The sequence below is a fragment of the Falco cherrug genome, chromosome 8, assembly GCF_023634085.1.
Source record: "Falco cherrug isolate bFalChe1 chromosome 8, bFalChe1.pri, whole genome shotgun sequence".
Lineage (NCBI taxonomy): Eukaryota > Metazoa > Chordata > Aves > Falconiformes > Falconidae > Falco > Falco cherrug.
Genome location: NC_073704.1, coordinates 14653519 through 14786489, shown reverse-complemented (window position 1 = coordinate 14786489; position 132971 = coordinate 14653519). Strand labels below are relative to the sequence as shown.

At 41.1% G+C, this 132971-nt stretch overlaps 5 protein-coding genes, 1 long non-coding RNA gene and 2 other non-coding genes across 19 annotated transcripts in view; 5 read left to right on the top strand and 3 right to left on the bottom strand.

The window, feature by feature from the left end:
• Positions 1-14688: 14688 nt before the first annotated feature.
• Positions 14689-61428, bottom strand: INO80D (INO80 complex subunit D). Of its 3 annotated transcripts, none has more exons than XM_005442798.4 (12): positions 61023-61428; positions 59622-59691; positions 51813-51908; positions 51458-51704; positions 45044-45792; positions 41808-41916; positions 35559-35783; positions 33411-33520; positions 31401-31534; positions 29765-29982; positions 29198-29355; positions 14689-28227 (listed from the first exon to the last, which is right to left on the bottom strand). In XM_005442798.4, the coding sequence occupies exons 4-12, from the start codon at positions 51673-51675 to the stop codon at positions 27059-27061; spliced, it is 3090 nt and encodes a 1029-aa protein (XP_005442855.1). In that variant the 5' UTR covers positions 51676-51704; positions 51813-51908; positions 59622-59691; positions 61023-61428; the 3' UTR covers positions 14689-27058. The 3 variants fall into 3 exon arrangements, with proteins under 3 accessions (XP_005442855.1, XP_027666358.1, XP_027666359.1); XM_027810557.2 differs by having other exon boundaries at positions 59527-59691; positions 61023-61416; XM_027810558.2 differs by lacking the exon at positions 59622-59691 and having other exon boundaries at positions 61023-61416.
• Positions 61283-75404, top strand: LOC106631412 (uncharacterized). Its single transcript, XR_001335073.3, has 3 exons — positions 61283-61421; positions 75003-75061; positions 75273-75404. It is a non-coding gene; the product is annotated as an uncharacterized LOC106631412 (long non-coding RNA).
• Positions 71071-88275, bottom strand: NDUFS1 (NADH:ubiquinone oxidoreductase core subunit S1). 3 transcript variants are annotated; one of them, XM_005442799.4, is made up of 19 exons: positions 88123-88275; positions 87159-87226; positions 86832-86923; positions 85283-85390; positions 84039-84115; positions 83870-83951; positions 83629-83759; positions 82721-82906; positions 79690-79824; positions 79183-79297; positions 78076-78221; positions 77309-77437; positions 75995-76124; positions 75349-75509; positions 73642-73796; positions 72908-73083; positions 72022-72156; positions 71740-71812; positions 71071-71409 (listed from the first exon to the last, which is right to left on the bottom strand). In XM_005442799.4, the coding sequence occupies exons 2-19, from the start codon at positions 87220-87222 to the stop codon at positions 71318-71320; spliced, it is 2187 nt and encodes a 728-aa protein (XP_005442856.1). In that variant the 5' UTR covers positions 87223-87226; positions 88123-88275; the 3' UTR covers positions 71071-71317. The 3 variants fall into 3 exon arrangements, with proteins under 3 accessions (XP_005442856.1, XP_055574464.1, XP_014138369.1); XM_055718489.1 differs by lacking the exon at positions 88123-88275 and adding an exon at positions 87926-88099; XM_014282894.3 differs by lacking the exon at positions 88123-88275 and adding an exon at positions 87346-87458.
• A 232-nt stretch (positions 88276-88507) lies between these two features.
• Positions 88508-92647, top strand: EEF1B2 (eukaryotic translation elongation factor 1 beta 2). Of its 2 annotated transcripts, XM_055718492.1 has the most exons (6): positions 88508-88702; positions 89118-89240; positions 90626-90749; positions 91124-91190; positions 91822-91947; positions 92457-92647. In XM_055718492.1, exons 1-6 carry the CDS (start codon positions 88623-88625, stop codon positions 92609-92611), a joined length of 675 nt encoding a protein of 224 aa, XP_055574467.1. In that variant the 5' UTR covers positions 88508-88622; the 3' UTR covers positions 92612-92647. The 2 variants fall into 2 exon arrangements, with proteins under 2 accessions (XP_055574467.1, XP_055574468.1); XM_055718493.1 differs by lacking the exon at positions 89118-89240 and having other exon boundaries at positions 88553-88702.
• On the top strand, positions 90970-91054 carry LOC114016836 (small nucleolar RNA SNORD51). Its single transcript, XR_003561550.1, has one exon. It is a non-coding gene; the product is annotated as a small nucleolar RNA SNORD51 (small nucleolar RNA).
• Positions 91437-91570, top strand: LOC114016837 (small nucleolar RNA SNORA41). The gene has a single exon (XR_003561551.1). It is a non-coding gene; the product is annotated as a small nucleolar RNA SNORA41 (small nucleolar RNA).
• Positions 92648-95402: 2755 nt separating the features above from the next.
• Positions 95403-112323, bottom strand: CMKLR2 (chemerin chemokine-like receptor 2). 2 transcript variants are annotated; one of them, XM_027810561.2, is made up of 3 exons: positions 109475-110310; positions 108300-108447; positions 95406-98053 (listed from the first exon to the last, which is right to left on the bottom strand). In XM_027810561.2, the coding sequence occupies exon 3, from the start codon at positions 98035-98037 to the stop codon at positions 96985-96987; it is 1053 nt and encodes a 350-aa protein (XP_027666362.1). In that variant the 5' UTR covers positions 98038-98053; positions 108300-108447; positions 109475-110310; the 3' UTR covers positions 95406-96984. The 2 variants fall into 2 exon arrangements, with proteins under 2 accessions (XP_055574466.1, XP_027666362.1); XM_055718491.1 differs by lacking the exons at positions 108300-108447; positions 109475-110310 and adding an exon at positions 111778-112323 and having other exon boundaries at positions 95403-98053.
• Positions 112324-121134: 8811 nt separating this feature from the next.
• The window catches only part of ZDBF2 (zinc finger DBF-type containing 2), a 21923-nt gene continuing 10086 nt past the window's right edge, over positions 121135-132971 (top strand). Inside the window, exons 1-6 of one of the 6 annotated variants that reach the window (XM_055718452.1) lie at positions 121135-121265; positions 125932-126043; positions 126653-126704; positions 127227-127278; positions 127871-127976; positions 128851-128978. In XM_055718452.1, the coding sequence (XP_055574427.1) occupies positions 126020-126043; positions 126653-126704; positions 127227-127278; positions 127871-127976; positions 128851-128978 (362 nt within the window). In that variant the 5' untranslated portion in view covers positions 121135-121265; positions 125932-126019. Of the gene's footprint in view, positions 121266-121337; positions 121358-121559; positions 122475-124998; positions 125140-125931; positions 126044-126652; positions 126705-126825; positions 126873-127226; positions 127279-127870; positions 127977-128847; positions 128979-132971 lie in introns of those variants that run through there. The other 5 variants (XM_055718453.1, XM_014282899.3, XM_027810551.2 and 2 more) reach the window with 5 other exon arrangements.

The following is a 132971-nucleotide window of genomic DNA, read 5'->3' as shown; positions in this document are numbered from 1 at the left end:
TGCGTGTGCGCCGAGCGCCACCTAGCGGGGCCGGGGCGGGCAGCGCTCCGCGGGGCCATGGGCACGGCGGGGCTGAGCGGGCGGCCGGCACGGCCCTGCCCGGCCCGCTGTAACCCGGGAGCCGCCGCTCGGCTGCCCGCGGGGCCCGCGGATGTGGGGCCGAGAGCGGCACCGGCCAGAGCCGGGGCGCCTGATCTCTCAGCTGACCCCGTAAACCCTGGGCTCTGCCAGCGGGAGCTGGGGGAAGCCCGGCCGGGGGGCTTGTCTGAGCTGGCGGGGGCCTGTGCCCGCACCCCCGGCCGGGGCGGGGGCCGCCTCTAAACGGCCACCCACAACCACGGCGGCACCCCCGCAGGGCGCAGCGCAGCCGCCACCAGCCGCCCGCCTGGCCGGGCACCGCGGGGCGGGGGACACCAGCCCGGGCGGCTCCGCCGGGGCAGAGCAAGCAAGGGCCAGGGCTGGGTCCTTTTCCAGGGGAAAATCCAGGCGCGAGGAACACAGGCACACCCCCCAGCTAACCCCCGTGCTTCGGTGACATCAAGCCAGTGCTGACGTCAGCTGCGGCCTTTGTAAACCGCTCTCTGCCTCTCTTCTCTCCAGCTCCTATCTCTCCTTCAAAAACTCCTCACTGAGACACAGATGGAGAAGCTCACAGGCTGCTTTCATGCCTTCATAAGGCACTTACCATCAGCGGGCTGTGCATGTATATTTCCCTCAACTTCCTTCGGTTTTATATCCTCTGTAAACTTGGAGAAGAGACACGGACAGATTCAAGGCCCAGGTGACACTTTCAGACACTGTTCTGCTCCAGAAATCACAAGGTGTGAGCTCTGTACCTACTTCGCCGTGGAGAATTAACGTGTCCTTCCTGCCAGAGAGGGAAGGTTGGGTAGTTTCTCCTGCCATTGCTCCTTGCCCAAGGGCTGCAGTGTTTGGTGTTCCAATGTGGTGGCCAAGGAGGGTCACCTCTCCTGGTTGGGCCTCCTTCCCCCACCATCTACCAGAGCTTCAAGTAAACAAGGTTCCAACCCAGAACATCACAAATTTGCCTTAATAAGTTTATAAAGCAACAAAAGTAGGGTTTACTTACCCTCTTCTTTGAGTCTCTGGGGCCAAAGTTCCAGGTTTTGTCTGCAGCGCTGAGATCAGCCGCTTGCTCTCTTGCTTTAGCAAGACGAGCTGCTTGCTTAGGCTTTGGGGAAAATCCAGCCACTGGAAATACTGGCAGCGGAGCGGCCCTCTTCCTGCAGGATGGAGAAGAGATGCAACTGGCCTCAGTGTTTCTCCAGTTTTGTGTTGACATTTTTATTCTGCACTGCTCCTTATCAGCTCAGGGCCAGCCTGGCCCACAGGCAGCTGATGACATTTCCAGTCATCGGCATTTTTCCAGTTGAGCTGAGATTAAGCCAGTGTCTTCTCAGAAGGACTTGTACATTAGGTGACTGAAAGAGAGCTAACAGCCTCATCTGCAACCCAGGCTTTCCTGTGGTCTCGCAGTGCTCCTGCCATCATGTGCGGTGTGTTTCAGAGCCGGTTCCACATGCCGTGCCTGCACTTGGAAAGGGCCCAGGGAGGGCTGTCAGCTGAGCTCACAGGGTGCCACAGACCTCAGGCACAGCAGAGACCTTGTCTGGTTGTTTCCACCTTGTGAATCAGCTGAATCCAGACATCACCCACCTCCTCCGTGCACCTCTGTGCCAGGAAAGACAGCAGCAATTGTAAATCAGTGTCTGCAAGAGCTTTGCCAATGGTACTCCTGCTTGCGCCCTGGCTGCCCGTCTGCCACAGCACTGTTGGCTCTGACCTTGTTTTATAGAGACACATCTCTCCTGGCCTGAGGCTCAATCCCATGCCAGCTAAGTCACTGCAATGTCTTGCTTTGCTTTTAAGGGAACCCGAACCCAGCTACCCTTGTCTGCGTGGTCTGGGGCATGGATGTAAATGTACATTGATCCTCCCTGTAAACAGTGTGGGACACCTGATTTCCAAATTACTTTTGATGCTCCAGGACAGAAGTCCCATGCAAAGGAGGCCTTAGTTTTTCTGCACCTGAAAACGTCATCACTCTAAATTCTTTTAGCTCTGACTTCCCATGGATGTATCAGGAACTTGACACAAACACACCCAGCCCACAGTCCTGTGAGACACCAAGGCTTGGGCATCCAAAAGGATATGGAGAAATGCATTTCTCCACATGCTAGAGCTCAGTTTTACCTGCTCTGGGCAATGCAGTATGGAGGAAAGAGCAAGACAGTTAAGAAATGACAGTCTGTCTTACAGATATGTGCATGGACACCCATATGCCTGGTACAGTTCACGCCAAGGAGCCCCCTATGAACACCCCCACATCAGCACGCAGGCAGGGTAGGCTGTGGCTTGCTCACCTACATGCCCATGGATTCATGGCTAACAAAATCGGTGCTGGCATTTAGGAAGGCAGAAAAACTGGCCTATGTGTCTTGGCAGGTACCTATAATAACAAATAATAGCAATAACAACAATTACAGCAATAATAAGAAACAATAATAACAGGACTTTGCTGGAGCTGCTGGACTGAAGTGCCCATTGCAGAGCAGCCCGTCAGCTCTCCCCACTTTAATGGCAGAGGTGCCACAACATCAAACAGTTCCTTATCTGGAGAGAGCTGACCCTCACCCTGGTCTCCTCACCCCCAACAAAATCTTCTGCCAGCAGCGAACAAATCACTCATGTCATAGGCATTCACCAGAAATCAAAGCCCTGGCAAGTTATTATTGCCCTGACGCTCCTCCCAAGAGGAGGCTAACGCTGAGCTCTTTATCCCTTCTGTGTTCCTGCTTTCCCTGACACGCTTCGATTTTTTTGCCTTTGCAGGTAATTCTGCTCTGTTTGATCATGGATTGCTCGCCTGTCTAATGCTTTCACACCGTCCGTATGTTCTGCAGGGCAGGTGCCCCACAGCAGCTTTTGCCCTGCCTGTCCCACCTGCATGCTCAGCCCAGCATTTTCTCAGCAGTCCAACCGAAGAAATGTGCTTCCCTGCTAGCCAGCACAAGGGCCAGGCTGCAAGGCTATGAACACCAGCCTTGCATGGCACTGCCCGCAGCTGGACCACAGAGATGGCAGCCTCAGCCTTTTCTGAGAGGTGAGGAAGCTGGGGCAGGAGGAGGGCAACTGGCATCCCCTGGCCAAGCACAGGGCTGCTCTGCTGGGGAAACATCACTGGCTTCAGCTGCAGGAGGAACTGCAGGCAGCCCTTCAGCTATGCCCCTACAGGATGGAGGGCAAGAGGGGCTTGGGGGTCAAGCAGCTGCTCCAGCAAACAAATGTTAGAATTAAAAGTAGGATTTTCTGTGTGTTGTGTTCCACATGTCCATTACACTGAAGAGCCAGTGTTGGTCCTGCTAAGTGCTGGACTGTGCACTTAGCCCTGGAGACAGCTGTGCTTCTGTGGGCAGCAAGGAGCCCGAGGCACGGGACAGTGCCATGAGCCTCCAACTTTCCAGCCACCTACAAAACAACCTGGGGTGGTTTCCGGGTGGTTCAAAGGACAGCATTTTCCATTTACCCTGGAAATCCCCACGTGCCCTCACCCCAACAGCCCCCGCTATTTCCAGCTCAGGGCTGCCATGAGCATGGCAACACCAAGCTGCTGCCTCAGCCAGCAACACAACCCTCTCCCTGCCCTGCTGCTGCAGCTCCCTCTCCCCACAATTCCAGGAAATTCCCACTGCCTGTCTCTGAGGGGCACATGAAGCTGGTGAGCAACCAACCTCCACCCATATTCCCTGGCATGAGGTACTGCTGGAGAGGCCGCGAAGGTGTTGGAGCTGCAAGTATCACGGGAGAGTTCTGCCCACAGCCCTGAGCCCCAGGACATGATGGAAAGCTATGCGTGTTGACAGCGAGCACAGCAATGATGATCCTGTGTGCTGCTGGGATGAGGGTTTGGAGCTATTAAGTTTTCTGTATACAGGGAGATCAAAATATGAGCTTTCAAAATGATTTGAGATTAGCTGGAGGGAAACAACACAGAGAGAGGAAGAGCAGCACATCCCTGCTCGATTTAACTGCTTGCACACCATGCACATGCTGCCCTGCTGCAAAGCTGAGGCAATGTAGAGGGCCTGGTGGGCTTCAGAAAACCGCACCCTTGGCCAAGGGCATGTAGGTCCTCTTCATAAGTGGCCAAAGCTATGCTGGGCTCAGCAAAGGCCAGGCAGGTCTCCTGGACCTAAATCTCACCTAAATCTTCTGGCTGGGGTGCAGGATCACAGCTGGGCTGGGATACCCTGATGTGAGATCCAAGGTGAATCTTGGGTCCTCAGCAACAATCAGGTGGGTGAAGGGAACCACAGAGAGCTGTTCCTAAAGCCACTGGAGGACAGGGGAAGAGCAAGAGCTGCTTTTTTTCAGCAGGGATCACCAACATTGCAAGCACAATGCTAGATGTGCAGAGGAGTCGACTCCACCATGCTCTGCACAGCCACACCAGCATGCCAGCCTGCCAACTTGAGCAGGCCTGTGGAGCAAATTCCAGCTGTTCACATGATTAAGATATGCAGATGCATGAGGTGCAGACCTTAGATACCAAAATACTTGATTGTACTTGCAAATGATGCAGCTCAGTATTTAAGTGCGTGTAATTTGCAGGTGCCATTAATTTTCCCCACAGTTTGGTGTCTGGTTTTAACAGGAGGTGAAGAAGTTGTCAACGGGAGAGCACACCTGTGGGTTTGAGGCTGCCTTAAAAGTGACAAAATAGCTACGAAACCAGGACCAAAGTAAGGCAAGCCGGTGAAGCCTGCAGAAGAGCCACACCAGCAGGACAGGGCAGCTGGTACCCCCGCTGCGGAGCCAGACAGGCACAGTTGCCACATCCCTAAAAGGCCCCCAAGGCCCACTTACCTGACAGCCTGTTAAAGCTGAATCTGCCACCAGCCGGTCTGCCTTCTCTCCTGAAAGGGAGCCCAGGTGATGAATACCCAACAGGAGCTTCTTCATCACAAAAGAGGAAAAAAACAATCAGCAAGAGGTACACTCATCTAGTAAAGCTTCTTTCCCATCAGCCTGTCACAGGAAACTGCCAAAAAATGTTCAGAATTGAAGATGAGACAAGGAGAAGCTTCGAGAGGTTCATTACACCTGAAAATGAGATACATGCTCAGAGCAGCAGTTAGGAAGGGAGCAACATCAACATGTGTCTGCAGCTCTCCAGTGAATAAATGCATTTTACCCAGTGTCACTGGTGAACGGCTGGTTAAAAAAGGCCATAAAGTACATAACTCTTGGTGGGATGTGGTGAAAGGGAAGGGCCAGGAGCCTTTTACTTCTCGAGCGAGGCTGGGGGGAGCCAAGGACTGCCGTTCTCCAGCCTGTCACATAGAGCTGATGGAAACTGAAAACAAGGAGCATCACTCTGTTTGCAGATGGGATTTCTGCAGCAGACAGATGGCTGACTGGGTCAGGACAGCCTCTAGGAGAGGTGGGGCAGTTTGGAATCGTGACCCTTGTGCCAGTGAAGTGAAGCAGTTTTGAGGAAAGAAATGAGCTCACTAAGGTCTGGGGTTCAAATGCAAGAATAGTCCTTCATGTTGATACAGTGTTTTGTTCTTATGAACTGGTCTAGATTTCCATCTGTGCCGCCTCCTCCCTCGCATGGCATGGGAACTCCTCATAGGCACGTGCTCTTCTGTGTCCCCAAGAGGTGGCTGTTAGCAGCCTACCGCATCAAGAAGCATGTGCAGGAGCAGCACAGGACATTTCTGGTTTAGCTGTGGGATAACCAGCTGTCTCAGCATGGGGCCACCCTCCCTTTGGACATGAGCCTTTTAAGACAAGATGAGAGGACACCACAAAGCACTGGGAAAGGGCCAGCAAGAAGATGCCAGAGTTACTGAGCAAACCAGCACAGCGAGGGCTGCGCTGGCTCCCTCAGCTGTTGCTGGGGAGGGGGCTCAGGGACCACGAGGTGTGGGAAAGGGGAAGCCCATCTTCCCACATGCATAAGCAATAGCGCAAAGGAGGAAGGAGAGTGATGTTCAGACCGCCAGAGTTTCAGCTCATCAGTATTTGGTTGTAAGTGAAAGCTCCCATGACAGCTCTCTGCAAGATAATCTGTGGTTTTTCCTCTGGATAGGTTAAGTGGCTTTTAGATTAGGAAGTGCTGAGGGGTGCTCCCTGTAGTTTATCTTTGCTAATGCTTTCTTTAAGATCCTGCTCCAGACAATGCAAATGATGACTCTTTTTTATAAAACTTGGCCATAAAAGTTACATTAACCCAGGAGTGGGTAATACAAGTTCACCTACAGAGATCTCTGTGAGCCTGCAAAGCAACGAACGCATTACCTTCTCAGAGAGGGGACAGTCCGCAAGTTTTTTGTAAACCTTCAAGATCAGTATTGTAACTTGCGTCCTGACACCCAGCCTCCATTGGCAGAGGTAAAAGAAGTCCCAAATAAAGGGTCCTCTCTAGGAAGGACATGATAGATGACAGACAGAGAAGTCCCAAGGAAAAAAGGCGTTTGCAGAGACTGCAGGAACTTCACCCAGCGAGTCTGGAGCTGTCAAAATCCAGGTTGTCGGGATAATTGAAGAAAAGCAATTTCCTAAAGAGTAATGAGCTAAAGTGAAGGAAACGTATTTCCTCAGCTCTGGAAACAGGATATACTGAATTACCACATAGTGGAAGAGCCTAGCGAGACATTTTGACGTACATCACTCAGGCATTAAAGAGCTGCAGCCTCTTTAGGAAATTAAGTAATGAGGGTGAATAGGAATAAAGGAAAGTGCCCGTTTGGAGCGGATGAAAGGACTCCAGATGTGTACGCGGCTGTGACTGCTTCATATTGTTTGGGACTTTCAGGCCTGAAAACAAAAGAGACAATCCTGATGAAATATGTAAGCCTTCATTTGAATGCTATCAAGATAGAATCAAACCTCATGTTAAAGCACAAATACAGAAAGGAAACACAAGAGGAAATGAAAAGTGAAAGAGAATCTCCCTTTGAAAAAAGTAATAAAGATATTCCACTTCCCCACGCTTTCCCTTATCTCACGCTGCTTGGGGAGCATTGGTTCTGCACATGTGAGCCTCTGCACAGATTGTAACACATATTGCAGAATGTAATTTCTGGGTTTGAAAAGAACAATTGGAACTGAGGGCTCCGTCTTGCTCTTCAGCATCCCCTGCACAGCCCCAGCCCTGCAGCTCACACGCTGTCACTGTCATTGCTGCCAGGTGCCCACCAGCAGTGTCAGCATGGACACTCTAGAAAAAACCCAGCACAGGTCAGGAATGACTTTGGGTTGATTATTAAAAATTCAGGCAATAGTTATATTACAAAAACCTCTTACAATGGTCTGCTGCTCCTTGTAGAGCATCCTGGAATAAATTCAGGAATGCAAAACTAAAGCTGGTGGACCAAGTAGGTCAAGTCACCCTCTGAGGCAAGCTGCAGCAGCTTTGCCCTGCCCTTGGCTGTCTGCCTGGGTTCTCGCTACTTGCTCCTTCCCAGGGCCTGACACCACATACAGCACTTCCCACGCACTTGCTGGGGACCACACTCCTGACCAAGGTCCCTTCAAACAGCCCTGCCAGCCCGGCACAGGTCAGGGCTAGTGTCAACCCCAGTGCTGGTCTGGAGGACACAGCTCCATTTGGGGGCAGTTCAGACAGGGTGGGACTAAACAGGAGAGCTGTGTTGCACTGCCAACAAGTGTTCATTGGTGAAGAAAAGAGAAAGTGCAAACCTTTTTGATGTGAAGCTTTCTGATCCATCAGAGAGGTTTCGCCATCAGGGAGTGTTTGACAGGCGGTCATTGTGTTGTGGTGCGCTCTGAGACCCGGAGCAGACTACAGCTGTAAAGTTAAAACAATTCAAAAACATGGCTTTCAGGTCCCGGTCTTGGGTTGCAGAAAATAGCCTGAATCTCAAGAAAGGACATACTACAGTCCTGCCTTAGCCATACTTGAATCCGTAATGACGATGCTCTTCCACCTTTGTGCATTTGTGCGTGTGCAGGCAGACCCCTTCTGCCCAGACAGCAAGCCAGCAGGCATCCACCCAAGTCCTGCCCTGCAGCTGGGGAAAACAGACCTTCGCAGTTAGCTGCGTTAATGCTAGCTTACCTCTCTTGAGAAACTGGGCCTCTGCTGACCGCTGCATGCCGTATGCATCCACAGTGAGGCAGCCAGGGCAACTGCAGAAGAAAGCAGGGCAGGTCTCGGACCGCTGCCCTCCTCTCACTGCTGCATTTTTCTCCTGCATAGATCATGACAGCAGGATTATTATAAGCACGCCATGGACTCTGATCGGCTATTAGCAAGGAACAATACCTAGGTAAATAATCAGCAAATTACCTGTTTGAAAATAGAAGTAGAAAACTTGATTCTCCATTTGTTAATGGTCTGGCATCTTTCACACAGAAATTACAGCCATAAACCAATTCCACAATGCGAGCCTTGCACAGTAATACTTTTCTTTGCCAAGCCATTTTCCCAGAGTAAACAAAAACCTCTGAGAATGCTTATCTTGGTATAAAACCTTGCAAGAAAAATAAACAGAATTATGTCCAAAATGAAAAATAAAATCGGATGTGTTGCTTTTATAGCACTGGGAAAGCCATAAAACTTAATACTCTGAGTGCAAGGGGTTGAAGCCGTTTGCTCTCATGAGTGTATCCCTTCCATCAAACACCACCTTCCGCTGCAAATCAAGTTCCAAACAGCTGGTATTAAAAAAGGAGGCAGAAGGAAAACAAGTCTGAATTATGAATTACATGAACAAATGGATTTATTTTTATGGCATTAGAGATGACCAAAGCAGAAAGAGGATTTTCTTACATAGTTCTGATGTAGTTAAGAATTATGCATCACAGGCTGTGTTTCAATTACAAGACCAGAGAGTAACATGGTGGGAACACGATGTTTAAAATCCACCAGTTTTCCAGCCAGGGAGTCTCGCTCCTGGATGGCTGCCCATATAGGACAGGGTGAGCAACAGAGTAGGGGGGGGTGCTGATAAGGCAGCAAGAGAGTGAAAAATATAGTCTGTCATACCTCCACAGACTGCAAACCGAAGCTTTGGACAAGAGACAAAAGCAGACCAGAGAGAGCTGCTAGCAAGAGATTGGATCCACTTGAACCCCGCTAGGCTGGGGTGCAAGACAGCAAAATCTGCAGGATGCCCACCAGAGGAGACAGCCACTGGGCAGCACAGACAAGGAGGAAGATGCGGAGCGCAGAGTATGCAAGGTGATGGTGAAGCCAGCTGTGCTGCCAGCTGCCACAGACACAGTGAGGTGCACGGGAAACTGACAGCCTGTGTGATGGGCTTCCAAAGCACATGCAGGCACCAGCACTGAAAGACAAGGACAGTGTCTTTTTGTGTCACCCACCGGTGCTGAATGCATTCCATCACATTGAGCCACTTGCTCTTTTCTGCGCATATCCTCCACCATTTTCTGTACAGTTTAGATTACACTTAGAGGCACTAGAAGATCCATGCTTCGTTTGCCTCTTACAAACTCCGCTTAGAGCAACCTGATACAGAAGCTGGTTAAGAGCACCAGTCATAAAATCCAGGCAGAAGCAGGCAGAGACAGGTAGAAAGCTTGCAGATAACTATCCCTTGTTACTGGGGAGAAATTAAGTAAAAGAGTGCCTGCAAGTATTCAATTAATTAAGAGTTAAGCTGCCACCCGCCAGCCCCGCTCTCTGTCACCTGGCAAAGGCAGATGGCAGTAGTGCTGCCTGTGGGCAAGTCTGCCCCAAAGCAGGGACATACTCAGAGACACAGCGTGGTCTTCTTGAAACACTCTGCTCCCCGTAGCAGAGGGCTGCATGAAAGCAGCCAACACCACAGCAAATCGGGAACCGACGGGAGCAGAACTGCTAGCTTTTTGAGCGTTTTAGATGGTAAACGGTGTCTGATGAAGGCATCACCTTTTTGGCGTGTCATCACAGGCAATTTGCTACAGGCAGCCAGCTTTGCAGGGATGCGAAATACCACAGCAGCTTTGCCAAATTCTTGCAAGACAGATTTGTCATGATACTCATCTCCATCATCTTTGAAAGGGCCTACCTCAGACAACATATATATTTGTACAAGAGCTTGACTGATTCTAATTTCTTAATTAGGGGTATTAGGAATTGCTCTGCCAAGCAAGGCTTTGTACCTGGCCAGAGCTGGTAGAATAAAGGAGCTGAGTGAAGAGGATAAGGTCTGACAAGGAACAATTCAGACTTCCAGGAATCTAATTTTGCCTACCAGAATCTCTTCAGCAACAATTTTAGTTGCAGTCTGAGGGGAAAGGAGATGGAGAAGACAAGACAAAAACATAGTGTGGAATGGGCAAAACACTGGGCAAAAAAGGAGGAGAAAAAAAACCACCCTCAAAAGCTTTATTAAATAGTAGGACCCAAGGGAGAGCAGAAAAATTGAGATTAATAACAGAGGAAACTCTCTGGCTCCACTGAGCAAATGCTGGTTAACAGAAAAATTAAGTTCTGCAGGATTAAACAAGGCATTAAACCGGTTGGGGGAAAAAATCCACCCAAAAAACAGGAAAAAAAAACCAAACCAAAGAAAAAAACCCCAAACTAAAAAACCAGCAACCAAGTGCTCTCAGATATGTCAGGTGACTTTACTGACTTTGAACATTCAGCTGGACTGAAAAAGCTCTTTACTAAAGCAGCCATAGCAAATGCATGCAAATTGCTGAGAGCACAAATTATAGAAGACTACACACTTAGGGAAGCATCCTCTGTTGATTCAGGCAGTAAGTTTAAATGTCTGCACCAACAGGCAGCAGGAATATGTGAAGAACAACCCTAGATGACTCATGTGTCTTGTATTTAACTCATCTGTATGCTTCTAGGCACTTAAAGAATCACCCCTTAAACCTCTCTCCCCATCCCAGTTGGGTTCATCCTAATGGGATGATGGCAAAAACATTTTTCATTAGCAAAGGAAAATAAAATCCAACAAAGGCATTATTTTGAAGACTGCCCAAAACTGGTTGTAAGAACCTTGGAAGAACAAGGTCCCTGGCCTCAGGCAGCAGTCCTAGCACTGGAAGGGATCAGCACCACCATGGAGAGACACAGGGAAGCTGTAACCAGGTACCCAAGAATAAATGGTGACAATAGTCACTTCAGGAAATATCTGTGAACACTTCCAGGGTCTAGTTCTGCACAAATTCCACCAGCACAAACATGGAGAAGCTCTGCTGATGTGGCAGCACTGTAACCGAGACTCACAGCTCAAAATCAAACTTTGGCAGAGTACCGGTGCAAATCTGACATAAGTCATCCTCTGTATTCTTGCCAGTGCTTTGGCACCACTGCATCAGGCAAAGTTGCTGCCACCCTTCCAGCTGGAGCCTGGGCCCAATGCATTTCTTCATGACCACTGCCACTCTCGGTACACGCAAAACCTCAGTGCAAGAAATCCAGAGCTTAAAGAGAAATGCTCCAACACACTTAAACCCCAAGAGCAACCAAGATTTTTTTGCATGTGTGAAGTTCTTTTTAGTATGAGCTATACCCCGTTGTACCAGGTACCACACGGATGTTCTGATGAAGGACTATATAGGCAGGGGAGGGTGCCGCACCAGATGCCAGCTGTGCTCCTGGCAAGCCTTACTGGGTCACAGACCTAGGGCCACAGCACAGGCTCACAGCACCTGTCTGCAGCTTGGAAGACCCTCTCACTGCAGCACTTTCTCTCCTGCTGCAAAGGGCCCCACTGCATCAACATGACTGCAATGGGAAAGATGCAAGTGGCTGAAGTCCATGATACGCACCCAGAAAATGTGGAGCTGCAGAACACAAGGAAGCTATGAGGAGGAAATATTGGTCAGCATTGACAGCCTTTACATCTGTACCAGCAGCCTAACCAGTGTCAGCTACCTGGTAGGCATCACAGTAGCAGGCCCTGAAAATCACATTTGCAAGAGCCCCCTAGGACAGTTGCTGGCTGGTTGCAGGGGGTTTCTTCCACCGAGAGTCGCACAGCATGAAAGCAAAGGCTTTGCTTTTTAAATTTAAACAGGCAGGAACCTGAAGCTGTTGCACAAGCTGAGCAGAAACAGAAACAGTCAGAGCCAGACTGAGTTCACATTACAGGACTCTTCTCCACACTGGTGGCTACATCAGCCATCGTAAGCGACACATGAGGGGTGAACAGGACATGCAAGCCTCTTGTTCCTAAGGACATCTGTCAAGGGAGTTATGGAATGCGGGCATAGAAAGTTTGTATGGCTGTTCCCCTACAGAAGCACAAGAACACATCTGAATATCAAAGCTACTTTGCTTCCAGGGACATTTTTAGCACCAACACTTCAATTGTCTTAGTAGATTCAGTGGTACCAAGACCCTTCACTGTCACCTTATACCAGTCATAGATCAGCAATAACAGCAAAACAAGGCAGCCATTCCTGGGCTGAAGCTTATGCCAGTAAACACATCACCTCTTAGCCCCTTAAAACAAGCATCCTATATCTTCCATTCAGACCTGACAGCTGCAGGCTGGGGGTGTGGGCTTCAGGGGGCAACGTGGAAGACGGCCCGTTATTTCCTGCAGATGGGACAATTGCAGGGAGAGAGAGAGGTTGTCTTCACCTCTGCAGACAAGCCAGCCCCTGGATTTAATAATGGTTTCTCCTTCCAATTGCTTCACTGAATACAAGAGCAACACTCGCTCTTGTAACAAAATGTCACCTGCTTTTCAAATACAAACAAAATGAGCTTTCCTGAGAAAATAATTGCCAACTATTAAAAGGCTACTGTTGGACCTTGAGAGGAATGTTAAAATATAAAGAAAGATGTACCACAATCTTCCTGAATTGATACTTCAAACAAAACCTATTTGTGTTTTGAAATGTGGCACTACAAAAATGACCGGTTGTTTTTGTAAAGCTTCAGACTGAGAGTCATGCAATCATTTTCTAAGAGCAGCATTTCTTTGTTGTTCATGGAAATGCTGGGAAATAAACCCCAGGTGATTCAGTTGGTCTCTGCCTTAGCAGCAGATTCTCAGCCCGTCTCTCAATTAAGCCCATCCCGGAGAACGCCCAGCTCGGGACCAGACCAGGCAACTCTGCTTCTGCCAGGGAGTCATCCCCAGAAAAGACATCCCATTTTCCTAACTTCCACCTTACTCCTCATTGTGGCCTCAAATCTTACACCAAATAGCAACTTCTGCTGTTTTGTTAAAAGCAGATTTTTAACAACTGTTTTCTCCGTAAGAATAAATTCTTCCACTTCTTGCCATTCTGAATGCTACTTGAGACAGGAGCACCTTGGGGTCAGCTTTGCAACATCCCCATGCACAGCTAGCACTGCTTCAATAACAGCCCAGAACTGCCTCGTCACTATTACCCCTACAGTGTCCAAATGCCTCAGAGGCCCATCACCTTGAAAATTCCCTAGAATGCACAAGCATGGGGTAGATTTTCTGCAGCCATACTGCACTGAACCTATGCTGCTGCACTCTCCTTTTGTTTAAGCATCTGATCTTTTTTGTCATCGTTCTGTCTTGACAAATGTCCGATGCGGCACTTTCGGTGTACTCCCACCTCCCAGGAAGGAAAGGTATTAAAGCACAAACCAGCTTGCCAAAAACCTTTGCAGTGTGTGTCAGCGTGGAAGACTACATCATTCACTGACGCTCACCGCTTATCTCTCGGCCTAAATTACAACCAGGCACTGTGAAATGCCGCTCTAATTACACCGTCTAGAATGGCCGGGCCACCATTCATTAAAAAGAAAAGTCAAATTACTGAATTCCCTTCTCATCAATCTCTGCCAATAGTTATCCTGATGATCATATCAGCATTAAGTGAGACTGCTTATGAAAAACAGAACCTGGAAGATGGTCTTGCCTAGGACACAAGTGCTTTTCCCTTTTAAGTCACAACCTCAAACACGTTGCAAAGCAAACACCAGTTGAAGCACGTATCTTTAAGTCAGAAAGCAAAGCAGAAGACTTCATGAAACAACTGGTGAGAGGAAGATGCAGCAGCCATCTACTTACTGCAAAGTGTCCAAGGCGCAGTTCTGTCCGAAGAGAAGACCTCCTGCAGGCTCCTGTGGAAAAGCGGCTCCCTGAGAGCCAAACCAGCACTGGAAGGCCAGTGCCAGCCAAGGCAGCCCAGTTCACACCAGCCCAGCAAGGTGGCAGGAACAGCAGCTTATCTCCAGTGCGCAGCTGGCTGGGTCCGAACAAGGCAGTGGTGATTCCCAGAGCCTGACTAATCCAGGTGGTCACCACATGCATACCCTGGCCTCGCAACCCTGACCGAGAACTGACCCGAGCCCCACGCAGCACCTCCGCAACCATCATTTCTCATCCACATGCTAATCCTCCAAATAATGCCAAACACCAACTTCCCAGTTCTGGTGGTGAAGCAGGTATATACTTTCCAAGTATATAAATACAGATTTCTGAGTATATCTCAGAAAACATCATGACATAGAAGACAAAATTCTATCCTTTATCCCTTAAATTATATTTTAAGTATAGTTCTGCAAACTCAAACCAGAAAACAAGATGAAGAGGATCTGGTCTCCAGGCCAGTGATCCAGCGCTAGAAAGCACTATAATTAGAATCAGGACTGAGACTGAAGACCCCGGGTTGTTTGCAAAACTAATTAGCTAATGTAATTAGAAAGCAATAGAGAACAGCAAAAGCAGAATCAGACTCTACAGCTATCTAAGCAAAGGACAGTTTAATAACTGTACTTAGGATACGTCTCAAAAAGAAATAAAAATCACTTTATGGATTAGATTTCAGCCTGGGCAACATTAATCTATCTTGGACATAGCAAAATGGCTTGGAGAAGAGGGTTTCATCATAGTAAGCGTGGCTACTTCACAGCAAGATTTATTAATACATCCAAAAGAAAGAAAGAAAATCATTTTGTCACACTATATACAGATAATACATACAGTGTTTTATACACATATTACATCAGTTTTTACACAAGAAAAATATACATAAAAATGTAAACTTTTGTATACAAAAACCCTTAAACAAATTAAACAAGGACCAGATAACAAAAGGAGACCAATCTATTATCATTTCATTGATTATTTTTTTTTAAATGGTAATACAGTACATTCATTGAGAAGTAAGAGGAACATGTGAGCCAACCTTTCCTATTTAAAGGGAAAGTACAAACATGAGCTTTCCTACCCGCCCCTGGAATGCTGTCTGTGAGCCTCCAGCACTAGAAGCAGTAGTGTGAGTTACTATCACTGCCGGGGACCCTGTAGGAAGGGACCCTTATTCTCAGGCATCCCCATGCACCACACTCTCCAAACTAGACACATCTGCAGAAGCAACCTGGACTGGGCTTTTTGTGCGTATTAGCTAGTCTTCCAGCTAATACCATGAGGCGGGATGCAGCAATGCAAGTTTGTATGTTCCCTTTAAGCAGTCATTAAGTGGATTTAGCTTTGCTGGAGCAAGTTGTTTATTTTTCCCAATGTACGGTATGCCAAATACGTGTCAGGGATGAGAGGGAAGGAGGAAGGGGTGTAAGAGACTGCTAATCCTTGCTACCATGCAGTTACTTCAAAATCAGGTACGTTTGCAAGCTACAATTCACTGGTTCAAAATACACTGCCTCACCTTTGCTTTCCCACTGCAACTTGTTCACATTTCAAACTCTAGTGGCCAAACAACTGTACGAGGCTCTTTGTTACAAGGCTGTTTCTGATATCAAAGCATGATCAAGCTACCTTTAAAATGACACCAAACACAAACTTCTCTGAGACAGCCTTAAAAAGGGCGAGCATTCCCTCTCAGCACTTTGGATTGTCCTTCTGCCACCTTCTCTTTTATTAAGACTAGGATAAAGATATTTACCCTTAACTGCAAAAGAATATTAGCTGAGATTCTGACATCTGTTTTGCTCCACTTGCAGACAAACATTTTGGGGAACTGGAGGGGAAAAAAAACATCAAAAAAAAAACCCACAACAATAAACCCAAACCCTGAAATCTCAGGCATCAAATAAGAAGGGAACTACTTAATCTGTTGGTGAAAAAAGTTTCAGAAACCAGTTGGAAACAAACAAACGATATATTCCAATGAAGGCTTCTCACATTAAGTAAGTTAAAGACTTGTTAAAGACATCTTCAATAAAAACATCCATCCTCCACAAAGTATGTTAAAATGTAACACAATAGTGATGCTCTGGTATTTCTCCTGAAAAGGACAGAAGGACATGAAATCTCCTTAGTGATATCAGCACTATTGAATGTAGGAGGTGAACAATGATCTACGGAAGTAATGAGGGGAAAAGCTGTGTAAAAGAAACCATGAATCATTAATTATAATTGGACAAAAGGGGGATGGGGCAGAATGCAATTACAGTATGCCTCAGAATTCCCCAAAGGAAATAAATACTTAGAAACTTGTGTTTCCATTTCTTTCTTATGCCTATGTGAGTGATGGTGGGAGTAAGGGCTTGTCTGCTTGCTTCTGTTTTTTTTGTTTTCTCTTTTTTTTTTTACCTTTTCCTTTTTTAAAGTAACAACCCTTCTAGTAAAAATCCAAAAGACAATTACAAATGGCTTTCGGTAATTCAGTCTCCTTTTTAAAATAAAACGTTGATAACACATTTCTCCATTTCTTCTATATAATGCAGCTTCAGTGAAAAATATGTCATAGGGACAGCAATTTGCAAAAAGTGGGGGGAAAAATTGCCATCCAAGGTTCGCAACATATACACATGTATATGCAGGACATCTACACCCTATATACATATTTAATATACGTATGCATGAGTATATATCAGGGGAGAACCAACACGTACATTCTCCACATACATAAACTGAAATAGCATAATATACGTGTGCATATAATTAGGTATTATACACACACAGTACACGGACATACCCAGACACACGCCCGAACATATGTATTATAGAAATTGTCGTATATGATTGCATGAAAGCTCAGATGGAACGGTACACCGGTTTACCTTTTTCTAAAAAGAGATGCAAGGAAGACAAAATTCCATGGCTGAATTGTGGCCAAGAAAAATCATGCCATATCGATACTGAAAACATGGAATGCGGTACAGCTCGATGACAGAATTGGAGCAGCATTCTCCACTGACACTGAAGCCTAAGTTAGCCAGGAGTTTCAACAGTGCTTAAATGTGACCGGCCAGGTTTCTGACAGCTGCTTTCTGCTAAAAGGATACAGAAGCTCCATTTAGCCAGAAAACAGAAAATAAAATACTTAAACCCACAATTTACTTGCATAAGCAAGATCATTCAGTACACAATTAGATGCAAAGTGCTAGCATGTTAATGGTCAACTCTGCAGCTCGTTTCAAAATCTGTTTAATGGTAAAATATAACGAGCTGTGTTTCTCTTGATATGTTTGATGACAACCCCACTGCTCAGAACAGAGACAGGGCTGCCTTCTGCTTACTGCATGCGTTACAGGAAACAACTAACCGAACTCCCTTTTTCTCCCTGGGGCTGAAAAGTGAAGATAATTTTTCGGGGGTGGGGTGGGGGTGGTTGGGGTGCATTTTCCTCATTTTGAACATTTACCTCTAAAATACGGTGCTGAGTTAACCTTTTAATATGCTAGGAAGCTTTGCATCAGGTTCAAAGGAAAGGTTGTGTTCATCTGCAAATCAGTCGCAGTCATACTCAAGCACAATTGAATAGCTAGGAAAATCTGTGTAAGTTCAAGCAAGTGCTCAGGGCCCAATTCAGCTGCCACTACAGCCACCAAAAGAATTTGCCTAATGCATAAGCAGAGCTGGATTGGGCCATTAAAGCTGACTGCTGCTTGCAAGAGAAACTAGAGATGGAAGGGCGAGGAGGAGCTGGAATGAAGGCAATGGAGCAGGGAAGCAGAAGAGGTCAGCATTGCAAGAGGCCTCAACTATTTCTATAGAATAAACAAAAGCAGAAACGTACCAAGGAAACTCCACTGTGAGGGCTGAGGTAACACAAATCAATGGTGACCAAGCTCACATCAGTCACTGATGTCATCCAAATCCCTCAGAAGAATTGAAACAACCTTGTTTGGCACAAGTGCTTACCTGTTACACATATGTCACATGGATAGTCTCTCTTTAGCTCACACACTCATGTTACAACTAATGTACATGTGTGTGATACAACGTAAATTCCATCTATACATCTGTATGCAGGTATATATAGATTTAGATTGATTGCATTCATACTTATTTATTGTACATCATAAGGGCAAGTCCACATTCAGCAAAGTGCTACCAACATCTCATATACAGATAAATCTCTCTGTACAGGTATACACAAAAATGGGTCTATTCTTCCCCATGAAGGCATAAAGATGTATGCTGCTAACTCCCATTACCACCCACTAAAGAGAAGGAAAGGCCTCTAACAACTTCCACCTCCCTGCACTTTCACTTGTATGCATATGTGCCAGAAACGAATTGCGGGGAGGAGGAAAGGGGGAGGGACACCTGGGGGGCATATCAACATACCGAGGAGGGGCATTAAAAAAAATTTTGAAAATTAAGATTTGATTTGCAACTGCTTAAAAAAAGCCTTCAAAAAAACCCAAATGTCTCTGCAATACTGGAAGCTCTGTTTTTCTAAACAGATTTTTAAAGTCAACAGGATCATCATCATGAAAAGTGATACTGTATGAATAAATAACAATTAGGTTACTTTCTCCAGCCTAAATAGAACAGTATGAAGAGTAAGCCAATCTGTAAGAATGTTTCTGACTTCTCACAATTTCAAGTGAGAACTCCCATAAAGAAATCTTCCTTCTCCAATGACAGGAAAAAAAAAAAAAAAAGAGTTAAGTGGCCATAATTGAATTCAGAATTTCACAGCGCAAGTGAAACTCCCTGGATTGAAAGCGTATTTTGTTCTGCAATCCCACAACAGCAATCTGGGGGCAAAATTAATATATGCAAAGACCACCAGGAAAGAAAAGAATCTACTTTGAAGACAAGATCCTTTTATAGATGGAGATCACTCGACAAACAGTGCCCCTAACCGCCTAATTTGAAAACACAAGTACACTGATTGACAACATTTTCCAAGTCAGCCCCTAAGAGATCCGGGTATTAATATGCAAAGACAGAGCAATACCCGTGCCTCCCCATCCCACCGAATGCAAGCTTTCCCATTTCAATTTCTCCTGAAAAACATGACTCATTTCTCCCATCTCTCCTCCTCCCCCATTTGTTTTATTTAAAGGCTGTCTTTGGGAGCTTGGTATTTTCATGGCATTTTAAACAGGGCTCAATGTAACTCATTTAAAAAACAGTAAAATTGACATGATATCAGAGTTAGCCTTATAACAGAAGATTATGTAGTAGAGAGTTTCAGTTATTTATACAACAGTGAGGACTTAACAACCCCCTACTAAATAATCACATTTCTACAATACATTCCATCACCTCTCGACTACTTTGCTCTTTACAAAACTATGACCTACATACAATATACACATTCGTATCGCACATACATCCCCCCCAATGCATATTTTTGTGTGTATATATAATACATACATGCACACAAGCAGTCTAATTCTATTTATAAGTCACAGTGGGAATTCCTTTGTGAGGAAAGGAGAGGGAAAATTCCTGAATAAGACACTGTAGATTCCTAATGTTCTGACTTTTCAAATTCCAACTCACAGAGCTAACTGGAAATAAATACATTTAAAAAAAAGAAAAGGTCTTACAAACTTGGTTCACAACTTCCAGCTACAGGAGTTGGATTTTTTCAATTTGATCTATTTACCCTGTAACTAAATTTCTAATCATAGGTACAAACCACGGATAAATTATTGCAGAATGGAACACTCAAAACAAAATTTAAAAAGAGTTATAGGAACAGTAATATAAGGGTTAAAAAGAGTTCTATGCTTGTTGATACAGGATACCATTTTATTTTATTTATATATATATATCTATATATAGATATAGATATCTGCAAGGTAGCAAAGAATAGCTGTACACCTTGACACGGCAAAGATCCAGTGTAAAAAGGTGCTTCACTAGTTTGTTTTTCCAAAAAAGCTTGTATATAATTTTATAGCTATTAAAAACACATATGCAACATAATTCATTACACTCAATACAGCTTTAGTATAAAACTTATAATTTATGAGGTGATGTTAATAGCATAAATTAATATACCATTTCTCTTAAAATCTACAATAAGTATTCTGAAAGCTCATTGGGGAAGGGTATCTTTAAATAAAAAGTTTAAAGCTGAGCGTGATGAAAAAGATTCTGTATGTTGAACTTGAGATGAGAGCCCCGAGAAGAGAAAGAGTCCCTAAGCCAAACCACCGTGGACTACAAAACTGAACAAAGATTTCTCCTTCTTACGCTCTCACTTAGGTGACGCTCTACCTTAAATTAGTATTTACTTTTAAAACTATTTACTTTTTTCTTTTTTTTTTCTTTTTTTTTTTTTTGTTGTGGGTTTTTTTTGTGTGTGGTTTTTTTTTTTTTGTTTTTTTTTGTTTTTTTGTTAACTGCCCTTATTTCCACAAGGAATCCCTGAGACATACCCAAAACTGTACAGTGAAGGTCATCACTGTTCAGAGAAACTGGTTCAACCCCTTCTGGTAGGATGTAGCTATTTTGCATGAGAATCGAACTGTCCATCACTTCAGAATGAATCTATTTGCACCGGAACTAACTACACTGTTTAAGATGCAGGTTAGACAGTCATTTCAGGGTAAATCAGCCCACTCCAAGGTAGAAGCCATCGCAGTCAGCTACATCAGAGCAATCTGCACCAAAAATAAAGTTTTCCAGAGGATAGCTGGGAACGTTACCTATCCAGAGTTTGCCCCTGTGGGTGCTGGCTGACAGCAGAAAGCAGGTAAAAAATTAGCACTACTGGACCAAGTTCAGCACACGCATGCAGTCGATACGCGGGTACTCTGGACATCTCACTCTGTGTGTGTGTTTGGGGGACTAGTGAGGGGTAGGAGTAGGAAGAATGCATTTTTCTACCTCAGGTAAGTACAGTTTTAAGGTCAAACCCCCAAGTTTCATCCTGTTCACTTCTAAACCGATTTCTATGACCCACAGTAGACTGAAGAGGTGCCAACACTTACTTCAAGGAGAAGAAAAAGAAAGCCTTCAACTATTGCTGGCAACCCATGGCCAAACCCACTTTCTCCTCTCATGCTTCCACTACATTATTCCATAGTAGCCAGAGAAGGAGTATGTGAAAGCAGAGTAAAATAGGGGAAAGCAAAGAACCCAACAACCATGAGAAGTAGCAGAACAGCAAAGGGAAAAGCTCCCAAAACAGTCACTATTGTTTGTGGGGTTTTTTTTAAAAAAAAGGCTGAAGACACGAGCGAGAAAATTGTTCTAAGACATATCTTTTATAACGCCTTCTTCTCCACTGAACTTTTCTTTTCCTACAACACTGTTTTTGTGTAGTTTTAAAGACAAAACCAAAGCTTTACCTGATAGAGCTAAGGTCCCTCATGACCAGACCTCTCCTAACAATGTAAATACAAATGCAGATTTTTCCACCAACCCTCCTTATGTTTATTTCAGTTTGTGGATATTAAACAGAATACTTTAAACTTTTCTTCATGGCTTTCTACTGATGCACTTCTCAACAGAGGAACTTGTAAGAAGGTAAACTCTTGGTAAAAATACCTGCACATTCACTGCCAATATGTGCACTCCCACAATCAATGTTGCACCCTCAGAGTCTAGTTTATGCCGTATCAGTGTGCTGTGAAACACCATCTTACTGATCTGAGAAACACTCTGATCTACTACACTGCTATTCTAGCATCCAAAATGTATGTTATGAATTGCAGGAATCTCTCCTCCTTTTCATTTTACAGTCAGATTCACTCAGGACCACAGAAGACTTACTGGTTGGCATTACTTACGTTGGAGAAGCATCTAAGAACCGGAGAATGAAAGAAAGAATGATGAAGAATGTAGAGAGGAAGAAAATAAAGGAGGTACAAGAAGCAGCCACAACACCCCCATCATTAAATGTTATCCAAAAGATCTGAAAGACCTAAAGAGACCTGGTCAGCACATTAGCCTAAAACTATTCCTTCAGTTAATATTTCCACCACCACTGGACCTTGCAACTGGCCTGCACAGGAGACTCCTTCACACGTAATGGTAAAAATACAAAAGCAAAAATAAACATCCCACCAGGGAAGCTGCCTGGACAGCCACACAAACACCTCACTGCAGATCACTGCAGGTAAGTTTTCTATTGTTTGTCTGCTGAAAAGACCTCCTGCCACCATCACTGTGCCCTACAAGTCTTGAAAGGGTCAACTGCAGCTAGCTGGCCCTTCTAAAAAACTTTTCTCTCCTCCCTGCCCAAAGGCTCAGACTGTCCACCACTGTCCACCAGCGGACTCAGCTCGCTGCAGCACAGAGACAGGGAGAAGTGCCCCCAGAGCCCAGCCAGTGCCTACAGGGAAACGCAGCAGCCACGGTGCTGCAGGAGCTCAGGGAGGAGACGCCGTCTGGAAGCCGGCTACCACCACGTGTATGTAACCACCAGGGCCAGCTTCTCGGGGGAGACATCTGTCCACTGTTTACTGTACTCCTTTCATGAGATTCTTCTTTCCTGGCAAACAGATTCAATCCCAGAGTGTATTTAGATGTGGTTACAGCAAAATGAAGCTTCAAACTGAAATTGGCTACTGGTCAGCAGGTTCAGTCCTAGGCCCGTCGCCTTGGCCGTGCCCCTGAAGCCAGTGGCATCACACTGCGCCTAACAGCTCACAACAGAACTTCCCAATTATTTCAATACCCGCCTCCCTCAAGAAAAAAAACAACCAAACAAACAAACAAAACCCCCAAACTCAAAACTTTCTAAAAAGCACCGCTTCCCTTGGCTTCTCTTCGCTATTAAGTATGACTCTCCTCTGACATTATTTTTTCCTTGCATTTGTATTTGCAGCACCATTTCTGATTTTTGCCTTGGAAGTGATCAGCTTCTCAGGGCCTCCCAATGCTTTTCAAATGAGAACTACAAATCCTCATTTCACTAACCTGCTGAATGAAGTGGGAAATCTAGCTGTTGCCACCTTCTCCACAGTGCCTGAGGCACACCTGCAACTGTGCTCTCAGCATTACTGATTTAAAGCCTTTATGCCCAACCATAGACAGAAGCATGCTACTAATGAGAAAGAAACCAAGCAAGAACCTATAGGAACTGGAAGGCAGGAGGAGACAAAACGATGCACCTTTTCCATCATACGTACATCTTCTTGTATCATAGTAATTACGAGGCCAAAGAACAAATCAACTCTGAGGTATCTAAGTGCATATGGCTCCCCTCAAAGTTGGCATAGTCTTCCTAAGTGAAAGGAAACATCAAATTGTATCTTACAGAACGCCTTACACACCAGACCAGCATGAGACTGTTCCTGATGAACCTCTGTACACTGCCAAAGTTCATCTTGTGTTAAGTACTTTTGTACAAAGACTAACTAAGGTGCTACTATTACCAAAAATTATGTTACTGGTACTTTAAGTCTAATTTTTTTTTTTAATTCTTTAGAACTCAAATCTTATGTAAAGAAATTAGCTTTTAGGTTCAACTAGCTTTACTCCATTTGTTAACACATAAAGGGCACGACAGGTATCGACCATCTCAAATCAATGGACTGAAATTGCTACACTGGCTCTTTGGTGAAAGGGTGATCAGAGTGCTAATAGCTATACAAGGAGATTATACTTAAAAACCTTTGTGAGATGGCATGGATTCTACTTGGGAACCACATAAATAACAGCCTTGAGGACTACCTTAACCAGACCTGCAGTATTTTCCAGAGGAAGAGGCATGAAACATCTCTGGCTGCACATACCTCTCAGACTGGACCTATCACACCCAACAGAAAGACACTGATTCACTGAAATCACCAGGTTCTGTGGTGGTAGGAGCCCACCTGCAATGATCAACCTCCTAACGCTAAGATCAAGACCCGTAACTGCTTGGTAGGCTGCAACCATGAAATTGGCAGCAGTGAAAAGTTGGGAGGTGAACCAGGAAAAGGCAAGAGTGGTGGCCCATTTCAGAACTCTGTGTCAGACAGGACAGAGGGATTCCTATTTCAATGTATACAAATGGAAGTTTATTTTTAAAAGTGCAGCTTTATTGCAAACTTAGTTTGCTCATTGAAAAAATGTTATGTAGTCACTTTTCAGGGAAGAGCCATCAAGGGATACCAAGTCTAAGTGGGGGAAGAGAGCTGATATCCTAGGCTGCCTTAAAGGAATGCAGGTACGTAACGGCCACTGATTTCAAACGGGAATTACAGACCCACACAGCATTGACAGCTTTTGAAATTCCCTGTCGAAATCAATCCTCAGATTAGGAGCTGGGTTCTGTTCTGAGTTAGACCAGTACAAACTCACAGTGACCTAAGACCAAAGAGGTCCTCCATAATTTATAGCAACGTGACCAAGCAGACCTTGTCTCTCAGTTCCTCTCCTCCCTTTCCCCCCCGGCATTTCCTAAGAAAGAGAAATGTGATGTGGGGCAGATACGCTCTGCACTAGCTGCAGCTTCATTAAAAGGTCTGACGGGCACAAGAACGATTTCAAGACCAAAGTCCTGAAACCCATTTATAGAAATTAACATCCTCTGAAATGACGTGAATATACAAGCAGATTAAAGACTTAACCATTTGGTATACTAGTTCTCCACTCTTTTTCAGCCAGTCATCCAAACACATCGAAGAAGGTATACGGACACAACGAAAATCATTTGCAAATCAAACAGTTGTCTCCTCAACAAAGTATGGGGAACATAATACAAAAATAAATAAATGCCTTGTCAGATTTGCCTCATTTCACAATACCACTGGGCATTCCTCAATCAGCAGGACAATCACAAAGCAGGATTTCATAGGCTTCAATTCAACTTTTTACATGATTTAAAAACATTTAAATGTTACAAACATATTTAAATCACCACTTTAAAATATTCGGCTTATATTATTAAGATCTATTTTACCAAGTATGAAATAAGGACTTCATAACAACAGAAGCATGAAAATCATTTTTCTTTCCTCCACCCACATACACTTGCAATTTCAGAAAAGGACATATGCATCATCCATACTCCTTTATATTTAAGAAGGACAAATATTTCAAGAAAATAGGGATAGTATGATTGCTACAACAGTAAGAATACACAAGACCTATCCTGTTTAAATTCTGTTCCTTAGCAAAATGGAAGGAAAGGTTTGGGTCAGAGATTTTGGTGTGGGCCTGACTGCTAACAAAATGAGTATGTAATGACTAAACTTTGTTCAATGATCTCTTGCTCAAACAATTTATTAGGCCTCCCTATCGCATGTTCTTGGTATCTCTTAATTTCCTGAATTAGACTAGAATACACGCAGGTAGGATGTTTTACTGTAAGGTAGAATGAAATCTGTCTTCTACAGTAGGAGACTGAAATGTGGGATTTTCTATTCTCTCTCATCTGCATCTCAGAAATAAACCAAGAAGAGTAGAGACTTGTTATATTAAGTAGGAGCTACTTTTACAGTCAAAGTCAGAATATAGTAGCAAGTTTGAGCCCTATAGAGTCACAAGCAAATTCCTTTTCCCCCTTCCTGATAAGAGATGCCAGTAAACACCTCAGAATTTCTGCTGCTGTTCTCTCTTGGATTAAAAAACATAAAATAAAATTTTAAAAATCTACAATCTAGCAGACTCCTTTCTTTAAGAAGTGACATTACTACCAAAGGGTCCGAATACTACCTTTAGCAGGTGGGCACTAAAAGCAACACTGTCCTGCAAGCAGAAGGAATTCTCTATATATTTTGCTTTAATGATTTCTCTTTTGGTTAGCCACGACTGCTGATAGGTACCTGCTAGTTCCTTACATACATTCAGCTTCCCATACAGAGAGCATCAAACCCTACAAGTGTCAAAAAAACTATATGGCTCCCGAGGGGGTAAAACTATGCAAGAAAGTCTCAGTAGCTAGACATGATTTGAGAAATGCATCCATTTGAAATTTACCTAAGGGTCTGACCTAGACTTGTGTGGATGGGCAGAATACCAACAAATTCTTTCACTTTCAGCTGGGAAATACCTGTCAGCCTGTCAGGCAAGGAGTTCCGGACATAGCCACACTTGAAAAGGCAAATCATCAATGCTACAAGGCCACAGTAATTCAGCAAGGGAGGGAACTTCTGCACAGGAATCTTCGCTAATCCATGATGTTTCAATGCTTCCGTTTTTCTTTCTTTTTTTCCCTGGGCTAACTTCATATCAGCCTTCAGAGTTCTGGGCAACCAGTCAACTGATCCCCTTGCTGCTCAATGAATTAAAAATCATCATCATAAAAAACCAAAAGTCAGCATGCAGTAAGAACAGGGACCAGTTCTGGAAGGGGACAACGCCCACTTCTTCACCAAAAGAAGAAAAGGAACTGCTGCTCCCTGCACCCCAAACACACACACGCACACAGAAGAGGTCAAGAGACTATTTTAAGAAACTGCCAAACTCTTCCTTGAACTATGACCTTGATTTAGGACTTCAGTGCACCATTCTCAAATCAATGTGTGCAGCCAAGTTTTCCATGCCAGATGCTACCTTTGGAAAAAAAGTAAACTAAAAAAAAATTAAGAATAATCAAGAGACTTCTGCCCACTGGAAAACTTTCTACCAGATGCTAATGGGATGGCAAGCACTGATCCAAACCCTAGGGAACAGTAACATGCATCAGTAATCTGAGGTATCTTCCCATTTCTAGGTCTTACTGCTAAAATCAATTACATCCAGTAACTGTGCTGTATCCTTAAGGAATTATTGGGGAACAGTGAACCTGCCTGCAATAAATGAGCACCGGTGCATAACAAGCACATGTGAACGTTACAGCAAGGTTCACAGAGGGCTAACCCTGGTCAGTACTGAAGCAGGGGTTTTCTCCTCAACCCCCTCTTAAAAAGAAAAAAAAAAAAAAAGGGGGGGGAAGGAGGACAGAAAAAATAAAGGAAAAAAGGAAAGATAGAAAACACAGGTCCCCCATCTACCTGCACGAAGGCAGGCAGACAAGCTCAGTTGGAGGTGGTGAAGGGCGCAGATGCATTATTGGTACTGGTAGCGGTGGCACCGGTCACTGCGAAGCCCGTGGGAGGAGCTATGGAGCTGTGGCTGGGCTGCAGGTCCTTGGGGATGCCACTGTGGGAGCTCAGCTGGTGCCCGAAGGCTGCGCTGAACTGAGGGAGCTGTTGTTTAGGGGAGGTGGAGGCCATGAGTTCAGCAGAGGCAGGACCCATGCCACTAAAACTGGTCTGCGGTAACCCCGGAAGCACACTGGAGCTGTTGGGGGTCACAGTGGCGAAGGCAGGCTGTGTGGTCTCTGAGTGCGAGGTGGTAGGTGGTGTGGACAGGGAGGTGGACAGGAGGTGTCCATCTGCACCAAGAAGGTTGCTAAACGGAGAGGGGTCCCCAAGATTGACAGGAAGATTTCCCCAGTGAGTTCTGGGGTTGACCACCCCGCTAAGTGGCACATCCAGCTGAGTTGGGAGCAAGTGCTGTGCCATCATGGGCATCTCTGCTGAGAAGGTAGCTGCCAAGTTATCACCAGAAAAGGATGTGGTGTGAGGGGATGTGATATGGTCACTGTAGGGAGACGGCACATGCTCACTATCATAATGGCTTCCATGGGGTGAGGAGTGTGAATGGTCACTGCTGTATTGCTGTCGTGAGGTGATCAGGTCATCTGCCTTGCTCAGCAGCTGGGCAGGGTGGGGCCTCTGGGAGGCATGGCTGCCATCATGAAGTCCATGAAACTGTCCTGGGAAGGCTCTCTCCCCAAGGCCACTCTGGCTTATCAGAGTGGCAGAAGTAAGGCCGACGTTGGCTGGGGCTGAGAATTGCCCCTGGATCTGCCCTGCCAGGGGCGTAGGTGGGTTGGACAAGGTAGCAGAACGGAGCAAGTTCTCATCCAGCTCCAGACCGGAGAAATTATCATGTACTATACGCCCATTCAACAGCTCCCCCAAATCCGTGTTAACCTCTCGACTCAAAGACTGCATTCCCGGAGCTCCGGCACCTGTAGAGAACACCCCTATCCCTCTATCTGACAGCTCCTGAACTGGCACACCATCTGTCTGTGTAAGTACTCCAATGGTACTCAGGCACTCAAGAGAAGTTACAGCCTGTAGGGCCCGTTCCAGCTCTTCAGCCTCTTCTGTAGTCGGAAGGAGATCTCCATTTTTACCTGCAGAAACAGGGACACCAGAAGTTAGCACACTCCTCTCAGATGAGCCCAGCACTGCCACTCTAAGGATGCAGATGTACACAGTTCAGTACAGAGCTGCAGTGTATGACGACCTTCTAGAATGGTGTGCGGTACACAGAAAATTTCATTCACCAGTGTTTACTGGGTAAGCAGGGTAAGAAAAACAAGAAATTACACATTCCTCTTCAAGGGAACCCCCTCTCTCTGCCCTCCTCTTCCAATACAATATGACTCCCAAACTTACTAGACTTGAAGTACAAAACGCTTAAATAAGATTTTCCTCAATGCTGCAGTAACACAAATAGTCCACAAACTCCCTTCTACTTACCACATTACAGACTGGAGCTAAAATTTATAGTCAGTGTAATTTAGGTTAATTTCAACTCAAACACAGTCTAGTGTTATGTCATATCAGAAAACAACCAAAGAAATCACATACCCCAGTTCTGGGCTGTTCTAATTTCTCTGTTATATGTGATCAGTACTGAGCTTTATAATCTAGAAATTCAGATACCATTCTGATCAAAAGCTAGTTTCAAAAATGTATTTAATGATGTTATTCTCACTCTCTTCTCCTTTTATCAAAGGCCAATATTGACTGTGATTCCAGCCCCACTCGATGGCAGAAAGATGCCATTACTGAGAATACTCTTGATTAAACTGCAACACTGACAGGCAGTAAAAATGTAAAATGAATTATTAAAATACTAAACCAATTAGAATTTTCAGAGCAGTAATTATAACAGCAAGCAGAACACACCAGCCTTCTTAAAGTCTGCTTTACTTCAGAGCTCACAAAGCAACAATAAAGCAAATACACACTTCCTTACCTAGAATTTACTACCTCTGTAGAAAAGCAAGCAACCCCTCAAAATGCATTTTAGAAACCACTCGTCTCTTCAGTTCACTGACTGTGTTTATGTTAGCATAAAATAAAATAAAATGGTACCTTCGAAGAAGTCAAAATCTTGCAAGTCATCGGGCAGCCGCGGCAAGACATCAGAGAAGTCCTCCTGATTCAATTCCAAGTCATGTGGAATGTCTGTGATTTCATTGGCGATATCATCAGGCAGCTCATCGGCACTCAGCTCTGGTGTGGAGGGGCTCCTGGACAGAAAGTACCGTTAGTCCCCCGCGTTCAACTCTGATTCCTCCAAATGACAATTGCCGATGCATATCCATCTATAATGGGTGTTTCCCCACACCTTTGCCCCCACCCCCATCATCTAGGAAAAAAATGCTTTTAGAAAGTTTCTTTTGGAAGCTAAACACTTCGCTTTTTGATTAAATACATAAGATCAGGAGCAACACATTTTACCCATCCAACCCAATAACTGCTAAAATCTGAAATGACCCACTCCAAGGTGGTTGCATTTTTTTCCCAACAGTTACAAGGAGGTGGAATTTCTAGCCCCACTCCATATGTTGATCAGCACAGCAATATCACACCTTTCTACAGTGCTCACTGACAACGTTCAAGCTAGCAGTGGGCAACTGGGGCCAGGCTACCACTGACCGTATGTGGGGCATCTCTACTGGCAGTGAGACACTGGCAGGCATGGTGAGGTTCCCTTGGGGCACTGCAGGAGGAATGGGTTTCTGAGGCCGGCGTGGGCCTCGCCTTCTCTTCTTCTTGTGTTTTTTGGTAAGTGCAGGTGGCTTCGTTTTTTTCCTGGGTTTCCTCTGCTGCTGGTGCTGAACTTTACGGGAGCTGTCCCCTCTCAAGAAATTGTCCTTTGGGATTAAAACAATAGCAGTGGGAGCGTATTAAGAACGAGCATTACTCCCCTTGATTTTTCCCCCTGGCCATTCCACAGACATTCACATGTAATGCAAGAAAGACTGCTAGCTTGCACCCAGGCAAGGTAACAAAAAATAAGCTGCTTCCTTCCTTGTTGATCCCAATGGCAAAAATCACACAGACCAAATTATGATGTATGCTAAATAGGAGATTGGGCAGTGTCACTTTAAAAATCATCATAGCAAACCCTAACTAAATCAGAGCAAAATTGTTAACTTTGGCAGTATTCCTGTAAGTATCAAAGATTGAGCACTGTTTTGAGGTGGTGATAATGGGGACAGTGTGCAGCAGCTGAAGTTAGCATCCTCAAGTGCCCACTGCCATAAAAGAAGGCTAGCACTGAGGAAAGAGAATTAATACTGTAGGGCTAGGGTAAGGATGGGGCTAAACAACTAAGGCCTCATTGCTTTTGGACAGCAATCGTTGACTAATTAAAAAATAAATCAAACCATCGCCAGTTTTCAGTTGCCATCATACTGGAAATGGCAGAGGATTGTATGTACTACAGAAGTAAACCAAGAGAGAGACACTGAAGATTGCCTGGGAGAGGGGGGAAAATCCCATACAAATCTGTATAGCTCAGACCCTCACATTTTAATCCAGGTAACTCCATAATTCACAAGTATTGGAATGGGTGGGAAAAAACGGTTAACAAAAAACCCACAACAACCTAACAAGAGAACCAAAAAAAAAAAAAAAAAAAAAAAAAGGGGGAGTTTTACACCTAATGCCTTGAAGGAGGAACAGGACAGAAGTAGGTGAGCAGAGGACATCATCTTCATGTCTGCATTTTCTCAACTTGTGGCAGGCCACTGCTTTTCCTCTGGGATCCACAGATCCCTGAAGGAGGTTAAAGATAAATTCTAACAGTCACCAAAAAGGTAAATAAAGTAGCAAAACCATTATTTGTATGCTTATAATTGCTATCTACACTTCCTCTAGAAAATATTTTGGGTCCCAGGAACTAAGACTGCTTGAGATGCAGTGTTCTTAGCATACCACACTCATACTATATTCAGATCCAAGGGCCAGGAGTGAGCCCAAATAAAGTGACCACAGGATCTCTCACATTGATTTTCTCCTATCTTTGTTCAAGACAGGAATCAAACTTTTTCCAGTGAAGGATATTCTCATGCATGCTTTATCATACCCTCAAAACCATGTAAAACTTTTCACAACATAATTTATACTAATTGGAAGTGTTTGGCATGTTCTCCTTAAGAAAAATAAAGGGAAATGAGCTCTTAAGTTATAAACTTGCTAGTCGTCAAGCAAGAATTCATAGAAAGATGGGTTAAAACTCCTGATCATCCCAACAGACAAATAGTAACAGTTCTGGCTTTGTACTTACCATTTTTTTGGCATGTTCTTCACACAGAGGTGTCTGATGTGTAATGTCAAAAACTGGCACAGAGCACTGTTGACCATCTGCAAACTTGGCTGTGCAACTTGAGAAGAGCTGCTGAGAACGGTTCAATAAGATATCTGTGCATTTCTGCATCAGGAATAACACATGAGGCAACGATGGAGGAACGCCCTTTGATTTATCAATCTGATGAAGATCACAGCCTTCAACTCTACCTGTCCATAGATGCTATTTTTAGTGAGTACTTGAACTTTCTTATTCAAGTTGAAAGCTAGGTAAGGCTCAAACCCAACTTTTAAAGTGAAAAACTGCATTCATGCAGACTCTCTAATGATTTTTATATACTGAGATAGTTTTATAGAAGCAGCCATTTCACTAATGAGTTCTGAGCCAAAAGAAGCCTTTTCCTGGAGTCTTAATCAATAGATCAATAGTAGCAGTTCGAACAGTGTAGTCAACAGGACTATTTCCTTACAGACTAATGACAATCCATACTGAAACATTAAAGAAAAGAGTATTTCTTAATTCAGTCTTTTAAGGTACATTCTTGGCATTTATCTTTAGAGCACAAAGAAGTTTCAAGATCCTTCCTGCTCCTCTGAAAAAAAGATGTGCAATCAGACAGAAAGGTCAAGTAAATCCAACTGTAAGCTTGCTGAGATTTCCTTCAGAAAAATCCCTTGCAGGAGTGAAAATGTTTCCAGACTTACAGCAAATCAAACAGATATTTCATTGGGTTTTTTCAAACAACATTAGAAGTACTCCTTCCATCTTGAACAGTTCTGAGACCTCAACATCACAATGCATGTTCAAGAAATGTTAGAACACAAAAAGAAAGGACAAAGAAAATGGAAAACCTGCAGAAAAGTCCAGATGGAAGACTTGGACAGATGAGTCAGAACCAAGAGCTTGTTCATTTTAGAAGAGAGACTGTTTCCATTGAGAAGAAAACGCAAAGGGGAAAAAACAGGCACAAATGCAAGATCACTAGCTTTGACGTCTCTGCTTTACCCACACCAAGAAGCAAGACGACTTAAACTTTAAAAAAAAAAATCAGAATCATGAGGCAAACCCCAAACACAGCTGCACGGCACGGTGCTCTCTCATAGAGTTTTTGAACTGCTGTGCAAACTACTTTTAAGGGGCCTGCAAAAATCAACCAACAAAAACAAGGCATCTGCAAACCAGAAAGACTGAAAAGGTGCTGCAGTCTGACAGCAACTGGAACAGATCAGCACCACTCACTTAAAATACCAAAGCCAAAAGCTTTAACAAAAGGAGTCACTTGTTCAAGTCTTCAGCTAAAAACAAAAAAGATGAAGTCTACAGAATTCTTAAGTATTCCAAGTCAGAAGTCTGCCTGTTCATAATCTTCAGAATCAAACCTCACATCTAATGTGCTCCCTCCTTTCTGCGATCTTCATGCATTGACTCTTGACACCCTCTTCAGGCTTTGCTTGAAATCCTGAGCACTGGGAATTCTTTCGCATCTAGAATACAGACTCTGTGACTCCTACTATTCTGCTTCTTCAAACAATGCAAAGTATCAGATTTCCACCTTTCTAGTCAGTGTAAGCCATCTTTTTATAATATGTATAAAAACTCGTTTCCATAAACCGCTCATAGGTAGGTAGTCTACTGGAACCTACCAAGAACTGCATGAAAGTAACAAAGCTGAAAGCCACGTGGCTTGTACATCATCCGCAAAAGATGATTGTTTTTGTAAAGGTTTCTTGCACCCACTAAATACAGCTTACAAAGTAAAATAATGTGACTATATTAGATTCCAGTGGCAAACTACTTATCTTCACTGTCTACAGACCCAAATCACACAGACAAATTAAAAGCAAAATAGTTTATGAGACACTAACAAATAAATATTCCTTTGTGAAAATGTATTTTTCAATGCAAAGACCTAACAAACAAACAAAAAACCCTAAAACAGAACAGCTTCCACGCCTGAACACAACTCTCAAACAGAGTTAAAGAGGATACGCTGAAAACAATGCCTGGTGAATGGAAGGGCCTTGTTAGTGCACTGTTCTCCCTTTGAAGTCCCACAACAGGTTGTTGGTTCTGGATCTCTCTGCCTTGCTTGGCTTGTGCTGAAAGAAAAAAAAGCATAAAGGAGTTTAGAGACAAAAACCCAATCTCGTTACTTGGCACAACTATTGCATTGAATGTAGCACAGAAGGATGAAAAATTATAACACACGTGTGTGTGTCCCGATCCAGATAGGTGCACACTACTACCAGACTCCATACAGGGATACAGAATAGATGTCAATGACAGGTGAAGGTGTGACTGCTGTAACAGGATTATTGTTTATTTCACAGGGCCTTAATTGCAATGAGAGGTGCTGTGTGCTACTACCATCTAAATATTACAACACCCAGCAACAGAGCCAAGGACAGTAGTAGGTGAGTGTCAACACAGGTGACGCTTAAAATGAGGTCAATCTTTAGAATACAATGTATTGGGTATGCCTCCATGGGCAATCAAGTGCACTTCTAAGCCTGTTCATAAAACAAAACATGCCGAGCATCGCCAGAGCTTACATGCAAGCATGTGCTCAGACAAACTTAGACTGAGCTCTGGAGTGGCAGAGCCTGTGCGTGCTCAACATGGGTAAAAGCTCTTCTTCATCAACGTGCTACAGCCCAATCCACCAGCAGGTGCCCAAAGCTGAGCATTTCCTCAGCAACAGCCTCAATGCTTTGAGCCTGAGCTGCAAGCAGGCGACCAGACAGCAGTGTGCACGAGTACTGCAAGCGTTACACAGCTCGCTTGGTGTTAGCCTGCTCAAGGCCTTTGTCACCTTTCATGTAGAGAAAGCTGGAGATTCCAGGGCTGACTTTCACCTCTGCACATGTTGTTTTCTAGGTTGACAAAAAGCTGTCTGTAGCCTGACTGTTTTCCTTCAGCCATTTCTGTCATTGACTGCACTTTGACTGAGCAAAGTTTTAGTTAGCAATATTACTCCTGTGAAAAATTTAATAACTGAAAAGACTTCGTGGTTACTTAAACTAACCAGAGCAGTGATGACAGGCACACCTGGCTTTGCAAGTCTACCCAAAACAACGTAATCTTTTTTGTGTAATAAAAGGCAAGATAATGAAAAAAAAAAAAAAAAAAAAAGCAAGAGCTTGCCAGTTCTGGCAAAGTTTTGCTGTAGTTTAAGTTTGGAGATATTTACACAACTTCATAAACTAGTAGTGTACCTCTACATTACACCTCCAAGCAGCTCTTCAGCATCACTCTGTGTCCCCAACAATAAACCCTCCAACTATCATGAACCACAGCCTACTGTCTGGGAACAAAACCATCCCATAACCAGAATACACTTTTAAGTACCCTGCTCCATCCAGCTTGCCTCTCACGTTAGCCCACCACTACCCCCTACACACACATCCTGTAAAGCAAAACCATGACAGCAAAAGGATGTTGCTGATATCCCAGACATAATGTCAGGGTTCAGACTTGCTCTGTTTCTGCACAAATATGAATCAACCAACTCTCAGTATGCCAAGAGCTGGAGGGATGTTGACATTATCTAGAAAGAATTCCCACAGAAGGTAACCTTCAGAGTTGTTAGAAGATATTTATTTTGTTGCCAAATTTCATTTAATGTTAGATTGAGTTAAATCTAACAAAAAGCATAAGCTGAAGTTTGATTTGCTGGGAAGATAATTAAGAAGATGTATAGACTTTTCAAAAAAAGCTGTCTGAAAAACAAAATCTGAATTGAAGCAGTGAACTGCAGACCAGGCTGTACACCTTCTAAAGAACTGGGCTTAGTAAAGTACCAGATATTTGAAGGCAGCCAAAATACATAGATCAATTAATAAGAATAAATTTTAACAAGCAACTAACTTTTTTTGTGACATTTAAGAAATGGGGCCCAGATACTGCTGAACAAACAATCCACATTTCAAAACACAAAGCTAGAGAAATGTCTGTCTTCATGGAAAACACTGTGTGCCGTATTTATTTCACTCCACTGACAGGCATTTGTGTGTCACGGTTTTTCTGCCTTGTGCATGCCTACCAGTTTCAAGGTTCAACATTTCAGCTGCTGGATACTCTGCCCAGCTCCACCCTGTCCAGACCCCGGGTTACTGGAGTCACAGGGGAAGGTCTGACCTGGTATGAGCACACGTAGCTCTTCGGAGTTCTTGTATCAGTTGCCCAGCACGCTCCGGCTCTCTGCTGGCCGCCTGCAGCAAGGCTTTCCGGAGTGTATGCCGGCATTTCTTCTGACGAGATTCTGCCCGCTCCAGGCGGCAGAGGTGCTTGTATTTCTGCTGAAAGTAAGTGCAAAGTCTGGTCACCCTGGAACTCCTGTCATCTGCATTGTCATCATCGGACCTGAAGAAGGGAAAATAAAAACAAATGGGCTTTAAGTATATTTTTTTTCCCCAAGGAAGCAAATTTGTCATTTTAATAGGATTGTTAAGTTGGCATCCATCTTCTAGCCCCATAAAAATCCAAAAGTTGAAATCAGGCAGGGATGCTTTAGAAATGGTAAGAGCAGGATCCCTTTTGAATTCTAAAGGTACTTACCCTTCTTATTATGTCATTATTAGAGATTACATCAATTTATCATCAAGTCTGACACATTTAAATGTCTGGAGCCTGCTGTTCAAAAAAAAAAATCTATACTGTTAACCTTTATTTACTGTAAATGTCTCGGCAAAAGAGACAAACTCTTAAAGTGCAATTAATGGAGAGGACAAAGGTGGGGAACTAGGTAGTGGAAATTTATTGAAGAAAGGTCACGATGGAAAAGATGGTCAAATGCTAACAAGTACCAAAACCGCTGACTTTTTCCAGTTCCTTTTACTCTGCCAGGTGGTGTGTTCCTTTCTAAACCAAGATACACACTAACACAGCTAGCAGTCGATACTGCTTTCCCCTTGTTGCAGGGTTAAGGTTGAGTTACATTACAGTCATGGAAAGGAAATTCACATTTAACTCCAAAGGTACTGAGGGGAAAATCAGACCAGGGTTAAACAATGACCAGATGAAGGACTAATCCCATTCTTTGTTTGCTTAAGAAAGTCTCTTCCCATTTATCTTGGCTTTCTGAATGTCCAGGCAAATATCAACAAGACCATCAAACCATGTCATTCAGTTAAATTCAGTAAAAATCATGAAACATAATAAAATCATCACTGGGACTTGTTAAAACAACAAGGTCCATGAAGCTACCCAAAAGTCCTCCACAACAAGCACGAGTTTGCAGAATTATTTTTTTTTCCTGGAGCAACAAAGAACATGTACTGAATCTAAACAAAGCAGTCTTTGTTCAGTTTTTAATTTCAGGTTTTCTTTACAGAACAGAGAAACTTTTTGCTAACTTTCCTATCTGTAAAACAAAAGGCAGGCAGGTGGAAGAAAACAAGTTCAAACAAATGAAGCAAATCAAAAGCTCCCAAGGTTCAGACGGCAGAGCTTGGCCAGCTGACATCCAAACCTGCAAACAGCAAAGTGGACCACAATTAACTGATAACAGAAGAGATGCAAAATACTGGCCATAATATTTACTAAATAAAGTAAGACCCAGAAATGCAGGCACCATAGCTGTCCTTGGAAAGACAATATGACTAAGACCTACTTTCCTTTCTGGAAACTGTTATTCTGTTCACACACAGGACAAATTTAAAAGACTGCATCCATCTCCACTAAGGCTACCCACAAAAACTCCACAGGAACGAATGCTGCCTTGACACAAATGCACATTATTTCTGAAGTTGTAAGTAAAGTCAACCATACTATGTATTTTGTTTTTAAAACAGATCACAGATTATTTTCTAGAAGCAGAAATTACAAGTAATTAACCTCTGCAATTAAATGCTTAGCAGCAAATACAGCCTGTTAAAAATATTTAACATATGTCATGTTTAAAATATTTTCACATTGAAAATATAAAGAAATTATACTTTCAACATCTTTTAGGAAAGAATGCCTACTGGGGAAAAAATATCTTTAAAAAAATGTAATTGTGTACTATTTAATATAGATTTTCCTTTTTCCAATGTATTAATAGAAAACAGAAATACATGGATGGAACCTGTTAGATACAGGTAAGTTTAAGGTCTCAGGCATTTCCTTTCTGCTCTGGGCCAAGATTTTTAAACACAGTTGCAGGCATACAGATTTAATTTTAAATGTGGTTACAAATTAACTTTAAGAAAAGACAGGAATATTCCTTAGCGGATAAAACGTGTTTCTTTTGGGTACAAAGGGTGGTTTTAATGCAAATATCTCTAGCTTTGAAACTTTTTACTTCCTTCCCATTGAAACGAACAGGAAAAAAGTCATGGTATGCTAAAATATTTTGAACTGCAGTTTACAAAAGCATTTTTAAAAAGTAGATGAAGACATATATACAAGATGTAGAAAGAAATCATGCCTGCAGTGGACAAGGGCTTATTCTGAGGCAAACGGTTTCTAAAAGCCTGCTCAGAATTTTGTTCCCAGGCCAGTAAGATAACTACAACATATTTATGTGTTCAAAGAAACCTTAAAAAAGCCCTTTTTTTTCCTAGACAAGTACTGAAACCAAAAGGTACTTTTGTTGTTGTCCTTTCATAAACAAGTTTACCAACTTCTATTTAGTTTATTCTCTTAAGCTGCATACATAACTTCTGAAGTTCAACTTAACGTGTGGCATTTCATTTTTTAAAAGATTTCTGAAAGTGCATGCAAACCTTTTGATAATCCAAAATGCTTCTTCCCAACCCTTCCCTTTAAAAGTGTCATGTGTAACCATCTGGGGAATTGTTGCTGAGTGTTCATGAAGAAAACAAAGGCAGCGCGAAGCAACAGAAAGGAAGAGCAAAAGGGCAGCACGGGAACCAGAAGAATATGCTCTCTACTCTGAGACACCCCAGCACCTGTAGTTCAAAACCCCCTGTAAGGAGGGATTTGAAGAACCTTCCCTTCTTCCTTTTAGTTTTTCTAGTTATCGGGACTTAATAAATCCAACTTTGACAACACAGTGTTGGTATTTGATCCTTTGAGTGAGCTGGTATGAGGAGGGACTCCAATCCTCACACTTTCTTTTCAAACTTACTACTTGAAACACTCACTTTATCTATATTTCAGCGTAGGAAGTGAAAAACTACTTTGTTTTAAAGTCACTCGTTTTCCAGTACTTTCTAAGCTACAAGACCCAGTAACTGAACCATCTGGGGTAAAGGTTCATTAATCTGTGGTAGAGAACAGCCCCTGCTTTCCCTCAGAACTGCTGCTTCCGCAAGGAATTCCTCCCACCCCAGCAGCTTTCCCTGCTGGCCGCCCTGCCTGCACCGTGCCCAGTGCCCATTCCTGCACTACTCTTTGAACTGAAATGTGAAATTTGTGCCTGCCTCAAAACACTGCATCCTGGAATGCTGCGAGCACAGGAACCCTATTTTTCAAAATTAAAGGACAAAATAATAAAAGCAAACATTTGGCCTGTGTTTCCACAGATGACTGCAACAATTTTACAGATTAAAAGACCAGAAGGCAAACAAACTAAAACATTTATTACTGTTAAGTCATTAATTTTAAACTAATCTGGTGAATTGTTGAGAGTTTAAGAGCAGCTAGAGTATCACACAAGAAGTTCAACAGAAAGCCAGAGGATTTCCTCTACAACCACCACACCTGAAAGGCTGAGAACAAGCTGTCCAGTAATGCAGATATTAACTGTCCACTTTTTTTACTGATCTGAGAAGAATCCCTCCCACTGTCTTCCACAGAGTCAAATGGAAAAGGACAGAATGGAGTTAGCTGGTGGAGTTACCCTTTCACCCAGGGACTGCAAGCTCAGACACAAATGAACCGAGAAAATAAAGCTTTAGTTTTACCATGAAAAACAGTTAGTAAATTCCCATAAGCTTAGGTACATGATTTCAGAATCTAAAGGTTTGAGGAAACAATCTCCATTGGTTTTCTGGTAAAATTAGCCTCCAAAATTCAGAGCCATAACAAGAGTCCTGATTTCAGCTGGGATAGTTAGTTTTCTTCTTAGCAAGCTGGGGCAGTGCTGTGTTTTGGATTTGGTGTGAAAATAATGTTGATAATATACTGATGGGTTTAGTTGTTGCTAAGTGATGTTTATACCAAGTCAAGGACTTTTCAGTTTCTCAGATCCTGCCAGCGATAGGGCTGGGGGGGGCACGGGAAACTGGGAGAAGACACAGCCAGGACAGCTGACCTGAACTAGCCAAAGAGGTATTCCATACCACAGAACATCACACTCAGTATATAAGCTGGAGGAAGAAGGAGGAAGGCGGGGACATTCAGAATTACTGAGTTTGTCTTCCCAAGTAACTGTTACATGTGATGGAGCCCTGCTTTCCTGAGGATGCCTGAACACCTGCCTGCCCATGAGAAGTGGCGAATGAACTGTTGTGCTTTGCCTGCACACACGGCTTTTGCTTTACCTATTAAACTGTCTTTATCTCAACCCATGAGTTTTCTCACTTTTACTCTTCAATTATGTCCCTCACACCAATGCAGGGGGAATGAATGAGCAGCTGCGTGGTGCTTAATTGTCAGATGGGGTTAAACCACGACAAGAAGTCATTGGCAAAGGTAGGAGCCAGCAGTCTGCACCACCAGATTAGTAAAACAGAGTCATTTTGACAAATCAAATCACCCAAGAAACAGTCTGAACTAATTCATCTTCAGCAACAGACAGATCACACTACAAAAGTGTCAAAGTGAAACATTTCAGGTAATAAAAGACTCTACAGAAGCTTGCAGAATAGGAATTAAAATTCTAGAAGGCTGACATCAAGTGAACTATCAATGTTTATCCATAAACAAAATTAGGAAAGCTGCTGAAGAGCTAACACTGGGCAGGCTGATGGAAGTACAAAAGCAGCCAGTACCATACAAAAATGTATCCATCATGATTAGTTAAGACAGTGTTTAACTGAAGTGCATAAAATGCTAGAATGGAACAGAAAATGTCAAGACAAGATATTATTTTCTCTCAGTATGTGAAAAGAGTAGGAAGAATCCAAAGGAAGTTAAGACAAATAGAAGACAAAACACAAAGATGACCTTTATAAGTTGACAAAAAAATAGCGATCTATGGAAGAACCAGATCAAATGTCAAGGAGAAAAGAGTGTAAGGGAAGTTGTTTAATAGATATATCTGCTTTGAAAATTACATATTATTTAGAAGTCTGGAAGTCTGTTCATGCTTTCCCAAAACAGTTTATTTAAAAGTGCTCTTTAAGTTAAAACTGGTGTTTGTGAAAGTTCACTCTCTGACTGCTGATGCCCTAAAAAACAATGGTTATTAATAACAGAAAAAAACCTTTCTTTTAAAAAAGGAAAGTCTTCACAAAGCTATTAAGCTTTCATTCGCTGAAGGCTCTCAGTATTTAGTATCCTGGTGCCTGTGCTGATGACAGATACAGCTTTGTTGTTCACCTTGTGGACTGTCTTTATAGATGGTAAGAAGTTCTGTTAAGTTTCAGAATTTCCATGTACCAAAAAAATAAGGTTTCATTAACAACACTACTCTGACTTTATTAAAAGTTAAACAAATGGGAGAGAGCTGTAGTATCAAAAAGTCCAGCTGCATGTAAAAGAAAATCACGTTACAGAAATTACAATCAAAACGTATTGAGTCCCCAATTTCCTTTTGTTATCAACATGCTTCAGTTTCGTTACAATACTACACTTGCAATGCTTTGTTTTAACTTTGCACCTTAAAATTTGGATTAATAAACATATATTATATCCTGCTGTAAGATTCATGACTTGGCAGTATATGGAGAACACTGTAAGCCTTTCTGCACCAGCAGCTAACACCTGCTCTGCTTATCGCTTCAATCATATCACTTCTTTCGATGCTCCCAGCTATTTGACAGAAGTTTATTCAACACTTAATTATGAAAAGAAATGCTATGTCCCTTAAAAAAACCACATTAAAACAACATCCTGCAAAATCATCATAAGGACTAATGAGTAAAATGTAGCAAGTTTACTAACAAAGTTATTCACAAATAATAGGAAAGACAAGAAACCAACAGCAACTCCCTTCATTTGGTTCTAATTCAGGAAATACCTCTCCTCAGCGAGGCACACAAGTTCATGAATAAATCCCAATAAACTCTATTAAATATCGGCAAATAAGCTTGAATTCTTTCCTGATGCATCCTTCTGATAGCACACTGCATGAAGGCCTCTAAGCTAGGTGGAAACTGGGACAGAAGGTGACAAGCTGTTTCATAGCTCTTACAAACAAATGAGTTCAAACAATCTTTTGTTTCAGCAAAGCACTCAAACAAGTGCTTTGGTTCCATTGACTCCACTTGAAGTGAAGCTCACATTTATGTGATTTATTGCATCGAGGCCAGCATGAATACAAAGAATCATACTCACTCATGTCTCTCATAGCCGAGGGTTTCTCGGATAGACCATGCAACCTGGTAAGGGGAGGTTTGCTCTGAATCCTCCAACTCTTCTCCACTGTCTTCAGACCAATCCAGCCCTAAGGGAATTGAAAACATGAAAGCTGGATGAAAAGTGTATCTACTTCATATAAGTCTCTGAGTAACCTATGGCACAAAAGATGAATGTGTAGTATAGTCACAAGCGTAATTACATTTGATTAAATCGTATAATATTCTCAATTACACAGGAAACAGTAACAGTGCCATTACAGTGTACAAATAGCATGCACTAATTTTTGTCAAATTTTCCTTTTAAAATCCTTATTGGCTTCTTTATTCATCAGCAGTGGAAGAAAAATCACCAGTTTCTTCACCCACAGAAAAATACTACAGCTTTCATACCAAGCACATGTAATCTTTACAGACAAGGTAAGAGAGAAGTCCCTGCCACAAAGAACTGACTGCCTGGGAATTTTCAATACTATATGATCTAAATAGGCCACTTTCATTTCTGTTTATATTCTGACTGTGCCAAAACACAGGGAGAGCAGGAAGACAATAAGACAGAGCAGCATGGACAGAGATATAGAACATCTACAAAAGATGCTCCTCTGCTCAGTCTCTGTAATTGCCTGCCAAATGCATGCATTAGCATGAAAGGAGCGCTAAAGGGAGAGATGCAAATACTCCTGCACTTTTACTAACCAGCATGCTTTCACTTAATGATGATGCAGCAGAGTCAACTTACTGTATGCACCAACAGCCTCACTTAGTCAAGCTAAACACAATCGTTGAGCAGGACAGCCAGAAACAGAGTCCAGTAAGTTCTCAGGTGGAACATTTTATCTGGACCTTCCACTTTTGCAGTTTTTCCTACTCTCTCTCCTACATCCAGTGGAATTCTTGCCAGTTCCTTGCAGCAGGTGGGATAAAATCTCATAGCTGCATTTTCAAGCTAGCATTATTACTCTTTCACTTCCTTGTGTGCTCCTTGAAAACGGAGCAGCAGTTGGGATACAGTTAAGGGGCACTTTATTTTTGCTTAAAATAAACTAAACTACTACATCTGGGATGATACTGAAGTCAAATGCTTTGAGTTAAGGAAATGCATCAGTACCTGGTCACCTACTTTCAGAATTAGACACACCCATGGAAAAGAATTGTGAGGAGCACCTTCATCATTTAGAAGCAACACTAACATAAACCAGAAATATCAGAAACCCTATTTTTCAGGAACTTCAGCATCCTGAAAATTCTATACTTTGGTCCTATTTTTATGATACGCATTTGAACTGAATTAAGATCTCTTAAGACATTTGACAAAATGCCAGAATTAGACTTTCAACTCTTTTTTTTTACTCTCACGACTTCCATAAAGGAATGAAAAAACAACTTAATCATTGGATAAAGATGTCCACAATTGATACCATGTAACAAACTATTTATCCAGAGTTTAAAAATAAAATCAGAGGTTGCGTTGTTTTGCTTCTAACGGGTGTTGCAGAAATTAAGGAATAAAATCTAATCCAGATTCAGTGATACTTACACTGAAGACTGCAATTACATTAATATCCAATTACATGGCTCTGATGTAGGTACACATAAAACTGGCAGCATCTTTTTAAAGATTCTGTGCAGTCGTCTCTAGTGCTACTCTATCATAAAGACATTCTGAAATTCTCTGAACCAGCACAACTAGTCTTTAATATTAAGACATACTATGAATAAATAACAAATATATTTTCCACTCTCACATAATTAATATGTGAATTCCATTCCTTTCCAAATAGAAAATGTTCTAATTGCACACACATACAGTTATGCATCTGCATAACTGTACATTTATAGGTCTAATCAGGTTTTTTAACTATGCCTTTTTTTTTTAGGAAAATGTATCCTCTTCATCACTTGAGAATGTAAAACATTAAACACAAAGTGATCTTTCTACAGTCTTTCAAAACGCAGGTCACTTTCTAAGCTATTGGGGTCTGTGACACTCAGCAATGCCTCTGGAGTTGCCATCCCTCAAACGACCTGCATTATATGTAGGACCATCAAAGTGGTTTTCTGAAGAACAACATTCTTTGGAGACATGCTATGGGATGCTAATTATCTTCTGAACAAACAGTGAAGCTATCCCATGAGTGCCAAAGGGCAGATCTTAACAGCAAATTAAAAAAAAGGTTAATTGAAATAGCAAAAATTACAGATGTTTCAATTAAATAAGACGTTATATGAAGAATGTCCAGATTTGTTTGAAGTCTTTTTTTTTTTTTCAACATCATAAACGGCATTCCTGCTCTAATATCATACACTCACTCCTATCTCCCTTTTCCCTGTCAGTATTTTACTTGTTAGAACAGTACAACCTAAAACTAAGCAGAAAAGTAAGTAAACTTTGGAAGGTGAGGGAGGTAAGAAGAACAGTTAGGTGTACCTAGGTCTCTATTCATAATCAGACAAATAAGCTACAAGGTCAGCTCCCTTTTTAAAGCTTTATAGAGCACTACTGCCATAGCAGCAAGTTGGTTGTATTTAGTTACATTATCACAAGCAGCAATCCATTATTACAGTTTCTAGATAATAAGGAGGAGACTATTCCTGCACTGGTATGTGGCCAAGTCTCCACCCCTCCAACTACCTTCTGTAACGGTGCTGCCCTCCTGCAGTAGTCTTTTGCTTTTGCTCATCCGTATTCTGTACATGAATAGGCCCCATCAAGAAAAATTCTCTTACGCTCCAATTTTCCCAGCCAAGTCAACTGGAAATTTGGATCTGCAGAGAATTATGGGCCAAATCTCCAAGCTTTTACTTGCACTCCTTTTGCAATGTGCACTTGTCACATATCTAACATTCAATCTAACCTTCTCCACTCGTGTAGGTACAGCTGGCGTCACCTTTACTACTCAAGTTGCAAACCTTCTATACAATGCCTGTATCATCCAAGCAATGTTTTTTACACTTTGGCTTGATTTCTCAAATGGTTAACAGAATATTAAGAACAACCAATGCCATAAACCATATGTGACAGGTCCAGGCATTCCCTTCATAGAGAACAGGGCTAAAGAACGAACCAAGAGATTATCTAGTTCAGGGTTATTTTGTAAGGACCACATACAAATGCAGAACAGGCCTAGGAAGACATTCCCCTTTTGTCTTTTGGTTTCAGGTTAGAAAAAAAACCCAAAAAACAAAAAGGTGGCAGTGCATCTATTATCTACCCACCTAAATGTGGAAACAGATCAGTGTCCAGCTGCTGTTTTCGAGTGCACAGTTTCACCAGTCTCTGTAGTCGGCTCATGCAGGACAGGTGCGGAGAGAAGGCTGTGGCTTTCATGAGGACCCGATCAGTCCTTGGAGGGTCCACGACAGGAGCCCTAGCAGGTGGCAGGAGAGGCAGAGGTCTCTTGTTAGACAACTGCCGGGCTTGTGCTATAGTGTGTGTGGTGGGTGCCACTCCCTGCATTGGTAGGCTGGTGTTCGGAGGTTGAGGTGACTTGCAGACTACGCCCTGCGGTAGCCCTGTCGGCTTTAACGAAGCTGATGAAGGTGGCAGATGAGAGTGCTGCTGCTGCAGAGGCTGCTGCTGCAAAGGTGCAGGAAGGGGGCTAAAGTGCTCTTGGCGAACTTTTAAAATCTCTGTCTCTCTCTGGCGCTGCCGGTTTTGAGCCAACTTGCTCTGCAACTTCTTCCTCACTGTTGCCCCTTTCTTTAGGTCATCATCTTCCTCATTGAAAGCAAAGGGGTCTTCTAATTCTGCCTCCAGGTAGTGGAGAGGAAGCCTAGCCCCTGGCGGGGAGAGGGACATCCCATCCAGTCCGTTGGGCATCTTCAAGGCCAGAGTGGGCACTGTCAGACTGAAAGCCATAGCATCCATCTGATGCCTGACCTTTACCTCCTCTATGGGATCATTCTTTTTCTTCCTCTCCTTTTTCGGTATAAAGCCAAGTACCTGCAGGTGGCTGTTGCAGTACCTTTGAAAAGTAAAAGCAGTCGGTTATTAGCTCAACTCTTGAAAGTAAAATCTAAAGAAAACAGACATCACTAAAGAAAAACCCACACTCCCCCATCTCATGTGAATACAGATCAAAACACAAGAGGTTTTGTAAGTGTACACAACTGCTTCTAATACAACAGGTAACTGGCGTTCCCAACCTGTAATAGAAAACAAAAACTTACACAAGTGACAATTTGTAATCTTAAAAGTCTTCAGCCGTTATTCATAGGAGATTCACACACAATCATTCAGAATATTTACTCTCTAATAGGGTAAATACTCACAAAACAAAGCGAACAAAACAAATTGACTGTCTGATACATAAAACAGTAAGAACTCAAGCCATTAACTCTGTTCATTTCAAAAGCTCCTAAGAAAAAGTACATTTGAAGACCACTTCCTTTCATGTGGCTGTTCTTTCACTGGAAGTAGCTAACATTTTCATCAACACACACATTATTATTATGAATTCCTCTATAGTAGGGAGCAGTTTCTTATATGGACAATCTCACTTGAGATTCCTGCTGAGAAGGGTCACTATCTGCACTTAATGAACAAGTAGCATAAATATTTAAATTCTGTTTTAGTAGTTTAACATGATGAATTTTGTGGCCAGAGGATTAGCTGAATGCTCTTCAAACAAAAATCTAGTTTAAAAGAAATACTTTGCTGCTAGAAAATGTTTACACAATGCCAGGAATATGTATACATACAATCCACAAACATGGATTTTAAGCTCTTTAATATAAGAAAAGCTTTTAAAGTCATGTTATTTAAAAGAGGAAAAAAAAAGATTAAAAAGTCATTAAAAGTTTGTCATGAAAATTAAAGAAGAGTTATAATATGTTGTCTGTGGCCATAAATTAAGTACTAAACAATTTATTTTTGTCTGACTCAAACAAGCAGGTGATAGAAATGTAGGAACCATGATCTGATCCTTTTCCTGTTTCACACAGGCAGGCCCTCCTGCCTCTGTAGAATGCCACCAGCAACCAGACTTCTGCCCTTGCAGGATCCCACCTACAACCTGCAGCTTATACATGAAAACAAAGATATGAGGAAAGAGTGATGTCTACATCAAGGCATTTATGGACAAGACAAAGAAATACCCATTAAGGTGTTCTTTTAAATCTGATCAGTATGAATCTGAGAAAAGTAAGTTTTGTTGAACAAATAGGGTAAAAGGAAACTATTCCTGGTCTTCATGGAGGAAAAAATAGCAGAAAACCCCAAACCAAATCCCAAAAAAGGTTTAACACTTCAGTTTCATGACTTTCAACTTGTTCTCCCACCCCTAAAGAAGTAATGTGTGAACTGCTTCTAAAAGGGTCCATAAAAGGTAAAACCGAAAAAGCAAATTCATATATGCTCTGTAATGATCTCCATATATGTAGCTTCTCAAGGGATCCATACCCGTAACAATTCACAAATCAAAAAAGGCTGAAAAGTACTGCTACTTATTACTGTCTAAATAATTTATTTATTACATTAAGTTGTAAGCAATAAATAAATCTAGATGAGGCAAGCTGAAAGCCAGCAATTTGTGGAGTCCTTATTAGAACACACTGGAATACTGTAAATTCATAATGAGAGATGTACTTCTAAAAATAAAATTATATAATGTGGGCTCAATAAAGCCTTCCTTAAAGTCAACAGCACTATTCCTATAATTAAAATTAAGCACTTTTAAAATATTTTGTTTGAAAAAGATTGAGATCAGTTACAACAGCACTTTTAGTATGACAGAAAACAACAAACAGACAAAGTAACCACAAGGGAACTTTTTTCCCCCTCTTAATCCAATAAAATAAGATTTTTTTCTCTATGCAAATGTTTCCCTGATATTCTTCACAACTTAAATATTGCCACCTTGTGCTTGTGCCGATGTGAGGAGGTAAAACTGGCTAGTCTGTTTTCATTGTGAAAAACAAAGAGAAAGCAAAAAATAGGAAAGGTGAATACACCTTTGAAAAGGTAATGCACTTGCTAACATTCTCTGAGCTTTAGGCTATTAAGGGTTTTGCTTGTTCATTTAACTCTAACATAATCATTTTTGTATCACTTTGGCTCTTACAGCTGACCATAATGCATGGCTGAAAGCCAACTGTATCTTACACAGGCATCATCTCTGGACATAAACCCATAGACGCCAGGCTACAACATAATGAAAATATAGATCACGTGTATTTGCAGACTCCTATATGCATGGCCTTGGCTCTGTGCTACAGCCTCTTGTCAATCAACTCCCCATCTTCTGGCATAACTGAGACTGATACACCTTAAGACTAAAAGGAGCAAGAAGAAACTGGGAAGAGCACTCAAGTCTTCTCTGGGTAGAGAAGGCTACACACAGGCAGTTTGGCTAGGCACAACTTATTAGCACCAACTCAACCTTGGCCTTGTCAGGCTCTAGCTAGTCCCATGCAGAGCCCAGCAGGCATGAACACCCACTTCCCCATCCTCCAGGTTCCAGGATGGGCTTTTAGCTGGCCCTGGCCCAATCTGGCTCTGACTTTACACAGTGCTGCAGAGCCCAGCACAGACATTAACTGACTCTGCTGGAAGCAGTCTATTACCAGCTGAGTTAAGACAATAAACTCTTTGGATCAGATGTCATGCCAGGGAAGGAGTTAGTAGTTCATGCTGCATTGAAGACAGATTACTGGGAAGACTGGAATAGCACCTGCAAGTAGCAGAGTCCCTTTCACATCGCTCTAAGCATGACACCCATTAGGGTCAAGCTGGCCCTACAAGAGCCAATTCTGATGTGCCTGTCTTTGGCACTTCTATAACCTGCCTGTGAGTTAGTCTCAGCTGACAGTATCACATTGATACCTAATAAAATTTTCCCCTCCCTTCCTTACGCAGTGCCAAAGGCACTTACTCTGTGCAGGTGAGGTCAAACAGTCAGCAGACATGGTAAGAGCCGTAGGTTGATAGCCATTAAAACTATGGTAACATGAAGCACACAAAAGGTGATGGGTTCTGAAGGCTTCAGCTGGACTGTTTCCCACATCACTGGGAGGGAAAGAATCTAGACAGTGAGGTTTTCTACCTACAACTGCATTCTGCTTCCCAGTACATCCCAGACTGGTATCAAGTTCCATCACTTATTTAAATGACGATCCAAATAAACTGGTGAGCACCTCACATGTTAACAAAGTATTTAAAGATTCTCTTGAAAGAGAATTAGAGATAAAATGGTGTTTAACCCAGCTGAATTGTAATAACCCTACACTTAAAAATTAAGTTGAACTGCACTATGTGTGCATTTGGATAAGAAAGAATTAGGAGACATGTATTCAGAGGAAATACAGATACAAAACTCATGTCTGTATCAACCCATACATATTCTTTAAAAAAACCAAGATACTGAATAGAGAAACTAGACTTCAAATAAGGCAATGAAGTCATGCACTATTAATAGATTTAATTTGTAGAATGTTAATGGTTAATAAGAAATCTAATAATATGGCAGCATATTAAATATCTTTGTGGCTGGTAGCATCTCATCTGCCTGGGGTCAAGTGATAATTTTTTTAAATTATCTATGGACAGACTACAAAGCTTTAGGCACATAACGCATGCACCCTGTTAAGACATTTTACTTTTTATGATCTTTAAAAGTATATAAGAAGATAGCTGTCAGAGCATCATACAGCCTGCTTCTGATCATGTACAGTTACATGTCTAGAACTGTGACAAAATGACCATCTGACAGTAATTTTGTACACAGAAAATTAAAAGCTAGGAGTGAAGAACTCAGACATAGCAAACATCTTTATATCAAAAGGAGTGTGAAAAAAGTCTCCTAAGAAGCAGATACAGGTTTGACTGCCAAAAAAAAAAAAAAATCTAGAGCAGGCACAGTCTTATCACTAGCACTCATTAAATTTTATTGTTAAAATTAAACTCTGCCCTTAGAAGCAGTCTTTTAAAATATTCTAACTATCACATCCTCTCATTTGAAATTAAAAGTTTATTTTCTCCTTCAGACACCTGCTGTCCTCTTCAAGTACTGTAATGTGACACTCGACATGCAATTGAATTATTCTAATATAACATACACCAGATGTCATGACCACACTTCACTTTAACTTGAGAAAAATCAAAAAGAACAAAGTGCGAACTCAATTCAAGGTGTAAAGAAAAATCTCAAATTCCATGGGAACACGAGACCTAAAAAAAAGTGTCATGAAGTACTATTATTTCTATTGTTTTTAAGTATGACCCCTGGTAAACAGCAACTCTGGCTCAGTCAGCACTTGCATCTGAAATTACAGCATACCATTTGAGCAAGCAATTTCCACCACCGTTTCTGCAAGCTTATTTCCAAAGAGCCTCAATTGTACAGTAGCAAAGAAACAGTCACAGACTGTCAAATTACAGCTTAAAGTTATTCATCTTGTGCCATTTGAGCATTTGCCCTACAGCTTTTGACAAACATTCATGTTTTTTTCTCACTTCATCAGTCTCCTCAACTGAAATGGCAGGTGAAGTGCAAGTTAATTTAGAGCACAGTCCAACTGTTGTTTCAGACAAGAGAGGGAGCTGTGAGCTGAGAAGGAAGTTATATGTAGGGCACAGTGGGAACACTGCTAATAATGCAAAAGGTTAGTGAATGGCAGCTAATAATGTGAAAGGTCAGTGAATAGTGGTTTGATTCCTTTTTGGCATAGTTTATATTTTAGTTTAAAAAAATCGTTTCTAGCAGACCAAGCCTCAGATAGTTAACACATGCGCTAATTAAATAGTGTTACTGGCAAAACCTGCAACAATGACTCTGAAAAATTAAAGTCATATATACCTGGCAGCCAAGTTAAGACAAATTCTGCTACTGCAGTCGAAGCAGCACCAATGAGACTGGTGTTCAGGAAGTCTTAAAAGAGCAAGGGAGAATGTCCTTGTGGTTACAATATGGGCTGCAATTCAGGAAATCTGGTTTGAATTCCCAGCTCTCCAAAAACTTCAAGTACTATCTCTTGCAAGGCATTTAATAGCTGGGCACCTTGGGCATCTTCATTTGGGCAGGGAAGGGGGAGAGGAAGGGGGGAAGCAAAGAAGAAAGGAAGTGGACAGCACTTTACCAGCTGGCTCATCTGTTATCGAGTAATAATTATTTTATTCCAGTAATACAACACTACGGATCAGTACCAAATCACAAACACTGAATTGTAAATCTGAATTCATCCCTATGTGTCACTGCTCCCTAAGCCCAGACAGTACACATTTTCAGCCGTTTGTCCTGAAGAAGCAGATGGAAGCGTGCTTTTGGCACAGCTGGCCAAACAAGCAGGCGTTTTTAAGAGCATGTACTGTAAGCGACAAAGCAAGTTAATTAGAACAGCAGGTATTGTGTAGCAGGTTTGATCCACAGTTTATAGTGAAATTGAGAAAAGCAATGAACTCTCCTGAAAACTTCGTTGGGAGTAAGTTACTGCCCCCTGTCTGAGTAATCAGCTCCCACAGAAAATAAAATAAAGTTTACTGGTCTTAAAACAAAACCCTCAAAGGAACATCCTGGAATTCAATCCGCTCAGGCCAGTTCCTCTCTCATCCTGAAAACAGGCAGCATCTTAAAAGAAAACTCATGCCTATGTCCCAGCCACTTCCCACTTTGCAGATGGGTAACCACAACTCACCTACGGTCCTCAGATTTGGGGATGGGGTTGGTGCAGCGTTGGCTGTTATACTTGGCCACATATTCACATTGCTTGAAGGGGGCAGTCTTGTCCTCCAGAACGTGTCTGATACAGAAGGCGTAGCCGTTAAGTCGCCTCTGCTTGCACAGTTTGGGGCTATATGAGCACAAGGGCTTATTGTCAACCTCAGAGAAGTGTATGTGTTTGCCTTCATACATCACGTGACTCTATTCCTTGTGAACATCAGCTGAAAGAACCAAAATATTAAGACAAATCACTTACAGAAGAAAACAAATGCATTCAATTCTAGATTGTCTGTTTCATTTTGGCAGGGAAGAGAGACCCAAAACAATACCTGATTTTAAATCTTCTGTACCATATCAATGTTAAGAGAGAGCCCCAAGGACACCACTATCCTGGAATGATGATGAATCAAGATGAAGCAGATTGTCTAAGGAAAATATCACAAAGGTCAAAGTCAGTCAGAATAAAATAGATATTATTACTGCTTAATAAGTAAGTGGCCAGATGCAGTCACTAAACCTGTGGTTCAGCTAGCATCCAATAAGCCAAATCCACTAGCACAGTAAGTTTTCAATCAGTAGTCACAGATCTTTGGAAACTGTGAAAGGACATTGTTGGGGGGGGAAAAAAATTCTACTGCCACTGCACTTGAACCTGCTGAAGAAAACTCCACTCATCTACCAGACAGTGATTAGGAGCTACAAGTTGAAAAGGTTAAGTGTCAGATTAGATCACTTGCTTTCAGGAATCAAGTTGAATGATGATTAACTCATTTGATTGCAGAGGTTTTGCTTCAAGTATCTTTGCTTACAGAAAGGCTGGCAACTACCCTTACCCTGCAAAATTATAATTTCACCAGGCAGTGCAAGTTCTGTACCACACCCAATGAATAGTCTTTAGATCTTGTAGCTGCCCACAGCTTCTACAAGCATCAATATGCAGTCCTTCCTGAGGTCATTATGGTTCTTCAGAGCTTCTCTACCTCATTGTACTTATTTTAGGTAAATGCGGGCATTAATAATATCAGAGGCAGTATTCCCATTGATGACAGGAGGGCCAAAATGTCATTTCAGCAAGAGGCTGGGGGTTTTTTTCCCCCTAAAATAGACTCCTACAGTGCAAGCCCAAGCAATCCTAAAGTACTTTTTCATTTCTCAACACTACGGAGTCTTTGGCTTAATCACCTTTAAAAAAAACAAACAAACCACAAAAAACAAAACAAAAATGAACAAACAAACAAAAAACCCACCCTGAAGTAGCTTCAATCAAATTAACAGCACACATATTCTGCAGCTGCTCTGCTACACTCAGCTTAGCCTGCAAAAGGCAGCTTTTATTCAGGCTATCCTGAAACACTGGAATAAAACTCTTTTGAATATGGTAGATTCAGTACTTGGTTCAGTTTCATATATACCAATGGTGTTATATACCAAGCAAAGGAATGTACATGGAGGTGATATTCAGGAAATATATAACAAATTAGAGGCATGTGACCAATGTGCAGATTACCACCTCAATCAACTTACTTGTTCCCAAAGCCACAAATGACAAGAACACCACTGCAAGGAGGAAGCCTATGCAGACTTTGCAGGAAAGATGCAGTTTCCTCTTGTGAAGGTAAAAACCTTCACTTTCCACTTGTATAAAAGCACCTTGAGAAAATGACAAGCACTATGGCACTGGGGGGATCTAGAAAAGCAATTTTAAGTCACTAGGACAAAAACAAAACATGCTAATTACACCTCTAACAGTAAACTGCATAAACTAGGCCTTTCATTAACTGTACAAGCAGGACAGAAGATCACTAAAAATTTAAAAACACGCTTAAAATTCTTGAAAGAGTTGCACATGCACACATGCAACATAGCATACAGAATGGAGACGCGCTACAAAATATAACTAGCACAAGTGACCTGATTAATCATTTGACAATAATTAGGATCATTTCGTATTTCCTGTTTATATACATAGTTCCCTTTCCATGGACACATGCAAGTGCAGAACCCCAGGGACAGGGGCCTCGTGCTTTATTTACACCGAATAGCCACAATACAAGCACGGACACCTAATCCAGTTTCAATCACCTTTCCCAACTTCTCTCAAGGCATGGAAGCTCATGAAAGTACAGAGCACACACTATATACATTTGAAACCAGTCACTGGAGTATGACCCTTCACAACACACCAGTCTTAAGAACAAAAAAGTTCATTGTTGGCTGTGCCCTTCAAAAACAGAGAATGGGAAGTGGGAACTATCTAACTATCTCTTCTTTAGCATGCTAAGAACCAAACAAGCCTTTCAGGCTTTCAGTATTATCCAGCAACAATGTGAAAGAAAAACATAAAACCCACGGTGACATGCCTAATATGGGAGTTGTGATCTGGGTTTGGGTCCCATATGTTTGAGAGACAGCCTCCTTCATTACTATGTCAGCAAAAGTAATCAAATGAGTCTTAACTAATTGCATCTCTAACACAACATAGCTGACAAAGCCATTTGCTCCAGAGTTTGCTTCTCTCAACAGTTAACCAAAGCTTGTATTTGGTGGCATACTGGACAGGATGAAAACCTTGAAAGAACAAGTGCATCTTGCAGCTGGGGTGACACATGCTGTTCTCTATTTCTTTCTATTTACAACCTTCTTTTAAGCTACTACTATCATGCTTTGCAGAGTTTTTGATGGATCAATGACCTTCTCTTTTGCACAACCCAACAACCTTTCTCTTTGGAAGGTTATCAAGCAACAGACCAAAGAAAAAGAGTTCCTCAGAATGGTTCCAAAGTGAACAGTAAGAAATGCATACCTGGTGTGCCTCCGTTAAGCTTCTGTAAAGAAACTGCTCCACAGTTCCCAGCCACTATAATCCTGGATTTATTCTTGTGCCCCAGTCTTATTTTTGGATTTAACTCATAATTAAGTCTTATTTTTGCATTTAACTTGACTGTGTCAAGACAGGCACAGTATTTTACTTCTCACTTGTCTGAAAGATACAGGGGACAAGTAAAATGCCATATGAAACATTTAAGAAAAAATACTGACAATAATACTTAGGGTATTTTGGGGTCCATATATACACTAAGAGAAGCTCATGCAAATATAGCCATGATAAGAATCAATTAGTGCAACTACCATGCAACAAACAAAAAGAAAGCTAATATACCTAGCAGTCAATGTTATATTTAAAAAAAACATACAGCAACTCTCTTAAACTTGCAATTATATCTTTGTTGGTAGATTCCTACACAGACTCCTTGAAAGACAGTGGCACTATGTCGATATACTGCCAGGATCAGAGACTAAAGTTGTACTCAATCTAAAAAGAGCTTTTCCTTTTTACATCCATAGCAAACCAGATATAGATAGATAGATAGATTAGATAGATGTATAACAAAGACTTTTAAAGCTATTGAGTCTGGTTTAATCTGATGCAGTATTTTATTTTGAACAAAATATACAGGAGTTCTTAACAGAGCTTTTTGCTGCTACATAAAAAGTAGCACAAGTATGGAATAGGCACATGTTGCTTAACAGAAGAGAACTGAAACTACATGTAGCTAAATAGTGGGTGGGGGAGAAATTATTTTTGTCCCACAGGATTCAGTAAGAGATGACGGAAACATGGACTTCCCCTGGAAAAAATCAAATGCTTAAGCAGCTGTACTTCACAGTGAAAATACCAGGGTACAAAACTTTCTGGAAGCTGTTTTGGGTTTTGCATTTATACTCTACATTGAAGCTATAGAAAGGTTTAACAGAAACATAATTTATGCCTGCATATGCTCAAACTACCTTTAGCCACAACCCATGAATAAGAAGCCAGAGGCTGCTTCTTGAGGTATCTAGATTTTCCTCAAAACAACTGCTTCTAAACAAAAGATTTTGGGCTAGTCAGAAGCAATGGTGAAAGAACGGAAGAGAATCCAGAAATGTGTGCCATTGCCAAATGATGTAAGAGATGACTGAGGTTTAAAAAATCATGGTAGGGGATAAGGTGAATATAGAATGGTCATATAATATCAGACAATATTAGAACTAGGGGTATTTCATGAAGCTAGCAGGAGATTGTCCAAAAACATATTAAAGAAGTACTTCTTCATTTTTACTACGCACAGGTAGCAAACTTGCTCTCATAGGAGGCTATGGAAGCAGACAGTATCATCACATTCAAAAAGATGATGGAAAAGTTCATAGACGATGAGGACATAAGTGATGTACCTGCTAGCATGCCTAATTTAACAAATATGGTGAAGGAGTAAGAGAAGAAAACCCTAAAAAAATGGCTGGGATTTCATGCTCTTCCTAAATAGCATCACTTACTCTTGCTGCTCAAGAAAGAACACTAGGTTGGATCGACCCCTGATCTGACCCACCAGGGTATTTCTTACATTCTTATGAGATTACCACTAACATTTGTAATTTGATAATACATTCATTTCTCCCCTTCTCCCATTTTTTATTCCTGAGCAGCTGACTGGAAGAAAACCTCCCTCTGGCCAGAACCCTATCTGGACACGTCAAGAGCAACAAACTTGGCATCCCAGCAAGGCTTTATAGCAAGGACAGGCAGGACACAGAACAAAGCCACGCTCTGCGACACCACTTAGAGCAGAGCTACTTGTCCTGCTGAGTGCAGCCACTGGTGGTCCATAAGACAACAGGTGGCGGTTTGTAAAGTGACTGTAAAAAGAGAAAGGAAAGACTTAAATACATACAGGTACACACCTGTGCAACTGTCAGTACCTGCTGTCAGGCATAGGAAGAAGCCGGCTCCCAACTGTTTTTAGTACTGGCAAGCAGGCATCATCAGCTTCCTTGCTGCACTCATCAGCTCCTAGACAACAAAGCTGTAGCCCTATACTCCACAGACCCTCTCCCAAAACAGTTAAGCGGTCCTTCAGAGAGGCTGGGAAACAGTGTAGCAGCAAACTTTGCAGGGCAATTTTTGCTACACTATACTGAGTATCACCATGATGGATGTTGCACAGAAATCTGGTACCTCACATCATCTCTAGTCTACAGAGAAGTTAATGGCCCATCACTATTACAAAGCCCAAAGCATTATAGCCCCAAAACTCAATCAGTAATTTTGAGAAAACACCATGCTGAAAACATCAGAATACTTCAAATCACGTGGGCTGGATACATTCTTAAGTGTATGCTCAGAACTTGACATTCAACACACATAAGACCCTTTTAGGCAATGGAATCCCCAAATGCATTGTAAATTGTGAGGCAATTATATGTCAGTGGTTAAAAGATGTATAATTAAGAGGACTGAGCTCAGAGCTTCACACATTGCATCCAAACAAAATACATGAACTGCGTTGTATTGCCTTTGCTAATACTAGTGCAGATTTTATGTTAAATCACTTTGTGTGTTCATGACATCTCACAGACAAGGTACAATCATCTACACATTCCGAAACCATCGGCTTGGGGCCAGACATGGAACATGGATTTCCAAGAACCTCAGCCTTTCCACAAATAAAAATGGCATAAATAGCAGTTTTGTTGATTCCTCAACTGGACCAAGAAAGAACAATTCCCTGCATCACCACTGTCTGACCTTTTTGCTGAGACTAACAGTAAACACACAGATTTTAAGAGTTTGGGCAACATGGAATTTCATTCACTCAGAGGTGAATAGAGACCATAAAAATCATTGCAAAAAGACAAGCTTTTAAAGCTACCTTATAGTAAAACCATTCTGTCAGTATAAGTAAAACCTGTATTATTAGAGAGAAAGCAAAACCACGCCTTTTTTCTATTTCATGCCAACAGACTTCAGGCAACCAGTACCTCTCTGTGAAGTCCTCTGTTCTATCAAGAGAAGCTGCACCACATCTAATTGTGGTCAACATCAACACCACAAAGTTGTAACTTCTGTCCCCATTCTGTGATCTAACCATAACTTTGGCTTAGTTCTGGTCATTTAACAGCTCAATTCTCTACTACGCTCAGTTACCAAACCAAGTCTGCTCTAATTCTGGAAACAATAGTCTTTTTGTTAGTGAAAGCATCAAAATTGAGACAGAAAACACTGGGAAGCAACAGAAGTCAACTACAAGTTCCTGTAGGAAACACTTCTATTAACTAGAGTACAATCCTTACTCAAGGAGACCTCTGAAGAGCCCTGCACAAAGTCAAGGTACTGCACACAGATGCAGGCACCCTGACATATCAAGGTACTTAGCATGTTAAGATCTTACTCAACATTTTTAGTTACCACCTGGAATCATAATTTGGGCTACTTTTTTTCATATGTAAAAATCCACCTAGGAAGATAGAAGCAGCAACATTGTCCTCATTCTTCCTTGTTAGAAACCTACGACTTCAACTCTGCAAAAAGGCATAAAGACGTCCAATTTATTGACAGAAAAGCAGCACTATATTTTAGGCCATATTGGTAATAAGGTTATGCTTCAGAATATAATGTAATGAATATAGAATTAAACTTAAGTATTATTCCTAATAATAAAAATAATGACCAGAGAACTTACAGACTTGTAACAAGTTTCAATCAACAACAGAAAACATAACCAAGATGAGGGAAAATAACTCTTCTTGTTTCAAAACTGAACAGGTCCTTCTTTTTGTTTTCCTACGCTAAAAGAACTTAAGCAGGAATTTTAATTTCAGCCGATTCACTCATCTGATAATTAGTACCTTAATGAAAACATTACAAAGACAGCCCAAAGCCTAAAAAACAACACATTTAAGACTCCAGGAATTTTAGAAACTTCACAGGATTTCTAAAGAGAAAAGATGTTTAGTAGGTAAATTCATAATTGTTGCTAACAGCACATTCCTAAAGATTTCAATAAAATAATTTCCTAAACATGGCTCATCTTGACCTAAGGTTCAAGACAGGCTCCATATCTCTGGAAGTCTTTTGAAGATGGATTTCTCTATTTCAGCAGAAGGTCTCAAGCCCCGATCCTGTAATCACATCCTCACAGGCAGATTCTCATGCTTGCACAGAAGCACACTTATTTCAATGTGGCTATAAACAGGCCAGGCTTTGCCAGGGCGAGCCAGGCTGCCGAAAGCTGGCCTTCAGATGCAGCAACAAATGGAACATTTAGGCCATTGCAACATCACAGAAATGCAGTTTAAAACATTATCTCAAAATATCAAAGCCATGATCCTGAGAGAAAGCAGAGACTAAACATACCACAGCATACCTTGCATCTGTACTTGAACAAAGAAAAGGCTGTATTTTATTTATTCAAATAACAGATAACCTGCACTTGCATACGAGGTTAAAAAAAAATACCTTAGTCTTATTTTTAGTCCCATTACTGCAAAGACTAACAAGCTTATTTTCACACAATACAGGAATATTGTTCTTGCTTCAGTAGGAATACTCAATAAATAAAATAAAGCAGTAGAGCTCACAGAGCAGCCTTTTAGCAGTTATAAGCTATCAAAGTTTCAATTTGATATTACAATAAATTTGAACCTCCTGCGGATCTACCATACTGTGAGAACATGGTACATGCAACTCTGTGGGACCAGGCCCCATGTACAACTTCATTCACTCATCATAAAAATATTGAACCATCAAAATAACTCCCACTAAGGAAATTTTGGGTTGCTTTCTGTAGATAATTTAGCTTTACAATTAATAAAACTTGTCTGACGCATGTATACGTTACAAACAAACCACATAAAAGGTTGAAGATGGCTGCAAAAATGTCACCAGGTATGTAAGTGGCAGCTCCATACAGAACACAGGCACTCTGGTTCAGCCATCAGCAGCGGTACCTGGCGGGTACAGCCTCAGCGTGAGACACAGCCAGTACGGGGGTGCCCATAAGAGAGGGTGCTCAGCTACAGGGGAACAATTTGCCGCCCTAAATTTGCCAATTTTAAGTCTATCGATCCACAGAAATGGAGAGCAGCCTCAAAATAAACCTTCATCACATGTTGTTAAGTAACAAAGTTAGAACTAACTATAGAACTACATATTTTAATCAGGCAGTATAAGATAAGGCTTTAAGGTAAGCGTTACTGTCATTCCCAAAATTCATGTGAGGTTACCTGTACAAAACTGTTAACATTTTGAGCTAAAAGACACGTTAAGGGACATGACCAAACCGAGACACCTCCCGCGTTAGGAACCGGAGCCCTGTCACCTGTGCGGGGTGAAGCGCCTGGGTGGGTTTTCCAGTGGACTCACTTCGCAACTACCAGACGTTGTTTTCCCTGAAAAAAAGGATCCTTTCATTTTCAGTCCTGGGGGGCTGCGGCAACTCACAGGAACCCCCTTCCCCTGCAGGACCCCGGCTGGTGGGGACAGCCAGGGATCCCCCAGCGGGGACAGAAGAGGGGGCCTGGCTCGAGCCCAGCCAGAGCAGGGGCTGCTGAGGCGGCCCCTTCCCGGGGGTACAGGGCCAGCGGGCTGTCGCCGCCGTCGCCAGGTGGCCCTGGGACAGAGGGGGGCGGCTGAGAGACCTCGGCCCGGGCCCCGGCACATGGCAGGGGGGCAAAGGCGAGGCGGGGGCAGCCCCCCGCTGCCAGCTCCGGGCTGGGCCGGGGTCCCCGTGTGCCGGCCGCTTGTGGGGCGAGGGGCACCCTGACAGCCTCCCCGCACCCCCAAAACCGCCTCCCCCCGCCCCAGAAAAAAGAAGTTATGAGGCGAATCAGCCCGCCAGAGGCCCGGTCGCTGGGGGACACCGACGGCGGGGGGAGAGGGAAAGGGGGGGGGGGGGGGGTGTACACCGGGGGCTGGGGGGGGGGACCGCGGCCACGTCCCGGGGCGCCCCCGCCCCGCCGGCTCCGTCCCCACGGCCGCGGGTGTGGGGCGGGCGGCGGTGGCGAGGGGGGAAAGCGCCCTAAAAACGCCGCGAAACTTTCCAGGCCGCGGCCAGCGCGGCCCCGCACGCCCCGCGGGACCGGCACCGCCTCCGCCGCGGCGGCCCCGGACCGGGCTGGGGGAGGGGGCGCCCACACCCCCCCCCCGGCCACCACCGTTCATTAAAAGTCATTTCGGCAAATTAATGCCGCCCCCAGCCCCCCCGTCCCGTGGCCCCTCTCGCCCCGCCGCCCCGCGCGGGGGGGGGTGGGGGGTGAGCGGCCGCGGCCGTGGCGCCCCCGCCGCCTCCCCCCAGCCGCCTCCCCCCAGCCGCCAAGCTCCGGCGGCGGCGGGGCTCGGCCCGCTTTGGGCCCGGAGCCCGGCGCGGGGGGCCCGGCGGGGCGGGGAGCGGAGCTGCCGGGCCGCGCCGCGCCGCGCTGAGGCCTAGCGCCCCCCCGCCCCCGTTTCTCTCCCACCGCCCTTCACCTCCCGGGCAAAGGCGCCGCGGCGCCGCACCCCGACCCTCCCGCTGGGCCCCGGCCACCGTCTCACCCCCCTTCAGCGCTCCCCTCGGCGCCCGAAAGCCTCAAAACCCGCCCCGGCTCCCCTCACCCCCCGCTGCGGCCTACGCCACTCCGGCCGATCCCCGGCCTCGCGTAGCCCGCCTCCCCGCCCGCCCTGCACCCTTCGCACCGCCTGCCGCGCTACGCGAGCCCGGGGATTGAGGCCGGGCCTGGCTTACCTTTCCAGCTGCTTTTTTTTTCTCCTCTCTCTCCTCTCCCCCCTTTCCCTCTGTTGGGCTGACAGATCAGAGTTTCCTCCCCAGCAGAGGGACTGGGAATGGGCTCGGGCTCTGTGCTGAGGAGCTGCTGCCCCCCTGGCTCTGAGAAGATCCTGCTTTTTGTGGGGAGGAAGCTTTGGGGGCTCTTTATTATTTTAAAACTACAAAGTGCTCAGAGGGTAGGTGATTATTAAGGGGAATCCCTGAATATATTCTCCAGCAAAGAAGGCAGGGCTGCTGGGGCTGCTCAAGAAGAGAGCCAGCAGCCTCCTACAGCACCACTACAGGCACTGAGAGGACATAACATCAGAGAGCGGCTCCTCTGCCCTCCAAAACAACAACTTTCCTACCATCTTGGAGGTAGTAAGAGGGAGAGAGGGAGGGGGAAAAAAAGTACAGAAGGTTTTTATAAAGTGTCAATTTGGGGGAGGGAGCCGAATGGCCAAAACCAATTTTTTTATAATTTTGGGGACTTTTTATTTTAAATAAAAATAAAATATAAAGGCATGTGGACGAAGAAATAATTTCTTTATAACCTATTAAGATCAGCTTTCTGGAAAAAAATTGAAAGGAGGTATGGTAAAAAATGTATTTTTAGTAATTTTGGTTTTCTGTAAAAATTAAAAATTTGTAATTTTTTCTGTAATTTATAAAGTTGATAACTTTTTTGTCGTTCTGTCATATTTCTAAAAATTAGTGTGCAATTGTGAAAGTTAGTGTAACTTTTTTTTGGTACTCGTATTCTCAGCAGAACAGCTGTGATTGATGTAGGATAGTTTCATGTAACTGTACCATGAAGTCTTCCTCTCTTTCAAGGGTAAATAAAACTGAATGTACAGGTAGGAAAAAAACAGCTTTTATTTATTTTTTTTCCTAAAGTAGGCCATATACAGAAGGTATAGGGGGATTAATGTAAGTGAGTAGAACCTGTGATATATATATCTGAGAAATTCTGCTAATCTGTCATAAATTTAGCATGGTCTGTCCTTCAGGATGGGATGTGAAAAAATAAAGCGTGTAGCGAGAAATTTGAAGGCAATAGTTGAGCTCTGGTTTAATGTTTTCAAAGCACCTTGCAGCCTTTTAAAATCTGTTTTGGTTCTTGTTTTGGTTCTTTCTTTGGTTCAAGTTACTAATTTGATTTGGGGGCTTTGTTCCTGATATTTATGAATACTATTATTCCTGACTTATTTACAGAGTTGAGAGATGCTATAAGTTTATACTACAATATCTTGTAGAGTAAAACAGTAACTGTTTTTCTTTATTGCAGATGTTTTTATTAGACTGTAAAAAGTGTATGAAATGCTGTCAAAACAATACAAGATGCTATGGTGTATCTATAGGTGAAGACACTGGTAACTGTATTCAGCAGACCTATGATAATGTTTCTTGTGATAGGATTATGCACAGCACTATTTAGAGATGAACTGCAAAGATGCCTTTTTATTTGTCCTGAAGGAAGAGGAAATAATTAGGAAACTAATGAGATATATCTTAAAATGTATTTAAGTTTTTTCCATTGTAAAAATTATTCAGGTGGTATAGGCTAATTGAACTGCAGTCAGACTGAGGTCATATGAATGAAGGTATTGAATTACTTAGTATGTTATCAACCTCTCCCCTACCTCTGTCAAATCTGAAATATGTTGTTATAGCTCAGTTACTATAATCTTAAAAAAAAAAATAAAATCCTGAATTTAGATACATTCCCTTTTTAAAACATACTTTGAGAGTTTGCCTAGCTAGTATAGTGAGTGTAGTTTGTGTGTTTATAGTGGGGTTTTAATTTAGATAAATTGGTTTGAATTAAAGTACAATTAAAAGTCAGCTGGTCTTTCTGTCAAACTGTATTTTCTGTTCAGCAGGAATTTAAAAAAAAATTATAGTTAGTCTGCCTAGCACATTTTAATAATCCTATGTGTTGCATTCTATGGAATTACTGCATAGGAGCTGTTTTTCTATATCAGATTATTAATCCATTAAATGCATTGTTCTGTTCTGACATTAGAAAAACAAGAATAATCAAATATATTGCTCCTATGTAATTTTTAAAATATTTTCTATTTTGTATAGAAGTAATGTGATAATTAGGGTACTTCATAATTTTACCATTCATTATTGTGTGCTTTAGAGCATGATGTTTAATGATTCTTTTTGTAAGATTTTTAAACAAAACCAACTTTTCTATTCTGTATCTAAAGTTCATTACAGGAATTGCAAGGATTAGAAATGTTGGTCATATATGGGATGATTAAAAAAAAAATTTTTTTAAATATTGCAAATAAATTCTTTCAATGAATTTAGAAATTCAACAAATGCGAGATAAATTAATATTTCCTTTTCTTTTATTCTAAATAAATGAAGGACCAAATTCTCAGACCCCAGTTTTGCATGTGCTTGGAGGCCTGATTAATAATTCAGAAGTGTTTGAAGTATCATTCAATACTTGCTTGCATAAAACTCTTTACCAAGTCTGTAGGGTTTTGCTAGAGTACTAAATTCAAGTTTCTGCACTAAGTGATTTCTAGCTAGCCTTATGTTAAACAAGAGAATTGCTTCTTTTAACTGTAATTTTGTAGTTCAGTATAATTCAACTATAATTCAGGTTAGTTCTCTTTATTGCACTATTAAGACATAATTTTTAGGGTTTCAGGAAGAGAGGCATGCCATGAACAACTGGTCTATACTGAGTCTGTGGTACTCTTGAGAGTATCTGTACAGCAACTGAGGGGTATCTTGTTTTGGTTTTTTTTTAATTGGGATGCAGATGATACAAGACATTAGAGAAATGGCTATGAAGGCACTTGAGAACCTGAACACAGAAACAATATTAAACCCTTTCTTTGGCTTATATGCTTGACTTTGCAGATACTGACTTTAATCAGATTACTTGCATGCCTAAATTTAAACATGCATCATAGTAACATTACACATTTTGGTGACATCCTGAGATCTATTTGATGTGTGTTAATTGCAAAGCCAGAAGCTTAATGCTAAGGGGAAAAGGAGAAACATTTTGAATCTAGGTTGGAATAGGAAAACTGAAATGGGGTATTTTTTAGTGTCTTCTACCAAAAAAAAGTTGAATCTTTTTAAGGAGGACAAAGTAAAGAGGAAAAATTCACTAGATTTTAGTTACATGGACTATTGTGTAATCATTCAACAGAGAAATTGAAATCTATACATTATGGATGGAGAAATTTATTTAACAAAACTTTGTTTACCTGAGAGGATTAAAAGGATTTGCTTTTCAGTAACTTACTAAAAGTTGCAAATATTATTTTGCTTTGCTGACAAGATGTTACACATTAACACCCTAAAGGAGCAAAGTCTGCTAGCTTTAGTACTGTGGAATTAAAAGAAGGTATAAAACCAGATTATTTCTTTTTTTATCTTTATGGACAAGACTTTTTCTCTTAAGTTAGGTGATGCATCATTTTGACAGAGTAGAGCAGTACTCTGAAATTATGTTGGAGAGCAAACTGAACTCTCAGACTTCTGTACAAGGATGGCGTGTAAACCCAAAGCAAGAAATGTCCCCTGCACAACATGAGAAATTGTATTCTGGAAGTTCTATTTCTTCATTACAGAATATATCTGTCTGCCTTGACTTTGAAGTGGCCGCGTCGCTGGACCAACTGCTCTAGCCAGTAAATGTAGTACGCTTGAGCACAGAGTGGTCAAAGAACATTAATGTTCCCTAAATCACTAGTTTCTGGGTAATGAGGCATACTTTGCTGATCTGTCTCACAGGTATTAATAGCAAGGCGGAGGGCACTGACTTAGTGAATAAGCTTTGTGAGTCTAATAAAAATAGAATAGATGCTTTAGGTTTTATACCAGTTACTGAAGGAGGCTACATCAAGAAATGAACCTTGACTTTCTCCCAAGGTCATATGCACCCCAAGTGCAGATCTCAGGAATTTCTAGAGCATGACTCTGTGCATGTGGTGAAGGGTCTGGGTTTTTCAGCAAATAGTGTTGGAACGTAAGCATCTTGGGATTATTCCTTGAAAGACATACATTCTGAGGAAACAGTTCCAATGTCTTCAAATGTTTGTGAAAGGTATCAGCAACTTAAAATGCAGGTGAATATTGTGAAGGGGAGGAACAACTCTAGGTGTATAGATGTTTATTAGAGACTTTCATACATAGAGCCACGCTTATACAGCAGATCTTGTCTTTAGGCATTTAAGGGTGTGACAAATTAAATAAAACCCAAAATTATCATTAGATATATTGTTCTAAGCAATGTCTTGAGCAGCAGTTTTATGTGGTATTGGTTTATTTAGTTGTGGTAAGTTCTGGGGTCGAGCTAACTAAAGCACAACATGTTAGTATTATTGAAAAATGCTTATTCTTATTTTTCAGATATTCTTTACATGGAAGTTTTATTGCAGTGGTTGTCTCTAACATATCTGAATTTCAGTGAGCCTGTGTGCGATTTGATAACCAGCATGCTTTTTGCCACTTTTCCAAATGTGGGAGTCCCTATACTAAAAACATTGTCTACAGTCTGAAGATTTTTCTCTAGCAAATACATTCAGGTTATGGCATACATGCAGCTGCTAAACTACTTCAAACCCATGTTTTCAGTGCACTCCTACATGGCAGATAGCGCAGCTGAAAGTATAGGACAAACCATATGTAGAACAGAGTAACTTCGCTTTACTTCATTTAAAGTCATAAATGCTACCAAAGCAACACAAAGTACAGATGACTGGCCTTGTTTTCCTAAGTCATAGGAGCTTCATTAAGCATATTGGAGTGATGGGAATTTTGCTGTGGGTAGTTGCAGAAGTATTTAACCAGTTGGGAGCAGATGTATGCTAGCTATTGCATGATAATATAATTAATTGATAGTGAACTGTACTGAAAATAGTAATTAACTAAGACTAAACTAATCTGTTCTTCATCATCAATGTGTATTTTAATCTGCATTAAATAAATGGTATTGTCTTCCTAAAGCTCAGCAAAGACAAAATAGTAAGACTACTAATTGTGGGAAGCTTGTCCAGAATACATGATGGACACCTGTGGAGACTTCTTTAAATTGAAGACCAATGACTGGAATAAACTGTCCCAGCAGAATGCTCTGATACAGTCCCATTTTACTGGGAAGTCCACTGCTAATTCAAAGTATACTATTGTATATTACTGTCTGCTTCTGTCTATTGGTGTTTCATTAACTATCGTTGTAGCAGTTAAGAAGCCACACGTTTTACCACCAGGCCTTTCTGCTGCTAGTTCAGTTATTTGTTTACATTCAGGTTAGAGTGGGTCTTGGTCATAACTGCAAATTGGAAAGATGAGACTTCCCACTCTGGATCAAATCAGCGATCTCTTAGTCTTCTGAGAGTAGCCAGTATAAGATGCTTCAAATAAAGGTGTGGAATATCCTGTGATGAGTTACTCAAAAATGAAAAGCATGCAGGACAGGATTTTCCAGAAGTAGTTGGAGTTGAGCTAACATCAAAGCACAAGGCTTTATTAGTGTCTAGGGGTCATGAGATCCTAGTGGATTTTGAAAGTTATTTGTTATACATGAAGCTTTTTGCTCTTCATGGGTTTTTTTGATGCGTGGTTCCTCTGATCCACGTCAAACATAGACACAGGTGTACAGAAGGTGCCAAGAAGAAACAAAATTATTTCTTTGAAATATGTTAGGTATATTCAAAATTCAGTATTCACATCAGAGTGAGGAGATGTCTCTACCAGCTATTGTATCTTACTACGCAAAGAGGCCTCTCAATCTTGGTAGGCTTCTCAGCGTTAGGCACTGTGAATGCATGCTTGCACGTAGCCAGAGGAAAACATTTCTTAACAGTGTTTAGCATACCAGGCTTTGCTGATCATGGCACCCATAGAGGGTTTGAATTGCAAGGTTTTGTATATGTCATTTATGACTCCCTGGTTTTGTGTATGTCATTTATGACTCCCTGTACCGTTTCTCTGTTGTGCTTAGCTGCGGGGAGTTGGGGATACCCCAGTACTTCAGGACACATTACTGGCATCATTCCATCAGCTACTATGTGTTACTGTAAAATGTCTTTTGCATAAAATGCTACATGACAGAGAGGACTGTGACTTGTATAAACCCCTACACAGAGCAAAGGATTCAGTGTTTGTTTCTGAACAAAGTTTTCCTTGTGACTCTGTAAACATCAGTGTTTCATTCCCAAAGGTCCTTTATGCCCATTTGACATTTTATGAATAATTATCTGATAACCTATTATTAATAGATATCATAGGAGTTTTTAAATAGGAATTTGACCTGCTTCTTGAGCAACACAGCTTCTTGGGTAACTCTGGGAGAACTTACCCCATAAAACATGTTCTTGTACTCCTGATAAAAAGCTTACTTCAGTTGACAGTGAAGTCCTTAACTTCTAGGTGTTCTCCATAATTCCCTGCTTACTTACTGCTAATTTTTTTTCATGATGGCAGTCACAATTAAGTCCTCTTCTATCAGTTTGCTTGTTAGCACTTTCTCTGTTCCTGTCCTGTCAGTGCCTTGGAAGTCAGTCTTTCAGCCCTTCACTGAAGGTGATCTCATCTAATTGCACATTTGAAGTACAACACAACAAATCATTAAGATAGTGTCTTGTTTTGGGAGAAGATGTTTTGGCTTAGCCATTGTTTGGAGTATTTTAGGAGGAGGAGGTGTGTGGGGACAGGGATGGAGATGAGGTTTTATTAACTTTTCTCTCTGGACTAAGGCTGATGCCAGGCTGCTGTTCTGCTTTTTCTGGAGCTCTGTGAATCTCTGCTGCTTTTCTGTTGGCTTCGACAGTAATATACAGCATATCCCCCAGCCAAGCAGATACCAGACACTGTCTTGCAGGAATCCCAGCCTCAGAAGAGGCATTGATCCCAAATGTTTTACTTCCTGGGGAAGTGCTACAGACACTTCCTTTTCTGCCTTGAGCTGCGCTTCAAAATATGGGGGGGGCAGGGAAATGTCAGTTATAACTATTTTTATGAATGGCCTAGTTTTGTTGGCTGTTTCAGAGTCTAGTTGAGAGCATACCTCAGTTTGACTTGACTTCCATTTGGGACCACATTGTCTGGTTTCTTTGTATTGAAGAAGCTCACTAGATTGCCCAGGATTTAAAGCAGTCTCCGGCTGGAACTGCAGGAATGTACCCATGGGCTGCTGGTGCTTCCAGGAAGGTAGCTATTGAACAGGGTTTTTTAAAAATATGTTTTCAGGTCACAGCTTTACACTTAGATATGCTGAAATCCGCCTGCAGGGTTTTGACAGAGACAGTCTGTTTTTCTTTAATCTGACTTGCTGGTGTTAACCCGGCCTAAACTAGCTTGAAAACGTTAAGTGCTTAGTAGGGTTTTACCTTGAATTAACACACACCCCTTTCCTCCTCCACTCCTCACAACCTTATGCTGAAGACAAGGCTACATGAAGGCAAGGTTTAATCTAAGCCATGTTTGGGGTTAAATGCTTGCATGTAAGAGCTATGTTTACACAGTGCTCTGTTGAGAGGATACTTAAAAGCCTAAACCCATCCCTGTCTCTCCCCGGTCTTTGTCATACCGGCTGCAGGCAGGAGTTACAGAAGAATTGGGGTGAGGGTTACTGGACCGTAACTGGCAATGCAATCAGTAAGAAATTCTGCCAGTTGGCCACCAGGTGGTACTAGGGCTGCATTCGGGGAATTAAGTTGCCTTCAGTTCTGGTCTTGGCTTTAAATACAGTAATTCCCCTGCCCACCCCGCAACAGAGTCTGGATAAATGCAATCACCAACACTGCATTTGCAGGTTATCTGCATTAGCAGAGTGTTCAGGCAATGTAGCACCCAGCTAATAAGCCCTTTCTTTAACAGTCAAGAACAATACTTTGAGCATGTCCATCTCCCATAGTCTCAGCTCTTCATTGCTGCGTTCTCATAATGCCCTGCTTTAATCTGAAGTTGCAGCTTCAGAACCAGCAAGTAGTAGCAGTAACTTCAAACTTTTTTTTTTTTAAATAAACAGAACTAAATTGCATGAATAGCCCTGTTTCTGCAATCTTTGTTCCAATAGTTTACCCAGCCTGTATCACCTCCCTTCCTTTGCAGGCCCCTACTATCCTTTTATCACGAACCGGGCAAAAGTCCACACAGGCACTGACTGTCCAGCCACCAGAGCAAACAGAATAGATAAAGGAAGGGCTGCACTGTAAACTTAGTTGATAAGAATGCTAATTTAGATTTCTCTTTGCTATATAGTTTCCAACAGTCAAAATTTGTAGAAACCTTGTTGCTATTATCAGGTTTGGCTGAAAAGTTTATACTTGGTAATTAGTTAGGTGGGTAAGAGGTTAGAAGCAGGACAGACAGTATGACATGTACTTCTTAGCCTTGTTTATCTTTCAACATAAGGGCTGGACACTTTTTGAATAGAAATAGGGATCTTCTATACGCACTACCTGAAGGATGCTGACTTTCAAAAAAACAAGAATATGTGCCAGATATCCCAGAATTAAATAATGCTATAGCATTTAAGGCAAAAAAAAAATTCTCTAAAGCTTTTGAATCTTTATAATTGTTTGACATGAAGAAGTGATAACTGATTTGTTGCACAGCTGAAATTATTCACCCATGTTTGTACAACATGGATTTCCAGGAAAAAAAGTTTTCATCCTAGGAACCTGAGAACCAAATGTTGTAACTCAATATAGGCTTCAGCTACACCCTTTCCTCTTAAACCTACCATCTGTGGGAAGAGCCAACTGCCTTGCTTTTTGGCATATGTTCTCACACACATTCTTCTTTTGCTGTGTCCCTGCCATAAACGCCTCTTCCTCCTAAAGTAACATTCTGGAAGGACAACATGAAGGTTTTATACCACACATAGACACGCACACTATGGGGTCCTGTGAACTGCCCCATTAAAAGTAACTACAGTATTTCTAGACTTCTCATTAACATGCATAGTAGTAGCTTTGAATAAAGTGAATAGTTGCATTTATTTTATACCACCAATTGAACTGACCTTGTTGGTAACTTGACAATGGCAGGCTGAGTCAAACAATGCCGAGCATTTAAGACTAAGTCAGCTTAATTTAAGGACACTAGGGTATATACCAGGATGATCAGGAAGAGTTTTCTTCCTGGGCATAAGAAAAAACGATTTCTGTAAAAAAATCACTTGCTTGTTAGTGAAAAGTTCCAAGCATAGAAGAAAAAAGGAATTTTATACAGCTGAGGTTTCTACAGCGGCATTCTCATGCACTTAGTATTATTCTACACTGAAAAATATAGCTTTTCCTCATGCAAAATTAGCACTTGTTTTGTAAAAATAAAGTTGGAAGTGATGGCTTTATGTATACTGCTCCCATTTGCCTGATTCCTGGAAGGATTACTGTAAACCTTGTTACCCTAGTAGCCTGTTGAAGAGGAAGCTATCCTCCTTCCAAACTTACATTAACCAACATAAGAGAGAGTTGTTGTTCCGAAGTAATTCTAAAGCTTAAAGAAAAAAAACCAAACCAAAATCCAAAAACCACCACACACAACCCCTTCTCTCACTTCACAACAAGAAGATCAGTGCACAGAGAAACTATTCTGAGAGCTTTCCTGTATTTGAACTGGTGTAGCTGAAGGCCTTCATCTTTTTGCTAAATTTTAAAAGCAGTTCAATATGAGAAACCTGTGTGAAAGCTGCTTTTCTTTTTCACAACATCAAAATTATTTTTATTTCCTCCACAAGTAGTTTCTCAAGTGCAACAAAATATCTATAGCAGTGGTAGATCTGAACACTGACACAAACCAGGTATGTTTGACTTAGGAGAGACAACTTGCTCTGAAAGTACGTTACAAAAATAGCATGTCCACACTCTCACCAGTGCTTAAAATTAAAGTATCTGGATATTCTGGAAGAAGGTTACAATCTACTATTTTTGCCATGTAGACTTGTTCCTGGCACATCAAAACTTACTGAGTCTGAGCTGCTTACTGAGTTCTTTTCACGCAACAAGTCTGAGCTATATGAATTACATAGGTCATGGACTGTTTGGTATTATAATTTATTTGTATACAGTCATCATGTATGCTTGCCTCTGGGTACAGTAAGTTGAGTGCTGCACATTCTCTCAGACACAATGACAGTCCTATAATATGGGACTATTTGAACTGATGAAAATGTGAATGAAGAAATACAACGATGTAGCAAATAGATTTTTGGAAGAAAAAAAAAATCAGTCACAGCAGTTAACTGCAAGATACTTGGATGGAGGTGGGTGCAGTCTGATTAGTCTCTAGCAGCTGGCTGGCTCTTCTACTGCATGAGCACCTTCAACAACAGCTTTCACACACTTGGCCATCGTCTGGGATGCTCTACTGATTGAATCTGAAAAAAAAAAACCCACCCAAAAATCCAAACACATGTCAGTGTGTTTTTACTGTTCATTTGCAAAAATATACAGATACAATATAAAAGAGATTTAGTACAAGACTGCATACAAAGAGGATAAAGAAAATTGCTTAGTTGAAAATACAGTCCAATACTCTTGTGCTTTCTGCAAATTCCAAATCATTTTACTGGAAAATTTTGTTTCTTCAAAAGACTCAAATCCTGTATATCTTAGTGAAAAGCTTCAAATGCTTCACAAGAATCTTCCTGTAAAACTAAGTAAAATGTATTGCTGATTTCAGAATGGAAAGGCCATACTATACATACCTGTCATATAAAAGTCTTTGATTGTGAGCTGAGGTGGAACAAGAGGATCAGCAAGAAGCTGTTGCTTCACTAACTGTAACAGGGGAAAAAAGAAAAAAAAAAAAAAAAAAAGTCAGTTTTATGATAGGAACTCATTACCAAAGCATTTGCTTAGTGAATTCTGCATTCACTGCAGGTCAAAGCATGCTTGTAGTACTACATTTGAAGAAGGCCCGTTTCTTTAAAAGGCATCAAGCTATGTAACAGCACTAAATCAAGCCCAGATGCTTCAGTTTTGATTACCTTTGACAATTCATTTGCCTGGCTGAAGTAGTTAGCCCCTTCCACATCATCATATCGAACCAGATTAGGAGATACTTCTTCTAAACGCTTCCGTATTTGATCAAGGTTCTCATAAGGCAAGGTCATACCAGCCAACTAAGAGATTCACAGAAAGAAATGCCATCAAGTATAGGAATTTAATACATAATAATTTAGATTACCAGCCAATTAACATAACTAAAGTAAAATCAAGAAAAATCTACACTCCTGAAAACGCAGATAGTTATAATGTACAAACTGAAGCAAAGTCACAGTATTTTATTGGACTTCTGATGCCTACAGTTAAATTTCCCTATGTCAAAAAACCTAAGCTGTCATGTTTCCTATACAAAGGGGGGGGGGGGGGGCGCGGGTGGGTGAAGACAAGAAGTACTTTTCTCCTTCCATACTGATGTCACTTGTACTTTCCCTAGCTTACCACCAAATGATATAAAAGTTGATACAATTATCAATGCATCTCGTACCCAGTGAGTAGTAAGCACATATTTGACTTTATCTAATGATAACAGACCCTGTCTTCAGAGTTCACGTTGTTCTCTTTCTGAAAAGCAACTACATCCTCCCACCAATTTCCTCTGAAGCCACTGCAGAATTTGCAGACAAAGCTTCACCCGTTATGCATTCCAACAGCATAGAGCAGCCACAGTATTAGTGCTATCCTCAAAAGGGAAACAATGATTTAACTCACAGAATTAACAAAGGATTCAATACAAAACATTACTTCTTAAGACTACAGTTGTGTATTTCCCTGAAAATGTACCTCTTTTTTGGAAACACTTTTCAATATAAGAAGAACTTAACCTCTCCATATACTTCTATTAGAAGCAATTCACAACAGCAACAGTACCTCAGAGACAGCTCTAATAATTTTCCAGTCTTCCCTTGCCATCCCAGGAGGTGTTACTGCTACTCTTGTCTGCTGGGCCCTACCCTCCGTGTTCACATACGTAGCTGCCTTCTCTGTATATGCTGCTCCTGGGAGAATAACATCAGCCATGGGAGCTCCCACATCCCCGTGATGTCCTAAATACATGGAAAGAGGAAACAGTACACAACCACGTAAGACATTAGCAAGTCAAAATAAAAAGAAATGCTTTATTAACACAATACAGATTTTCCCAGAAAAAAAGGAGCTTCTAAGGTTCGCTTAACCATTAATATAAAACCTACTAGGGTGACTGCTCAGAGGTCTTACTTGCCTAATGCTTTGGGGAAAATGAACAGACTACAAGCAGTAGTCAATGGTAGTTCGGTCTCTATAGTCACTCAGCTTTGGGGGCGCGCCTGAAACAAGCACGTTTTGGTGTGATAGAACAGCTGGGAACCAATGCCATTTTGTCTGCCAGGTTTCAAGCTATGCTCCAGAAGACCTGAGTGGTTTATATTCCCTTATTATTCATCAACAGTTTCTCATCTTTACCTAAGAAATAGGTAACCAGCATCTCAGTTATGTGTTGGAAGTTCCATTTCTTGATAGAAAATAAAGGCTAGAATTCATCAAAGTGTCAGATATGTTTGGGAGAATACGCCACTGTTCAGGCTTTCTCTCCAGCTATTGGATAATTTACATCTACTAATTACCTTGATAGATGATAAAACAATCCTTTGGCAAATCCTGACGTGTTATACAACCTGAGTCTGCTCCCAAGAGATACAATAATTTGGGAGGATTTTTCCTAATTGCCTCCACTCCTGGTTTGAAACCCAGATCCAAGGCAGCTACCTGGCTTGCAACCCTGCAGGAACAAACACATTATGAGTTCAAGTTGTTTCAGAATTTCCCCTCTCCCATCAGAGCAGACTGAACTTCTTTTTTTGACTAAATATTTTGAAGGGACATAAGAGGTCTCTAACAGTAACGGAACAAAAATTAAGCATGAAGAAAGCTGAAAATTTTGACAGCAGATTTGACAGAATATCAGGTTGGGTTTGCATTTTGACAAACTGATGCCATTTGAAGTTTTCATGGGGAATCTCACCTATTTAAGATGAGATAGCAAAATAAAGGCAGACATTCCAGGTCAGGACCTAGTGGCAGGCAGCTCACTTGTCACCTGGAACATCAAGGTTCACATTGCAGCTATGAACTGAACTCAACAGTCCTTTAATTTAGGGCACTCATGTGGAAGATGAAAGACCAGCACTGGAACATCCGCTACTCTAAAGCATCTAAGAGTTAAGACCACTACTGCATCACTATTCATTTATTCACACGTAAAAATACTTCTGAAAGAATGAAATAATCATTCTCATTTTCTGGCAGTTGTCTTTTCCAAATCAACAGTTTTGCATAATCAGGTGCCAGACTTGCAATTGCATTTAAAAGGAAAAAAAAATCATCTCTGTAGAGTACAGATCTTTCAGTGTTACTCCTGTTTGTCTGCCATAATCAAACATATAGGTTCCAATAAGTTCAGTTGCTTTATGCACTTAAGGTAGAGAGGATGGTGCACCAAAAGCATGAACATCAGTAACATGGAAGACTCCCAAACCACATATAAAAAAAAAGGTATCATAAGTGTTCTTTAACTCATCAGTGTTTTGGTTTCAGTTTCAACAGCAGGATTTTATATCCAAGTTTCCTTCAGAGGACCAAGCTTTAATCTTGCTATACTAGTTTTACATCAACTAAGCTGCTTTTGGCAGGAGGACTCTGTTGGGTGTCTGAATCCAAAGTGCCACTACATTTATTTGCTGAAATAATTTTTCCTTTATGGAGGTTGTCAATTTGACAGAGTTTTAGAAAGAGAGTGGGGAAGGACTGTCTCAAGCGAGGCTTGCTTGTTAAAAGGAATAATATCCCAATAAACTGAATAGCTAAGATCAAAAGCCCTAAAACTAAAAGCTTTGAAGCTTTTCTATTAACTGTTCAGTTAAGAAACTGCACAATTAAGAAACTGTATTACTTAAATACTCTTGCTATTTTGATTTTCTTCCTGTAGATAAAAAGCAATCACTCAGCAATGACAGAGGTCTGCTGTGCATTCTGCTGAGGACTGTGGTATGTTATTAAGCTCTCTGGTATTCTATACTTATAAATTTACATTCTACATTTAAATAATAAATCAATAAAATCTCATGGAGAGCCAGAAAAGTTTGCCAGTCAAGGAACCCGTTTTTATTAAAAGGTTTCTGTTGGTTTGTACTTCTATTTTTTATATTCCCTACAGGAGTATAAATTCTAACCTGATAACCTGCTTGTGTGTACACAGAATTCTGCACACGTACGGTAACTTGTGGAGGCCCAGTGTGAATGAAGATGGTTCCCAAAAAAGCTTTAAAGCAAACCTGTGGAGGATGTTCATGACTTTCCAATCAGAACCAACACCGCTCTTAGTCCTGGCATTTTGTGCAATGGTGGAAACAGCAGCATGGATAGCAGCTCCATCACTGCGCTGCAGCGCTGCACTGCCTACCACCACCACTGGCTTTTTGGCCTGGTCGAGAACCTGTGCAAGTGAAGAATCAAGAAATTCACTCCATGACACTGAAGACAATTCTTGGTGCAGACAATGTAATAAATCCTGTAATTTGTATGTAAGTCTTCCATGCAAAGCTATGGTTCTGAAATGGCTTCATCTCAGAGTGAAACAATGACCAAGAGCAACTGCTATAAGGAGTACACTATCCTGTCAATACAGGACTATACTCTTGAGAGCCAGACATTTAAGTGGAAACAGCAGCAGCTGAAACAGCCCATTTTATATCAAAAAATATTCCAGGAGTTTCCTGCACTGCAAAGTTTGACACACGTGAATATAGTAAACAGTTCACACATACCTGGTGCATACTAATCATTACCTCATCTCTGCGTGTCATTAAAAGCAAATAAACCCATATACAATACGGTACTTCAAATCCATCTCTGTGAGGAATTCAGATTATTATTCAATATATATGAAATTTAAGTGTCACACTCATAAATTGTGTGTACCTTGCAGAATGCGTGTTTTCCAGAGGCAATGTCCTCCAGTATCTGTGGGGACTCTCCTAGATGGTTATATGTGTAGGTCAGATTCACAGGAGAGCCAACAAGGGCCACCTGCAAGTCATTGTGAAGCCAGCTGAAAACACAGCAAACATTTTATAAAAATTGAAGAAATACAAAGCTTTACTCAACGAAAGCCACTAATTATAACTTCAGCAGTAACTTGAAATAGGATGTAAATTCTTTCAAAGGCATTCACTATTTTGGTAAGATGCACATTAGCATTATTCTGACTGCTAAGCAAGCTTAGGTTTTTTTAGAAGGACTATTTCTTTATATACATTCAGGGACCAGTGCAGCAACACACCTTATGTAAGAATTTCCTAACTCAATTCCCTCCCCTCAAACTTTTGCCAATTCAGTGGAAAAAAAGGTTGCATAAAACCAAGTGCTACAACTTTAAAAAAAACCCCACTTTTCCAGCATTAGGCAAAAACAAATGAAACAAAATCCCACACCTACAGCTACGTTTGTTTGGCTTGACTAATTCTGAAGCAACTAAGAGTTAAAAGTTAAGTCGTTGGTAGGAAGAAAGAATTCTGGATTTGGTAGTGCTCAGTTTTAGAAATCCACTTATTTGTTAGATAAACAGAGAAAAAAATCAGCTGGCTAGAAATTTTCCTTTTTTGTAGCTCTCAGCACAGTCTTATAAAAATATATGAATTGTTCATAAATCTCATTGCATTTTTTCCTCTCAAAGTTTTAAGGCCGCGGTTGTCTAAAATGATGTATTTTGGAAGATCTGCGCATTAGGAAGAACTAGACTTTTATAAACCTCATTTGTCTCCTGATATATCTTTTTGTTGATTTAGCTATGTTCAAAAATTTGGGAAAGCCACATTACTTGCCAAAGATGTTAAACTTGAATGACTGCTTCTAAAATCAGCAAGTCTGATTTGTTACAACAATACAAAAAGCAGCAAACCGATGCTGAAAATAATTCTTAAGGGATATGCTTTAACAAACTTCTGTAAGACAAAATCTGAGGTGTCTGTGTAATATAACAAAGGAATAAATGTCTGAGTTTATGAACTTAAATAAAATGTCAAAGTGAGAATGAACAAAACGTAAGTATACACTACAGGGAGTAGAGACCCCTTTTGTCTACACATATATCACCTTTCCCTTTACTAAAAGGTGAACTAAATCCAGTGAGTCCGTCTGGATGAACGCTCTCAATTTACTGCCTGCAGCTCCACCTGAGCATTGTATCAAATCTAGATGGATTTCCATGCTTATTCACCACCAAGGAATACAAACCTCTTTCGAATTCTAGCATTAAAAAGTGGTGCCTCAAAGCGTGGATTGGTGCCAACCAGAAGCAGGACATCTGCCTCCTCCACTCCAGCAATCTTGGTATTAAGCAGGTAGTTAGAGCGCAAATCTGTGCTATAATGAAAAAGTGTTAAAAAAAAAAAAAAAAAAAAAAGGATGAGAATTCAGTAAAGGGAAGAAATGAAGATACGGTAAAGATTATAAATGCTCAAAACATTTTTTTATCTCAGGAAAAGAAAGGAGGGGGAAAAGAAAAGATTTCTCAAAATCCAAATTACTAACCCAAATAGGATGTAAGAGCTTCTCTCTTTCATGAGTATCGGAGACAGGAAAACATTAAAGGAATTACAATGTGGATATTTCCTACATTTACAGTTATTGTCAGCCTTCACAAACTTTATCTGCTATTACAGTTTACAAGATCATAATTATATTATAGTTTTCACAACACAAATACAAACAGACTAAATTATCTAACTCACAAGACTATAACTGGCTTTCAGTAGCCTACTGTTAAACTGCAGCAACCTCAACATACAGCAAAGCGTGCAACCCTATGTTGTAGTAGAGACGATGTATCAACTCACAATCTATAAATACTCTACACATAAATATTGTAAATTCAAACAAAACCTGCTAATGCATCAGCAGTTGCTACCCTTGGTCATTTCAGAATCTTACCATGAGATGATTTGCTGACTGCGAAGTTCATTAACGTACTAATTACAGACAGGCTTTGCCTAAACTCTTACCCAGCTCCAGCAGTAGGGAAGACCTCTTCAGTGCAAAGTGTATCACAGTTTACTCTATTCAGTAAGTCTTTCAGAGCTATTAGTGCTTCTGCATCCACCAGTCCTCCTACAATTGCGGCTACTTCCTTACCTTGGACAGCCTGTAGCTGGAGAGAGAGAAAGCATAAACTATTGAAATAAATTCCCATTTAGCCTGGGTAAATGTTTGTTCCATTAGCACGTGTCAAAGCCAGCGGAGCAACTGCCGGCCTGGAGCGGCACAAACGGACCAGCAGTGTCTGACTTCTGCAAGGCAGCAACTCTAGCTCCTTGAGCTCATGATGAGCAAAGAACAGCTCTCTGTATTCTGTGCAGGTCTCTCCCACTTGAGTTATTGCTCAGATGTGGCTATTTCTCATTTGGTGAGGAGAGGAAGACCGGTGAATGCTTTTATTTTAATGAAGCTACAGTGCAGACAGAATACAAACTTCCGTAACGCGAGCTCAGGTAGTAAACTCAACTCAAAGGTATTACCTGAGAAGCAATAGCTCTCGTAACAAACCCTGCTACTGTACCACGGGCAAAAACATCTTTGAGGAAAGTTCAATTACAGTTATTCAATTCTACTTCGTCCCACATAAAATTTTTAATCAAAATCCAGAGCAGTCATGCAGCACTTCATTTAAGCAGCAGAATCAATCACTACTCAGAGAAAGCACTGAGGCAAGCACAATTCAGATATAAGTAATAAAGAATTAATGGCTTTGATGGCAAAAGTGGTGATAGCACAGTTTAAATTTAAAGAAGTCTTCAGACAGATCAGAGTAATTCAGGAAAGTTGCTTCCTCCTAAGTTTATGAAGAACACTTTAGTTTCCTATTTAAATAAAAGTAATTTCCCCAAGTGAAATCACGATAAGACAAAGTTCTTCAGATGGTCTAATCCATGAAACAGGAAATAATATTCAAAAGAAACTTAAGTGGAAATACAATGGATTAGAAGGCAAATGCTCCCCTCTAACCCTAAAGAAAAAAAGCTCTTTTCTACACAACTTTTCATATTAATCATTGTAATACGTCCAGCTTTAGAAATTGATTTTATGCTACATATATTGAAAATTGTTCTTACCACACCAGCAACACGACTTAATACATCCTCCCATGAGGCATAAACAAATAGTCCTTTTTCATTTTTGATCATTGGCTGCGTAAGTCTCTGGCGCTTCAGACCATCATAAGCAAACCTAAGTGAACACCACTAATATTATTAAAGCGCAAAGGCAAAGATAATTGTGTATACTATTTTCTGCAACCGAGTTTTCTAACAGCTTGCAATGATTAGAAAACACAAGAAACATTTCCCCTGAAAGTTTAACTTTTCCCTCTCAAAAACAAGCAAAAAAATCTGATACAAACAGAGAAGTTACTGTAAAAAAAAAAACCACTACAAAAATGAAAACATTAGAAAACTCAGTGACCTCAATTATATTTTAAATAGGTTTTACTAATCATTCTTCACTATAGCTTTACAATATTAGCAGTAGAATCCAGAAATCAGTGCTACTGTCCACACATCTGGTTCTGCAAAGTGTGCCTTCAACGCGTGCACATGCAGGTACAAACACTTCCCACACACCTCGTTTTGTCAGAAATCCATTCTTCATTGATATCTTCATGCAGCCTTGGCAAAATCCTCATCACTTCTCCGGTTCTCGTGCTCACTATGATGTTGCTTCCAATTGCATCAAGAACATCAATTGACTCTACCTTCCTGTGTAGAAGAACAAATAAACCATTTGCAGTTTTCTATATACAAGCAGCAAGTGTCCTCGTTTCAGCTGGAATAGAGTTAATTTCCTTCCTAGCAGCTAGCACAGTGCAGTGTTTTGGATTTAGAAAAGGAATAATATTGGTAACACACTGATGCTTCTGTTGTTGCTAAGCAGTGTTTAGATTAAGTCAGGGACTTCTCTGCTTCTCACACCATCCTACCAACAAGTAGGCTGGAGGGCACAAGAATCTGCCCAACGAATACCCCATACCATCACGTTCAGTATACAAACTAGGGGGAAAGCTGGCTAGGGACCACTGCTTGGGAACTGGCTGGCCATTGTTTGGTGGGTCGTGGGCACTGTGCATCACTTATTTCATATATTCTATTTCTTTTATCATTATGATGATGATATCTCCTCTGGAGACATTCAAAACCCACACGGACATGGACGTGACTCTGTGCAACCTGCTCTAGGTGAAACTGCTCTAGCAGGGGGTTGGACTAGATGATCTCCAGCAGTCCTTCCAACCCTGAGCATTCTGTGATTATTTCCCTTCCTTTTCTGTCCTATTGAACTGTCTTTATCTCAACCCACTAATTTTACCTTTTTTTACCCCCCACCTCAGTTCTCTCCCCCATCCCACTGGAGGGTGGCGGGGGGAACAAGCGAGCAGCTGTGTGGTGTTTCTACCTGCAGGGTTAAACCATGAGAGTCATTTTTGGCACCCGACGTGGGGACACAGATTTGACCACTGCGTGTTAAAACAAATGAGTTATTAGCATTCATTATATTAGTTTCATAGTCACTGGTCACAACCTTGATTTATCTGCTCTCAGAGTTGCTGCGCTTGTCGTCAGGGTTGCATTACGTAAACCTTACTTGCAGTATGCGTTCCCTGTTGTGCTGTTTATCACCTCTGGGGGCTGGGCTAAGGTTATCCTTTTGTTGTACTTCAACACTGCCTTATGGCATGATAAAATCACTCGTCGCAAGACTGATCTGATATTCACACTCAGCACTGCCATCATCTCGATACTTCGGGAGCCATCTATCGGAAGCTATTAATAATTACACCTTTTACGTTTTCTCCTCAGAGCGCCAGTCTATGGGGGAGATAGCTTCCTCCCCCTTCCCCTCCTCCTCCATGCTAATAACAGTAGCTCTTGAGAATTCTGAATATCCTCAAGATGTTGAAATGTCTTTTTTTTATTGCTATGTCTCCTGAATGTGTTTTAGGTCTTGTTTAGGGTTGAACAGCCATTTAAGAATACCCCCCAGAGATCTTCCCCGAGGCTGGATAGTTAGGAGTACACACAAAGTCCCTGTAGTGCACATAAATATGCTGAGGAAGACTGTCTCAGTTACTCCTGCTTCAGGCAAAGGCAAACCCATCCGTGGGACTGCTTTTGCTGAAGGACCTGGGTGCACTTGGCGGGTAATATGGAAGGATGGGGAAGCCTGATGTGTACCTCAAGGGGATTTGATTCTGATTGAGAATATCCAATGATTTGAATTGTATGACTTTAATTGCTATATAATACTGTATGTCATCACTACTATGGTTGTTATATACCATATGAACAGTATTACAATAAAAATTAGCTAGATTAATGAAGAATGAATTTTGATAAAACTGGGCAAAGTGCAGCAATGATAAAACCAGAAGAGCTTCAGCATGCAACATTCAAATACCTCGCACCATCTCACCAGCCCTGAAGGACTATTAAGACAAATGGAGCCCAAAGTCATGGACTAAATGAACTCAACAGCCACTTTAGAGGGATGACCCATTAACTAAAAGAATAGTATCTGTGTATACATATCAAAAGACTGGAAAGGATGCATTAGAAAGTGTGGGACCTGTGCATGACATTAATGGTATAGAATAAGGGGTGGATGCTGACCTGGTTTCAGCTAGGAGAGCATTAATTTTCTTCCTAGCAGCTGGCACAGTGCTGTATTTGGGATTTAGAATGACAGTAATGTTGGTAGCATGCTGTTTCAGTTGTTGCTAAGCAGTGCTTACATTGTCAGGGACTTTCCAGTTTCTCACACCACCCCACCTGTGAGCAGGCTGGGGGGGCACAAGAAGCTGGGTGGGGACACAGCCAGCACATCTGACTCAAACTGGCCAAAGGGATGTACTCCATACCATATGACATCATGCTTGGTACAAAAAGGGGGGAAAAGCTGGCTGGGGGCTACTGCTTAGGAACCAGCTGAGCATCAGTCGGCAGGTGATGACAAACTGCATTGTGCATCACTTATTTTTTATATTCTAATTCTTTTATCATCATTATTATTATTTTCCCTTCTTTTTCTGTCTTATTAAACTGTCTTTATCTCAACTCACTAATTTTACTTCTTTTTCTTCCCCCTCCCTCAATGCTCTCCCACATCCCACTGGGCTGGGAGGGTTGAGGGGACAGCGAGCAGCTGTGTGGTGTTTAACTACCTGCCTGGTTAAACCATGAAAACCAGACTGTGTAACAAAAACAACAACAGCATGCTGTAGGTTTTTAGATATACATAAAAGCTTAGTTTCATGAGGTATTGTAAATTATATTCTCAACAATTACTGAGATAATGAACTTGAATCTTCCTTTACACAACTTCTTCAACTGAGCAGCCAGCATAGCCTACACATCCAAAACATTTTAGGGTAAAAATAAGAGAAGAACAGTCTAAAATTATAACATTCTTTCTTTTCTTGAATGGCCTGTGAGTGAATAACAGAATTTGTTTTAGATTCAGTCTATGGAAAAGCCTACTACAAAAACGCAGAGGATAAACATCAGAGAAAACCCTTGGTATCATAGATGGACATATTCTAAGACAAAGTGTATGACAAACAGAGAAAACTGCTTCTTCAGTATGAGTTAAGATACACACCTTGTTTCCCATGGGCGTGCAGTAAAGGCGTATGGCTTGGAAGTAAGAGCACCAACTGGGCAGATGTCAATAATATTTCCTGATAACTCAGACATGAACATTTTTTCAACATAAGTACCAACTTGCATATCATTTCCTCTTCCGGTTGTTCCCAAGTCATCTACCCCTGCAACCTCACTAGCAAACCTGGTAGATGCAAAAAGAATGAAAACCAGATCTGGAATGTACAACAGCAACAAAGCACGTTTTTCATCCCTTATCTCATTTTCTAAGGATAAAACATTACCCTTAGTTCATTCATCTTAAAGAAAACAACAATTGTTCAGATGCATTACTTGTGCCATCACATGCAGGACTATACAGCTGCAGAATTTCATTCAGACAGCTACAAAAATTAGGTAAGAGTTAAATCAAAAACCAGAGCAATTCAGTGCTCGTTGAATTTCACAGCCTGAGTCCAAGGTCAGTCCTAACTAACAAGTTCCTTCTGGAACTAAGTATATTGTATTCTTTTCCATCTGGCTCAGGGTAGCTGGTACTGAAGCTCAGGACTACAGAACAGCATAAATATAGCTGCAAAGGCTGTGAAGAATAAATAAATCTTGCAACTGCGGCTGTGGAAATCAATTAATGTTTTAAAACCCATTCTGGCACTAATACCATGAGATCAGTTCTGCCCTGTAGAACTCTGACTTCACTTTCATGTTTCGACCACCTTCCTGTTTCCTGTATGACAACTGGTGGCTCAGCGAAACCAGCATCAGTCCCTACCAGAAATAAAATTCTTAAGTAGTCAGAAAATAAATAAAAAATATTGACTGTCCCTCATGGTGTTTCTTTCACAAGTAACAAACTGATATAAATATGCCTGCTCAGTATTCTCTCCAGTGAAAAATAAAGGATGTTACCTGATACATCGAGTGCACTGTATACACCGAGTCATGATTGTTTTGACTAATGGGCCAATGTTCTTGTCCTCCACAGCACGTTTTCCCTCTCTAAATCTACTCCTATCACTGCCAAACATCATCGATTGATCCTAGAACAGACAACAGAAAACTGACATTTCCAGGCTGCTGAAAAAACACAATTTCACCTAGGACAAGAATATTAATACATAAGCCTACACAATTTAATTGGTTGTTGTACCTGTAGATCACATTCTCCACCCTGATCACAGATAGGACAGTCCAATGGGTGATTTGCCAGCAGGAACTCCATTACACCCTCTCTGTTGGGTTCAGGAATTAAAGTTAGTACCAGCTTTACATAGCAGATAGTGCAACTAATCAGCTATAGGATGCTAAAAGAAAGGTACCTTGCTTTCCTGGACTTCTCAGAGTTTGTCAGTATGTTCCAGCCCTTCATTACTGGCATGGCACAAGCAGCAACTGGCTGCAATCATCATAAAAAACAAGCATGAACACAACATATTTCTCCTCAACATGGGCACAAACCTCAGCCTCTGCATCCCCCCAGTTCTTACATAGGCATCTGTTATTAATTTAACATATTGTTAAAAATAAAGATAGCTGCAAGGATAAAAAAACCCCAAAACAACAACGAAGAAAATCAAACCAATAAAGTCACTAGAAGCCATACTGATTAATAATTGGCTATATAAAAAGGTTACATTAGTTATGATTTCTTTACTTTTGGAGTTGAAAATGTTACACTTTTGGGTTCCAATTCAAGTAGTTATAGCAAGAAGAAAAGCCAGCTGTAACAGTCGTAGAGCAAATCAAGTAGATTCAGCAAAGAAAACCTCTAGAACTGAAGTTCAGAGTATGCATCATTTATGAGACATTTGAACAAAGCCTATAAAGAGTCTAGAATAAAATTCATCACAAGATTATGACAAGACTAACAAGAACTCCTGCTCAGAAAACAAATACCTCCTACTTTTCAATCACATCATGAGACAGACCATCACAACTTCTATCTTTAGTGATAAACCAGCATTTCCAGAGATGCAAAGCTCAAACTATGGAATTCAAGTTAGGGTGAGCTGAAGAGTTTTTTATGTGAATATAAATGTGTAACCCAAGACTGAACTCCAAAAGAATGCCTCAACTATCTGCATAGATTTCTTAATACTGCTGAAGACAGTGTTCAATCCTGAAGTTAATGGCTATTTTACAACAGCTATCAATGGTACACAATGCATTAAAACAAACTAGTAAGCAACTGCAATCACTGTTTAGCTAGAACAGATCTGCAGATCCTAAACCCACAGCCGAATTCATATAGTATCTGAAGTTTACTAACTGTGTAGTATCAGCTGAAAATGTGCAGCTGAAGCCTAAATTACAGAATATAAAAATATATCTGACTGAAAACATACAGCTATGTTGCTCATGTCCAGGAACAAAATAATCCCTGAGAACTCACTTTCATCCATGGACAATCACTGCGGTTCAGTGGGGAAAAGGGAAAAACCTGCTTTGAGCAGCTGAATGACAACAATCTGTGTGCTAATGATAGTACAATTACTTACAAGATATGTATGCTGTGCCCCAAGCACAGCAGAAAATTACAATTCCTGTGAAACACATAAAATACCTTTGGAGCTTTCTCTATTTCCACAAGACACATCCTACAATTTCCAGCAACAGAGAGACGATCATGGTAACAAAAACGAGGTATCTGAATTCCAGCCTTTTCACAGGCCTACAAAGAGTAAGAAACAAAGGAAAATTAAATTTTAGTTAGACCTTTCAGTTCCACCTCATAAAACTATACTCAGTTTTTCAAAGAGTATCAGCGTTAGTGCTCAGGAATATAGCACATTCAACCTTTTATCTTAAGAAGTGGCCATAAATAAAAAATTGTGATCAAGCAGAAACATATCAGGTAATCAATTACAATTTTTTTTTCCATAATTTGTAACTGAGGAAATGAGAACTGACCTGTCTTTCCTTTTTTCCTCCAAGAACAGAGAGAATTCTCTCTAATAGATAGGACACCAGCAATACAATTAACTTTTTGAAGAATGCATGCACTATTTAAATAAAAGCGCATAAAAGGAAATTTTGAAAAATATAAAGGAAACAACAACGGGCATAATGATTTCTGATAATTCAACAACATGAATACACTCTACGGAGGTACTCAAGCGTAGTCAATCTTCAGCTGAAGCCCAAACTCATATATTCTTCCATGACATGTGTGAAGAAGATAGGACAGAGATTGACAGGTTTCCAGAGAACAGATAAAGAGGGCCTTTCCTGCATAAAATCCCCATGGCTGACTGGATCTAGGCTATAGTGCTAGCTATACCTGCCAGAAGAAATACCACTGAATACAATGAAAAGAACTAACAAGATCTACTTTTTCTGATGATTTCCACAAAAAATTATCACATGTAAGCAGAACTAAAAAGCTAATAAAAAAACCACTTAAGAATATTTTACACTAAGCTCTTCATGAGGGCATTCTAATGCCTAAATAAATTAGTAACTTGTATCCAAAGAATAAGGTGTGTATTTTAAAATAAACACTATACACGTTAGTGTTCTAGTCCACTACACCATTTCCCCATTTAACGGCTTCTTAAAAATAAGTTAGACTGGAAAAAGATCTACTTGAAATTTTGGCCTGAAAAAGCAATGATGCTGAGTACAGGCTGGAAGATCCAGGTTCCATTTCTTCCTACACCAATAAGAATAAAAGCAGCAAAGGATCGGCATTCTGAATCACAAGAACTAATAACGAAAAGGAGACAATCCCACATTCACCTGAGACACCTCTTTAAGATATAAAATCAACAGGTTCTGAAAAACTACCAGGTCACATAGAGTTCAGAGCTAGACTTTCAACCAGAATTTATTAAAGTGTTATTGCATTGCATACATTTTTGCCATCTGGGTTCAAGCTGCATGCATCTTCTCTCAGGCAATCACAGCAGATGCTTTTTTTATAACCACTGAACTCCCCGAAGGATTTCTGCCACATGAAATTGCCTCACAGTCAGCAAAAAAAATAATCCCTAAAGAACTGCAAGAAACAACATAAAAGTTGCTAGGTGTTTTTTTTTCTACATCGAATAGAACATGCTGTCAAGAAGTGAGATAGGGAATCCAAGAAAAATTCAGAATGCCACTCCCCACACCTGAAGAACTGTGGTTCCCGGGTTCACCAATACAGGATGACCATCCACAAACACCTCTATTTGGTCGCTGGCTGCTGTTGCAGCTGTACGCCCTGAGAGACACGGAAAAAGAAAACAAAAACTTTCAGTTACTGCTAGACGCAAACCATCAGACCCCACGCTCCTTATTTTACAGTTCTACAGCACTGGTAGGACTCCAGTCCTAGAAACAGTGCAACATGGCATTCCAGAGCCGCAAATAAAGTATTAATACAAGCCCTTCAGTAAATCATTACAGATACATTGATTTTATCACCAAACATGCACACGTCAACTAGAGACACTTACCACGCACTCTGGAGGACTGGACGACCCCCGCCAAGGTTCTGCGGACAGGAATCAGGCGAAGCATGGCGCTTTGGGGAGACACGAGAACAGCACTCAGTTTTTACCAGTTCAAATGTTTGCTGACAGGTTTTAAACAGGCAGAGTAGCAACTTCTGTACTAGTTGCAAAAAAGAACGTATGCACCTACACGTACGGAGTTAGAAGAGAGTAAGTTCCTTCCTCAAGCTGCACGACGCGGTTCCCTTTTTATACCTATCCCTTCTTCACACGTACGCAGCTCGCACCAGGCGCTGAGCGGCACAGCTGGAGCCCGGCTGCAGCCACCGCCGGCACCGCCGCCAGAGCCCGCGGGAAGGAGCAGCCTGGCAGGGGCCGGCACCGCCGCAGCCGCTTGGCGCTGGCGAGCGACCGCGGGGGCTTGCGGCAGGCGGCCCGCCCCGGCCCGGGCCCATCGGGCTTTCCGCCCGCCCGCCCCGGCCCCGCTGCCCCGGGAACGGCGCCGGGGCCCTGCCGGACGGTGCAGCGCGGCGGCGAGCCCGGCCGCCCGGCTCCCGGGGCCCAGGGCCCGGCGGGCAGCAGCGCTGCCCGGCGCGGGGTCACCTTGGAGGCGCCGCCGCCGGCCAGGCAGCCCCCGGCCCGCCGCCGAGCCCGTCAAGGGCACCGGGAACGGCGACAGGAGGAGGGCGTCCGCGGCGGCGCCGCCCCAGCCTGCCCTCCCCGTGCTGCGGAGTTGCCGCCGCAGTCCCCGCCACGGCGTCCGCCGTTACCTGACGCGGGACGGGCGGCGTAGGTGCCGCGGCCTTCCCCACCGCTGCGCGGGCTGCCCTCCGCCCCGGCCTCTGTGGCGGCGGCCTCGGGCCTTCCCACCGCTGCCCGCAGCCTCCTTCGGCAACCTCCGGAGCGGGCAGCCTCAGCGGCGCGCGCCGCTCGGGGACGCGCGCGTTCGGCAATCCTCGGAACTAACCGCTTCGGGGATTTCCGTCAGAGTATTGGCGAACGATAGAACTCGGCAATTTCCGCTGCTCTCCGGACACCTTCCCGGCCACCGTCAGACACCGCACACTCGGCAATTTCCGTCTCCTTCCGCTTCAGCCTTCGCCCGACTCCGACAACTTCCGCTGGTGCCTGAGGGGGCGGGACGACGGGGACGACGACGGTATAGGGAATGTTACCGTACCCTTGTAACACTGAAAAACTTCCCGAGCTTTGCCATTAACTTAGCATTTATTGCGCCGATCCTCCCCGAGGTCCCTGATATCCTGCCTGTTGTGCGCCCTACGCTAGAGCAGCTAACCCGCGAGGAACTACCTCGCAGTGCTTTCTTGCGGAGGGATATATGTTTGTGCGAAGTAGCGGAGGGATACCATCTGCTATATAAGGAGGGCGCAGGGGACACTGTGCCTCTTTTTGCGGCGGTCGGGCATAGGGCGTGGGTTGCAGCGTGTGTGCCGCGCCGCTGCCGTCATGGGCTTCGGGGACCTTAAGTCCGCCGCCGGCCTGCGGGTCCTCAATGATTTCCTGGCTGACAGGAGCTATATCGAGGGGTGAGAGGAGGCTGGGGGAGTGCTGGGGCTCGGGGACGTGAGCCTGGCCAGGCCGCGGTGAGGCTCGCTGGCCTAACGGGAGCCAGCGCGGGGGGGCAGGGCGGGGGCCGTGCCGGCGCGGCGGGGCCTTCACACACGCGTGTGTTTCCACCCCGGCAGCGGCTGCCGTTAGAGCCGCTATGGGAGGCGTAGCGCCGGAGCTGGCCGAGCATGCGGGCCGCTGCAGCGCGCCCGCGGTGCCCAGCCCGCTTGGCTTCCCGCACTTTGTGCGGTGCTCGCTGCTGGGCCTAGCAGCAGCCTGGCGGGCTCACCGAGCTGCTGCTGCGGCGCTGTCGTCTCTGTGCTCGGCGGCGGCTGCTTCACATCTTCCTGCGTGCACCGAGGAAGGGGGCTAACTTCGGCTTGTTCTTCGCAGGTACGTCCCTTCTCAGGCTGATATAGCAGTCTTTGAAGCAATCGCGGCCCCACCTCCTGCAGACTTGTTTCATGCTCTTCGGTGGTACAATCATATTAAGTCGTACGAAAAGCAAAAGGCAAGGTATGGTTAAACTGCTGCAATATATGAGCGAACTGGCCTACAAAGTGTTGTGTTTGTCTCTTGGAGTTTGAACACCGTTTTTCACTGGTGCCACGTCATTTTTTGTGTTGCTGTTGGAATAGGAACAGCTGTAGAAACAGCCGACGTCTTCTGTCAGTGCATTACACTTTTCACTTAGAATTTAGGCAACCTGATTCTGTCTCTGTTAAGTTGCTGACATTTCTGCTAAAGCTTGTAAGAAAAACTTCAATTTTGTTGCTGCCATTTACACATACCTGCTGAAAGCTGGAAGTTACCTATCAGTAATCAACCCCATAGAGGTAGCACCAAAATGGATTAATAAGTATTACAGAGATCTTTAAAGATAAATATAATAAATAAAGATAATAGTTAAGGGAAGTGGTTCTTTCAGGTTTTTAGTCCTGGAGGATAAAACAGAATTATTTGCAATGCAGAAGCACATATAAAGAAGGGGACATAGGAAAGCAAATGTTATCTTTTTTTTTTTGTAGCGATTTTAATGTTCATGAAAGGTGCTGTGTTGACATCAGACACTGAGACTGCAGGCCTCTCTAAAAAGGTGTGGTGTATGTAGGCAGTGTCAGTATTGCTACACTGCTTCCTCTGTATGCCTCTGCCCTTTTCGGAGGGAGCTCTTATGAAGTTGGGTGGCTCAGTCAGCAGTCCATTTCTGAAGCTCTTGCAATGCTGAAGGGGACTGAGATTATAAAGTTGTTTCATGAAGTCAACTCTGTTGAAACTACTTGCAGTTCCTGAAAACTAAAGCTAGTTTTATGACTTGTAGCAGCAGTTCACAGTAACAATAGAAGTATGAGCATATCCTAAGACTACAGAACTATATGAGCTATAGGAGAAGATTAAGTTGGGGGTTTTGGTCCCTCACCTGCTGTTGTGAGCTAGCTTTCAGAATAAAACATTCGCTGAAACTTGTGAAGTCAGAAGAGGATCTGTTACCTTGCAACAACATGTTTTCTGTCACTGTTAGTTTCTAAAGAAATGAAAATACTTTTAGGGAAACGTGAACAAGTAGCTGATAACTATTTCTACACAGAATATATTGCAGATAAATTATTCCAATAAGAAAGCTTTTTCTATCCATATACTTGGGTGGAGCAGCAACGTTGGGCAGGATCACAGCTTAGGTGAACAGTCTTTGAATATGGAATATGTTTTTTGTCTCAATGAGCATGTCAGGAATATTGAGGGGGTTGTCTTTGGGGAGGTTCTGCTTTCAAGTAGCAGAATTGGATTATTTTTTCAGCGCAGCGTTTTCACTGTAAATACAGTTGTAGGTTCATTGACAAATCAGCAGTGTTTGCTTTGATAATTTGAGTAGGTTCCTAATAACTGCTTTTTTTCTTCAGCTTGCCAGGGGTAAAGAAGGCTTTGGGGAAATACGGTCCTGCTGATGTTGAGGACACAACAGGTGCAGCCACAGAAAGCAAAGATGATGATGACATTGATCTTTTTGGATCTGATGATGAGGAGGTACTTGTGATTTTTTTTCTATTATATTTGGATTTTTAGAAATACCCAGATACGTGGGGTTTTGCCTTCACTACTTAGTTACTTAAATTTGTGATCTTGATACCAGATCTTACTTGAAATTCTCAAATTCAGCTGTCTTTGCAGAACAGAAAAGCTTGGAAGGTAAAAACTCAAGAGTCAGAAGGGAATGTGTTGCAATGGGATAATCTGTCTACTTTGACTGGTTAGCATGATGAATAAAACAAAAAATCACCATCTTTCGGCTGACAGTTGTGATGATTTGTTTTTGCCTGAGTGGATGCCAGTCAATTTGTTAATACCTTACAAGAGGCGTGGGTTTGGTGGCTTTCCGTAACTTTAAACTTCTCTTTCAGGAAAGTGAAGAAGCAAAGAAACTGAGAGAAGAACGTCTGGCCCAATATGAATCAAAGAAGTCCAAAAGTAATGTCTACCAGGAACTTTTTTAAATCTAAGTGTAATAGCTAAGCTTGACTGGAACGAGACAGGAGTAATTAGTTTTGCTTGAATTGCCTGTGAGCTTAGGCTTTCCCATAGCAGGAGGGAACCTTAACATAGTTTTTGTCCTGCTTAATACTTGTTTGTTTTACCCAGAGGTTGAGCTTTTTGTATAAATGGAGATGACCTCTGGATTTTCTTTGTAGGGAAGAGGCTGTGATACGCAAGTCCCTCCACAGCTACTGGTCTGGAACTGTTCAGAACTGTAACAGTTGCAGTATTCCCTCTGTGGAAGATAAACTGTTACATGGCATTAAGCTCCTTCTCAGATCCTCTGTAAAGGACTCCCTATGTAACGAACAATGTCCCCTTCTGAATCTGTTTTCTTGGGAGTGTTTCTCAGGAAAAACCTGTATCTAAATTTTGAACATTGGGATATGCATAGCTGAAAAAATACTTTTGAAATGTGTGTTGATACAAAAGGCTTGTCACAGCTATGTGAAAAGGTTCTTATTCATGAAACCAGGAAAGTTCTTTTTGTGAAGCTAGTTTGCAGCTTCACATAATGAGATTTTTGAAAATTCCCTAGTTTTTAATGGTGATGTTCTTCCTCCAGAGCCAGCTGTGGTTGCCAAATCATCGATCTTGCTTGATGTGAAACCTTGGGATGATGAGACAGACATGGCCAAACTGGAGGAGTGTGTTCGAAGCATTCAAGCAGATGGCTTGGTCTGGGGATCTTGTAAGTAGGAGAAAAATTCAAAGCAGGGAGGGGGAGATAGTGTGGTCCCTTACCATGGTGTATGAATGGGTAGACCTGTGGTCACTGTGCGCTGATCTGTGGAAATGCAGGCAGCTAAAACAGCGCAGGAGCTACAATACTGCAGTACTTCAGTATCTTGACATTGTCAGAAAGGTGAGTGCAGCAGCGAGGTTTAGATGCAAATACAGGTTTTAAAAGCTTAAAACTTTGGTTCTGCTATCCTGCATCTCCCTGTACAGTTCCTGATGCAGCGAGCAAACGCCCACATCACTGGTTTGGGGGGGGAAATCCCTTGAAAGGAAATTCTTCCAGGCACCTTGTAATGAATGCTGTGGTGTTGGTTAGGTGGTCTGTAATAGAGAATAAATTAAGTTTTCATGTATTCCAGCAAACAACTTTGGTCTGTTCAGTCTGTAGAATTTTTAAGAGATTCCACAATCAAGGAGTAGTAAATGCTTTTTTTTCTCTCTCTTTTTTTTTTTTTTTAGCCAAGCTAGTACCGGTTGGGTATGGTATCAAAAAGCTTCAGATTCAGTGTGTTGTTGAAGATGATAAAGTTGGAACAGATATGCTGGAAGAGAGAATAACAGCATTTGAAGATTATGTACAATCAATGGATGTAGCTGCTTTCAATAAGATTTAAACCTTGATATATCTAGAATAAATGTAATAGCAAAAATTGTGCTGTGTCTGATTGATTCAAGATTACAGTGTAATCCAACTCATAAATGTAAAATTTGGTTGATGGGTAAAGTAGAAGGTAAAACTTAATTTCAGGGTTGCTCCAGCACTTACTGTAGTACCCAAGAGCATGAGGAAATAGAAAATTTACATTTACCATCAATCCAGATTTAATATTTACATGGCTTTAAAAATCTGAAATGCTCTTTGCTCCATTAGAAACATCTGTAATTCCTCTAGAAGGAGGGATGGCTTTAAGGGAAAAGCACAGGGCTCCGGCAAAGCACAAAAATTTATATTATTTTTTTTAGCAGATAAACAGTAGTGTAAGTTCCTTCTAAGAGGGGGTGGTGACTAACCAAATAGGCTGTGGCTTTAAATTGGCTTCACTAGGGAGTGGAAATGAAGATCAGTGAGGAGCAGCTCAGTGCACTGGAGATGAGGAGACCTTGTGAGACACTTGACTGGACCCGAGACTACTGTGATAACTCCACATCTGTTGTGTGGACACTTCACCCAAGGTGTGAAGACTTCTGCAGTGGAATTACTTAAAATTCCACATCTATTCTGGGCCTTCTTAATTAGTACGGTGAATAAGTGTTGATAAAAGCTCTGGCTTTTGCACACTCCAAGGTGCCTGTGCATCTTGTGCCTCCGGTGGCCCGGGCAGGTGTGGCGGGGCTGGGGCATGGGGCTCTGTTCCTCGAGAGGCGACCAGGGGGCAGCGTGTGCCTTCCACGGGGACCGCGGCCCCGGTGTCTGACCCGCGGCGTGGCAGTGCCGGCATTCGCAGCCTGCCGTGACCGCAGCCCTCGGCTAACGCAGATGGGTAATTCACTTCATAAACTTGCAAGTATGCACCAGGCTAAAACAACAACAAACAGGTGTTCAATTAAAATGCAAAGAGAAAGTAGCCTAATTAACACTGGTCTGAGTTGCTTACTTGGCTCCAGACTGATTTCTACATGGATGTTGACATTTTTTTAAAGATTGAAGAACCTGTCTGAACTAAATTGTTTTCTGAAAACTACCCACAGGAATGATACAAATGCAAAAACTGTCAGTTGTGAATCTTCTAGACAAATTCACATTTCTAGGCCTTCTGTTGGACTGAGGTAAAGAATTTATTGTGACCATGAACAGGAAGCCTTTTATGTGCCACGCTGAGGTCACAGAGATGAAGATGCTCAGTGCAGAAGCCTGACGGCAGTAGCTAAAATAACTCTTTTTGTTCTTTTTTCACAGAGCATCTCTGGTTATCTGGCACAGCAGGTCCTGTTTGTTTAAAGGTCTGCCAACTTCAGCTTATGTAAGAGTTTTATTTTATAATTTGTCTCAAAAAAATCTGCCTGCTAGAGGTTTAAAGCATGATTAAAGAATTGAGAATAAGTATAATTACAGGCTTCGTTCCTACCTTCCTTCCATAAACTTAACTCCTAAAACACTGGCTTTATTCTGTGTGTAATTAGAGCACAGTACCCTTTCTGTGGCAATTCTCTAGCTGTTGCTTCCAATAAATCATGCAGCTTAGGCTTAGGAATTCTGCAATGGTGTTGCTGAAAGCAAAAAATTGGCAAATGTTGCATCAGGAAAAAATGTGTCACAAAAATGTAGTTCTTATTATCCTTGACCATCATGTTTCTGACCTCCCACTCAATGTGCTTCTTACCTTTAAACTCTTTCCTTGACCTTGAGATTAAAGCTCTAAGTGGATAAAATGGCTTGATTTATAGACTGTAACTTTGTTAAAATACAGCAGGATGAGCCATCCATCTGACCTGCCGGACTGGATTTTTGTGTGTGTGTTTTTCATTTATTCTAAGCATGCATGTACAAACTCTTCAGTTGATGGGATTTCTTTTGTCCAGTTTCCCCACTGCCCCCCCCCAGTGTTAGAAGGAAACTTGCTGCACAGGAACAAGCCAAAAAAACCTAGAGAGCAGTCTTCCCAGTTACAAAATAGATAGGCATGTGGGCAAGAGAATTCCACAGAATCTGTATTTATCTATATTAGGGGCTTTTGTGTAGTATTTGGGTATGTGAAAACTTAGCATCTTAAATGAGATGCTTCTATCCCAAGTGCACCCCATAACAGAAAGATCATCAGAAAGTTCCGTAACTTAGATATGTGACATACAGGAATACTGGGAAAACAGTTTCAACAAAAGTATCAGTTACAAACCAATCCACATAGCAGCCTTCAGACCCTTCCGGAAGCAGGTGAGAGTAAGTAACTAGAACCCATCCATTATGAAATGTGTCAATAGCTATTATTCCTGAATGAGTGGTTGATCATAGAGCTATTACCTGTGAAGTGTTTTGAGATAGATCCCCTTATTCTGGCTTTTTTTCCATTGTGGTAGGTTGAACGAGCATTCCTCGGTCTAAGCAGCGTAGAACTGTTGGTATTGTTTTGGACACTCTTTGGAAACAGAAACTTGGTGTGTTACCCGTTTTCTTTAGGTAACTTCCGTTATTCTTGCAGAAATGATCTGGAGATAATTCTATAACTGATGATGGTGTGAATGAGATGGTTACATTGCAAAATTGTTAATTACTTAATTCCATAGACCAGGGCTGACTTTAGCCTTGTTCAATTCTATTCCGTATCTCTGTTGTCTACTTTAGGGGAGGCTTTCTAGTAATTTATGCAAGACAGCACATGTGTGTTTCTACATTTGAAAATCAATCTCTTTATATAGCATTATGTGTGCTCGTATAGCTGACATGCAAGAAGAAAGCTGGCATAAACCTTAATTCCTGTAGTTGACTGGGTCAGGGCTTGCTTTCATCTTCCAAAATCTTTGGGAAGGAGCTGTTCTAAGAACAGATACTCACTGCATATTGCTGCTGAGAAAAGCAAATTAACACTCTCTTTGGAATAAACAACAAAACTTTATTACTTGGAGTACAGCCAGGAAAGTAGTACTAATACATCATTCTTAGAAAGATGTCAGGGAACATGTGAAGAAAAATGGCAAAATGTTTGATTTAGGCACATTCAGCATACTATGATGAGTCACTATGTACCAGGCTGCAAATGACTCAAAGGAAGGGTGCCGCTTACCGGCTTTCCATCCCAAAGTGAAATACATTGAAATTCCACTGATCCTGCCTGACTCTCCCAAACTCTGAACCACAGTCACGCTGTTTGTATTTGCACAGCTACCAATAGTGGATGTGCTCATGCATGCACGTTATATATATACTTTATACAAAAACAAATATATTTACATATAAGACTTCAATTACGAATAAATGCTACTTCAGTGTGTTGGCAGACAATAGACCACTAGGTAGATTATCTGAAAGGCACATTTATGCTATACACCTAGGCCAAAAACAAGGGAAAAAATAAAGTCTTGGGTAAATTGGAACTATGCTTTTAGTTTTAATCCCGCATTCAACTTTTTAATTAAGTAGTATTGCATCAGAAACTGGTTCACTCCACCTAGCGTATATGTTTGTATTGGCACATGTGTGATTCTTCAGCAAGCAACAAGTTGGAACAGAATACAGCATAACTAGGACTACTTCATCTTTCTTATGGGAGTGGACAGCGTTTCCTGGATGTACTGGCTTGCTTCTCATTTGGCAAAGTCATCCAAATTTGGCTACAGATTTGTAAGAGAATATTGTTGAATTCACTTTGCCCATTTTTTGAAGATTGGCATTAAGGCAAACAAAACGTTATATCATTTCTTTACCTTTGACAGAACAGTAAACAACTACCAATAGTTGTAAACCTCTTTGAGCTTGAAAGTTGAAACACAGAAGAAGAACAAGTGTGGCACAGGGCCTTCTGTAAGAAACATTTTCACTAATTATTTGCACATTTCAAATAAGCCTAATGCCTATATGAAATACCTGCTCATAGTATTTTGCACCCAATTGGTGCTAAAAGCACAAGAATAAATGACCAGAAAACACAGGATCTCCCATCTTAGTTTTGAGTGTAAGATAAAGAGCACTGGGAGAAAACAGATTTTATTTCCATGCTTTTCTGACAAGGGAAGGCAGTGAGTCAGCATATTTTCTGTTTTGGGACCACAACAAAACAACAGGATTACAACAATATTCCTGACCAGAAACCCAGTTAGAGCAATTCCACTTTTGCTGACAGCTTTCAGTTTGGGCTGTGTGTGCGTTGCAAGCACACCACACCCGGATGATGTGTCCTTTTAAAACCTTTCAAGGAAAGCAGCAAGTGCAACGAAGCTAGCTGTTGACATAAAACTGTATATGCAAAGATGCACATCTGACTGGCAGAGGCGAAGTCAAGAACACCTTCAAACCTCCTGTCAGCTCTTTGGTGAAGGATGGTGACAAGAGCAGTCACTGAGCGGTTTCACAATAGTGCATGGGCGCATGGGTGTTGTCGGAGCTCCACAACTGCTCGCTGACAGTCCCTGAGCGGCTCACCTCCCACAGTGCCAGTTTTAGCACCTCAGAGACTGTTGTCTTGACCTGGGCCTGGAACCTTTTGCTTATCAGAACATAGAGGATTGGATTCAGGCAACTGTTGATAAAACCAAGGCCAGTGGAGAGGGGAATGCCATCCTGCAGTAAGCCATGCAAGTTTTCATCATGGTGAGCAGAGAGCTCCACAATGCTGAATATGTGATACGGTGTCCAGCACACAAAAAAAGCTACAACTACAGCAATGATGGTCCAGAAAAGCCTGCTGGAAGTCAATACAGTTCTTCTTTTCACTTTGACAATCAGCAACGAGTAGCAAATGACCATAGTCACTAGAGGAAAGAGGTAACCGAACGCAAGCCTCACCCAAATGAGAATGTGATGGGTCAGCACTATAAGTTCTCTGTCATGTACATGGAAATTGTTGTAGCAAATGGTGACATTGTTGAGAACTGTAGCTGTGTCTCTAAAGTATAAGGCAGGGCCACCAATAATTGCAGCTGACATCCAAATGATCCCACTAAGAATGAGGGTGTTCCTTACAGTCCGATACTTGTAGGAGAAGACTGGGTGGACTAGGCGGATGTAGCGGTCAAGGCTGATGAATGTCAGGAAGAAAACGCTGGCAAACATATTAAGTAGTGCAATGAACGAGTTCATTTTACACAGCCACTTCCCAAAAGGCCAGTGGAAGCCCATTGCCACATACGTAATATAGAGGGGCAGGAAGAGAACAAAAATGAAATCTGCAATGGCCAGATTGAGGAACCAGAGTGTGGAAACAGATTTATCCCACTTAAAGCCCATAAACCAGATGACTATGGCATTACCTGGCACTCCCAGCAGAAATGCCACACTGTAAAAGGAAAGGGAAATCATATGGGCAATGCTGAGGGAGGACTGGGGTGATTCATCTTCCTCAGACAAGTCGTAGAAGTAAGAGTAGTTCTCAAAATCTTCAAATGTCATGTTGCACCGTTGCTTTCTAGGGAAGAAAAGAAATGGAACAGTCAAAGGAGAAATGTTTTACTGTGCTGCAAATAGTAACCTGCAATTCCTTTAAGTTCTTGGTCATAAAAAAACCAAACACTGACTTAGGTCCACATATGTATCACTTTTTAGCCATCACTTCAGCTAGCACAAAGCTTGTGGTGTCTTTTAGTCACAGGCATTTCAAGAAATGCCTTGATCTTCAGGAACTGTCTTCCTTGCATTTATTTCTTAACAGAGAGCACTGAGCACAGTGTCACTGGTAAATTTCTGGAAGTCCAGATGCAAAGTTCTACTGCAGTGTGATTTTTCTATTCTTTTCTAATCGGGTTTCATATTTTACTACTCTGTTCCTGTTTTAAGCAAGTTTTATGAATTATATTTGTCAGAAATCAGAGAAGTGCCAGGAGCCATTTTTTATAAAATTACCACACACACACCTCAAATTACGGTTAACAAAATCATAGACAGTGGTGAAAGTGAACTGAAAGTTTGTGTGTTTATTCCTCTCTATCATGTATCTGTCTTTGACTCAAGGGACAATGATTTTTTCAGACACATTCAATGTATTAGATTTCCTTAATGCAGCAAAGGACGAGAAGGAAACGGAACATATTTCAGGGACAATACATACAATTGTGGCATTCTTCCACTAGTGAGCTGAGAAGGAGGTAATAGATGACAGAAAACAAAGCTTGCCAGGAGAATAAGACAGACTGTAAGAGTTATAGATGAAAACATATGCGTCTTCCCTTTTTCAAGACAGAACAAGTCTCGGTTTTCTTCTGTTGCAAAAGCTTCTGGAACTTACAAGTACAATATGATTTTTCACATAGGAAATGCCTTATAAAACGCCTAAGGGAAGAGTGGTGGGGGTGGTATGTTCAGGCAGACTATAAACCAAAAGGCAAATCCAGAAAAAAAAAGAAATCAATGGGAAAACAGACAGCAGAGGTGTAACAGGAAAATGCACTCAGTCCATTCCACAGTACAGACAAAGCTGCAGCACAGCACATACTTTTGTCAGACTGTGGCAGTATGTGCTATGGTCAAAACAAATATTCTGATAAATTCTGTTATTGTTTAAAGCTATGTAGTCTGGCTGGACTCAGCTGCACCAAAAAACTGTCCCTGAGAGCAGGATACTACCAGGTCATTAGCTGTGCTCAACAGTACACTGCTGAGCACTAGTACCATTCAGAAACCAAAAATCACCCGCACTGTTGGAACTCAGCCCTGCATTCCTGTAATTCCATTAATTTTAGCGTGCTAAAGACAACAGGAGGGGCGTCTCCAGAGCACACTGCCTGCAGAACCACATCTGCAAGCTTGTATTCATGTACATACCTTTCCTCCAAAAAGTAGTTCACTTATTTTGAAAGGATTACTGACACAAGTGAAGCTACGCATGTGCACACACATTAGCAGGGTTAGATTTCTCATTTGCAGATGGATAGGCCAGGGTGGAAAAAAAAAGTTGTGTAATTTTACATCTCTTGATAAAAAAGAAAAAGTAATGAGTCAATACAGCCTGTTCTGTCCAGAAGATTTGATAACCTTTGCCCTTTGTTAATTTACGTCAGGCTGAAGGTATGTTATTTGGTTTGCTGTCCTGATAAGATGACATTTATTGGGCTGCATTTATGTAATTATGTGCCCCTTGGGGGTAGATTCTGCATCAAATAGCAGTACCACCCATCTGAGTCATTTTTTCAAATAGCTTAGCAGCTGCTAAGAAATGGTATAAACAAGGAGCAGTACCACTAACATCTGGTATAGTATTACATTTAGACGTTTTCAGAGGAAAATCAGATTAATAATCGAATTTTTAAGTGTTTGTGCCTGTATATAGAACTATACCTTCAAATCAAATTTATGCACTTCAACAACAGAACAAAAATCAAATTTTTCAGTCTCTTGCTGATTAATATCTTGTATTCCAGTCACTAACCAATTTTGCTTTGAAGCTTCTCAAAAGCTAGCACAAACAATACTTGGATTCGAACATTTCCTCCCAAGCCTTTTTTTTTTCCCCAATGGTGCTAAAAAAACCATAATGACAATAACAAACATTTGCCTGATGCCCAACAATGTAATTTTATATTTAGAATTTCAAAGATGATGTATAGCAGGAGAAAGAAAACATACATAAGTGAATACCAAATATTTACCAAGCCTCTTGTAGTTTAAAATTCCTCCATTGAAAGAGCACACCTTTAGAACGTAATTGCTGTTCCAAGCTTGTATTTTCCCTTATCTCTAACTCTTATTCTTCCAATGCAGTAACTCCCCAGCAGTGAGGGCAAAAAGAGCAGGAGGAATTTTGCTTACCACGGTTCCCACTGCACAGATGCTGAAACTAGACTCTACAGCTAGGGCTCAGCGAAGACTGACAATTACATTTGCAAAGCCCAGAAACTTCTACCTATGTATATGTATGACATCCACATATACGAAGCACTTCTATAGCAGGACTCATGGTGTTAAGCCCTGCCCTGAAAAAGGTAAGCAGTAGGGGGATTTTCAGTGGAACCATGCTGGTTTACATCAATGGGACTCAGATTTTTATTTCTTGGATAACTGTTAACCATCATTCAGCAGGCATGTTTCTTTCTGTTCTTGAAGCACACAGTCTCAAATACATGAGTTTGAACTTACTAATAATTGAAAATGCTAATAAATAAAAATGAGAATCAGAATTGTCTTGCAGTTCAAGTCTAGGTCTTGAAAGTGAAGAAATCTAGTTCTATCCCTTATTCTGTCACTGGTTTCCTGTATGATCTTTGACAAATGGCCTAATTTCCAGGCTGGAAAGATTTTCATGAACTTGTCTGCAAACAGAGGCTCAGTAGAGAAAACAAGACTTTTTGCCAGCAGTTTCTGCTTGGCTTTCAGGCCACTTGCTAGAAAAGGTAAAGGAGGTTTGATGATGTTCACTGGCTCGGTCCCTGCTGGTCCAGAGTTGCAAAAAGGAGTCAAAGCAAGGAAAATATTTTTCAATAAACAGGAAAGTGTGGTTTGTGGCCTGCCAATAGGACCTGGGGGGCAGCCACAGATTACAGAACAGTGTTGTATTGCGTGTGGATGAATATAACCATGTTTAGACTTCATCCTGTATTTTTTGTTGTTGTTTTTTTAATAGTAAACAGCCTGCGTAAAGTGTACCCTCAGTTGTTTGCAGTCTGTTCCTGTTTGCTGAGGTCACAAGCAGCTCTGAAAACTAAGCCTCCTTGATTCAGTTACTTAATTATGAATATAGTTGCTTAATTTTAAGTTTCAGAATGTTTGACCAGGATGTTTTATTTCCTGTCCCTTTATGTAGTTAACTACTAAACAACTTCATGGGACTATCACAGGCTGGCACTTGGTGCTAGTAGCCTTTAGATCCTGGGACAGAAAACAGAATTACCAAAAAAAAGAATCATAGAATCATTTAGGTTGGAAAAGACCTTTAAGAACATGAAGTCCAACTGTTAAAATACGGACTGAAATATTTGTAAAATACAAAGCCACAGAACTGCTGGGAAGAGACTTCACCATGTGCTACACGAACTGTCTTTCTCTGAATTTCACCCAGAAATTACAGAACTGGATCTCAATTGACGTATTCATAGTTTTTTACTACATAGTACCTAGAGTTCATGTTCTCTGCCACCATTCCAGTATTTCATAAAGTTGAGCCATAATGACAACTGGGACAAATGATTGAATCTGCTTAAAATAGCACAGCTTTTGTCACACTAAGAATGGCCTTACGGTTACGACTTTGGACCAGTCGTTTGGACTCTATTCATAGCTATGCCACATGCATCCTGTTTGACCAGGGGAAGTCGTTTGACCTCTCCACACCTCAGCCCTGAGGTCAGTGGAATGGCTTTGGAATTAAATTACACTGGGGTTTCAGTCTAAAGGAGGAGAAAACAAACAAAAGAGTTGCAATTTCCACTCACTTCACTTGATGTAAAGTCTTCCCATGGGTCCAAAGTTCTCTGGGCACCACACAAATTGGGATCCAACTTAACGACACTGGTAGTTTATGCCACATGTTTGGGCTACAGCCCACACAACCTCTCTCACATTTGGTCCTCATTACTTCTGAAATTTACAGAGAGGTCCAAGGGAAAAGCTTATTCATTGTCTATGTCAGTTAAAAGTTAACACAAATATTTGAGTTGTAGTCCCAAAATCTATTTGTTTGGTGTGATAACCAGGGCTTAGAGACTCTAGCCAGCTAAACTGATTTCAGAGGTCACAACAGTGGGTCCTAACTTAATAGGAAAATTATGGATTGCAGAGTTGGCCATCTCAACTATTAACTTCATAGAAGAAATATATTACACAAATCTGCCTTTTAATATCTTGATGAATAATTCTGAGCATATCATATTCTATGTGTATGATCTATGGCTAAAGGAAAGCTTATGTGATTGATTCACTTCAACTTTTGTTGTGATTTGCGAGTCAAATGTTGGAGAACAACTAGTTTCTCAAAAGGTCAGCTAAAGCCTGCTTGTCATGCTGTGTCTCACCAAGTTTGTCTGGATATTTACTTCATTTGAGAGCCCTCAAAAAATTACTTGGAACTTTTGAGGTGCTAAATTTGAATTTATCTACCTTCAAAAGCATAAACATGAATTTCATCCAGCAGTGTTTATCTGTAAAGTTCAAAACACAGAAGTCTGAGCAAGTTTGTTAGAGGTGTATACATATTTCTGGCAAGTGTTTTAAAAGACATAAGAAAAGATCCTAAAACTCACAAGAAATACCGGTGAGATTACAAACTGTCGTGCACTTACATTCCTCCCTCAAAAGAGCAAAGCCAAGATGACCACTTGCCTCCACACAGAAATATTCCTATGGCAGGAAGTGCCTGATACACACATACTTCAAAATTAAATCATAGCTCTGCAATAATTTAAGCCTAAAGCTGGCCCAGCAGACAAAGCTACTAGGAAATGAGCATTTTAAGCTAGTATGCACAAAAGCAGAATCAAGGGTTATGTGTTTTCTCTTTCACAGACACATACACAAGCACCAATCTCTTGGCTAGTGTTTTAATGGTCCTTAGACATACGGTAACAAAATGACTTTGTAAGCAGTCTTGAATTCAAGAACTAAAACAGGTCATAATAGATATGATATGTGACTGGAGACCTTTTCAAGCCACAATATAGATGCGTTTTTTCTGGCAGACAAGTCAAGAAAGCAAATAACCATAATTCTCCATTACATCTTTCAGTGAAGAGGCGTTGGAAATGCATACACAGTGTACCAGCTAGACATCTTCTAAAATTTATGCCAAAAACAACTTTCTCTGAGCAAGGCCAAACATGACCCTGTTAGTCATAACACACCGCTTCATCTGTGGTATTGAAGTCATTTGACCAGACAATAGCCTCATAACATTTTAGGCAAAGTGAGTGTTACAGCAGGATTAACAAACCCTTATACAGCAGACTCAGTTAATATTGGTAAAGCAATTATTTCAGACCAGCACTTTTGCTGCCACAGAAACATTAAACAACAAATGGAAAACCCAGCTTTATATCTCAATAATGCTGCTGTAATAGGAAAAGCATCTACAGTAGGTCTGGCCTGAATATAACAAATCATCTAAGATAACGGCTGCAGTTGAGCAGTGTACCATTTCCACAATCGGGTAACTCATAAATGTCTGCAACCAGCAACTGCAAATCATCAAAAGTGATTTATTCTCATGCTCATCCCAAGGACCAAGACTTTCATACCCAAAGACAACAAAGAAACTCAGATGTCCTCAGAATATACACTGTGGTGCGGGGCATTCGGTAACTATACAATTAGTGTCTGCTCCTGCTCTTCCATTAATACTAGCTAAAAGTAGAAATATCTCTTTTAATATTCCTTTTGAATATAAGGAGTTCCATAATCACGTGACCACAAACATATTACATTACAGTCAAGAAAATGACGAGTAATATCTGGGAAACACTTAAAGTGGCCCCATTCTAGGGAAAAAGAAAAAAAATAAAGCTAAACATTCTTACAAGCAGGTAAAAATAGATGTTCGGTAAACAGTGCCAACTGAGATTTAAAATATGGTCTTATATTGCATGTGTCAGCACTGCTAAAGTGTTTACATAATTGGTCATAACACCTCAGTATTCATAACCCTTCGTGCAAGTGGGCTCCAGCGAGAAGTACCATCCGTCTGGTCTACAAATGAGGCGGCTGACAATGACCTACAGGAAATCCCTGATCAAACCAGATGCTAAACCTAGAGTTCCTGCCTGGTGGTTCAGCCATAGTCCTTTCCTCCTTTCTTAAACATAACACTGTCCCCTTCACCTATGATGGGTCAGAAAAACCACAGCTTCACCTCTGGGAGACCTTCCCCTTCCTGAAGAGAGTTTCTCCGCTGTGCTATCATGCCACTGTGCCGCAGGGACTCAGCGGCTACTTGGGCAGCCATTACAGGTTCTGGTCTGTTTTCTGTACGCTGGAGAGAAAAGGAACCTGGATCTCCACCATTTGCTAGTCACATACATTAATCTGTCTCTGCAGGCCCAGAACACACCTCAGAGCTGTTAAGCACACGTCCCAGATGACAAAGCCCAGCAGGTACACCATAGACCATATTGGCTGTGTCCTCAGCGTGTAAGATACACACACTAGTGAAGTATTGTTCCAAGGACTTTTCATGTGTTTTCCTATTCCTCCACAAATGCCCGCAGTATTTTCTGGGCTATAAGCCATCAATCTAACTACATTCCTAGAGTAATGGAGATACCCGATTTATAACCAAAACATTCCAGCTGATAACATACTTTACTTTGTCCTCATAGCTGATATGCTAGGATCACTGTGTACAGTAGATTAAGGGTGCCTACTTCTGTATCAGTGTTACTCTAATATTCCTACTCATACAAAGCAAACTCCTATTTACTTTAAGATCAAGTCTACAATAAGCACAGCCTGTGTCCCTGCAAAATTGAAAAATGTATATTGTTAATACAATTTCAAGAGGGCTGGATATCTATCTCCCTAATATAGTGTTGGAAACACTCCCTAGCACTGATAAGAATAGATGGCGCCTATGATTAAAAGCTTGGAAATACCAGTTTTACAGGCTTCCCACATTAGCTTTCCAAATCACTTCTCACTTGGCTCGACCAGATATGATACAACACCCTCAGTTAAGAGTTTAGGACCTCAACAACACATTATTCAGTTTTCTTAAATGGACAATGGTTCTCAACATTTCTGAAACATCTAATTAAAAGGATGTGGGGCTGCACTCATTAAAATACGATCACTAGAAAGAAGAAATGGGAGTGTAGAAAGTGATATTACATTGACAGTACAGGACTTACTATTCACCACTTTCTCTCTCATCTGGAAGGCTTCAAAAGAGAGTAAAACTCTGTGCCAGGTTCGCACTCACTGAAAGAAGCAAGCATTTTATGTTGGGAGAGTACCCAAAGGCCCTAGCCTTTTGAGATCAAAGCCTCACTGCATCTAGGCACTGTAATAAGCACATAATGAGAGGCAATTTCTGCCTTGTTTATAATTAAACAGCATAAACAGACACAAGAAGAGTATGGAAAGGAACAGAAGTATCTTGCCCAAAGCCAAACAGTAGATTCAAAGGCAGAGATGGAGGCAGAATTCAGATCTTGCCAAAAGAATGAAGAGGCAAGTATCTTTTGTGGATAGAAGGAAAGGGTGCTGGTTTTTCATACTTGTGCCTTGTGATTCTTGAAACACATCCTTTGAGAAGTATCAAAAAGGGACAATAGAACCTGGACTGGGGAAGAGAAGTAGGAGAAGGCTGCAAACCCTTTGCTAGCTAATGTCCTTGGCAAGGAATGGAGACTTCTATCTAGAGTGCTGGCCTTTGCAGAAAACCCTTGCAAACAAACCTGTTTTGTAGCACAGGGTTTTGTTAGTTTCCCTTTGAGCCTACTAATGAAAAAGTACTTTATCTGCAGCAGATCTGTTAGGTTCATCTAAAAAATTGTAATGCAGTAAATGGTGGGCCAGGTATATGAGAGCTGCAACAAGCCAGCAACAAATTCTCTCTGGAAAAGAGCAGCTGTGGGCTGATACAGGGCTTTATGTTCCAGTCTCCGGGCCCTCTGGAATGTATTGAAGACACAAAGAGCACAGAATTAGCTGAGCTCCCCTGAAAGTACTACATGCTTCCTTTGAGGATGCATAATTTTTCTCCTTGTCTGAGGAGCCTCAAACACACCGTAAAAGTAGTAGCAAGTGTGGGACAGCTGATCTGCGCATGATGGCATCTTCCTTTCTAAAACCATAGGCCTCCTGGACGCTGCCCACTCTAGTCACAGCAATTCCTTCTTCTGGTAACAGGCCATGAGAAACTGTTCCTCCCACTCAGCTCTCTTTTGCAAAGCCAGCAACAACAGAGCCCTGCACTGTTGTGAAACGGCTAGCTTTAGACTGAATGAACACAAATCAGACCATTATCAGAAATAATGAGTGAAAATTAGCCAGACAACCAGCCACCACAGTGAGAGAGACAGCTGAACTGTTGGCACATTCCATAAGACAAAATGAATAAATAATCAAATGACAAGACCATTCAACAGACTACAGTCCTCTTCAAAACTAGCTGCTTAGTGCTTGGAATAGCAGAGTTATTAATAAAACAATTAATATCTAAGAACAGATCACAAACTTCAAGTGGCTTTTAAGAAACGAGAAGAAAATTCTTTAAGGCAACTGGCTTTATTAGGAAACAGATACAAATTTTCCTCTTACATCAATCTATCAGAAATAAACACAAATCTAACAGCATTTCAGAAGTTGCTCATTAGGTTATCAGCAGAGAGATTCTTAAAATGAAAAGAAATAATTATAATGTATAGTACATATAGATTGCATTATTGTCATTAACAGCTTTTCTCTACACCCACTGGTACAGTAAAAATTTGTACTAAGATCCTGCCTAGGAATACTTTATATAGAGAGTTTCCCTGAATTATGATCCCTTTCTACAAAGGCAATTAGAGAATCCAAACCATAAATTCATTCTACAGAAGTGAAAAATAACTTCCACTATGCCACACTCGAAGAGATTTTAAGTGCAATAAAAGCGGACTCTAATATCACTCACAGCACATCTACAATCTCAAGGATTAAAGTAAATTTGGTAGGACCTCTATCTTGTCTGCCTGGCTAAGTAGCTGATAATGTTTTAAATTTGGCTAGAAGCTGCAGTGACATTAAACAAAAGTAAATTGGGTTATAAAAAACATTTGCATTTCTTAGTTCAGCTGCGGCAAAACAATCATATGATGCTAATGAAAGTAAACTCTCATAAACAAGTTAATGCTGACACCAGTTTCTACAAACCTGGTCTGATAAATTGCTTTACCCTGATGTAGCCTCGCTCGCTTTCTTCTCCCTAGCTTTGAATTAATAAACATTTAAAATTATTCAGTAATACAGCTAGAAATTCAGCTAGAAAGCAAGTGCGTTTTACTTCAGAGATGATCTATACAGCTTCTGTAAATCTATGACAACAAGTCTGGGGTATTGTTTGGCTTCACATTTAGAAAGGCTACAGGTTACAATGACATGGTTATCACTGAGTCTGAATAGGAGGTGGAATCTAGCCCTGTCTTATTGTGTGGTAGTATATAAGGCTTTAAATCATGTCACTTCTTAGCAAACATGCACTTAATGACAGCTAGATCCACATCCTACCTTATTCCACAACGGTTAGGGAAAACACACAACCTACCAGCTCAGATCATAGAAGCCTTTTTTAATTCTGCATGACTACTACTTCAGAAATATTTTGCTAATCTGCTACTTAAAATTATTTCCAGTTTCTGTTCTAGAATCTGTTCAGATCAGAACTGATGTACTTATTTCTAATGATACTGGGACTTGCTATAGCTATAGGAGACATACTATCCCTAAGCAAATAAAAAAAATCAAAACCAACACGCAAGACGGGGGACGGATTTAAGTCAAGGTCACGGACATAATAGAAGACTCCTTGAAGTACGTATAAACACATTCGAAAGTCATTACAAATTACATTCACACGTACTTTCATATCTTTTCTTGCTGCAGGGAGTGTTCAAAATAATCTTTGAAATGAGTAAGTATCACATTCTTTCTTCCAAGAAGCTCTTCTAGCCAGTATATGCTACACTTAGCTGCAGAAACACGTTATTCAGGAGAGAGGGAGAGAAAGGTTTAAAGTAACAGAGAGATTGACTTACCTTGTTTAGTTCTTTGGAACGAAACACACTGTAAGTCAGGGTTGTGAGCTCTGTGGCAGAAGGAAGAATGAAGTGATCTGCAGAGTTCAGAGTGACTTCAGTGTGATTCCAGCTGCTTCACTTGGCTACTGCCTGCCTTCTAATAAAGCTGCAGAATGATATAACGCCGTGTTTGTTTTCAGCTGAGGAAGTTGTTTCCAACTTCCCTTGGTTTTCTAGACCCAGTTCTGAAATATTGCTTTTCTGTATAATCCCAGTATTTCACCAAAAATAAATGTTAGACATGTGAATGAATCATTTTGGTCAGTGTCCAAGCAAGCAACAGATGTGGTGGCTGGTGAATGGAAAGAGACCTTACAGTTGTAGGCTGCTTTTTGTTACGCAGAGAAGAGGTTGAACAGTATTTCTTTGTAAGCTTTCTGGTTTATAGAAAGTAATGTTGAATGAGCAGAAAGATGCTTAAAAGTCACACTGAAAGCATCATTCTGTAACCGTACTGTGAGATACATTCATTTTGTATTTATGATTAGTAGATTAATCTCCTTTTGTGTGTAAGAGTGAAGTGAGCTCCTCAAAGCATCACTAATTAGTGCCCCTGTCTGTCTGTCAGTCAGTGCAACTGGTCAGAAATTTGAACTGGGTTTTAGGAGACTTGGCTTCATTCCAAGTTGTGTAAAGAGTCTGTGGAGGTTTTGTAGGCAAGCCTTATGATCTCCATGTTGCTTAGTTTCTCAGTCAGTAAAACAGGAATATTATTTCACCAGTATCTACATACCATAATTTCACCAGACTCTGATGGTACTGCACTCATCATACCATTTTAAATCAGATGAGTATCTGTCAGTCTGCTCTTACCAAAAATGATATCTTCTAGTGGAAGCAATAATCTAACAATGGTACTCCTCTGCCATTAAAGCAAAACATGTAAAATGTTCAACAGTGGTTGAGTCTAGCCAGTTCCAAATGTCCCAGATATCAACTCTGTTGATTAGTGAAAATTAGAAAGAAAACACACAACCAACCAAACCAACCAAAAAAAAAAATAATAACCAATCAAACAAAACAAACAAACAGACAAAAAAACCCAAACACCACAGAAAGAGGGAAGTGCTTAGTGAGAAGCAGCAAAACTGAAATTTCAGCATCTGGTTAGCAAGGCTATCAGTTTTAAGCACCTCTCTTATGGTCCACGGATCTCTTAACAGGATTCTCTTAACACAGATTCTCTTAACAGGAAGTAAAAATTCCTTCCAGCAAAATTAGCCTGCTTCGCCTTTCCTCCATGACAGCTCTTCCTGTTCTGCCAATACCACTGTATGTGAGGGCAAAAAGTTGTGAATGAAAGGAGAATGGAGATTATGCTACAGTGGGACACAGAATTCCTGGACCATGAGGAAAGGACAGGGGGCATGTCTCCCCTCAATGTATGTTACAGGAGACGAATGGGGCTGCCTGAGGAAAGAGCACGGAAAGACTCAAGGACCTCCTGATTTGGCACTTCACTTCTTGCATTTCAAAGGTTTCTTGTTTTCTCTAGGTAACTGATAGGTGAACTTTTACTGATAAAAGCTCTTTTAATAGTAGTTCTCTTCCTCTGTAAATATTGGGATAGGGTAAATATAGGTACCGTTTAACCGCAGATCTGCCAAGTTTTTTTGCTTGTAATGGCACACTGTCTGTAGGTACTTTGCCAAATCCAGTTATTGTAAGGCAGTTAATTCAAGGGCTTGCTCAGTACTATTTCAGTAGGACAAAAGAAGAAATTACTGGGTAGATAACTCTCATACATGGTCCACAGTAAAAGAAAAAAAAAGCTCAGCAGAGTCACACATTTACCAAATGCGCTTTTTCTTCTCCATGAAGGCAGCATTCTGGAGAATGCAATGGACTCTAGCAGGTTTGGGATAGTGAGGAATTGTCCTTAAGGGGCTGCTTCCTTCACCATAAACTAAAGCAGGTTTGGGACTACTCCAACACATACGGGGGATGATAGTTCAGCTCCTTCGTCCTTCAGAACCAAGGGAGGATTAAATGTCACATAGCAATTTTCCCCACCCTTCCCACCAGATCCCACCAGAGATACAAAATCACAACGGCTAAGGATGCGGAAGATATTTTGTGGAGACAAGTTTTCACAGAATATGCATTTCTCCCCCCCCCCCCCCCCCCCCCCCCCGCCCCAAGAACAGCAGATTACTGCATTAAAAAAAATGTTTCTACTAGTCTGCCCTACCTACATTTGCTCCTTTTCAAATGAAAGGGGCTTTTGCTCTGATAAGCAATTATGCAATTTGCACAGTTACATAAATATCTCAGAGGAAAAAAAATAAAACATAGTTTTACAGACAAAACTGCATTAAATCTGAAAAAATTTAGTTCTGCTTGTTTTCTACTTAGAGCTAGATACAGCATTTTATTCTTCTGCACATTTGATGAACCACAGTGGGAATCTTAAGTTGCTGAAGAATATATGATTGGGCCCTAAACCTTTCCTTGTTTTAGTTCCTTCTATGCTCAGACACAGTAAAACTGGAATGGTGAGTCCCAAATTACATGGCTTTTTATTATACACTTTCATGCAACCCATTAACAATTGACATAATTTTAGGAGTGTGAGCTTTTCAGACAATGTTGTGAAAGTTATATGCTTGGAAGAAAGAAAAAAAAAAGTGCCTTGTATGCTTTCATGTCTTCTCCCTTTTCTACTTGGAAGTTGTATTTTATTTTGCCATGTCATTTGTGCTTTTTCAACAGGGTAAGTTAATGAAGTTTTGGAGTTTTAACTCTACATTAAGTATGACAATATACCAGAGCTATACTGAAGAGGGATATGTATACACGAACATACAGCACATATGGAACTTGCAGAACAGAGAAATACTACTTTATACCTGATAGAAAAAGAATAAAGGAGAGCATTTTCACACAAATAATAGATATTGGGTTGCCCAGCACCGAATAAACTAGGTCTATTGAAAAGGAAATTACTTTTAAAAACACTTTGGATTCTTCAGGGGTTTTTTAACCCTATAAACCTTATAAACCTTTTAAACCTAAGCTTATAAACAAAACAAATAACCCTATTAACCCTATAAACCTTATAAACAAAACAAAGGCAAAGGATGCATAAGAAAGAAAAGATACAAGTGCAAAACCTTCAGAAATACTCTACCTTTATTAACCACAGCACAAATTACAAAGCAATAAACAAAAACAAAGTAGCTTTAATTTACCTGGATTATCAACAATTGTCTGATAGTTCTGATAATTATTTCCCACTGCTAGGGCCACTGGATTTTATCAAGCTGCCTATTAGTATGTGCAGATAATCTCAGCAGTAATAAATACCCCAGACTAAATTCACCATGCACTAATTAAGTTGTAGTAACCATGAATTTGCAAATTATGTCAAGCAAAATATATTTACTTTTTCTCAGTTTTAATTTCAGATGACAAACACAAGAAAGAAATTACTTACCTTTTGAGCATTCAGCTGTTTACAGTTCAGTTCTTAAAAAAAGATAAATATTCTTCACTGTTCCTTTGTCCTCACTGTTTGAATTAACACCTCATCGACTGAAATCCACTCTGGAAAGACAGGGTTTAACTACCTGACAATCAGGAAAAGAGTAATTTCCTCCCTTCCTGTGAAACTAATGACTATTCATGCCTATCCTTCTGGTAAAGCTGTAGTGTTTACTTGTGGCTTAACTGCCCACCATATACCATAGTCAGCAACTATGACAAAATTCTCCAGCGACACATTTAAACCCAACCACCTGATGAAGGGGGAGGCTTGGCTCCTTTAGGCAGGTCCACATCCTCTTTCTATGCTGATATTAGAAATCTGAAGATTTTCATGTATAATGTGTTGAAGAAATCCAGTAATTCTGCAGAAGGCAAAATCCTTCATCTAACTATTACTTTAGTCAGGTCAAAACACATAAGCATATAAACGAATTACTATATGTGTATGTATAAATATAAGTATATACCTACAAGTTTGAGCAGGATCCTTAAAAGCAGCACTTCACGTAACTCCTGTAAACAAAGTCAGCAGGGTGTTACTTCCTATGAAATCATGAATATTGGAGAATAATTTACAAGGAAAGAAAAAATATATGTGTTTATTATGAAGAAAGATACTTGCAAAAAATACTCTTAGAAACAGCCTTTTTTTTCCATAGATTGTGCTTTTATACTTGTATTTTTTCTCATTTTCCACAAATAAGTAGGAATAATTTTCTACATAACTTTCAGACCACAGCTATTCAAATTTTGTATTCACATGGCAATAAAATAAGAGGATTATACGTGCCACGCAGATAACACATGAAATCCATGGAATTTTCAGGGGATGTCTTTAACAATGAATCTTCTGATATGTTATTGAGTGCTAAAGACTACAGTCGTTGAATAGCTAAACAGCCAGCTTGACAACAATATTTTTCCATTTTAGCCAAAGTGCTGTCTCCTCCCATACAAAGGAATGTCAGTGTTTGGAAAAATAATTTTAGTGAGAACTACAGAGATTACAGAAACAAAAATAAGGCTACGCAGACTGTAGTTGTTTCACTGCGTATTTCAGTCTTTACTACTGTTGTAGGGATTAACCAATTTGCACTTTTTCACCCCACATAAGTTACCAGGAACTACTTAGAGTACTCCCAGAGTCACTTAAGAGAGGTCTCAGGAGAGAAGCCCTGAAAAGGGAAGCCTGAATTTACTGTTATGCATCTAACTTGCAACATATGGATTGAGTCAGATGTCTCAAAAAGATGCCCAAAGCCTAACCACCCTAGGTTCCAAGAAACCTGAAGCACAGAGATGAACCCGAGCCACACCTGTTCAAGATTTTAGCTCCCTCCATCCACTCAGGATCCAAGTCACCACCATAGCTACATACACCTATTCTACCAGATATGAGATCTTATTTTCCATTTAAAGTATAAACTCTGAAGATTCAGTCATCCATCTTTTATGTAATAGGTCTTTTGATTAAAATCCCAAATCCACAGTTCCAACAGGATCATATTATGGTGTTACATACAATGGACATGACTCACTGACCCAAGAGATATCTAAGTTTCACATTCTGCATTCATCCTTCAACAGCTCACAACTAAATTGCTGCAGTGTGTCAGGTGAAAAACAACACACAAAACGAGCAGATTTCTAGGGAGAAGACAATTAGAAGTTCCAGTCCCTCACTATTCTGAAACTAGACTATGGCTCTTGGCCACTGTGCTCACTGTGACAGAGCAGGTCTGAAACACCAACAGTCTTCAAACAGGGAAACTGAAAAGGAGTTCTAACCTCCAGCAAAAGACACAGAGCAAAGCTGAGAGTTGATACAAAATTAGGGACAGCTCCCTGAAAATATATGCTAATAAGTAGGGTGCCTATACAAGACTTGCGAGTGATCACGCAAGGTTGTTGCTTTGCAGCATGACTACTCAAAATCTTAACTGAGAGCAACACCTATGCACATGGGGAATCGTCGAACCTGCTGGTTACTCTCTATAATACTGACCAGCCATTGGCATTCCTTAGGATTTATGGAGATGCAAAGGTTTTAAACTGGATGGTAGCTCCTCGCAATGGAGAATGGTTCCTGATCATCAGCACAAAGCTGGTGCAAATCAAATCCAAACCAGACTCAATCAGCTATGAACGTTCTGAGCAGCTGTGGTCAGCGGTTTCAGCACATACTAATTTGTATTTTTAAAGTTGCTTTTTTATAGTCGTCTACAGATGTCAGATTTTTTTTCTGCTTAGTGGATGCAAACACATTTTGTGAAAGTTGCCAGGCAACCTTGACGCCACATGGATTTCAGTTATTTATCTGTAGAAATGAATGAGAAACAGGGAGAACCAAGGCAAGTTTCTGCCTCCTGCTCTGCGTTTACCCTCTCCTCTGATCACTCTCTGGGAAGAGAACATAGTTTTGCTTCTAAACCCTACCCAGCCCTCAGCCTCTCTAATGAGATGGGAGCTGATATATCCCAATAACCTGCTGCTTGTGATATAGGCAAAGCAAATTATTAGAAGCTCTGAAAAACACTCTGATATTTAAGGGCAGTCTACAAAGTCAGTATTAACTCTTCCATTGCCTTCAATGAAAGGAAAACTAGCACTATCTCAAATTTAGAGTGGGCTCAGAGAAGGAGGCATAGGAAATCAGCCTAAGCAGAGGCAGTTAACCTCCCCAATATTTGTTCATTCTAGTTCTACAGCTGTATCAAGACACACAAAGATTATTTTAAAATCCCTTTTACTTTGTAATTTTTTATATTTTTTTTAGGAAGACTATATGGTCCAAATTTAGCACTTAGCATGTGCTTGAATATGGAATTTACATTAATGTAGAGATGAGCATTTCATCATTTTCTGTAAAGGCTATTTGAGCAACTACTTGTCTTTTGAAAAGAAGAGAAGGGAGCTTGTGGAGAAGGGAACAGTCACTTCTCCATTTCAAGATGAGAAACTAGGCAAAGGGGAACGACACTAATTGTATGTAGCTTGTGTGCAAAAAACAGAATCTGAACTCTGATTACTTCAGTATTAGAAACACAGACTATCCAACAACTTAGAAGTGACTTCTGGTTTTACTGGTGGACCAGAAAAGAGAGAGACTAAACTTTGATCCAAAGAACTACTGTAGTTCCATTAATAGTATGTGAAATGCTGAAGAAACACAAATCAAATAAAAGGCTTTTTGTTCAAAAGTTCTTTTTTTCTCTTTTCATTTTTTTTCCATGGAAAAGTCTCTATATTTTCAAACTATGAAAGAGTTTTCTTTCAAAGGCTGATGGTTTTGCTTATCAGCATTCTTAGCCTAAAATTAAGCTTTGTCCTTGGAAGGAAACAGAACTTCTCATCTAACTTTCTGCTTTTTCCCTGAATAGGATAATGAAATCTTTCTTTAAATTATTCCCAGGGTAATGCAAGGTAGAGAGTCTACTTGATCCCAGATCTAAGCAAATAACTTTTGTGATTTATTGTGGGAACTTTTAAAAAAATTTAACATGATTTAGAACAGCCAGCGCAGAGGAAAATACACTTATTTAACTACCATGGGAATACATTTTGACGCCACCTTAAATTGACTGCAGAACATCCAGTGCCTCAACATAATAGTATATACATTTGGAACTCCCAGACTCCTATAAATTGCCCTACCGACAAGGAAGCTGCAGAGGTATTTTACATTCATGATCATCTTACATGCATCTGCATCAATTTAAAACAAGAACAGTTCCATTGAAATGAATGGATATAAACCTTTAATTCAGAATATTCCGAGGGGTCAAGGCAGGTTCTCAGCTTCTTGGAGCTTATAAATTCATGAAAAACAGAATGAATAACCCTCCAAGAAGCTTTGAGAAAATGACCTCTTTGTATCAGAAATACATTATTCCTTGCTCAGTAATGGGAATTAATATTTACTTTTGCAAAAATGCCTGGGAGTTCCTACTATTACAGAACGTGAGTTAGGCTAGAAGGGAGTAATAGCCATCTACCATACTAATTTAAAATATTTCAAGACTCTCACATTAGTATCTGATTAAAAAATCCCCATTAATTTTGTGCTTTATATATAAAATAATAAAAAGAAGGATGGTTTAAAAACATGCTAATCAAAACATTGTGCCATGCAGATGAGAATAATTCTGTTCTGAGTATAAGTGTATTTCAGCCATGCTACTCAACTGCTTAATACAAGACCCTATTGGTTTTTCTGTTCCCTTCATAGCTGAAGGCTCTTGGATTGTAAACCTCCATTCACCATGGAGAAATGGAGTCACTTTATGACTTTCCACCATATTTTCCAGCATGCACGTCAGCAATTGTTGTATATTTCCAAGTAATTTGATAATGAACAATTATACTTGCTAATACAACTTTGCTAATTCGAGGCTTAATCTGACTATATCAGACAATTTAAACATCTGTGTTATTTAAAAATAAGTATGAAACAATGGCAAATAGCATTGAGAAATTCTAGGGGACTTATTTGTGAAGCTAAAAAAAAATTCCACACACAACATGAAGGTCAAAGAATATCCTGCAATTCATGAACAGTCACCTACAGGCAAACCCCCAGTCTACTTCCTGACCCAATCCTTTTCTTTGTGTCACTTCCCCCCCAAAACAGGCATAGTTATTTTGGAGAGATGAACTGACTGAACAATCATTAACAGAACACAGAAATTACTATGAAAGTAACAGTAAACTATTCAGCATTTTACGATGAAAGATGTGTTCTCTGAAAGCAGAACGCTTGTTCAGGTTCCGAACCGGAAAAGGATCCAGACACAAGTTTCCCCTTTAACTCAAGCAACTTTTGTTTCCCCTTTAACTCAAGCAAATTTTATTGTGCTTCACAAATGGGCTGTCTGGACACTGAGACCACGTTTTCTCCATGTTGTCTTAGGTACTGTGTGGTTAGCCTTGGTCCAGTAAAGAAAAATTTAATGCAACGTTACAGCCATGGCATACAAACCTCTCAACTGCTGATTTAATTTCATTGCATTTACTTTTAGAACAGAAAGTCCTAGACCCATGTTAATTTAAGCTAATGGACAGACTCAAAACAGTTGCAGCAATGCTGGAGTATGGATTTGAAATGCAACATAAGAGCATTAGTAGCCCATCATGCAGAAACTTTCTGAAAACACTGAATTTGGATAAATTTTGTAGCCATACTGTTTAAAGTGACACATTTTTAGAGTTGGTTCATCATCATCTATTCCTTCTGGATAACCTGCCAGCAAATGAACAGCAACAGCAACTGTAAGTGCAATAATAAAATGGTCTGGGATCAGTGATCTCAGAACTTTGCTCAGCACTATTATAATCAAAATTCCTGTATTCTCCAAAGTACATGCACACAGAAATATATTATTAAGAACAATTTTAGTGCAAAAAAAAGAAGCATAAAACCCACAAACTCTGAAAACATAAGACCGTGAGAGCAACAGTATGACTTTCAAATAATAGTAAAAAAAAGACTTGGGGAGGATTTGCATCTAATAAGATATGCAAAAATATTCTAACCGTGAAGTACTTCAAGTAACCTTTTAAAAATGAAAGGCCTGATAACATCGAAGTAAAATAATATTTTTAGGAGAAAATTCTTGGTCCATGCATTTCAAAATGCTTTTTGTAACCCTCTCAGTTTTAAAAGGTATTTTAAATTTCCTCTTGGTCAGTATCCAATCATGTTTCAATTATAACACAACTGCTAAGCTTTTTGGTTGTTTAAATGATTAAGCTATTAAAATTATAAGTTAGGTTGCAATTGTTTAGTCTTAAGAAGGTAGCTCTGGCAAAATAATGAAAAATAGAAAGAACTGCCTTTAGACTATCCCTTAAGTTTAGGGGTTAATCTAGTAACAATAAAAACATCCTCAATATATGGGATAACTCAGGTAAAGCTCTTTTTATAAAATTTTAAAAATTTTTAGCACAAAATAAAAAAAGAAAGCTCAGGTATAGATAATGAGAAAGCGAGTAGAATGCCCATAATAAATTTGCCTCCTTGTAAGGTAAGACACTTTAAAAAAAAGTCTTTTTGGCTTGCATCTAATTGCTGTGCCACATGCCAAAATAAATAAAATATCATTATTTTTAAAAAAATCATATAGTCTTCATTTTAAAATGAGAAAAATGTTCATAACAGAGAAAATAAATGTCTAATAGCAATCTGCCAAGCCCAGCAAACAGTCTAAGTAAAGCAGACCAAAGAAAACAAGAAGCTCTGTTTTGAGATTATCCTTGCCTTTTAAACAGATGAGAAATTCTTTTCTTTTACTTTGAAAACCCTTATTATGAAATATAACTTAATTGATATTACAGGGAAAAAATTCAAATACCATTGAAGATCAGATCAATGCTCTCTTTAGTCTGGTAGTTTCAATTACATACATATATATATATATATATATATATGAATACCTGGAATATCTAGTCTGGAATCTGATATTGAACAGCAGCCAGCATAAGATCATTCAGAGAAAGACAAAATTCTTTCAGGAGAATTTTACACTTCTTAGTAATTAAAGGTTTTAATGTAGCGATAGGCATTATGCAACATTGTTCTGCAATAAAATTGGAAAAGTCCTCCTTTCCCAAGCTCACTCAGCATGTGAGTTGCTCTAAAATTTACACACCTACCCAGACTGTCTTGAAAGCTGCAGTGCTTGTTAGAATCCAAGCAAGATCTAGCAATCCATCTTTTTGGACATTTGGCAAAAGTACCCTCTGTATGGCTCAGACCCCAGCCCTCAACTGCTGACAGTCAGTCAACATTTAGATCCTTTGAAGAATTTTACCAAAACAACAATTTAAGGATAAATTAGGCTTTTAAAATTAGGATGTACAAGGCATATACACAACAAACTAAAATCCTAGGCAAGAGTTTCCTGGCAGCTAGTTTTACCAACCTTGATTTTCTTTTGCCACATTCTGTCTTTACAATCTGAACCCAAGTGTTGGAAGAAGTTTGAGACTCTTTTTAGGAAAATAGCTGTAGTTCACCTTTGTCAATTTTTCTTAATGTTTTTCATGGGTATAACCTTGACATATATTTGGCTAAAGGAAGTGGAAAAACATAGCAAATCAAAGCAATATTAGAAAGTGAAGCAGTGAGAGGTGTACGGGACAGTTTATGGGACTTGAATAGATAAGTATAGGTATCAGCAATGAGAAAAAAGTTTGATGTTCAGACCAGGAGAAAGAATAATTTTTAAAAGGGGAAAGGAAGTTTGTCGGCCCTGCTCAGTGTCCACGCACACATGAGGAGTAGGTTCTTGGGAGGGGAAAGAGGAGACTGAGGGAAAGAAATCTCTCTCAATATCTTACCCGAGCTTGAATCAAAGTGCAACCTCAAATTCATAGAGTATTTCTGTACATTAAAAGTACAGAAAGAGTTGAAAGCAAATAAATACTTGGCAACACAAGCCTAAGTTCTGCTATCTTTGAATGATAGTCCAAGATATAGAATATTACATTCTATCCTTGCAAAAATATTCAGGAATGTTCCAAAGACAAGTTATATGGCATTAAGAGTCTATAGCCTTCTTTTTACTAAGAAGTACTTCTGTTTTACATGAGCCATTCTGCAAAAGAAACATCAGTACCTCAGCTATGTAACTGAGCTTACTTTGTTTCAGCAAGTTAGGAAGGGTTAGCTGAGCCACTGTAACTCACCAAGCCTGCTGTAAACCACCACAAAGGTAAACGCTTTTAGCTTGAGATAATGTGTTTCAAAGTGTGTTTGCCACCCATTTAAACAACGCAGCTCTGCTGACATGCAATAATTTTGGGCATGTGCCTGAGCTTTCACACATGTAAATCCCCACAGAAACACCGCATCTGCAAAATTTTATGACTCCTGCTTAAAAATCTCCACTCCTACCCATAAGATTCCATCTAAAACTAGGGTTTCACTTGTCTGACACTGAACTTAAAAATCGTTTCCACATAACTGAAGTGATTGATTCCCCTGCATATACTTGTATTGAAACCTTGTGTTTGCCAGGATGCCTCAACTAAACCCCTGTCTTACTCAGTTATCTCCAAACAAAATAAATGTAGCCAAGTGTGTGTAGAATGATTAGGAGATCCTGTCAGCCTTAAAAGACTGAAACATTGTGCTATACATAAGTAAAAAACGAAGAAGTTGTATTCTCCCCCACTCTTTTTTTAACGAGTTCCAGTTTCGCCAAGTTCTGTGTTACGCTACGCAACAAAATATCACCAGGCAACTCAGTTCTGTATTAAGCACTTATTTTTTGGCAATAAAAACATCTTCAAATATATGCATGTATCGAAAGAATTCAACAGCAGCTAAGGTCATCCCTGCTGAAGAAAAGGCTTCTGCTGTTCCGCCCTTTGAGGTTTGTGCTCAGTTGCCTGTTCCGCAGGGGTGGACATTTGTAAGCTCTGGTTTCCTAATCACACAACAGCGCCTTTTCACAGCAGCCTTGGCTGAAGTTTCCAGCGTTATGGTGCATTCAGGATATGTTGTTTTTGGTTTTTTTTTTCTCTCATTGCACAATCCAAGCCCGTAGCTGCACCTGTCTTCACACATAAGGGTGTTGATTATCTTTGTGGCTGCCCAGATCGCTTAAAAAACAAAGCCTGCTCCTTCAGCATAATGAGAAGTATGCAATAGCTGGTTTCCCACGGGAGATGAGATAAACGTTCAGAACCCTGTAACTGGGAACAAAAAAGAACCTGAACTAAGGTCATATTCTTAACCCACTTCTGAGAAAAAGCAGGTCCAGCACTAACTCAACGAAAACGTCAGACAAAGACCCGTCACTTGCTGATACAATCTACCTGGACACGGTACACCGCGAAAAGCAGGCTATATTTAATGGCAGAAAATGAAAAAAGTGTAAACCCTATAGCCCGCTCTGAAGCATACGAAACAGTGTTTTGAAGGAGAAAACAACTACCGCAGCTGTTGAAACAAAACTGGTGAGAGCCGCCCGGAGCCGACGGGTTGCCGCAACCCCCGGTGCGCCGCAGCGGGCTCCCCGCACCGCGGCCGCAGCAGCCACGGCTCCGCACCGCTGCGGGCGGGAACGCGCCCGGGCCGCCAGGGCGGCGCCGCGCAGCTCCCCTCTTCCCTCAGGCGGCCGCCGCGGCGGCCCGCTGCCGCCCTTCGCGGGGCCGGGGCGCCCGGGGCTCCCGGGGCAGGGGCGCCTCAGCCGGCGGCGCGGACGCGGCTGGCGCCGGACGGGAGCGCGCAGGAGGGACGCTGAGGGGAGGGGACACCGGTGGCGGGCTGGGGCCGGCGGCCCAGGCGCTCGGGGCCGGGCGGGAAGCGCACACCCCGCCCCCGGCGCAGCCCCCGCCCCGCCGCGCCGCGCAGCCCGACCCGGAGCAGGAAGCCGAGGACGGCGTCCCCTGACCTCAGCGCGGCACGGAAGAGCTCACGGGGAAGTGATGGAGGTGAGACGGCGCCGGGGAGGGAGCCGGGCGTCGGGAGCTGCGGGGATGCGCGGCGCCGCGCCGGGCAGGGGGGCGGGCGAGCGGTAACGCCGGTGAGTGCCGCCGGCGCCCTCTCAGCCCGCTGCGCGGCGGGGAGCCCCTGCGGCAGGGGCGGGCGCCCGCGGGGGACGGCAGGCCCTCGGCCAGCGGCGGGCCGGGGGCTGCCGGCGGCGGCTGGGCGGTGAGAAGGGGCGCGGGGGAGCCCGGGACGCGCGGCACGGCCGTGGCGGCGGAGGGCCGTGGCGGCGGAGGGCCGAGCGGCAGGAGCGGTGCCTGAGGCAAGCTGCGCCCCGCCGCTGGCGCTGAGCCGGTGAAAGCGGGTCACTGCGTTCGAGGGGGAGTTTTCCCGCGTGTCTCCCCGCTGTCTGCCCGGCGCAGGCCTTCCCGGGCGGCGGGGCGGCAGAGGCTCTCGTCAGGTGTCTTTGCAGGCACAGTTTTGATTGGCCTTTTGGCCTCTTTTTATTTTACTTGTTGCTGTGCAGGAGTGACAGGCGCTGTCTGAAGTTTCTTTGATGCCTTTGGCGCTTCTATATGCTATCAGAATGCACCACGTGTTTGGTCGTTTTGTTTGTTGTTTTTTTTGGTTTTTTTTTTAGTGGGTACATTTCGTGGATTTCTCTTGTTAAACGGAGTTGTCGGAGGCATTTCATCCTCTGGCAGCTGTACACAGAGGAATTCGGTAAAACCAAAAGGAAGCATTGGTGGTAGAGAGAGCTAATGTAGTAAATCCAGCGTTTCTATATGCAGCCAGTTGTTTATCCATTTGTTACAATTTACAGGATTTTTCAGTGGTAGAATGTTTAAGCTAAAGCTTTTACGGATACAACTTTCTTAATTGTACAGTTTAAGATATTTACACTTGGAAGTATCTTAACTAACTGGAGTTTTGCAGGCTTTGCATGGATAACTGAAAAATCCTTTGTGAATTTATAGCTGTAGCTTCTGATTTGATAACGTAAGGATTGCAGTTAGGCTGTACAGATTTTGGCAACATAAATAAGACGCATGGCACATTACTTTTATGTTACTAGCCTGTGGTTTGAGCTTGACTTCAGGTGGTAAGCAAGCTGTATATAGTTCAGATTTTTTCTTCCTTTGTCTTGTACACTAGTATTCTTATAAGACACTGAGATGAAGAGAATAGGCTTTCCTGTCTTGTCAGCTTTGTACGTAAGTATCTCTGAAGGATCTTCTGATGTTTTTCTGTCAGTTACTAAGTGATAGCCAGGCTTTTACAAGTTTTGCCTAACACGCCTCTCCAGTGAGAAAATCTGGTCCATTGAATATCATCGAACTGTACAAAGATAATGAAGAGACCTAGGCTGGAATAATTCAGTATAGTTATTTTCATAGTCCTGCCCTATTTAAAGTTACTACGCTCCTAGCCCAGTTTAAATATGCATGAGTTTGTCTCAGCCGAGCGGTGCAACTTACTGCATTGTACTTGCAGATGAGTGAACTCCCAGTAGCGCACTGCCATTGAAATTATTCCTTGAAGTAAGGAAGTAATGAACCATTGTAGTAGTTATCCTCCAGCATATTGCAGTTGCCACTGCCTGACGTCCCTGAGATGAAGCTGTATATTTGGTTATTGAGGCGATTTTATCCGGGCTGGGGCTGTTGGGGGTGTGTGTGTGTGTGCACGGCTGTCTGTCTGACCACCCTGCCGGCTGTGGAACCACTGTCTGACCACCCTACCAACGGGGTACCCTCCACTGTGGTTGCTGCACTCTTACCACGCTCCACGTTTGTAGCTTTATCTTAAGAATATATATATATGTATGGTAAGACCTTAAAAAATCAGTACGTTAACTTTAAGCGTATGGAACAAGTTATTTTTCATAAAGCATCATTCATGAATCACTATCTTTTCGGTCCTAGCTGTGTATAGGATGACAGGGTGACCCAGATCAGATGAACTATCAAGAAAGTTTTTCTTAGTTGCCTGATGAGAAGGTTTATAAGAACAGCTGGGTGATTGTATTGAGTTTGTGTGGCAGTGTTTGGGGAGGGAGGTACAGAGGTGGCTTCTGTGAGAAGCTGCTAGAAACTTCTCCTTTGTCTGATGGAGCCACTGCCAGCAGCTCCCAGAGGACCTGCCACTGCCTAAGGCTGAGCCCATCAGCGATGGTGGCAGAGTCTCTGGGATAATCTATTTAAGAAGGAGGGGAAAAAATACCTGTGCAACAAATTGCAGCAGAAGAGAGGAGTGATTATATGTGAGAGCAACAACACTGCAGACACCAAGGTCAGTGAAGAAGGAGGAGGAGGGAGGTGCTCCAGATGCTGGAGCTGGGATTCCCCTGCAGCCCATGGTGAAGACCATGGTGAGGCAGGCTGTCCCTCTGCAGCCCAGGGAGGACCCTATGCTGGAGCTGGTGGATGCCCGAAGGAGGCTGTGATCCCGTGGGAAGCCCATGCTGGAGCAGGCTCCTGGTAGGACCCTTGAGCCCATGGGGAGAGGAGCCCAGGCTGGAGCAGGTTTGTTGGCCTGACTTGTGACCCCATGGAAGGGACGCATGTTGGAGCAGTTCATGAAAAACTGCAGCCTGTGGGAAGGACTCATGTTGGAGACATTCATGGACAACTGTCCTTGTAGGAAAGGACCCTATGCTGGAGCAGGGAAAGAGTGTGGGGAGGAAGGAGCAGTGGAGACAAAAGTGAGATGATCTGACTGCAACCCCCATTCCTTATCCTTCTGCGTCACTCAAGGGGGGGAGGATGTAGAGAATTCAGGAGTGAAGCTGAGCCCAGAAAGAAAGGAGGGGTGGGGGGGGAAGTGTTTTCAGTTTTGGTTTTAGTTCTCATTACATTATTCTGATTTGAATAATTATATACTATATATAATATAATTATAGGTAATAAATTAAACTTATTTCCCCCAGGTTGAGTCTGTTTTGCCCATGATGGTAATTGCTGAGTGATCTCCCTGTCCTTATCTCGACCACGAGTTTTTCTCTCCCCTGTGCAGTTGAGGAGGGGAGTGATAGAGTGGCTTTGGTCGGCACCTGGTGTTCAGCCAGGGTCAGCCCACCACAGTGTGCAAGAGCAGATCCACACACAGAGTTGAGATATTTTTTACTGCATGTCTGCACAGAGATGGGTGCTAAGTGGTAATTCCACAAAGCTAGCACGTGGTAAAACTTTTATACACTTTGAACAATTGTTTACAATTACATTTCATTTAGTCACACTTAATTTTCATTGGTTCTTACAAGCCTTGTCTCCATTTAAAGGTATGGCAATTAGGTTTTTTGTACCATGCATGTTCTGTGAGGAGGAGATTTTGTTGGTAGGGGGCTCTCTTTGCTGAGGATGGATCTTTTAGTATGCTAGTTAGGGTAGTTCACACATAGTTCAAGTAATTTTCTGTTTAGTCTCATTACCCATTTGGTTTTCCTTGGGCTTATCTTGTTACCTCTCAGCTTGATGTATTGATGCGGCTATTCCTTTTCCCAAGGCCATGTTCTGTTAATTGTTTGTAACGATTTAACTAACATCCTGTTTTTCAAATTGTTTCTTGTTTTTCACTAGAGATATTTACATATTTCTTTTTTTCTCTCTCTTTTTAAAAGTAATTTGTATATCAAATTGATGCACTGTAGGAAGGACAATCAGTGGTGTTTTGGTTGGGAGGTTTGTTGTTTTTTTTCTTTGGTTTGTTTTTTGGGGTTCGATTTGGGTTTTTTTCAGTTGAGATATTAAGATACTCTTACTGACTATAACTGCTGTAACAGCCCTGCTATTCTCTAATGAGTAGAGAGTGCATAGTCAGGGAAAGGGCAAAACAACTTTAAAGAAAACAAACAACAAAACACATCTGTCAAGCCGCATGGTATGTAGCGTCATAGGGGACCATCTTTTCCTTCCCTTCTCCTCCCCTGTTCTCAAATACGTAGAAAGATTCTTATAAAAACAGTTTATAAAGGATAAAAAGTACAAGTGGTTGATTTGAAACTTTTAAGTTTGTTATCCCAGAATTACATAAATCGTAAGCCACGAGCAGACCTAAGAATTGCTAAGCTCTAAGTTTTGAGACAGGATGTTGAACTTTCACTGTGACGCTTGTGACAGTGAGTGTGCAAATTATTGTGGTCTTTCTGTTTTCCTGTCTGTAATACTAGTGATAGTACTTCATTGAGTATATAGTGATTAATTTATGAAATGCTTTGAACATCCAACCTCTTGTGAAATTTCCAGTTAGTGTATTATTTCAATATCTAACTAGTTTATGTAACATGAGTAAAATAAAACTTCTTCTGATCAGGTTTATGAGTGATGCTCAAAATAGATTCTTTTCAATTTGGTTAATATTGAGGAATTTGTTTCCTGTTAATGTACTCATATACTTAATTTCATGAATGCCAGCATTCAAAATGTCGATGAAATTTAGTACATAGGGACTATGAGGAAGAAAGAAGGAACAAAATTATTCCAGAAGGAACAGTTATCAAAACCATTTCCATAATAAACAAGAAGGACGTACTGCAGACTTCAAAAAGGGATTTGTCCATTTTATTGACTGACATGTTTGCAAAGTGGTACATAAAAAATTACATGCCTTAAGGCATGAAAAACGTGCATTATTAACTCTATTTTTAAAAGTTCTTTAACTTTGTTGCTGCAGATGGGATGAGAAAAGATAAGTGTCCTGCACTGCAAATGGCCTCCTGTTTGACATTTATTGTTTGCTAGTCTGGAGTCAACTTTGGTGGATGAAGAAGACTGATGACTCTAAGGTCTGTACTAGAAAGCTCATTTTATGCTTCCGTTCTATAATGTAAAAGGACTGTGTGAAACTTGGAAGCCCTTTGTGTTTGAGCACCCTAAAGCATGTAACTGCATGTTGCTGCAGGCATATTTTAGTTAAAAAATGTGGGATTTAATACTGGTGTGCAGGTCTTTTGAGCAATAAGGATTATTTTCCCAGCCTGGATAATTATTTTGTGTAATCTAGGTCTTGTAGAGTTTTATTAGCATAGATCTTTCATCTTTATTGTAAAGGCAACTTAGGAAATGAAGTAATTAAATTAATTTGACAAGGTTATTGCTTAATAACCTAACATAGCCTAAGCTGTATTTGTAAGCATAGTATTTGACTTAGTTAATTAGATCAGAAATTAGTCCCTTCTACCAAAGCTAACACACATCGTTAAATATAGTATTAGGTAACCTGGTAATGCAGAAATTTATTTTTAAAATGCAGCTTCATTTAAGTCAAGTCTTGGTCTATAGCTGAAACAATATGATGCTTGTGAACAGCTTGGGGCTTGGACTGAAAGATGAGCTCGAAGATGGGCTTTTCTGTGGGTTTGGGTTTTTTTCCTCTCAGTTATTTTTTCTTACAGATGTTTGACAGAATCAAACCCTCTGATGAAGCTTCTGCTTCTTCAGCACAAGGTGAGAAGTTTAAAGTAGATACTTTTGTTGCAGTTACGATTTTTTTAAAATGTAACACTACAAGCATTAGTTCACCTTGTAGTTTGAATTGCATGCTTTGATTTCCTAAATTTCATTACAGAGCTTAGATGAAAGAAGTGACTTCTGAATCATCTGTGAAGTTTCAATGTGGGTGTGATTTTCTTGTCCTGTAATAAGCAGTTTAAGATATGCTGCATTTTAGCTCAGTGATTGCATATGTAGCAGTATAAATGTAGATTTCCTAGTCTTGATCCCAGACAAATCAGCAGAAAAAATTCCCACCCCCCTCAACTGTGGAAGAGTAAATCTTATTTCATGAAGCTCTTAGAGGAACTTTGAGGACAAAAGGATCTCTACCTGCATTCTTGAACTTACTAAACTTTTTATGTTCCTTTAGAGTAGTAGTTTTGACAAATGCAATGTAAGAAGTAACTAATTGCAGGTAAAACTCTATTCCATCTCTTTGATAATCTGTTGTGGTCTTTTTGGTTTTTCCTCTAGGAATCCACAGACATGGTGTTGAAGGCTCTCTACAACAGGACAGCAATTGCAGGTAAGTTAGGCCATGATCTAACCAGGATCTAGTTTACTGTCTATACAAAGTAAAGCAGAAAGAATCTGTTCTTCAGCATTATTTGTTATCTTGTGTCATGGGTGACAGTGATGCAATGTAGGTCAAGTGTATGATGGAGATTCTTTTCATCTTGTACCCGCGTATTATTAAAAACTGTGGGGAAGGTGCATCGCAGTGCCCAAAACTAATGTGTAGGTGTCAATATTTCTTTGTCTTTGATCTATTTATTTTATTTCAAAATACTAAAAATCAGAAGAATGAAAGATGACACTGCTTTTTCTGGAAAGAAAATTCACTTCAGATGTCAGCCAACTGAAGTTAGCATTTGTGTTAGCTTTGCCTTCAACCAGTTATCCTTTGTTCTGTATTTAAGAAAAATTTTCTTTAGTAAAATTTGCATGGGAATACTTTAAAATATGTAATCCTACTTGCCATTACAATTCTGAAATAGAAATGTTTATCTTGCAAGTTTGTTCTAGCTCAATAGTAGGATAGGTATTTAGAATTTCTATGTTAAGAACATGAATTAAACAACCCAGCATGTCTTGGTAATACTACCTGATTCTTTCAGTTTACACACAAGAGATCAAGAACTTCCTTGGCCTGGAGTATCCACTGTGCAAAATAGACAAGGATACTGCAGCTGTTGCCATGTACACTACAGTAATCTGGAACAGGTGAGAAGGTTTCTGCATAATTAAGCAACAGATAGCAAGGAGTACCAAAAGGCTTTATCAGCTTATAAATTACCAGTCTCTACACTAATACTGAATGACAAATAATTTGTGAATTGCACAATGTATGCACTGTGAAGAGGATACCCTTGTATCTGTTACCTGTTAAAAATATGCTGGTGGAGTGGCCTGGCTACTGCAGTCTGCTTTTCTGAAGTGGCCCACTACTGTGCGTTGCATCCATTAGGTTTATTGCTGTGGCTGTAATCCCAAGATCTGTATATATTGTAAAGTATTAGGGTTAATATGTTAGATATCAAGGCTGAAGACATTTCAGCAACTGTTTTCTTTTCTGTTCTTTAGCTCTTTGTGTCTCCTGTCTTTTATACTTTTTTAATTAGAAAGTATAAGCCTGTTTAATCTTCTGTGCTTAGGAAAATTCTCCTTATTTCAAGTGGATTACAGGATGTTTACTCATACGAAGTTCAAGAATGTTTTAATAGTCAGTTGTAGATAATTTAGACTATTTATACTAGTTACACAAGACTTGTGAGCAGCTGTGAGATTTGTGAGAGCATTTGTACTAGTTAAATTTGTGAGCAGCTGTCAGAGCTGCTAATTTGGGTCCAAGTCAGAATGATGTTTCAATACATTTCAGTATTATTTGAGACTCCCTAAGCATGCTTAAAAATCTCATTGAATCAAGGCCTTAAGGTAGAAAAGGTAAAGATTTCTTTTTATTTAAATATTTTTGTAGCAACAGTGTAATGTTTAACCTGGGCAACAGTGTAACATTTAACCTGGCAAGTAAGTTTTAGGAACAGGCCAGTGTGTTAACAATAGTATTAAAGTAGTCATCTGTTTTATCTTTCACCAGCATATATTCAGCTCCCAGCACAGACATTTTACCACTTACTGTAGGAATCGTATGGGTACTAGTAGCTTGATGGAGCGTTTCCTGCAGGATGTTTTACAGCATCATCCCCACAGATACCATGACAACAGGTATAATACAACTGGCTTGTTTGTTTGTTTGTTTGTTTGAAGTATGTGCTGGTAGAATGCATGTATTATGAGTTCGTATTTCTGCTCCACTGCTGAGCAGTACTTTTTGCCCACTTGAAGCGAAACTTTCACATTGAAGACAGTTTTTCAGAAGTGCATTTGTATAAACATTGTCCAAGTATATTGCTTTTGTGTTGTTTCTGCACTTTTAAACTTTGTGTTGCTACTTAAGGATTTGATACACTATTGAGAGCAATTAAATGTGAAGACCTGAAAAAAGAAGGAATATATGGGTCAGCAGGTATAGTGACAGACTGTATAGTCTGACATGTATTTATTAATTATTATAATTTGGGGTTTACATATATAATTATAATTCTTATAGTTCTCAGCTTTATGTGTATATTTAGCATATTTTACGGTACATTTTTAAAGAGTTCATCATTTTAGTTTGGTGTTTGTGCATAATGTCAGGTGAATATTTATGTTTATTTTTTCATTATCCTTGCAGTTCACACATTCAGTTAATACTTACATGAATTACGTTAATTGGCCAATTCATATGCTCAGATTTTGAAGCTTTCTTTTTATTTTTCATGTGCATGTTTAAGAGGGGTAAGAGGGTCAGTGTGTAACTTCTCTGTAGATGGAGGGAAACCAATTAATTCTCATTCCTAGTTTGTAATGTTCTGCAGGAAAGACAAAAAAACCCAGAACAGTGTATCTTGATACAGAACTCTGCTATAGATCTGACAAACAAGTTAGAAGGGTATTTTGTCTGAAGGCAGCCATATTGATATTGTCAGGGATGTGACAGAAAAAGCTAATAGGCATGTCTATGACAAATTAGTTCAGGACATGTACACATCACCACTATAAATAAATGAGTAAATTGAGCCTTCCATCTTAAATAAATAAATTTAATCCTTCTAGTTTAAGAACATCCACAATTTTTTTTGCCACGGGGAAAATACAGGATTCACTTTAAGGCAACACCTAAATGAAAAATGAGGTGTCACCAATACAAGGTTATTCCTTTGGTGAACAAAACCTACTAACTAGGAAAAACAAGCTACCTGCGTTCCTCTAAGTTGTTGGAAGAATGGAATAAGGAAAATAATGTAAAAAATTTAGATGAAGGTTGAGGGAGAAGAGGGATGAGTAATCCTACACCTAGACAGAGTGCAGGAAGAAAAGCAAAGATGGAAAAGAAAGTGTGATTAGATTTAAGTTGCGATGCTGCTCTGAAAAATGAGTGAAAAAGAGTCATCTTCTTAACTGATGTCTGAGGTAAGAATTGGATTATCTTTTTTTTCTTATATGAAAACACTTGGATTGATAAAGTTTCACTCAGTTCTTAAATATGCATTTATACTATTAAGCTGAATTTACACAAGGAATCTTAAGTGTCATTTAAAAGGAACATAGATATATTTGTGAGACTTGACTTGTTTTGCAGAACCAGTATACCTAGTAGTGATGTGGAAAAAAGAAAGAATTATTCAGAGCTTTGATTTATACTGAATTTCAAAGAATATTGGTGTTCTGCCCCTCCCCCAGTTAAAAAAAAATCGCAAATCAATAAATCATTCCTTCCTCCAGAGTCTTGGTGTAGAAGGTTTTTTTGCATAAGGAAGTAATATTGATCATTTAAGGGAGTAAATCTTCACTCTGCTTTTGAGGGGTAATTTGTAGCAAAACTGTCAGAAGTTCCTAACTGTATAGAACCTGTAGTTGTTCCCTCTACCCTGGAGATGTTTACTTATAAATAATTTTTGAAAATTGAATATAAACTGTTAAGTGAGCTGGAAGCCTAGAATTTTGCTATAGTTTATGCATACTAGAATCAATTTAGTACTATATTCAGTCTTCCAGCAGTATCCAGATGCCAGATATTTCATGAAAAGGTGGAAGAACTCAAGCGAGACAGTTAGAAGATTTTTTTTTTTCTACTGCCTTTTGCCTTCTCTTTAGGTCTAATTCTGATCTGTAAGATTTTTGAAGTTTGAACAAAGGTGCTTTTTCTCAGAGCTTGGGTGGACAAGAATGGGTGCAGCAGTAGGGCACAGCAGCTGAGCAGACAGGCATTGTCATCTGATGTATTTGATTGCATTGCATTCATATGATAATAGAAATAATCCTTTTAAAATCCTTTTAAAAAAAGGTTTCGTTATATGGGGTTTCTCCTTTTGCTTAGTCAGTCCTATAACCCTTGTCTGTACTCTGAATTCTGTCCCCTTTTCTTGGATAACCAGAATTCCACTGTATTTTAAAAGGTGACACACATTTAAGGAAAATGTTGTATTTTTGGAGTACATGAGGAATATTGCAGGTTGTGTCATAAAATTTTATTAACTTTCTTTTAAAATAATGCATCTTAGGCAGGGAGGAGTTGTATACTGCTGTTGGTGAATCAGGTGGCTTGTTAGCATCATGAGAAGTGTGTTCTAAGTTTTATCCCTTGTTTATCAAAATTTGACTGAACATCCCTATTGTGTTCGTTTAGTGAAAATATTCAGAGGATCCTTTTAGCATTTCCTTGTTTGAAATGTTAATACTTTACCTTTTAAAAATTTTGAAAGGGGCAAGTCTGGACTGGAGGGCATTCTGCTTCCAATCTTTTGTTGTGATGATGAGTGGTTTTTCAACCCTCCTTTCTGATATTAGCAACCAGTTCTTGGTGTTTGATTGGGATTTTTTTTTTTCCTCCCTCAGTGATTATTTAGCTTTTTAATGGACTCCCAGGGACTTTTGCATGATGATGAAATCATTTTGCATATCAAAGTGATAAGTCTTTTTTTATTTATCTGCTCCTTTATCACTGCTTAACACGTGGTCCAGAGATAAGTGAGAGGCAACTTTTCTTGCTGAGAAACCTTGATGGTGGCTAGATCTTGCAGTCTTCCAGCTATTTTATTCTATATTAATTGTTACTTGAGCTCACTTGCCAGGTACAGCTCTAAAAGCTTCTAGTTGCTGTGAAACTTTCTGTATTGCCACCTATAGCTTCATTGTTTTTAAATGTTAGCAATGTATTTACTACCTTCCAGTCTTTTGTAACTGTAATTATTTATAATATAGAAGTTTTGTTGTGGTATATTTTTCTTCAGACTTTCAGCCTGTGATTGTATTCAATATATGCGTTACCAGGAATAAAACCAAGGCCTGTGGCAGGTATCAATTAAACATCCTTTACAGTAAGGAGGAAAACATAATTTGGCATCTCAATTATGTCAGGTTTTGGTTGTTATTTCTTTTAACCAAGACAGCCATGTCTTCTGCAAGGTTCCCGCTTCTGGTATGCGTGAGCCATGACAGCTACCTCTTTAGATTCCTTACTTGCACTTAATTTGTGTATAATTACAATTTGTAAGGGTGTATGCATTCACACATACTTCACTCCTACACATACACATTTCCCCCACACACCATTTTTATGGATAGGGGAACATGTGTGTGTCTTGTACATGCTTTTGAACACTATGTAAAACTGTAACAACTTAGGCATGGTGGCCTACATAAAGGTAAAATTCTGCAACATGAATTTTTCAGCATTTAGTGTTTGGACTCAAGAAAAACCTGGACTTGGCTTTACCTGTGGAACCATAGGTAGTGAGTCTGTAATAACAAACACCTTTTTTTTGAGGGGGCGTGTGTGTGTGTTAATACAACTTGCACCATTAGTTCAAATCAAGTATTGGCAGTCAATATTTGATATGTTTGTCACTGTAGTGAATGAGGAATAATATCCTAATAGCCAAAGTAAAGTGTAAGTTACTTTAGTATGAAGAGCATGCAGTGCTTTATCACTTTTTATGTAGCCAGTGTGATTTCTGTTATGAGTTTCAATGATTGGAGGCAACTTTGATCTACAGGATGTTTATGGGACTGCCTTTGTGTTTCCTTGGAAGGCTTTTTTTTTGTTTGATGGATGGGGCTTAAGTCCCTGCACTGTGAAATACCTTGTAGGTCTTGGTCTTCTGATAACTTTCA

Bases quoted from the DNA above. Each gene is read 5' to 3' on its own strand.
- INO80D (XM_005442798.4), bottom strand. From the start codon at position 51,675: ATGTATGAAGGCAAACACATACACTTCTCTGAGGTTGACAATAAGCCC. The intron at 41,917-45,043 runs GTGGGTAGATAA...CAATTCCCTTAG, and splicing joins TGATCTGTTTCCACATTTAG to GGCTGGATTGGTCTGAAGAC. The intron at 31,535-33,410 runs GTATCCTCTTTA...AGAAATGCACAG, and splicing joins CACCAGGCATTGTTTTCAGC to ATATCTTATTGAACCGTTCT.
- NDUFS1 (XM_005442799.4), bottom strand. From the start codon at position 87,222: ATGCTTCGCCTGATTCCTGTCCGCAGAACCTTGGCGGGGGTCGTCCAG. The intron at 84,116-85,282 runs GTATTTTATGTG...TGATGATTGCAG, and splicing joins AAATAGAGAAAGCTCCAAAG to CCAGTTGCTGCTTGTGCCAT. The intron at 75,510-75,994 runs GTACACACAATT...TCACTTGCACAG, and splicing joins GAAAACACGCATTCTGCAAG to GTTCTCGACCAGGCCAAAAA.
- EEF1B2 (XM_055718492.1), top strand. From the start codon at position 88,623: ATGGGCTTCGGGGACCTTAAGTCCGCCGCCGGCCTGCGGGTCCTCAAT. The intron at 88,703-89,117 runs GTGAGAGGAGGC...TGTTCTTCGCAG, and splicing joins GACAGGAGCTATATCGAGGG to GTACGTCCCTTCTCAGGCTG. The intron at 91,948-92,456 runs GTAAGTAGGAGA...TTTTTTTTTTAG, and splicing joins TGGCTTGGTCTGGGGATCTT to CCAAGCTAGTACCGGTTGGG.